We start from the raw sequence: 144,179 nt of genomic DNA, 5'->3' as shown, positions 1-144,179 counted from the left end.
GCGGGCAGAGCGGGTGCCCGGGTGTGCGCAGCTGGGGGGGGTCGCTGCTTCCACCCCGAGGGGAGCCCCATTTCACCCAGTGTAAGGGAGACGGGAGAGCAGGTGCCCCCAAGAGTATCAGGGAATCGCTGGGGCACCTCCTCGGCCCGCTGACCCCAACTGCTGTTCGGGGGTCCGTGTTTTGGGGGAGCATCTCCCCTTCTCCCTGTCGGGTGTTTGGCTTGCAGGGTCCCTTCTCCTGTAATCTCACCCTGTCGGGGAGCCCCTGAGGGCAGTGGACTTGCCTTCAGCTTAGGCCTCCAAAGAAAGAGCTGGAGAAACAGCCTCACCGAGGCCACAAAGTTCTGCAACCCCGGGAGTGGGGGGGGGAGCAGAGTGGAGCCACAAAGGCAGTCACAGGCCTGGAGGACCCCCTGGCATCTGTGCCTTCATGCAAGGCTCCAGGGCCCCATCTTTCAAGGCCCTCCCTGCACACTTCACCACTGCTCTGCTCCCCCCCTTCCTCCCCGCCCCCCTCACTGCACCCCCAATGTCATGAACTGAAAGAGCAGCTGATTCGCGGGCCCCACATCCAAGTGGGGACCCTCCTATCTTTGGACCTCTCGGCTGGCGCGGCTCCTCTCCCCGACAGTGCAGACAACTCACTGACTTTATGACTCTGGGGGCCTGGGTGGAGATGATGGTGGATACTTGAGGCTGCTGGTACCCAAAACTCAGCCCTAACCCTGAGCACAGCATTGCCCTCCTCTCTGGGGGCTCTGCCCTGTACACCGCCCCTCCCAGGTGTGCCAACCACTGTTTCCTGCCCTCCCCTTTCTTCTGTTGAAGTCCCAGTAGCTCTGTGAGTGCTCCCCGAGTCCAGAGCTGCCCCATATCTGATTCCACTTCCTTCCCTGGGCAGAAGCCTCTCACCAGGAACGGAGACCTTCATGCAGGGGAGTGGCTCCCTTTGGCAGAAGGTGCACAGCCGTGGGGCGGCGAGTCTGAGAACCCACGGGACCAGGTCATACTGAGTAAGAGTGGGAAGGGGAACCAGGCCTGTAGGATTCCTGGGGTGCAGCATCAGGTCACTGGGAAGGGACACGGAGTGCCCCCCAAAGCAGGACAGCGGGAGATCTGTACAATTGTTGTATTCTTTATAACCTTTTCCTAAGAGACATGCCCTGTACCTTCAGCTGCAGCCATTTCTCTTTTGCTTGAAAATGCTCATATAATCAATCCCGTGATGTATTTTCTGTTTCAGGCTAATGAACAGCACCCCTGGTGTTGATGCAGCTCAGGGTGACCGGGAAGCTCAGGTAAGTGACACTCAGATGGGAGAGCTTTGATTACAACAAATAAATGAAAAATGAATCTGTGTTAATAAAAACCATGATCAATGTTGTCATCGCCTCTGGAGATCATCTCATTTGTGGCTCCCCCACACGAGTATCTTCTCATTTTGAGAGAAATACTTTAGCCTGAAACTGCAATGAAATAAAATAAATTGCATACAGGTAGTGAATCCCCCACCTGATATGTTACTCTTTCCTATTATGGAACATTCATAAAACAGAGCATTAAAAAAAAATCCACCTTGGTGTTATTTTTCTACAAAGACACATTAGATGTATTTGGGGAAGAGGGAGAAAGAATATTCCCGAGATAAAACTGGTTTATCATGTTATAGAGGATATGGTATTAAAATAATGCCACTGTGGAGCTACCACAAAAGTTCAGGTGAGCGTTTTAATGCCCCCGGTTCTCCTACTGCCTGTGGCGTCTCCATTTAATGAACCAGGGTTTGAGCTTTAGGAGAGACAGAAAGTTAAAGCCACAGTTGAACTATCAACGATGATCTTTGCCAGGACACTGGATTGATACTGATCTGTGACAGCCTGAGCTGCACATGGGAATTCCATTCTATTCTATTCTGTCCTATTCTTTTTCTTTTTGTAAAGGCAAGGAATTAGTCACAGAGAGAAGCTTTCAGTTATACAAAATTTTGTTTTATGAAATATCCTGGCCCCATTCATTATTCGGTCCTGCTCCTCTCGTAGGTGTAGACAACTTTCAGGACTCTTGTGTTTGGAAACTGGAAGGGCACAGACTTTGAGGTAAGGTCTTGTTTTCACTGCTTTATTTTCAATTAAAGCTATATACAGCTGTGCATTCAACAGAATAAATTTCTAAATTTAAAAATGAAGAAAAAGGGCAAAGGATGTTTATTTTGGTTGAAAAGCTAGCCAGAGCACAGGTTCAGGCTAGAAACCCAAACCCCCTCACTTAAAAAAAAAAAAAATGAGGTGACCTTGACATTAACTCCCAGCGCTGCTGCTCTGCCCTCACCTATGTGACTAGCAGGAGGCCATGTTTCAACCTCAAATGTTTTTCTGTAACCACATGGAATTCTTAAGACTTTTTAAAAATTACTTTTCCCCTGCCAGGGAGCAAGGAGGTAATTTTACCAATGGCGTTTTCATCAGCTTCTATTACTGATCCTGATAATGATAGGGAGTTGTGTATATTATAGAAATTGTATATTATAGAAGAGTAAAATAAAACAGGATGAACAATATCAAAAAATACTCTTGTAACTTAGCACGTTTCCTTCCTAGTTTTTTCCCCAATATTTGCGATTGTGAAATAGAATGCCTGTGTAGAAGGTAGGTAGTATTTTGAGACTTAGAAAATGAGCTTCCATTAAATAGGTCAAGGAATGTAAAATCATATCATATTATCTTCGTCCATAAGGAAGCCCCTATATGGCTGTCACTAATTTTTTTCCTTGCTCTTCACTACATATCCTGGTATGTATCACAGCATTTATCATTAAAATGTGATTTTAATTTTGTGTGATGTTGTTTCTGTCTCAGATGTCAGTCAATAGTATGGAGGCAAGACTAGTCCACATTTTGGATGCAGCTAGAGTGTTTATTCTCACTGCTGTATAACAGTCCACTCGATGCTGTTGTTTACATTGTGTTCTACTCAGGTAAGGGGTAAGGAGAGTATGTTTCATTAATATTTTCCTTCTGTGGTGGAATGACATCATTGCTAGAAATCTCCACTGTCAACATTTATCACTAATATAAGTACTTTCCATATCATCAAAAACTATTCAGTTTTGGGCCTCCCCGGTGGCACAGCAGTTGAGAGCTGGGTTGCTAAGCTGCCCGCAGCCTCTGCAGTGCTGGTTCGATCCCCAGATGCCGGGCGAGGGTCCCACATGGCGCCAGACCTCTCCTGCCGCTTGCTGCTCCCCTCAAAGTGTACTTCGGTCCTTCTGCCTGTTCTCCTCCCCGCTCTGGCTCTGGTGAATCCTTTCACCCTACCGCGCTTCTGACTGTACCCAGTGCTTGTATAAAAAAAATAAATCTTAAAAAAAAACTATTCAGTGTTATTGTATCTAGTTTTTACATTTAATTTTGTATATATTGGCGGTTTTTATTTAGTTTCAAATCACTTTACTGTAAATAAAGTGTTAGTGAACATTTTTACACATATGGATTTTTTTTAAAGATTTATTTATTTATATAAGCACCGGGTACAGTCAGAAGCGCGGGAGGGTGAGAGAATTCGCCAGAGCGGGGAACGGAACAGGCAGAAGGACCGAAGTACACTGCTGAGGGGAGCAGCGGGCGGCAGGAGAGGTCTGCGCGCCATGCGGGACCCTCCCCGGCAGCCGGGGATCGAACCCGCGCTGCAGAGGCTGCGGGCAGCTTAGCAACCCAAGGCTCAACTGCTGCGCCACGGGGGGAGGCCCTACACATTAGAATTTTTTAATCTTAATTTGGAAACATTTCTTTAGGTCATTTCCAAAAATAAAATTACTATTTCCATTGAAAATGTATTTTAGGGCCTCCCGGTGGCGCAGCGGGCTGAGCGCCGCGCTCTGAAGCGTCCGCAGCCCAGCGCCGGGTCGATCCCCGCCGGCCTCGGAGCAGCCCGCAGGGCGCGGCGGACCCGCCTGTCTCCCGGCTGCGCCCTCGGCGGTGCGCTTCGCCAGGCGGCCGGTTCCGCTCCCCGCCCTGTCTCTGCGGCGGCCTCGCCCCCTCCCGCGCCCCCGGCCCGTCCCCGGCGGTTATGTAAATAAATAAATCTTAAAAAAAAAAAGAAAAGAAAAGAAAACGTATGTATTTTAAATTCAAAGCTCCCCGCAGAGGTTGCGAACTTACTTCCCAGGAACAGTGAGGACAGGTCTCCTCTCCCGCCATCACTTGCTCTGTCCCGCTGTCCTGGTGAAGCCTCCCGCCCTTGCCTGCGCCGCGGCGCGGGCCTCACTTGTCTCAGCTCCACTATTGCCCGGCGCGGCCTGCACCGCTCTCAGGCCTCTGGCCGATCCTTTAGCAGCCCTTTGAAGTATTGGCCCTTTAAGAGCGCCCTCGGCATTACGTCATCACTTTGCGACTCCCAGAATGCACCTGGCGGAACGTGAGCGGCCGCGCCAAGAGCGGCTCCTGGGGGGGGGGGGGAACAAACTAAAGAAGCGAGTGGAGCGCATGTCGCCGCCTTATGGACTGGGGTGGTATCGTGGGAAAAAATCACGGTCTGAAATGCCAGCCAGACCGTAAATGGCCACGCCAAGAGCGGCTCCTGGGGACAAATTAAATGAGCGAGACGAGCCGGTGTCGCCGCCTTGTGGACTGGGGTGGTATCGTGGGAAAATGGAGACCAGAACGGCTAGCGGGACCAGAAATGGCAGCGCCAAGAGCGGCGCGAGGAGGTAAATTAAAGGAGCGCGATGAGCGAGTGTCGCCGCCTTGTGGATTGGGGTGGTATCGTGGGAAAATCGCGGTCTGAAACGCCAGCCAGACCGTAAATGGCCACGCCAAGAGCGGCTCCTGGGGACAAATTAAAGGAGCGAGACGAGCCACTGTCGCCGCCTTGTGGACTGGGGTGGTATCGTGGGAAAATGGAGGCCAGAACTGCTAGTGGGATGGGAAGTGGCCGCGCCAAGAGCGGCTCCTGGAGGTAAATTAAAGGAGAGAGATGAGCGAGTTTCGCCGCCTTGTGGACCGGGGTGGTATCGTGGGAAAATCGAGGCTAGAAATGCCAGCAGGACAGGAGGTGCCGGCGCCAAGAGCGGCTCCTGGAGGGAAAATGAAGGAGCGAGATGGGCGCATCTCGCCGCCTTGTGGACTGGGGTGGTATCGTTGCAAAGTCGCAGTGCAAGGCAGCAGCTGGACCAGAACTGGCGGCGCCAAGAGCGGCTCCCGGAGGCAAAAATAAAAGAGCGAGACAAGCGCGTGTCGCCGCCTTGTGGACTGGGGTGGTATCGTGGGAATATCGTGGCCCGAAACGCGAGTGGGTCCAGAAGTGGTGGCGCCAAGAGCGGCTCCAGGCCGCGTAATGAAGGCGCTGGTGGAGCGGGTGGCCCCGCCTTGTAGCCCGGGCGGGTAATGTGGGGAAACGCAGACTGATGATGGCAGGGGGATGGGTAAGGTAAAGCACCTGGAGGGGTGAGAGAGGTGGAGAGGAAGGCGGGAAACGGGAGGAGGAACGAGGTAACAGGGCCAAGCCCGGAATAATGTGCGGGCTGGACTTTGAATAAGGCAGAGACGTGTTTCAGGCAATGGAAAGGGCGGTGAGGACCATGTGAAAAATAACGGGGAGGGCGCCGCCTGGTGGCCATCAGTGGCGAGACAGGGCATCCCTGACAAGCGGCCAAAGGGGAGGAGAGGCGCAGGTGGCCAAGCTCGGGGACCATGAGGGGGCCTGTGGGGTGGAGTCCAGTGACGGCGGGAAACAGCCATGACGGCCGCGGGGAAGGGGCGGCCAGCGCAGAGGCAGGAGCAGCAGAGCACGGTGGGAATGTGTGTCCAGAAAAACCGGATAGACTGTTAGTGAGACTAGGAAACCTGCCCTCACTATTCCTGAGAAGTAAGTTCCCAACCCCTCTGCAGGGAACTTTGAATTTAAAATACTTGAATTTTTAATGGAAATCGTAATTTTATTTTTGGAAATGACCTAAGGAAATGTTTTCAAATTCAGATAAAAATCTTTGTGTAAAATTTTTCACCAACACTTTATTTACAGTAAAATGATTTGAAAGTATCTAAATAAAAACCCCCAATATATACAAAATTAAATGTAAAGACTGGACAAATAGAGTAACGCTGAATAGTTTTTAATGCTGTGGAGAGTACTTACAGTGCAGTGTTAAATGATGAAGAAGAATATAAATTTTTAGCGATGATGTAAGCATACTCTCCTTAACCCTTATGTGTGAGTAAAACACAATGTAAACAACAACTGTACACCGAGTGGAATATTATACAGCAGTGCAAATAAAACCCTCAAGCTGCATCCAAAATGTGGACTAGCCTTGCCTTCATAGTGTTGAGTGACATTCAAGACAGAAACAGAACATGATTTAATTTATTTAAATATTAAATACCAGACAAAATTAAAATCACATTTTAATGGTACATTCAGTGGATATATACCTAGGATATGCAGTGAAGAGCAAAGAAAAAAATTAGTGACAGCCATATAGGGGCTTCCTTATGGACGAAGATCAAGATATGATGTGACTTTACATTTCTTGACCTATTTAAAGCTCATTTTATAATTCTCAAGCTACTACCTACCTTCTACACAGGCAATCTATTTCACAATTGCAAATATGGGGAAAAAACTAGGAAGGAAACATGCTAAGTCACAAAAGTACTTTTTAATATTGTTCATCCTATTTTATTCTACTCTTCTATAATATACACAACCCCCTATCATTATCAGGACCAGTAATAGAAGCTGATGAAAACTCCATTGGTAAAATTACCTCCTTGCTCCTTGGCAGGGGAAAAGTAATTTTTAAATTACTTTTAAATTCCATGTGGTTACAGAAAAACATTTGAGGATGAAACATGGCCTCCTGCTAGTCATGCATGCGAGCAGTAGCGTTGGGAGTTAATGTCAAGGTCACCTCATTTTTTTTTTTTAGAGAGGGGGTTTGGGTTTTTAGCCTGAACCTGTGCTCCGGCTAGCTTTTAAACCCAAATAAACATCTTTTGCCCTTTTTCTTCATTTTTAAATTTAGAAATTTATTCTGTTGAATGCACAGCTGTATATAGCTTTAATTAAAAATAAAGCAGTGAAAACAAGACCGTACTTCAAAATCTGAGCCCTTCCAGCTTCCAAATACAAGAAAGTTGTCTACACCTACGAGAGGAGCAGGACAAAATAATGATATTTCATAAAACAAAATTTTACATAACTGAAAGCTCCTCCTTGTGACTAGTTCATTGCCTTTACAAAAAAGAAAATAATAGAACAGAAGGGCCTCCCTGGGGGTGCAAGGGGTTAAAACGCTGCACTATAAGCTATCACCAGCAAATGTAGCATGTGTTCGATCCCTATCTAGGGAGCTGACCCACATGGTGCAGCAGACCTCTCCTGTCTCCCTGCTGCTCCCCTCAGCAATGTGTTTCAGTCAGTCTGCCTGTTCTGTCCCCCACTCTGTCTCTGATGAATCCTCTCATCCCCCCATCTTTGGCTTACACCCCAGTTCTTGTATGCATAAATAATATTTTTTAAGAAGATTTATTTATTTATTTATGCACACAAGAACTGGGGTACAGGCCAGAGATGCAGGGGGTGAGAAGATTCACCAGAGACAGAGTGGGGAACAGAACAGGCAGATCTACTGAAATACACTGCTGAGGGGAGCAGTGGGCATGACAGGAGAGGTCTGCCGTGCCATGTGGGACCCTCTCTGGCCAGCAGGGATCGAACCTGCGCTACAGAGGCTGTAGTCAGCTTCACAGCACTGCGCTCAACCACCTGTGCCACCAGGGGAGGCCCTTGTTTTAAATGCAATTCTTAACAAACACCTCATTTTATTTGCCTGTAGTGTTAGGACCCTCTCCCTTTTGATTTTTAGATTGTAAGAAGTTATGGAAGAATTTCGTCTTTATTTATCCCGCAGGCCCAGAGGTGATCTTTTTTCCAAAGTCCGAGCCCTGAGCCATTGGGCGACAGAGCACCCATCACCCCAGCAAAGGCATATATGCACCTTAAAGCAAGCAGGGGGGCAGAGAAGCAGGAGACTTCCAAGAGCTCACCTGGTCATCTGGGACGCACAGTCAGGCCCCTGGCCAGAGAAAGTCCATCAGTCACTCCCTGAAACCTTTAGTCCACCCCCAGGCCTTGTCCCAACATAATTCCAGCTAATAAGCAGGTCACAGTGGGCTGTGGTAGGCGGGCTGGGGCAGGAGGCACGGGTGGGTCTGTGGCAGGCTCCAGGACTCTCAGCCTTTCACTGACAGCATCCACCGCAGCGAGACCCTAAAATATCCGCAAGTCATGAAAACAGCAAACAAGGCTGCTTGAATTTCTGGGAACGATTTTTTTTAAATCATTGCTAAAAATCCCCTTACCTGAAGCTGACATAAAAGCAAGGCTTGGGGCCTCCCTGGTGGCGCAGGGGTTAAGCACCGCACTGTGAAGCCATACGCAGACTCTGCAGCGCTAGATCCATCTGATGGAGGACAAGAATGGAGAGACTGGAAAGGAGGCCTCACAAGACTAAAACCTGACTCACGCAAGGAGGTGGGGGTCGAGGGGAATCACACGACCTTTAACACAGCTGTGGAGGTCGGACCCTCAGGCGCCAGTGCCTTGCCACAAGGCAGGAGACCTGAGCAGGATCAGATGCTCTAGGGAGTGGCGCACAGGCCTGAGGGGAAGGATATGGAGATTGGGCCCACCCTGGAACCTCTTGTCCCTTTCTAGGGTTGCCTGTTACCCAACATCAGCAACAAGCAGCCACTCCACGGAGGAGTGACCCTCCGAAAGAGAAAAGGACTGTATCGGGGCAGTCTCTGCACAGGCTCAGGGCAGCCCTCCCACTGCACACCCGTGACTGTGCAGGTGCCTCTTTTCACCAACTCTCTCCCTCTGCAGGGCAGCAGCCTCCTGCCTGCCGTGACCTGTCAAGGCCGCCCACCTGCAACTATGCAGGCCTCTCTCAGCAAAACCTGTCCCTTTCTTTTTCCTAATAAACCTGCTCTTTAACAATAACTATTGTCTCTGTCCCGTGGAGAAACGTGCCTGGGGGACTCACCAGGTGCCGCTGAAAAGGGAGCTCTGGGGACACCTTTGCCAGAGTCAACCCCAGGAACTGCACGCACTCTACAACCTACAACATTTTGATGACCACAAAGGGACTCGTCACATCATCTGGTGCCAACATCACATGCCCAGCCAGGAAGGTGACCCACAGGGAGCCCCAGACCTCTCCTGCCTCCCCGCTGCTCCCCTCAGCAGTGGATTTCAGTCAGTCCATCTGTTCTGTTCCCCTCTCTGTCTCTGGTGAATCCCCTTACCCCACCCCCGCACCTCTGGCTGCACCCCAGCTCTTGTGTTCATAAGTAAATAAATCTGTAAAAAAAAATAAGTAAAATAAAATAAAAGCATGACTAAAACCGTCCTTTACCTGCAGATCCTGAAATGGATCCTATTGCAAATATTAAAAAGCAGCTGCTATTCAAAATACATTATGAGAAAAATGAAGGGTCTCGGCTCCACATAGAAGGTTTCTCTTTGCAAATCATGGTGCGGCACAATACACCGTAGCCCAGACTCTGACATCCCTGAGTCTGTTCTGTGGTTTGGTGTAATATTCAGCCGTGAGCCGGGAGCCTGTGTTTATCTTTGGGGCTCAGACGGGTCTCCCGGGGACTACATAAACTTGGGTTTTGTTTCCTGAACCGAGGCTGGCCTCTCTCTGCCTTTGGATGGGTGAGTTCAATAGAGGATCTTCTACTGCCACTTTGACTTTAGTTTTCTGGTTCTATTTCCCTGCTCAGCTTTTTCTTTTTTCTTTCGTTCTTTTTTTTTTTTTCCTGCATTTTCTTCTCTTTAAATTATACAGGAGATCTTTTTTTAACATTTCTTTCAGGGAAGATCTAGTGTTAGAGGACCACTTCTTCAGCTTTTGTTTGTCTGGGAAGAACATTATTACTCTCTCCTCTCCGTAGGACAATCCTGCAGGTTAGGATATTTGTGACTCGTATATTTTATCTCTATTCTGAATATGTTATTTCATCCTCTCCTTGCCCTACAGTCCTCCAGAAATGGAGGTTGGGTCCATCCCCACATATGCACGGTCCATGACAGAAACTTGCTAAGAGGTGCTGGGATCTGGACCTCTTCCTGGCACTGTTACCTGAGCATTCTGAAAGGATAACTCACAAAACTAGAGCCGTAGATATCGCCTACAAGGCTTTCCATGAAAACCAGCATCAGGCTCATCATCAGTACACTCCACCTACAGACCAGAGAGAGAGATTGGAGAAAGATGAAAATTTCAATAGAAAACAGTTCAATAAATCCAGAAAAGAAAAAAAAATTATTATATAAGGAAAAGAAAGCCAAGATCACCAAATTTCTGGAGCACAAGGACCACAGGGAAAGCTTTGGGTCTGGGGACATTGCAAGAGTCGTGCCTACCGCTGGAGCGCCATGCAAGAAATCCCAGGTCCAGACATGCAAATGAGCCCTCTTACTTTCCTTTTACTTTGTGAAATTAAAGTGTTTATTATTATAAAATAATCTCCTTTGTACTCACTGAGTATTTCTGCTGGGAGAAAAATATGAAAAGAATAGGCCAGGGGCTACCAGCAAACATTTCCATTTTAAAGCCATATCAGTGACGCATACAGGGCTGCTACCGTATAAGGCCAGATGTGGCATTTACTCTATGAAGCTAATTCATTTCCTGCATGTTTGCTTGGGGCATTATTTCATTTCCCTGGAAGTTCCTATAAGATTCAGAATATAGAATATTATTCATTATATGCAAAAATATAATGGGTCTTTATAATGTAAATAAAAATGAGGTTTTAGGGTATCATCACTGTGAATGTTACATTAATCTCAAAGTCTAAAATCCATTTGCCTTATTCACAGAAATTCATGCATTCCACATGGATATATAATATTTAATTGAATTATTTCCCCTGTTTAGTGAGATGAGCTCTATAAACTGACCTCATTTTAGTGGATTTATTTCATACTATTGTTCCCAATATGAGTTACTTTGTATTTGGGGCTTTATATGTACCTAGTTGGCCAGAAAACTGAGCAGGCAAAGTATAAGCAGACCAAAAATACCACAAAAACAGCAACAAAAAACCCTCTTACGTTCAGAACAACTGAATAGCAACATTTCTCTATATCAAAGACAAGAAGCTACCTAGAAATTGTTTTTCAACTCCATAATATAGGGATAGCCTGAAATTAATGAGGCAAAAGTAGCTTTCCCAGTTCCTGTGCAGTTCTGAGTGATCATGTGACTAGTTCTTCCCAATGGAAAGTGAACAGATGTGACAGATGTCACCTCTGGACATGTTAAGAAACTCATGTTCCTTCTCAATGAACTCTTAGTCCACACCCAAAGAATGGATGTGATATGCTATGACATTTTCAAGGATACTTGATCTGTGAGCCAGAGGTTGCTAGTATTCTTGCAAGACCTCGCAAGATAAAACTGGTTCCATCAAAATTGTTTCTTAGAAAGAATCATTTTATAAGAAAAAAATGTTTTATTCTGTTGAACTGTTGTATTTGGATTTAATTATCACCACAATCTTGTGTGTCTTCACTAATCTTTATGATGAATATACTCTCTGTTATTGCTTACAAATCTTTAATTCCAGAGATTTCAGTCTATGTATCTCCCTAGGGGCTCTGTAACTTCATCTGTTTTCATTCGAGTGCACATACTTTGTGGGTATTGCATTGTGTTATCCAATTTACTGCGGAAGGGAGCAGTTGGTCATATAGATTGGTACGAAATGGAATCGTTACTGGAATGATAACCATGACATTAACAATGCCTGTAGATAAGTAGTGATTTTACCACTTCTTAAAAGAACTACATTCCCTTAAATTTAGCCCATACTATTTGCTGTGCCCATGAACATTCTCTGACAGGTGTGATGAGACCTCACTTCCTGCCTTCGTTATTCAGACAGTGAAAGTTGTTTCATGGAACACGTGTTTTAGATGAAAAGGAACAGGTAGGAAAGAAAACTATAATGCAAATCTAGAAAAATAGCAGGATAGTTGACAGTTGAATGTCTGCAGGAAAAAAATAGTCAATATTTTCTGTGAGGATAGATTGAAATGGGATTAAAGTACCACTGGATTTTATCTGATGCTCCGTAACAGCACACATTTCTCTCAGACGTAAAAGAAGTATCTGGATGAGTTTGACAACTTAAGACTATTCAGTAATCACAAATTCTATCAATTTTTTGTATATAAATATTGATAATTTTCATATAGCTATTGTGGCATTTCAGAAATACGAACACCTTGCTAAATACTGTTGTAATAGATTCAGGTTTGCACAATGATGCGTATGTGCTGACTTCTCTAAAACCTTACCAAATAATGTACACAATTCATGACCATTTTTCTAGACTGAGAAAGATACAACCCTGTGATCTCAAGAAAGATGGTGGCAGAAACACAGAGCGTTCCACTTTTGTGGAAGTGCAGCCGTGGGCTGACTTCCGGGCAGGCTTGCCAACCCTACGAGGCCAGAAGCATCGTCAATTATTTGGGTGCTAAGACTCCAATGAAGCAATGAGGAAGGAAAAACCCCTGTGGGCATAACCAGAGCCATGTCAAGGAGCCGCCAACATCAGGGTTCTCCACCACGGAGTAGGAGTAACATCTCTATAGTGTCATTAATGGAGATCACTCACTCAGTCATCACTGCAGGGTCTCAGGTCACCTCCAGCAGGTGCTCAGTAAACGCAATTCCTTTCTCCTTCCCTGAGGAGCCCAACTTCTCCTCATTAACAGGGATTTGCGAGGAAGGAGGTAACATCACTTTAAGACATTAGAACGGATAAGAGGCAACGTGGATTATCTACAAAATGCCCAGTTCCCAGGGGAATGAGTCACTGTGGCTGATGCAGCCCCTGAAATAGGAGGAATCCTCTCGGCACCAGGTGTCCTAGAAAAAAAGATCTCAAGAGCTCAGGAAAGGGCCCTTCTGGTCTCAGATGATCCCCCATGAAGAACTTTGCACCCTCGTTGGTGACAGTGCCCGGCTGCACCTGTGGTGTTTCGGAGGTGGCTCCTTTAGTGACACAGAGAGGGCCACTGCTTTCAATACACTGACTCCGTTAATAATAACCCATTTTAGAAAACCAAAGACTTGCAGCTGGAGTGTGGCAGGCCATGGGGCTCCTGGTCACTCAAGGCTCAGGAAAGCCTGGATTCTACTCAAGGGAGAGTCTAAAGTCGGCTCATGGACCTCCATGGTGGCACAAGGGGTTAAGAAGCAACCTATGAAGAGATCTGCAGCATCTGCAGCCTGTGTTTGATCCCCAGGCGGCCAGGGAGCTACCCACATGGCACAGCAGACCCCTCCTGACTCGCCAGCGGCTCCCCTCAGCAGTGTACTTCAGTCAATCTGCCTGTTCTGTTCCCCGCTCATACCACTGGCCTGCGGTTCTTGCATGCATAAATAAATCTTTAAAAAATAAAAATATATATATATAAAGGCGCCTCCGGAGGCAGTTTCCAGGTGTGAAAGCCCCTTCCAGGCTCGGAATGACCACATCGGCTGCACGGCAGGGAAGTGACACCTCAGCCCTCAGACGTGGGCCCAGGCCCAGCAGGGGCAGCACCCAGACCCCGTGAGGAAAGCAGAGCCCCAGGCCCACGCGGCCCACTGGTCAGAGCCTGCGCCGGGGAGACTGGACACGGCTCGGCCTCCTGCCTGCTGGACCTGGGGCGGGAGGGGGATGGGCCCCAGGAACGTGGAAAACCCGGTCCCCAAACTGCACTGTAGACCGCGGGATGGAAACGCACAGGCCCGGGGAGGGAGGCCCAGGACCCGCCGGGGCGCCCTCGCGGGCCGCAGTCGGGAGCGAACGCCTCGGGAGCAGCGGGGCCACGCGCAGGAGGGACCCAGACCCCTGCGTCCTGCCGGCCCCAAAATGAGCCCCAAAGCCCCATTTCTCCACACCCAGCCCGCGCGCGGGGCGCCCCGAGCCCTCGCGCCTTCCCTCCCTCGGCCTCACCTGTCCGCTCCCCGCCGCCGGCTCCCCAGGTCAAGGGCAGCGGCGCCCCGCGGGGCTCCTGAAGGACCAGGCTCACCCCAGCGGAACCTCACCCCGAGTCGGGGGCCTGCAGGGCCAGGGGCCGGGCCCGGGCGAGCGCGCATGCGTGGTAGCGGCGCAGGGGCAGCCAGGTGCGCTGGGCGGGGCGGGCTCGCAGGGGCTCCCGGAGGCCACGCCCACCCGGCCGCAGGCGCTGGCGGGAGGGTTCGCAAACAAACACTGAGATGCAGACAGATGTCTCCTCCTCGCCCAATACACTGTGACCCTACAGTGTCCGCTAGTCATTAAAACGGCAAACAAGGTTGCTTGAATTTCTGGGAAAGATTATTTTTTTTAAATCATTCTTAAAAATGCCCTTACCTGAAGCTGACATAAAGCATGAGGAGGGGCCACCCTGGTGGGCAGGGGTTAAGCACCGCACTGTGAAGCCATCCGCAGCCTCGGGAGCCCCAGTTCCATCCCCAGCCAGGAAGGTGACCCACAGGGCGCCACAGACCTCTCCTGTCTCCCCGCTGCTCCCCTCAGCAGTGGATTTCAGTCAGTCCACCTGTTCTGTTCCCCGCTCTGTCTCTGGTGACTCCTCTCACCCCCACCCCCGCACCTCTGGCCCGCACCCCAGCTCTTGTATTCATAAGTAAATCAATATGTAAAAAAAAGTGAAATAAAATAAAGCATGACTAAAACGTCATTTACCTGCAGATCCTGAAATGGATCCTATTGCAAACATTAAAAAGCAGCTGTTATCGGGCCTCCCTGGTGGTGCAGGGGGTTAAGCACCACACTATGAAGCAATCCGCAAACTTCTGCAAGAGTTCGATCACCTGGCCCGCCAGGGAGCATTCCGCATGGCACAGCAGATCTCTCCTGACTCACACACTGCTCCCCTCAGCAGTGTACTTCAGTCTGCCTGTTCTGTTCCCCACTCTGTCTCTGGTGAGTCCTCTCATTGCCCCCCGCCCCAGCATCTCTGGCCTGTGCCCCAGCTCTTATATGCATAAATAAACAAATCTTTTTTAAAAAGCAGCTGTTATCAAAATGCATTATGAGAAAAATGAAGGCTCTCGGCTCCACATATAACATTTCTCTTTGCACATCATGGTGCAGTACAATACACTGTGGCCCAGACTTTGACATCCCTGAGTCTGTTCTGTGGTGGGTGGTTAGGGCTTGGAGTCAGGCCAAGCTGCAGAGACGGGGGTCGGGGTACTCCCCTGTTATCAGCAGTGATGAATGAATGAGTCAAAAGAAAAAAAGAACACACCCCTGCCAAACTGCAATTACAAACATGTCTGCAGTGGAGTTTCCTACTGAGACACAGGGCAAGCTAGAAATTAGGCAGTTTTAGGGACAGTGCAGGAGGGGACCTCTGAAGAATTTAGGGAGGCTTCAGAGATAAGGACAACCAAGGGAAAGTAACCCATTCCAGTAGGAAAAACAAACATCCCAGGACCAAGGACAACATTGTTAATACTAGTCCTGGTTTCCTTCAGGTGGTAAAGGGAGGCGGAGATTGGAGAAATGGAGAGTGGTTTAATTTATGGACACATTAGAAGGGCAGCTGTTTAACTTCAATGCAGGGATGCCCATCCAGAAGACTGGGTCATAAATTTAAAGATGCAACAAATGGGGAAAGAGAAAGCTGTTAGATAAGGAATGTGAAGATCCCCCACTCAGTAGCAAATTAAGTGAGACAAACGAGAACTAACCAATCACAAAGAGACTGGTGGAGCTTTAGAATAATGAGGGAAAAAAGGTATATATTCCCTGAGACACGACTCCACTTTGGCTTCCTTGACCCTCCCAGGCCTGGTTCCCTGGCCTGGGAGTCCCACTTTATTTCTGCTCTTTGTCTCCTCAATAAACTTTTTCTTTCTATAAACAAATCTGCCTCTTCTCGCTTGCTGGCCTGAGCGTCTGCGAAGTTCCTGCTGCGGCTTCATGAGACACCAACCCGTGGGGGTCTAGTGGCTGGGGCTCAGCGCTGCCCTGCAGCCTGGGATCCGTTCCTGGCTGGGAGACTAGGCCTGACAATTCCGGTATCACTACCTTGGAAGAATTGATGGAGGACAAGAGTGAAAAACCTGGAAAGGGGGTGCCCTGAGACCAGAACCTGATTCACACAAGGAGGTGGGGGTAGAGGGAAGTAACACGGCCATTAAATCAGTGTAGAAATCAAGGCCCTCGGGAGCACAGCCTTGTCACAAGGCCTAAGGTCCAAGCAGGATGAGATGCTCTAGGGAGTAGAGCACAGGCCTGAGGGTAAAGATAGGGAGATTGGGTCCATCCTGGAACCTGGGGCCTCTTTCTACTTTTGCCAAGTTATCCAACCTCAGCAACAGACAGGCCACTCTACAAAGGACTGACGCCTCCCAAAGAGAAAAGGACTGTACCCGTGCAGTCTCTGCCCTGGCAAGGGGCAGCCATCCCTCTGCCCATCCATGACTATGCAGGTGCTTTTGTAACAGGGTGGTCCCCAGGAAAGGGGGAGGTTCCAGGTTTCCTGCCCCACCCAAAAGGAGGGTGGATCAGAGCAGGGAGAAGAAGCTGCAGAGGAGACTGAGGAAGGAAGGAAGCAGGATGGAGCCAAAAGGAGACCTGGAGGAGGCACATGGAGCAGAGAGACATGTGGAGAAACTGCGCCTGCCTTTTGGTCGTGGACTGGGAGTACCCCAGACCCCACAAACCTGCCTACTCTGAATGGGTTCTGCCCGTGCCCTCAACCTGCCAGGCCTTCTCCTCACTGACCCCCTTAGCAGAGGCCGCTCCCCTCAGGGCTGCCTGCTACCTCACACCATGCACAAAAAACAACTCAAAATGCATTAAAGAACTGGACATGACCTGAAACCATAAAATATATAGAAGGGAATAGAGGAGAAACACTACATGACATGCACCTCAGTGACATCTTTAAAGACACATCACCCAAAGCAGTGATAGTGAAGGAAAGGATACACAGCGGGATGACATCAGGTAAAGACCTCTGTACAGTGAAAGAGACATGAACCCAAACAAAGACAAAACACACTGATGGGGAGAAAATTTTTGCACACAACAGTAATGATAAGGGACCGATCATAAAAATCTACAAAGAGCTGACGAGACTCAACAAAAAAACAGAGTAAATCACCTTGTCAAAAAATGGGCAGAAGAACTAAAAACAAACTTCTCCAAAGAGGAAATACAAATGGCCAACAGGCATAAGAAAAAATGTTCAGCATCAGGGAAATGTTGCAGTCAGGGAAAAATGTTGCAATCAGGGAAATGCAAATCAAAACTACAATGAGATACCATCTGACACCATATTAAATGGCACATATTAAAAACTAGCAACAACTACTACTAATGCTGGCGAGGATGTGGAGAAAAAGGAACTCTCCTGCACTGCTGGTGGGAGTGCACACTGGGGCAACCACTATGCAGAGCTGTGTGGAGGTTCCTCAAACTACTGAAAATGGAGCTTCCATATGGTCCAGCAATTCCACTCCTAGGAATCTACCCAAAAGACACAAAAACATTAATTCAAAAGGACACGGGCACCCCTATGGTTAATGCAGGAGTATTTACAATAGGGAAAACCTGGAAGCAACCCAAAAGGGATCATGCTCAGCGAATAAGCCAGAAGGAAAAAGAAAAACACCAGATGGTCTCACTCATAGCAGGAATCTAGAAAACCCAAATAAGGGACCAGGAAAAAGACTAATTATAATAAAGTAAAAAGCAAAATCAACAGGCAACTATAAGCCAGAGACACACTGGGGTGGGGGGAGAGAAGGGATAGGATCCAAACGAGGGGGTGGGAATTTTACGGGGACTATAACCAAGATGCATACATTGTGCAGAGATGAAAATGATGTAAAAATATATAAAATAAAAAAAAAATTAAAAACCTTCAATTTAAGTCAAAAAAAACCCCACAATTGCTTTCCAACGAGGCACCCAGAGCCACCCCTACCCTGCGGTGAATCCCCCGACAGGGGCCCCCCCAAGGCCGCAGAGGCCGGAGCTGCCCTTCTGAGGCCCCAGCCGGCAGGGCCTGGCAAGGGGGGGCGGGACTGGCTGAAGGAGAGGGAGCGAGATCCGAGCACCCCCAAGGGAAGGGCCCCGCGGCCGCCGTCCCGGCCTCCTGGACACGCTGACCCGTCCCGCGGCCCCGGAGGCAGGTGGGGGACACCAGCGCCCCCGCCGGAGCCCCCGCCCGCCCTGAGCCCCGAGGTGGGGGCCCTGACCTGGCCCCCGCCTCTCCGCGGCTCCCCCGCCAGAGGCTGCTCCGGCTCAGGCGACCCTGCACTGCGACCCAGGGCAGTGCTGGTGGGGGAGGCCGGGGCCCGTGTCCCCCACCCCCTGCTGCTGCTGCGGTGCGTCTCTGGCAGCCCGCGCCCCGCGGCCTGAGTGGGACAAGCGCCTCCCTCTGCGCCCCTTGGGGTGGGGAGCCGAGCTGGGGGGTGCTCAGACCTTCTGGGCCAGCCGCTGGGGGCCTCGCCTGTCCTGCTGCTCCCCGCGGCCCTCCAGGCGCTCCTCCTGGCAGCTTCTCTGGGGGCTCCCTGCCCACTGGCTGCGCTGGTAACCCGCAGACGCTGGGGGACTGGGGGGACGCAGCAGCTGCCCTCCTTTACCGCGGGCGGGGCGCACTGGCCCACCCCAGGCCTGCACCCCAGCTCTGCTGTCTGCGGGGAGCTGTTCTGGGCATGGCTGGGGTCTCCCCCGTCCCTGGGCTCTCCCCCTGGATGGCTGCAGCTCCTCACTCTCCGTCCAGTCCTGACACCCACAGATGTCTCCAAACATGGTCAGCCACCCCTGGTCTAATTGAAGGGGTGTCCCTCACCAGATTGGGTGACGGCACTCGCATGGGGTCCCACAGGACAATGCACGAGCCAAGCACATGGGCGTGAATGTGTGTGTGAGCTGCTGGCGGCCATGGCTCTCCTGACTAGAAACACTCAGTGACCCGCAGTGACCAGTCCCCTCAGTGACCAGTCTCTGCGGCTGCCGTTCCCAGGCGTCTTGTTCAACATTTATTTATTTTTTAAACATTTATTTATTTATTTATACAAGCACTGGGTACAGTCAGAAGCGCAGGAGGGTGAGAGAATTCACCAGAGCCAGAGCGGGGAGCAGAGCAGGCAGAAGGACCAAAGTACACTGCTGAGGGGAGCAGCGGGCGGCAGAAGAGGTCTGCGCGCCATGAGGCCGGGGGGCAGCCAGGGATCGAACCAGCGTTGCAGAGGCTGTGGGCAGCTTCGCAACCCAGCGCTCAACCGCTGCGCCACCGGAGAGGCCCTTGTTCAGCATTTAGAACATAAAACACACTCCTTTCTGGAACAGAAAGTAGAACTCCGATAGATTATCAATAAATGATGGGGGCGCTCAGCCTCCAGGCACCACCCTGGGGGTGGCCAAGGCCAAGCAGCCATGCACCCCAGCTGTGCCCGGAGACTCCAGGTTCCAAAGGACAAGTGGCCAAAGTGCTTCGTGTCTTAGCAGCAGTGTGGGATGCAGCTTATTCTGTCTGTTAACTAATATCTGATGCACTTGCCACAGGACCCAGCGGCCCCACTCCTAGGACACAGACACACTGATCTGAAGGAAACCTGCGCCTAGATGTTCACTGCGGCACCATGAACAAGAGCCGAGTAATGGAAACTCCTCAAATGCCCCCAAACAGATGAACGGATCAAAATGTGGACTCTATACACCATGGAATACTACTCAGCCATCAAAAAGATAAACTCATGCCTCTCATAGCATCATAGATGGATCAGGAAGGGATGGTGCTCAGTGAGATACATCAGAAGGAAAGACATAATCAGATGGTTTCATTTACAGGTGGAATGTAGGGAAACTGAATAAAAGATCAGGAAAAAACACAAAACTGGGAGGCACCCATAGGTCTGAGGCACACGCCAGTGGAGAGGGAGGGGGTCAAAACAGGGGAGGGAAGGTCACAAGGGACTACGCTGACATTGATGGTTCACGGGTGCTGTGGTGGGGGGAGGAGGAAGTCAAATATTCTCCAAAAATAAACAATGATGAAGAAAATTAAAAAAAAATAACAAATACAGCAGAGGGGCTCGATAGCATTAATAGCCAGTGATGGGAAGAACCTAAGAAATTGACTGCAAAATAGAAAACAAAATAGCATAGAGAAGAAAGAATTTGAAAAAACGAGTATGTGAGGGTGTTTACAGTATTACCGGAGCTTGATCTAAGTTCAGTTCACACTGCCTTCATCCTCAGCGCGGCTCAGTACCGGACAGTGACAACAGCTGTGGCCCAAATTCTATTGTCGACAGGTGCAGCGGCCTCATGTGTCTGGTGGCCTGATGTCTGTGAGGTAAGTGCGTGGAGCCCGGGGGAGAGGTGCTCTGCCAGTTCCGAGGAGGAGCCCAGACCCACGTCCTGACAAGAGGCGACAGGGACATAGCAGCCCACTAGCTCTGAGGCTCCCAGATCCAGCCTCAGGAATCCCACCAAGGTCGCATGAGCTGCAGCGGCCAGAGAGGAAGGTGAAGAGGACAGGACGGGGTCACAGTCCCGTGACCCCCACAGTGACCTCCCCTGGCTTTGGGCAGTGCCTGCGAGTCCTCTCTGCAAGTCCCCCCTCCAGGGTCTTGGGGGGGTGGAGAGGATATGCCTGACTTGCCCTCAGGCTCCTGAGTTCTGGGGACTTGCAGTGGGGGTCTCCGCAGCCTCCCGTGAATGTCCTGAAAGGACCTGCCGGAACAACGTGCCTGAGCCACAGGGGTCTCTGTCCCCGCTACCCCTGCCTCTTTCAGTCCTTCCCACGCTGCAGAGTGATGCCCAGACCCACTGTGGGGACATCCCCCGGGGCAAACACCTGCCCAAGATGGAGGCTTCTGCACGGGAGTCTCCAGCTCACCAGGGGAGGGTCCACGGGAACATGTGAGAGGAGATCCCAGCAGGCTGCACCTCCATGCACCCCTCTACCTGCAAGGGAGCAGAATACGCCCCCCACCCCATGCCGCTGTGGCCCAAGATTCAGTGCAGGATAGGCCCTTGACAAAAAGCTGGGTCAAGAACACTGACCCCTACCCACCCCCCCAAAACAGGAGCTGAATCTCCCTCTGCCCAGGGCTGCCCAAGGTGGGGGAGCTCACAGGGGTCTGCGGGTCCATCTCCCCTGCCAGGGCCGGCGCCTCAACCTCTCCCGGCTGCTGTCCCCCCAGAGGCTCCCCTGGCCCTTGGGTGCCCACTGTGGTCCGAGGACCCCCGAAACCTGCTCGTGTCTCCCTGGAGAGATGTGTGTGGGGACGGGACACCTGACGCCACCCACTATTAAAAATTCCTCCCCGTTTCTCCGTGCGCGTCCCAGTTTGGGGGGCGGGCTCCCCCGACTCACCAGCAGTTTCCTTCCCACAGGATGTTCCCGAGGCCGCAGGACGGCGAACAGCGTCTGAAAGATGAGAACGATTTGCATTTTCCCAGTAAAGAAGTCGCCGAGCAGATCTCGGGACCAGGCTCCGGCCCACTGGACGCAGGTCCCCCTCGCCTGGCTGCCCCCGAGGCGGCGAGCCTCGGCGTCCACTCGGCGGAGCCCCGGCCGGGGGGCTCCAAGGCGGACCCTGACTTGCCAGGGCCCCCGCCCCGGCTCTGGCGAGAACTGCTTCTGAGCCGCAGACGGGGAGACAGCAGGAAGGACGGGGCCAAGGCCAAAGTCGGAACATGTCTTTAAAAATCGTTTTATGATTGAAAAAGAAAAACTTTTTCATCCAAGTGTGAAAGTCTGGAGAGTACAGACATATTGAAAGGGAAATCAAGGCCCCCCACAATCACAGGGAAACGCGCCGTTTTGTGTCCCGTTTTTATGCCTTTTTTGTTTTGTGTCCCGCGGACACGAATGTATTTGCAAAAGCGACGAAGGACTCGGAGCAGCTGCGGCCTGTTCCAGAGGCGGCGCGTGGACCCCGGAGGCCACCGGGCGCGGGCAGTGCGGGCTCAGGGGGACCAGGCAGGAACCTCCATCCCTGTGGACTTTCTGATCATTCTCACGGCACATACCCTGGGAGAGACAACTCGGTCTCAATTTTATTACTCTTCAGAACATGCTTCTCTGTGGAAGATGAGTTTGCTTGTTTGTTCACACTTCCCCACTCCATGTTCAAAACGTATACATGGATATGCGTGTGTGTATATATATATTCCGGTTATATATAAAACCCGGCAACCTTTGATACTCAATTCTTGTATAGGTTATGCATTTCCTGTCTCCAGAAACAAAAAATAATAAGCAATATAGCTGCTCACCACCTTAACTTTGTGAGAAAGGATAATTTCATTTTATTGTCAAAATGGATTATGGTTACATACTTCCAATTCACGAAAAATAACCTTCTTTCTGAAAAATGTTTCTAAGTTTTCTCTCTATAGTAATACATATAAGAGAGAGGTGCTGGACTACTGAAATGATTTCAAATGAAAAAGGGATGGATGTGTGCCTGGATCTCCACATTTCATCCTTTGTAAACCCAGATGTCATGAAAGGTGAGAACAATTCCCTGACCTTGAATTGCATGTCCGCTTTGAGAAAATAACTTTTATTCTGACATTTAATATAGTTGATTCCTATTGTACTGTACTTACATTAAAGAGAAATTATATCTTTAAAACAAAAGAATGAAAACATTTTCATAATGTCTAAAAGTTGTATATCTTCTTCAAAGTAGGATAAATGAGTGAATTAGTCAGTCAGGACTGGTCATTAGCTTCCACCTTGTCTTAACATTTACTTCTCACTGCTTTTTGTTTGATTTTAAGAAATAAATAGAACACATAAAACTCTGTTGATATCCACTTTATCTGAAAAATACAAGCTATAAGAGAACAGAAAGCAGCCCTGGTCAAGGACACAGGCCATGAAAAAAGTTCTAAAGAAAAGAAAGTCATTTTCAGAGGGCCCACAACTGGACAGAGCACGCTTTGATCTTATGGAAACTGTATGCAAATCTTATTAGACAAGCACAGAAATGATCATTCCAGAAGAGTTTCCCTGGGTGTTGACTTTCTTTTTACCCCATTTATTCTCCCACAAACATAAGACATTCCAAGAATGAAATACAATATGAATAATATCAACCCTGAGATCACCCATTTGCAATTTCTATAACAAAAATTAAAAATCACACATTTAAGCAGGAAGAAGAATACATGCAATTCTAATCACAATATTTTTGATTAAAGATTAAGTACACAGAGAACTGCATTTCTTCACAAATGAGCAAAGGGAAAGAAAAACACAGCAACAAGATGAATTTTTTTTTATATACAGGAGCTGGGGTACAGGCCGAGGTGCAAGAGGGTGAGAGGATTCACCAGAGGCAAAGCAGGGAGCAGAACAGGAAAACGACAGAAACACACTGCTGAGGGGAGCAGCAGGCATGACAGGAGAGGTCTGCCGCACCATATGGGACCCTGGCCGGCCTGCGGGGATCGAACCCACACTGCAGAGGCTGCGGACAGCCCCACAGCACAGTGCTTAACCTGCTGGGCCACCAGGGAGGCCCAACAAGATGAATTTTACACAGTTCTCTTTCAAGTACAATAGCAAAAAAAAAAGAGGAAAACAGGAAATGTTAGGCAGTATAGAGATGAATGAAGTGTGATGGATGATTTTCAAGAGAAACAAAATGAAATTGCAGGCTAAAACAACCCACTCTCTCAGAAATTCTCCAAAACTATTCTTTTGAAACAGGAGTGATAAAGTCATAGAAAGTGATGCAAAGATTATTTATGAACAGAATGAAGATGTGAATGCTATTGTACAACTGACAAACATGATCAGGGGAGAAAACAACAGAATTAAAACATCGAGATGAATCAGACATTGAGAATCTGTTTGATAAAAATCTCCTACTGTTTCGAGGACAAAAATACAAATTAACTAAAGACATAAAACGAAATTGTAATTAGGGAACATAACAAATGGAAAATCAATGTGAAAACTGTTGTTGTGCCTGTACAAGAGAAGAAAAACAAAAAGCAAAGTGAAAGTCTCCCTGGTAGCGTAAGGGGTTAAGCACCGCATTGTAAAGCAATCCTCAGCCTCTGCAGCATGAGTTCAATCCCCCGGCTGGCCAAGAAGAAACCCACATGGCGCAGCAGACCTCTCCTGTCTCGCCTCAGCAGTGCATTTCAGTCAGCCTGCCTGTTCTGTTCTGTTCTGTTCCCCACTCTGTCTCTGGTGAATCCTCTCACTCCCCCGCACCTCTGGCCTGTACCCCAGCTCTTGTATGCATAAATAAATAAATAAATAAATAAATAAATAAATAAATAAATAAAAATATTAAAAAAAGCACAGTGAAAACACTGGATAGATGATTGATTGATTGATGATAGATAGTGGAGGGGTGGATAGATCGATCGATCATAGGTTGATTGATCAACAGAGTAGAGATATAGAGAGATAAATTTAGTAGAGTTTAAAAAAAAGTCTTCTGAATTTCCAGAGTTCAGAAAATTCTGTTCAATTGTAAAGCAATATATAAAGTCACACTTTCTTGGAAATATCACAAGTGAAAGGGACAGGTTCTGCAGATTTCTGAAGAAGGAAAGATTGAGATTGATTATATGAAAGCAAGTTATTATTCAAGACTAAAGAAGAGGAAAAAGTACAATTTTAAACATTAAGTGGAAATTTAACATTATCTAAAGATTGGTACATCCCAATAATGATAATAGAATTGGTGAAGCAATTTAGAGTACAATACATTTAGAAATAGAACAATTTTTAAATAATGTACAATGTTTTGCTTTCAAAACTGAATTTTTACTAAAAATAATGATTCGACTAACATTATGGGCTAAAAGTAAAGTTCAAGACTTTGCTAAAAAAAAGAAACCAAGAAAGATTTAGATGGGTTTGGAGATTGAAGAGGGGTTAGAAAACCCTAGGTGTCTTTTTCCTAATTCCTTTAAAAATGCCATTGTTGGGCCTCCCCTGGTGGCACAGGCAGTTGAGCGCCTCACTGTGAAGCTGTCTGCAGCCTCTGCAGCACCGGTTCGATTCCAGCCGGCTGGTGAGGGTCTCACAAGGCATGGCAGACCTCTCCTGTCGCACCTGCTACTCCCCTCAGCAGTGTATTTCATCAGTATGCCTGTTCTGTTCCCCACTCTGTCTCTCGTGAGTCCTTCCACCCCCTGCTTCTCTGGCCTGTACCCCAGATCTTGTGTGCATAAATAAATCTTCTAAAAAAATAATCTAAAAAAACACCAATTATTCAAAGCAATAAAGCACAGCAATGGTACCATGACTCCAAATGTCAACAGTAATGTCCAGTTTGGGGAGCAAAAGGATCAGAGTGTGGTGGCAGGGAGTACTGGCTACCTCACTGCAGACACATGGATTTACAGCCTGGGGAAGGATTTGGCCAGAAGTCAAGTCATATGTATTTCCTCTGTAGCTGTTCAATAGCATAATAAAAACTAAACTCCCTATTTTCTACTTACAACTGAGATTCAACCAATGATAGCTATAAGTTTTTGACATTTTTAAAAGACCACAATAAATTTTAAAAAGGCTGTGTGTATAGCCCAGTCCCTGGCAGACTGCAGGCACTTAGCTAACCCTTGTTCACTATCTTGAGTGTTCATAGTATTTTCTATCATGGAAAAGAATACATACCCTCCTGTGCTGACATAACTGCTGAAAAAAATAGTTATGTACAGACATCATCATTAAATTAAAGTCTACTTATCCAGATGTGGATACTTTATTAAAACCCAAAGGATCGTTCTCAGAAGTGTCTATAAAGGCACACCCCATCCTGCTTGCTTTGCTTTATCAGATACTGCTTTTCACAAATTGAAGGTGTGTGGCAACCTGGACTGGGGTAAGTCCAGCAGCACCATTTTCCAAAAAATATATGCTCACCTCATGTCTCGGTGATATCTAATTAGGGTATTTTCTTGTTAGACAAAATACTATTGCATACTTAATAGACCACACTATAGAGCAAACAATGTTCATTCACACCAGGAAACCAACAAAAAAGTAATGCCTTGATTTATGCAATATTAGGTTTGTTGTGATATTCTGGAAATGAACCAACAATATCTCCAAGGTGTGCCTGTACTACCTTTTATTTGGTGCAGTGTAAGTACACCTATTAAAGCAAAGAAATTCATTTTGCTAAGTCTGCTGTTTTGGAGCTGGCCCTATGCCCACTATGGCAAACCTAATAAAGACAGATGATCACAGCCTGTGCTTGGATAGAGAAACGCTTGTCACAAAATGCTTAAGAACATGTATCATGATGATATAGACCTATTTTTTATCTCCAGAGAATTGTTTTGTATTTTGTTTATATCCAAAGGACAATTTAAAACTGAAGGTAAGTACAGGACAGTGCACAGACACCAGCAGGCAGAAAGAGCTGCAAACGCAAAAGGTTTGTGCAAAGAAACACCTGCACAGTCAGAGGCAGAGGGAGAGCTGCCTCACTCTCCAGGGCATTTTGTTAAAGTAGGACATACATCTTCACACTCAACTTCACATTCGGTTCATTGTAATGACAAAAATAATTGAGATCATTTCAGAGAATGGATGTGTGCTCTTCGATACTGAAAGAGAATTACTAAGAGTGATATGCAAGAATCTAAACTTTAGAACTATGCAAATAATCTTTTTTAAATCTAATCACAAAATGACACAAATTCACTGAGAAACTTGTCAACAGAGGAAGCATGAATAACCAAACAATCACCATGAATACCAACATCATGAGGACACCAGTCACTGCTTCTAGTATGTTTCCCACTTGTATAGACGAGATAGATCAAATCCATAACAATTAAAGGGGGGAGGTCTTATCCTGAATAATACTGCAGGCACTGCTGAGGCATCCCTGTCTTATCGATTGTTCTAGATCTCCAGGAATACCCTCTGGTAGGTACAGCAGCTAGCCTGCTGTATGGGAATCATTACAGAAAAGGCTATTTTGAAATGCAGTCTCCTATGAGTAGCAACCACATTTGGACTAGAGCTACTTCTAAAACTATTAAGGAAATCATGTGCAACATTAAAGACAGCATCTGCATGTAACACAGTGATACATTAAACTTTTAGTTTAACCTGAGGCTCTTTCCTTATGAAGGAGGAAGCCTCCTGAGGATGGACAGGGTCGCGCCCACTCCTCCCCTCCCCCTGGCCTTGAGGGGGTTTACAGCTTAGCCTCATTTGACAAACTCTGATTCGGCCAAAAATATGGAGTCCAAAAACCCCTGACCTTTGTCCTTATTTGTATGATCTTAACACAAGTTTCTTGTCTCTTTTGGACCTTAGGATTCTTAACTACGGAGTAGGAACAGTGTCTTTATGGTGTCATCAGTGAGATTGCATAACTTAAGTAAAGAACTTGTTGCACAGGGTCAAGTAATCTCCAGCAGGTGCTCAATAAACATGGATTTCTTTCCCCTCCCCTGACCTGTTCAACTTCTCTCCAAAGCAAGCATAAAAGGATTTATGACGAAGGAGGTAATATCAGTTTAACAGATTATAAATATTAAACAGTAAAGTATCTACAAAATGTCCACTTCCCAAGGGAATGAGTGATTGTGGCTTATTCACGCGCTGAAACAGGAAGGATCCTCGTAGGGCCAGGTATCAGTAGAGAACAGACCCCAAGAGCCTAGGAATGGGCCCTTCAGTGTCTCAGATGATTCCCCATGAAGGACCTTCCATCTTCATTGGTGATAGCGCCCAGCTGTCCCTGCTGTGGGAATCTTGGGGGTGACCTTTAGTGATACAGAGATGGCCACAGGTTTCAATACACTGAATCAGTGAACACAAACCCATTTTTGAAAACCAAACATTGTAGCCAGAGTGTGGCAGCCGTGTGGCTCTTGGTCACTCAAGGCTCTGGACAGCCTGGTTCTAGTCAAGGGGAGTCTAAAGTCGCCTCATGAGGCAGTTTCCAGTGTCAAAGCCCCCTTCAAGGCTCTGAATGGCCACATCACCTGCACGACAGGTAGTGACGCCTCGGCCCCCAGACGTGGGTCCAGGCCCAGCACGGGCAGCATCTCAGACCCCGTGAGAAATGCAGAGCCCAGGCACCACGCAACCCACTGGGTCAGAACCTGCACCCCGGGAGACTGGGACTCGACTCTGCCCTCCTGCTGCCAGACCTGGCGTGGGGAGGGGAACGTCAGCCCCAGAAAAGTGTACAATGCATTCCCCAGATTATATTCTAGGCCACAGAAATAAAACACACAGATCAACGGAACCGAACGGGGAGCCCAGAAAACCCATCCAGGGGTGATCAGTGCAGCAGGGAGGAATCGGGAGCAAACACGGGGACGCGCTCTCATTCAGGGGCGCCGGGCACCCCCAGGTCACACTCAGGAATGCCCTGACCCCCATGTTCCTCCAGGACCCGAAATGGCCCGCGCAGACTCCCCACAGCCCGCCCGCCCGGCCCGGGTCCCCCGACTCACCGCTCTGCAGGCACCGCCGGCGGGAGACGTCCTCGCCCCCCCTCGCTCTGGGGCGGCTCCTGAAGAAACCGGGTCCCGCGGGCAAGGACTTCACCCCACGTCCGGAGAAGCCGGTGCCAAGGCGAGCCCGGCCCTGGGGAGGCAGGAGCCAGTGTTGGGGCGGGGCGGGGCTGCGGGGAGGGTGTAGGGGGGCGCTCCAGGGCGGGGTCAAGCGGGTCGGCCCCGGGGTGCTCACGGGGCGCCCCCGCCCGTCCTGCTGCGGCTGAAGTTTAGAAAATCAAGCGGACGCGGAGGCGAAGAGCCCACGTCTCTGAACACGCTGTGAACCTGGAATTTCCGCAGCCAGTAAAACAGCAGATCGTGTCCACGTGCATCACAGACACGCGGGGGACACGGACCCGGCCACAGAGGGCCCCGAGCCCAACGCCCCCCACAGTGAGAGTAGGGGCGGCCCGCCCCGGCGCCGCCTGCCCCGGCCCCGCCCGCCAAGGCCTCGCCCGCCCCAGCGCCGCCTCCTGATTGCCCGCGAGGCCGCATTTCCCCGCCTCACCACCAGGCGGCGCGCGCTCCCCCCGCCTGTGCTTTGTCCCCCGCGGGGCTTCTCCTTCCTCCGCCCGCGGGCCCGCTCCGCCGGGGCGGGTGCTCCTGGTTTCCACATCTTCGTCACTTCCGTTCCCGCCGCCGCTCTCGCGTCAGGGAGCAGTACGTGACGTCAACGCGCAGGGGGCGGTGCAAGGCCGAGGAAGGAGAGGCTCGTGGGGGAAGCCAGGGGCGGAGCAGCGGCCCGCGCCGCCTGGTGGCGCGGAGGGGCGGTGCGGCCGAGGCGAGACCTGGGCGGGCGGAGGCGCAGGGGCGGTGGGAGGCGCAGGGGCTCGAAGCCGAGGCCGAGGGCGGGTCAGCCGGGCTGGGGGTGGGGTAGGATGCACCACGGAGAGTCGTGGGGGGGCCCGCGCAGAGGGGGAGCAGGAAGTGGGAGTGTATGACGTCAGAGCCCTGAAGATGGGGAGACAGAATGACGTGGAGGCAAAAACCCGCTGACATAGCGATTCTCCCGCATTCGGGGAAGAGAACAAGGTGGTGTCGCGCTTCTGGACTGAGCTGCCAGCATTTGGGATGTTACACGTATGTGTGTGTCTGCATTAAAAGGAGGAGTCATTCAGGTTTTGAGACGTGACCTGAGGAGACGCTTACACACACACACACACACACACACTCTCTCACACCCCTGGAGCTAGGAATGCCCCCATGCCCCACGGCGCCAGAAACCCCCGGGACCCTCAACCCCCTGGACATCACTATCTCAAGTGCCTGGAAACCTCTCTCTTCTGCAGGAGTCTAAGGACACTTTCACTTTCACTTCTTTGTTGCGAAGACTAAAAATGAGGGGATTCAGCATGGGGGTCACGATAGTGTTTTACACTATCGTGTTTTACACAGACGCCACCTGATCCCTTCCCAAGGAGTAGGATGTTCTTGGTCTTAAGTAACTGAAGATCATAGTGCTATAAAAGATGGTGACTGCCACCACATGCGAGCCACAGGTGGAGAAGGCTTTTTTCTTTCCTGAAGTGGATTTAATTTTCAGGATGGCAGAGAGAATGGACACATAGGAAAATGATACTGTGATTAGAGACCCCAGAGTGGTGCAGAATGGTGCAGCCCCCAACAACAACAACAACAAAAAATCATGATTTCAATGTCCTGGGTTTCAGTGCAAGACAGGGCTATAAGAGGGAATGCATCACAGAAAATATGAGGGATTTCATTGGAGTTACAGAAGGTCAATTTCCTCATGCTAAACAGAGAAACTAAACAGTCTGTGACACCTACCAAATAGGGCCGAAACACCAGGGACCAGCAGCGTCTTGTGGACATAACAACAGGGTAGTGGAGAGGATTGCAGATGGCTACATAGCGATCATAGGCCATGGAGGAGAGAAGAACACATTCAGCAGCAACAAAGAAGACAAAAATGTACTGTTGAGTGAAGCAAGTCATGTATGAAATCTTCTTGTTTGAGGTCAGTAAGTTCTATAAGGTTCTAGGTGAGATGACAGATGAGTAACTGAGGTCAATGAAAGACAGGTGACTGAGGAAGAAATACATGGGGGTATGAAGCTGGGCATCAAGGCGCATGAGCAGTATCATCCCTGCATTCCCCAGCACAGTGACCAGGTATATCAGGAGAAAGAGCACACAGAGCACGAGCTCCATGACTTCAGCATCTGTAAATCCAAAAAGGATGAAGTAAGGCACATCTGTATTATTTCTTCTATGCATTGTTCTCCACTGCTTTTACCTGTTGAGAAGTTAAAGTTGATACTTAGTAGATGTAACATCATAAATGTTTAGGTACCTATGAATATTATGACATGTATATATATATATATAATATCATGACATACATATGATATATGTATGTTATGGCATATATGTAATATTGTGGCATATACATATATATATATATAACAGTTAAATGTTTCCAGGTTGATATTAATGAGTGGTTTACAGAATATATGATTGAAAAAAATACAATTTGATCGCCAATCTGGGTAAAAGTTGATTACAGTTCATGATGTAATAAAACCAGATATATAAATTAATTGGAAAGAAACTGACACTATTATGAATGATTTCTTTTTTAACACATTTATTTCAGATAAAAATATTTTTTGATTAGTGTTGCTTATCCATTTTTTATATGAGGTTTAGACATAGGAAATTTAACAAATTTATCCTGAGTCAAAAGTGCTAAATGATGATATTGTGATTTTACAAGATTGACTGCAGAGAGCATTGGCAGCAATGTAAACACAGCCTGTTGTCCAGGGACCACAGATAATGTCCAAATTCCTAAGTCATCAGCATGCTGGTTTCTAAGGAGGCATTTTTCCTATTTTGTTTCTTCATCCAGACATGGGCAATAAATCCACCCATTATTTCTGGGAATATATGAAGTGGGCACACAAATTTATCAAAACTGCACTTAAATTCAGGAATGATGAGATGAACACCATTCAGAGTTAAACTACGGCAGTCTGGTTGTTTTGTCTCTTCCCACAATTGAGCCTCAGCACAGCTGTATGGGTCTCCCTGATGAGCTGGTGCCCACTCAGCTTTGCCTGGGTTTTCCTTTGACCCTCCCACATGTGATACCCTTGCAGAGCCCACAACTTCTCAGTGTTCAGGCCAACCAGCAAGGAATAGAAAGCAGCCCTACTGTGTGCATATATAGCCTTGCTTCCAACAGACCATATTTGCATTGTAAGGTTATGAGTCCTTAAAACTTATTTTGAAATGGCAGAGGTCCTTCATTCCAGTTTCCATAAGATTAATATCATTCTACATAATATCAGTGTGGTGATTATTTTTATTTTGTGAAGACCCTATTGACGCCAACTGAAAAGTCTCTTTAAAACACAGAGTAATCTAAAGGGATTTCCCTAAAGATGAATTTAAAAATAAATAATACTTCAGCACTACTAGGTAGAGTTAGCTCTTTCCTCAATGTATCTCTTGCAATTTGTTTGCATTTTTTTTAATTCAGAATGTTCTTCACAAACTTAATTGTATGATTCCTTCCCTGAATATTTCTCTTTGTGAGATGTCTTTCACTATATTGTCATGGCAATATACGGCAATTCAACTTCTTTACATCTCCTTATATTCTTTCTTTCTTAAATGCATTCACTGCAAATCTCACCACATACATAAGGTGCACTTAAATTTCCTTAACTTATATTTGACTTATTTCTAATTTAGTGTAGAATCTAGACCAATGTCTGAGATGCTGTTATTCATAAAGTTTCCCTAAATGAATAAATATTTATTGTATCATGTTCAGATCTCTAAAGTGCTAACTCTGTTGGAGTGCAACTAGTCAAATGCACACAATCACATGACAAATTTATTCAAGGGGTCACCATTACAAAAAGGTAGGCATACAGTTCAATTGGCATCAAAGGATGGAAGGGTCTGAGCCTTTTGGCAAGTTCTGGGAGCCTGGTAAGGCAGAGCAGGAGTGACTCAGCACAGGGAGTGTCTGGCAGCTGTCTGCAGGAAAGGGAACATCACAATTCCAAATGAGAGTGCCGCTGGATCTCACCAAAATCTGGAGAAAACTTTAAGATGGTGACATGCATGAGATGCATAGGAATTCCATATTGGTTTAATTCCCTTACCTATATTTTGGCCACTTTTAAGAGACATGATATCAAGACCATCTGTTAATTTGGTTTGCACAGTGACTCTCAGGACCACTATTTTTTAACCTGACCTTGTTACACATTGTCTGCTTACCAATAAATGTCTTACTAAACAAGTGGCTCTTTTTTAACTGAGAAGTGATGTTGCTCTATCTCAAATTGGTTCCACATCACCATCATTAGGGTCAATTACAGTATCAATGCATATAATATCTCAGTAAGTCAGACTCATCACAGTTTCAATACATATGGTGATACTATACATAGGGAACTGTCAAAAACATTTCATGTAATTCAACTAAGGTGCACATTTATGTGTTGCCACATAATCTAAATTTATTACCAATTATTAGCTCTACAACTTTCTCCATTAAAGTACAAGAGAACCATGGGTCTGTTTCAATAATTTACTTGTAAATAGCATAACAGAACTTAGAACCCAGTAGACAGGAAATGGTTTGTAAATATACAGAATTTCAACAAGTTAGGGTTGACTGAATCTATTAACATGTCACAGAAAAGTGTAAGTGTTTAGCAGGTGGAAACCAAAGTGATTTTTGGCCTCCCTGGTGGTGCAGCGGGATGAACTCAGCACTGTGAGGCTGTCTGCAGTCTCTTCAGCATGGGTTCAATTCCCAGCCTGCAAGGAAGATGCCCACATGGCAGGGCAGATCCCTCCTGTCTCTCCCACTGCTCCCCTCATCAGTGTTTTCTTGTCCATTTGCCAGTTTTGCCCCCCACTCTGTCTCTGGTGGATTCTCTCGCTCTCCTGCACCTCTGGCTGGTATCCCAGTTTTTATATACATAAAATAAAACTTTAAGGAAAAAAAAGTAAAGAAAACAAAGTGATTTTACTGCATTCAGAGTTCTAATCAATGGACTGACTATACTTCAAATCCACACCATGGGATCTAGGTGCCTCATACACCAAGAATACATTCAGCTAACAATGTTTCAATGACAAGGAATTGAAGTTTAAACTTGCAAGTGAATTAGAAAGCTGCATAAAACACATAACAAACAGCAGAAATTTTACTAATATATGCAATATATATGCACATGTAACTAACTAAAGAACAGACACACTAAGCTGTCAGTAATTATTATGGCAATCTTCTTTCCTTCTATTTTTCCAATGTGTTCAATGCTTCTCCAATGTCAACATATGCCCTAACAAATGCAAATTTGTGAAGCACTGATTTTTCTTTTTTAGTTGTTTGTGAGCTCGTCTAATCAATCAATCAATCAATCAATCAATCAATATTTATTCATAGAACACCAGAAACTATTCTTAAGAAAAACCACTGTATATTGAAAATATTATAGAAATGTAAATCTCCTTATGATAATGCATAATATTAGTTAGAAATGGCTTAAATGTTTTGCATTTATCATCAGATTTAAACTTTACCAAACACTACAAACCTGAGATTATTTGTTCTCTAGTACAATTTTAGAAACTGAGACTCTAAATTTGAGTGACTTACTGAAGGTTATATAGCTAACACGTAAGCAGATCTACAATCTAAAGTGAAGTTTCTGGTCTAAAGATGTGCTCATAGTCACTCTGCTATGTTTCTTCTGAATATAATGGATTCGATGTTTGCTGAAGCTGTTTGTATTGAGTCAACAGTGGAGAGTTTCCATAACACACTTTTTGGATAATGCAAGGATATTGGTATTTTATAATTTAAAATATGACAACTCTCTTTTCACATTTGGTTCATCAGCTGTCCTTAAATTGATATAATCATAAGGGTTAGAACTATTTTGTGACTTACACAACAATATGGATTTCTGAAGACATATTCATTGAAATGCCCAAGATTATATTTGGACAATTGACAGTTGGTCAACAGAAACACAAGGAAATGAAAGGAGTCAATAGTTTTAGTTAGACCTTAAGGAAAAGCACTATAGTAAAGAAAGAAAAGAGAAACTTCAAAGCTTCGCATCATGGATGCAGTTGAAAGTGATCATGATAAATGACCTAAGTTGGAAGGAGTAATACAAATATCCAGTGGTGGCACTTATCTTTGTAACAAAGAAATGTTAACAAGCAAAATTCAGAATGTATAATATAAAACCTGACTACTGAACTGAGACATTCAGAGGGGTAAGAGCAGGGAGACAGACAAGCACAAATTAGGAGGGAGCATGTGGTCCATGGGAGTGGACTAGGGTACTTTGGTGGTGGGAGCATTATGTGAACAGATCTTACTCTTCCAACATATAAACAGCAATGTAAACCAATGTTACCTGAATAGCAAAAGTATTATGGATGTATGATATGACTTGGATAAAAAGTAAAAACATTGTTTAAAAAAAAATCAGCATCACTATTTCAAGTGCCTGGAAACTTCCCTCTTCTGCAGGAGTCTAAGGACAGCATTTTTCACTTCTTTGTTGCGAAGACTATAAATGAGGGGATTCAGCATGGGGGTCACAATAGTGTAAAACACAGAAGCCACCTGATCCTTCCCCAAGGAGTAGGATTTACTTGGTCTTAAGTAACTGAAGATCATCGTGCTATAAAAGATGGTGACTGCCACCACATGCGAGCCACAGGTGGAGAAGGCTTTTCTCTTTCCTGAAGTGGATTTAATTTTCAAGATAGCTGAGAGAATGGACACATAGGACACTGATATTGTGATAAGAGACCCCAGAATGGTGCAGCCAGCAAAAAAGAATATCATGATTTCAGTGTCCTGGGTTTCAGTGCAAGACAGGGCTATAACTGGGGATGTGTCACAGAAAAAATGATGGATTTCATTGGAGTCACAGAAGGTCAGCTTCCTCATGCCAATCACAGTGACAAAACAGTCTGTGACACCTACCAAATAGGGCCCAAACACAAGGGACCAGCAGCGTCTTGGGGACATGACAACTGGGTAGTGGAGAGGATTGCAGATGGCTACATAGCGGTCATAGGCCATGGAGGAGAGAAGAATACATTCAGCAGCAACCAGCAGGACAAAAATGTGCATTTGGATGAAACAACCTGCAAAGGAAATCCTTTTGTTGGAAGTCAGTAAGTTCTTTAAGGTTTTAGGTGTGATGATGGATGAGTAACTGAAGTCAATGAAAGACAGGTGACTGAGGAAAAAATACATGGGGGTGTGAAGTTGGGCATCCAGGCGGATGAGCAGTATCATCCCTGCATTCCCCAGCACAGTGACCAGGTATATCAGGAGAAAGAGCATAAAGAGCACCACCTGCATGTCTTCAGCATCTGAAAATCCCAAAAGGATGAAGTCAGGCACGATTGTGTTATTCTTTCTATGCATTGTGCTCCACTGCTTTTACCTGTTAAGAAGTCAAAGTTGATACTTATAAGAAATAACTTCAAAAAGGTTTTGTTTTTTATGAAAATGACCTGATTTATGTATATTAGGTAAAAGTTTCCCAGTTAATAACAATGACTGGTTCACCAAATATGATCTAAAAATTGAATTTGATTGTCCAATGTAGTAATGGATATAAATTGATCATTGTTCATGATGTAATAAAACCAGTATATTTCTTTTTTTTTAATAGAGGCATGTTTTATTTATTTATTTGTTTGTTTGTTTGTTTTGTTTATACATGCACTGGGTACAGTCAGAAGCACGGGAGGGTGAGAGAATTCACCAGAGCCAGAGTGGGGAGCAGAGGAGGCAGAAGGACCGAAGTACACTGCTGAGGGGAGCAGTGGGCGGCAGGAGAGGTCTGCGAGCCATGTGGGACCCTCCTCCGGTGGCCCGGGAGCAGCCGGGGATCGAACTGGCACTACAGAGGCTGCGGGCAGCTTGGCAACCCAGCGCTCAACCGCTGCGGCTCCAGGGAGGCCCAAAACCAGTATATTTCTTAATTGGAATGAAACTGACACTGATCTTAATGTTTCTCCTTTTAATGCATTTATTGATATTTCAAATGAAAATATTATATCATTGGTCCTACTATTAGCTATAATTTTTAGATGAGGAAGAGTGCAGATAATTAATTTATTCTAAGTCAGAGCTAGTAAATGATGATGTTGTGAGTTTACAAGATAAATTGCTGCAGAGAGCTGATCACATCATATTCCCCATTATTAATGTCACCATTCTTGAAACAAACATTATATATAAAAAAACAATAAATATATAGTATTAAGGTGCAATATTTAATCTTTTGATTCTTATTTTACATTAATGACAAATATTTTTCAAGCTGAAAGGACTTCAGTTGGGTGTATTAGCACTATTAATATTAATTTTAATACCGAGAACCAGAAGACAAATGTTTTCCTAAATTGATCTTTGAAAATAAATTTTTTACTAATTGTTTTTCTGTAATTTTGTCATTGTTACCCTGATTCCATTAACTCTGAGTCTGGTTCCAGAAGTACTGCATCATTTAGTCTCAGGTGTAATATCATGTGTGTTATGCTCTTTCTTGACTGTGTCCATTTATTTAATTTGAACTAAAACCCTCTAATTTTCAACATAATACTTACTGTGAGCATAATACTTACTGTGGGAAAAGCAAAACCTTCTTCCAGTATCCTCTGTCTAGACATTTGTCAACCTAAATTTTTTCTCAAAGCTAAAATATAAAAAACATTTGAGTCAGAAAATTTTTCAGTGTGTGTTCTCTTTGAGATAAGTTCTTTTTAAATTTTTGTGCACTCATTTTTTTTTTTTTAGTTTTGATGTTAAATCAACCGAGGAATTTTTTCAGATCCTGGTCAAGTGGAAATTTGCCTGGAGTGATGCCTCTAAAGAATATCAGGGAGTTCTGAGAATAGCATACCGAGTTGTTTTGATCCTGATATTTTCATGGCACCTCATATATTGGGGATGGTGATGATGCAAGGTTTGGTCATCCTTGTGAGACCAATTCCCAAAGAAGTGTTTGGCCTGCTTCCAAGGAGAAAAGTTCAAGGACTCAATACAATTATTTTTGTTTTGAGGACACAGTTGCCTTCTCCCTTGAAACCATGTAATGAAGATCCTGGCTTGGTCTTGTTTTGTGGAGCTCAAAATTTTTGACTGGGGAGATGAACAAACAGTTTCCAGATACACACTTAACTAATGTATTTCGAAACCATCAGGGATAAAGTGATTTGTTTTCCAAGTGAAATATTTTTATATTTTGTAATGATTTCTTGTTATGATCTCATTCAGATTATGGACATTGGTTGTATCAACAAAATGTAAATTTCACAGTGACCATTAACTGAAACAAATAAAGAATTCAGCTCTTTGACTCACAATTGAAATGATTTAGAAAACTATTTTGCAGTACCTTTATATTTGTGGTACACACTTTCATATAAAGATCATAACCACACCTCCACCTATGCAGTTTTCACACATTCAGGAAAACTCGATCATCCTCTGCTCTTTCTTCACACACTCTGATATATACACCTGCACACACACACACACACACACACACGAACACATGTGCAGTATACGATGTCTGAAAGTTCAGTTTTCTAGGGTGGCTGTTGTAACTTTTCTCTAAATGTGTTTTATTTGCATTTCCTAAGATTTGAGTATACGCTCAATAAATGTGATCATCTAATTTCTGAAACTTTTGGAGTTTCAGAATGAACCTGATCAATTGCTGATTGGACAATAGAAGGAAAGACTGGGATGGACTAGAAATACATGGTGTTAAACTGGTGCAAAAGGCATTCCTATCATCTGGGAGTATCTTACTGTTTGACAGCATGTGGAGGGTGAAAGAAGTCACATTTGAAAGGTCATTCACAAGGACTCCACATGGAGAGTGATTTCACAATGAGCACTGAAAGTTCCTATAAGCAATGTGGAGATAGAGCAGTCTAAGAATCCTGAGGATATAATTTATTGTCACATGAGTGAAAATCAAATTATGCATCCTTAACAACAGCAATAAACTTATCCCCATGAATATTTAGTATCGGTCAGTTTGAACATAGTCAACAGCCTACAAATGATACAAATTCTATGTATTCATGAAATGCTGCAGAGAAAAGCTGATTAATGCTCTATTTGGGCAAATTCTAGAATATACAGGAGCTATTAACTGAAAGCAAAACATTTTCTTCTCTAGTTCTTGAACTTAGAGAAGCAGACTCACATCAACATTCCTTGCGGTTTTATCAAATGCTGAAAATGCAATTTACTTAGGAACTGATTTCTCTCCACATTTTTTTCATTGCTTCCTTCACATCTTTGTTCCTTAAACTGTAGATGATGGGATTCAGCATGGGGATCACAATGGTGTAAAATATCGACACTATCATGTCATGGTCCAAAGCATAGCTGGAACTCGGTCTCATGTATATGAAGAGGATTGTTCCATGATAAATTGTCACCCTGTCAGGTGAGAGCCACACGTAGAGAAGACTTTCCTCCTTCCTTCCGCAGACTTCATCCTCAGGATTGCCAACAGGATGAAACCATAGGAGATCAGGACAATCAAGATAGTGACTATCTCAATAGCGCCCACAAAGTAGAAGAGCAGGAGCTGGTTTATGTGCGTGTCGGAACAAGAAATCGCAAGGAGAGGGGGAATGTCACAGAAGACGTGCCTGACCTCGTTGGATGCGCAGAAGGACAGGCTGAATGTGGCCCCCGTGTGTATGGAAGCATGCAAGATGCCGCCCACGTAGGATGCCACTATGAGCGGCACGTAGACCCTGGCGGACATGCTGACCGAGTACAGGAGCGGGTTGTAGATGGCCATGTAGCGGTCATACGCCATCGCGGCCAGGAGGAAGCATTCCGTGGTCCCAAAAGTCACAAAGAGAAGCATCTGGGTGGCACAGCCAACGAACGAGATGGCCTTGTTCTCTGACAAGAAATTGACCAACATTTGGGGGGTGACAACGGAGGAATAGCAGGCATCCAAGAAGGATAACACACTCAGAAAGTAGTACATCGGGGTGTGGAGCCGGGAATCCCCAATGACCAATATTACCAGCCCCAAATTTCCTATCAGGGTGAACAGATAAATTGCCAGAAACAGTAAAAACAGGAAGACTTGCATCTCAAAATCACCCCGGAAGCCCGTTAATATAAACATGGTGACCTCAGTCATGTTTTCCCACTGAATCCTGTGTGAATCTGAATGTGAGGGCATGCCTACATTCAGGTTTTATTCCTAGGTTCTAAGTCAAATAGCTCATGCAGTTACATGTTTGTGGCAGTTTTTTGCCAGGAAATCAAGATTTCCTCCATCATGATGATCTCCGCAGTGACTAAGGTATTGGGTAGAAGTGGGTGCATTTTTCTGCCTAATTAAGAGGAAGAAATGATTTCATTCAGTTGGTGGCTCATGTTATGTTAAAATTTAATTATTTTATTTCCAATGTATTTTCTGTCATTTTTTTATTACCTGTCTTCACATTGTAGCATCTTAAAATTCACAAAGGCAACGTAGATCAGGATATTTTAATTGAAAAAATCATAGGGCCTCCCCGTTGGTGCAGCAGCTTGAGTGCAGTGCTGTGAAGCTGTCCACAGCCTCTACCGGGTGGGTTCAGTTCCTGGCTGGCCAGGGAGATACCCACATGGCGCGCAGACCTCTCCTGCCGCCCGCTGCTCCCCTCAGCAATGTACTTCGGTCCTTCTGCCTGCTCTGCTCCCCGCTCTGGTTCTGGTGAATTTTCTCACCCTCCTGTGCTTCTGACTGTACCCAGTGTTTGTATAAATAAATAAAAATAAAAATCTAAAAAAAAAAAAAACACACAGAGTAATCTAAAGGGATTTCCCTAAAGATGAATTTAAAAATAAATAATGCTTCAGCACTACTAGGTAGACTTATCTCTTTCCTCAATGTATCTCTTGCAATTTATTTGCACTTTTTTTTTAATTCAGAATGTTCTTCACAAACTTAATCATATGATTCCTTCCTTGAATATTTCTCTTTGTGAGATGTCTTTCACTATATTGTCATGGCAATATACGGCAATTCAACTTCTTTACATCTCCTTATATTCTTTCTTTCTTAAATGCATCCACTGCAAATCTCACCACATACATAAAGTGCACTTAAATTTCCTTAACTTATATTTGACTTATTTCTAATTTAGTGTAGAATCTAGACCAATGTCTGAGATGCTGTTATTCATAAAGTTTCCCTAAATGAATAAATATTTATTGTATCATGTTCAGATCTCTAAAGTGCTAACTCTGTTGGAGTGCAACTAGTCAAATGCACACAATCACATGACAAATTTATTCAAGGGGTCACCATTACAAAAAGGTAGGCATACAGTTCAATTGGCATCAAAGGGTGGAAGGGTCTGAGCCTTTTGGCAAGTTCTGGGAGCCTGGTAAGGCAGAGCAGGAGTGACTCAGCACAGGGAGTGTCTGGCAGCTGTCTGCAGGAAAGGGAACATCACAATTCCAAATGAGAGTGCCAGCTGGATCTCACCAAAATCTGGAGAAAACTTTAAGATGGTGACATGCATGAGATGCATAGGGATTCCATATTGGTTTAATTCCCTTACCTATATTTTGGCCACTTTTAAGAGACATGATATCAAGACCATCTGTTAATTTGGTTTGCACAGTGACTCTCAGGACCACTATTTTTTAACCTGACCTTGTTACACATTGTCTGCTTACCAATAAATGTCTTACTAAACAAGTGGCTCTTTTTTAACTGAGAAGTGATGTTGCTCTATCTCAAATTGGTTCCACATCACCATCATTAGGGTCAATTACAGTATCAATGCATATAATATCTCAGTAAGTCAGACTCATCACAGTTTCAATACATATGGTGATACTATACATAGGGAACTGTCAAAAACATTTCATGTAATTCAACTAAGGTGCGCGTTTATGTGTTGCCACATAATCTGAATTTATTACCAATTATTAGCTCTACAACTTTCTCCATTAAAGTACAAGAGAACCATGGGTCTGTTTCAATAATTTACTTGTAAATAGCATAACAGAACTTAGAACCCAGTAGACAGGAAATGGTTTGTACATATACAGAATTTCAACAAGTTAGGGTTGACTGAATCTATTAACATGTCACAGAAAGGTGTAAGTGTTTAGCAGGTGGAAACCAAAGTGATTTTTGGCCTCCCTGGTGGTGCAGCAGGATGAACTCAGCGCTGTGAGGCTGTCTGCAGCCTCTTCAGCATGGGTTCAATTCCCAGCCTGCCAGGAAGATGCCCACATGGCATGGCAGATCTCTCCTGTCTCTCCCACTGCTCCCCTCAGCAGTGTTTTCTTGTCCATTTGCCAGTTCTGCCCCCCACTCTGTCTCTGGTGGATTCTCTCTCTCTCCTTCACCTCTGGCTGGTATCCCAGTTTTTATATACAGAAAATATATCTTTAAGGAAAAAAAAAGAAAAGAAAACAGTGATTTTACTGCATTCAGAGTTCTAATCAATGGACTTACTATGCTTCAAATCTACACCATGGGATCTGGCTGCCTCCTAGACCAAGAATACATTCATCTAACAATGTTTCAATGAGGGAATTAACAAAGTTTAAACTTGCAAGTGCATTAGAAAGCTGCATAAAACACATAACAAACACCATAAGTTTTACTAATATATGCAATATATATGCACAGGTAAATAACTAAAGGACACACTAAGTTGTCAGTAATTATTAGGGCAATCTTCTTTCCCTCCATTTTTTCAATATGTTCAATGCTTTTCCAATGTCAACATATGCCCTAACAAATCCAAATTTGTGAAGCATTGATTTTTCTTTTTTTAGTTGTTTGTGAGCTCGTCTAATCAATCAATCAATCAATATTAATTCATAGAACACCAGAGACTATTCTTAAGAAAAAACACTGTATATTGAAAATATTATAGAAATGTAAATCTCCTTATGATAATGCATATTAGTTAGAAATGGCTTAAATGTCTTGCATTTATCATCAGATTTAATCTTTACCAAAACACTACAAACCTGAGATTATTTGTTCTCTTGTACAATTTTAGAAACTGAGACTCTAAGTTTGAGTGACTTACTGAAGGTTATATAGCTAACACGTAAGCAGATCTAGAATCTAAAGTGAAGTTTCTGGTCTAAAGATGTGCTCATAGTCACTCTGCTATGTTTCTTCTGAATATAATGGATTCAATGTTTGCTGAAGCTGTTTGTATTGAGTCAACAGTGGAAAGAGTTTCCATAATACATTTTTTGGATAATGCAAGGATATTGGTATTTTATAATTTAAAATATGACAACTCTCTTTTTTTATAATAAATTTTATTTTTATATTCCCCATACAATTTCAACCCCCCATTTTGACCCCAATCCCTCCCCTCCCTCCACCCACCCCCCCAAAATGTCTCTGGTTCATAGATTTTTGTTGATTTTGATTTTCACTTTCTTATAGTTAATCATTTTCCTGGTCCCTTATTTAAGTTTTCTAGATTCCTGCTATGAGTGAGACCATCCGGTATTTTTCTTTTTCTTTCTGGCTTATTTCGCTGAGCATGATCCCTTCCAGCACCATCCATGTTGCTGCAAATTGCATGTGTTTATCTTTTTTGAATGCTGAGTAATATTCCATGGTGTATATGTACCACATCTTCTTGATCCAGTCATCTATTTGGGGGCATTTGGGCTGTTTCCAAAGCTTAGCTATTGTAAATAGTGCTGCTATAAACATAGGGGTGCAGGTGTTCTTTGGAATTGATGTTTCTGTGTTCTTTGGGTAAATACCTAGGAGTGGAATTGCTGGATAATATGGAAGCTCTATGTTTAGTAGGTCCAGAAATCTCCACACAGCACACCATAGTGGTTGGACCGACAAGTCTCTTTTCATATTTGGTTCATCAGCTGTCCTTAAATTGATATAATCATAAGGGTTAGAACTATTTTGTGACTTACACAACAATATGGATTTCTGAAGACATATTCATTGAAATGCCCAAGATTATATTTGGACAATTGACAGTTGGTCAACAGAAACACAAGGAAATGAAAGGAGTCAATAGTTTTAGTTAGATCTTAAGGAAAAGCACTATAGTAAAGAAAGAAAAGAGAAACTTCAAAGCTTCACATCATGGATGCAGTTGAAAGTGATCATGATAAATGACATAAGTCGGAAGGAGTAATACAAATATTCATTGGTGGCACTTATCTTTGTAACAAAGAAATGTTAACAAGCAAAATTCAGAGTGTATAATATAAAACCTGACTACTGAACTGAGACATTCAGAGGGGTAAGAGCAGGGAGACAGACAAGCACAAATTAGGAGGGAGCATGTGGTCCATGGGAGTGGACTAGGGTACTTTGGTGGTGGGAGCATGATGTGAGCAGATCTTACTCTTCCAACATATAAACAGCAATGTAAACCAATGTTACCTGAATAGCAAAAGTATTATGGATGTATGATATGACTTGGATAAAAAGTAAAAACTTTGTTTAAAAAAAAATCAGCATCACTATTTCAAGTGCCTGGAAACTTCCCTCTTCTGCAGGAGTCTAAGGACAGCATTTTTCACTTCTTTGTTGCGAAGACTATAAATGAGGGGATTCAGCATGGGGGTCACAATAGTGTAAAACACAGAAGCCACCTGATCCTTCCCCAAGGAGTAGGATTTACTTGGTCTTAAGTAACTGAAGATCATCGTGCTATAAAAGATGGTGACTGCCACCACATGCGAGCCACAGGTGGAGAAGGCTTTTCTCTTTCCTGAAGTGGATTTAATTTTCAAGATAGCTGAGAGAATGGACACATAGGAAAATGATATTGTGATAATAGACCCCAGCATGGTGCAGCCAGCAAAAAAGAATATCATAATTTCAGTGTCCTGGGTTTCAGTGCAAGACAAGGCTATAAGAGGGGATGTGTCACAGAAAAAATGATGGATTTCATTAGAGTCACAGAAGGTCAGCTTCCTCATGCCAATCACAGTGACAAAACAGTCTGTGACACCTACCAAATAGGGCCCAAACACAAGGGACCAGCAGCGTCTTGGGGACATGACAACTGGGTAGTGGAGAGGATTGCAGATGGCTACATAGCGGTCATAGGCCATGGAGGAGAGAAGAACACATTCAGCAGCAACCAGCAGGACAAAAATGTGCATTTGGATGAAACAACCTGCAAAGGAAATCTTTTTGTTGGAAGTCAGTAAGTTCTTTAAGGTTTTAGGTGTGATGATGGATGAGTAACTGAAGTCAATGAAAGACAGGTGACTGAGGAAAAAATACATGGGGGTGTGAAGTTGGGCATCCAGGCGGATGAGCAGCATCATCCCTGCATTCCCCAGCACAGTGACCAGGTATATCAGGAGAAAGAGCATAAAGAGCACCACCTGCATGTCTTCAGCATCTGAAAATCCCAAAAGGATGAAGTCAGGCACGATTGTGTTATTCCTTCTATGCATTGTGCTCCACTGCTTTTACCTGTTAAGAAGTCAAAGTTGATACTTAGAAGAAATAACTTCAAAAAGGTTTAGGTTTTTATGAAAATGACCTGATTTATGTATATTAGGTAAATGTTTCCCAGTTAATAACAATGACTGGTTCACTGAATATGATTGAAAAATTGAACTTGATTGTCCAATGTAGTAATGGATATAAATTGATCATTGTTCATGATGTAATAAAACCAGTATATTTCTTAATTGGAATGAAACTGACACTGATCTTAATGTTTCTCCTTTTAATGCATTTATTGACATTTCAAATGAAAATATTATATCATTGGTCCTACTATTAGATATATTTTTAGATGAGGAAGAGTGCATAGACAATTAATTTATCCTAAGTCAGAGCTAGTAAATGATGATGTCGTGAGTTTACAAGATAAATTGCTGCAGAGAGCTGATCACATATCATATTCCCCATTATTAATGTCACCATGCTTGAAACAAACATTATATATAAGAAACAATAAATATATAGTATTAAGGTGCAATATTTAATCTTTTGTTTCTTGTTTTACATTAACGACAAATATTTTTCAAGCTGAAAGGACTTCAGTTGGGTGTATTAGCACTATTAATATTAATTTTAATACCGAGTACCAGAAGACAAATGTTTTCCTAAATTGACCTTTGAAAATAAATTTTTTACTAAATTGTTTTCCTGTAATTTTGTCATTGATTGTTACCCTGATTCCATTAACTTTGTGTCTGGTTCCAGAAGTACTGCATCATTTAGTCTCAGGTGTAATATCATGTGTGTTATGCTCCTTCTTGACTCTATCCATTTATTTAATTTGAACTAAAATCCTCTAATTTTCAACATAATACTTACTGTGAGCGTAATACTTACTGTGGGAAAAGCAAAACCTTCTTCCAGTATCCTCTGTCTAGACATTTGTCAACCTAAAATTTTTCTCAAAGATAAAATATAAAAAACAATTGAGTCAGAAATTTCTTCAATGTGTGTTCTCTTAGAGATAAGTTCTTTTTAAATTTTTGTGCACTCATTTTTTTTTATTTTTGATTTTAAATCAACCTAGGAATTTTTTTAGATCCTGGTCAAGTGGAAATTTGCCTGGAGTGATGCCTATAAAGAATATCGGGGAGTTCTGAGAATAGCATACCGAGTTGTTTTGATCCTGATATTTTCATGGCACCTCATATATTGGGGATGGTGATGATGCAAGGTTTGGTCATCCTTGTGAGACCAATTCCCAAAGAAGTGTTTGGCCTGCTTCCAAGGAGAAAAGTTCAAGGACTCAATACAATTATTTTTGTTTTGAGGACACAGTTGCCTTCTCCCTTGAAACCATGTAATGAAGATCTTAGCTTGGTCTTGTTTTGTGGAGCTCGAAATTTTTGACTGGGGAGATGAACAAACAGTTTCCAGATACACAATTAACTAATGTATTTTGAAACCATCAGGGATAAAGTGATTTGTTTTCCAAGTGAAATATTTTTATATTTTGTAATGATTTCTTATTATGATCTCATTTAGATTATGGACATGGGTTGTATCAACAAAATGTAATTTTCAAGTGACCATTAACTGAAACAAATAAAGAATTCAGCTCTTTGACTCACAATTGAAATGATTTAGAAAACTATTTTGCAGTACCTTTATATTTGTGGTACATACTTTCATATAAAGATCATAAACACACCTCCACCTATGCAGTTTTCACACATTCAGGAAAACTCGATCATCCTCTGCTCTTTCTTCACACACTCTGATATATACACCTGCACACACACACACACACACACACACACACGAACACATGTGCAGTATACGATGTCTGAAAGTTCAGTTTTCTAGGGTGGCTATTGTAACTTTTCTCTAAATGTGTTTTATTTGCATTTCCTAAGATTTGAGTATACGCTCAATAAATGTGATCATCTAATTTCTGAAACTTTTGGAGTTTCAGAATGAACCTGATCAATTGCTGATTGGACAATAGAAGGAAAGACTGGGATGGACTAGAAATACATGGTGTTAAACTGGTGCAAAAGGCATTCCTATCATCTGGGAGTATCTTACTGTTTGACAGCATGTGGAGGGTGAAAGAAGTCACATTTGAAAGGTCATTCACAAGGACTCCACATGGAGAGTGATTTCACAATGAGCACTGAAAGTTCCTATAAGCAATGTGGAGATAGAGCAGTCTAAGAATCCTGAGGATATAATTTATTGTCACATGAGTGAAAATCAAATTATGTATCCTTAACAACAGCAATAAACTTATCCCCATGAATATTTAGTATGGGTCAGTTTGAACATAGTCAACAGCCTACAAATGATACAAATTCTATGTATTCATGAAATGCTGCAGAGAAAAGCTGATTAATGCTCTATTTGGGCAAATTCTAGAATATACAGGAGCTATTAACTGAAAGCAAAACATTTTCTTCTCTAGTTCTTGAACTTAGAGAAGCAGACTCACATCAACATTCCTTGCGGTTTTATCAAATGCTGAAAATGCAATTTACTTAGGAACTGATTTCTCTCCACATTTTTTTCATTGCTTCCTTCACATCTTTGTTCCTTAAACTGTAGATGATGGGATTCAGCATGGGGATCACAATGGTGTAAAATATCGACACTATCATGTCATGGTCCAAAGCATAGCTGGAACTCGGTCTCATGTATATGAAGAGGATTGTTCCATGATAAATTGTCACCCCTGTCAGGTGAGAGCCACACGTAGAGAAGACTTTCCTCCTTCCTTCCGCAGACTTCATCCTCAGGATTGCCAACAGGATGAAACCATAGGAGATCAGGACAATCAAGATAGTGACTATCTCAATAGCGCCCACAAAGTAGAAGAGCAGGAGCTGGTTTATGTGCGTGTCGGAACAAGAAATCGCAAGGAGAGGGGGAATGTCACAGAAGACGTGCCTGACCTCGTTGGATGCGCAGAAGGACAGGCTGAATGTGGCCCCCGTGTGTATGGAAGCATGCAAGATGCCGCCCACGTAGGATGCCACTATGAGCGGCACGTAGACCCTGGCGGACATGCTGACCGAGTACAGGAGCGGGTTGTAGATGGCCATGTAGCGGTCATACGCCATCGCGGCCAGGAGGAAGCATTCCGTGGTCCCAAAAGTCACAAAGAGAAGCATCTGGGTGGCACAGCCAACGAACGAGATGGCCTTGTTCTCTGACAAGAAATTGACCAACATTTGGGGGGTGACAACGGAGGAATAGCAGGCATCCAAGAAGGATAACACACTCAGAAAGTAGTACATCGGGGTGTGGAGCCGGGAATCCCCAATGACCAATATTACCAGCCCCAAATTTCCTATCAGGGTGAACAGATAAATTGCCAGAAACAGTAAAAACAGGAAGACTTGCATCTCAAAATCACCCCGGAAGCCCGTTAATATAAACATGGTGACCTCAGTCATGTTTTCCCACTGAATCCTGTGTGAATCTGAATGTGAGGGCATGCCTACATTCAGGTTTTATTCCTAGGTTCTAAGTCAAATAGCTCATGCAGTTACATGTTTGTGGCAGTTTCTTGCCAGGAAATCAAGATTTCCTCCATCATGATGATCTCCGCAGTGACTAAGGTATTGGGTAGAAGTGGATGCATTTTTCTGCCTAATTAAGAGGAAGAAATGATTTCATTCAGTTGGTGGCTCATGTTATGTTAAAATTTAATTATTTTATTTCCAATTTATTTTGTCATTTTTTTATTACCTGTCTTCACATTGCACCATCTTAAAATTCACAAAGGCAATGTAGATCAGGATATTTTAATTGAAAAAATCATAGGGCCTCCCCGTTGGTGCAGCGGCTTGGGTGCAGTGCTGTGAAGCTGCCCGCAGCCTCTACAGCGCGGGTTCAATTCCCGGCTGGCCAGGGAGATACCCACGTGGCACGCAGACCTCTCCTGTCTCACCTGTTGCTCCCCTCAGCAGTGTGTTTCATCAGTCTGCCTGTTCTGCTCCCTGCTCTGTCTCTGATGAATCCGCTCACCCTCCCCGCCTCTGACTTGTACCCCACTTCTTACATAAAAATAAATAAATCTTTTAAAAAAATAAGTAAATAAAATAAAAATATCATAGTGGAAAATATATCTCTGAAGAGTAGTTCTAGATTTTCTACAATCCATGAAATTCCTTTCTTTCCTGTTCACAGCTTTTAAAATGGGAGTAAGCACACTTCCATCACAATTCAGGGTTAATTCAAATGAGAAAAATATTAGGAAAGTCATTTAATTCTAGAATGCATCTGAAGCACTAAAAAAAATGACATACCTCAAGCTTACATTCAATCTACTCAGGAAGCCCTTTGCCAACAAATCTAGCCTATGCCCTTTTTTGGTAATTATCCTGTTCTGTTAGTTTTATTTTAGAGCAGTGCTGAACAGAGCTGGAGACAGTGTTCTGGGCACTGAGGCTCCTTGTTTACAAGCAAAGACAGTGAAATGATAATGCTGGTGCTGCTGCTTCTTTTTTTTTTTCTCTGCAGGACCAACAGACAGTCTTGGGGAACAATCATATTTAGCATATTTACTTTGTCACAATACAATACATAGTAAGTCATTGAATCTTGTTCTCTGCATTTTATTGCCCTGTTATTTTTTTTCAAATTGTATCTACATAACAACTGAGATGCAGTTCAATTTTATTCCTATTAACCCCGCAAAATCTATGGAAGAAGTTTTGATTTCCATGAACGATAAATTATGACCATTGTTTTAAAATATTATTGTTGATTGTGGAATTTCCAAAATAACTGAAATTTTTGTCATTTGACAAGAGGTGAAAAAATGTTTTCTGCATTTTTTTTCAAAAGTGCAAAATCACTCTCTTTGCCAAAACTGATTTCAGTCGGTTGGTGGCTAATGTTTTTCTTTCCCAGTGTTATACTGTTTCTCGTTCAATGGCGTGTAAATCAAGGCGTGTGTGACTTAAAATAAGTTTAAAAAAACAAAAACAGAGATACCTGGACAAAATCTCAGTTCAGGATACACAATGACATACTCCTCCTTTCATACTGAGGGGAAAATTTTCAGCATGTTGACTTTTGTGTGTCCTTCAATATGTCATAACCAAAAACTGTTTAAAAGAGGTGAAAACCCCATCATACACAAGTTCAGGTTGAATTTAAGACATTCTAATTATTGAAGTTCATGATGTAAAACGCACACAGGATATTTATATTGAGAAGTCATATGCAAAAATGAGAATAAATTAATAAGCTAAAAATACTCTTAGAAAGAGAAAAATCATGTTTTCATAGAAATGTCCCCAGGTGCATGGAAGACTTTCTAATGTACACAAGAAGTAGCTCCATGAACATGAGACTACAAAATTAAACAGTAATCATTTGACTCCTAAGAAATCTAGAGCATAATCAAATGCAATAAATGTAATCACTTATTATAACATGCAATAATATACTATAAAATATAGTATGAAATATAAATCAATTTGATTGCTGTGCAAATCTAGACAATTTTACATATTACCCATGAGATCATGCACCGAGTCACAGAAAAATTGTGATTATGTGTAATTTGGTTTAGAATGTTATAAATAATAATAAATATTTTACAAAGACACAGTTAATAGTATAAATATGCATGACTGTATTTTTTTTGCATTAGCAAAAATACATTTCAAAAAAGATAAACACATGCAATTTGCAGCAACATGGATGGCGCTGGAAGGGATCATGCCCAGCGAAATAAGCCAGAAAGAAAAAGAAAAATACCGGAAGGTCTCACTCATAGCAGGAATCTAGAAAACTTAAATAAGGGACCAGGAAAATGAATAACTATAAGAAAGTGAAAATCAAAATCAACAAAAAACTATGAACCAGAGACACTCTATGGGGGGTGGGGGCGGGGAGGGGAGGGATTGGGGTCAAAATAAGGGGATTGCAATTGTATGGGGAATATAAAAATAAAATTTATTTTAAAAAAATAAAATAAAATATTCCTATTCTCTCTTTCTCCACCAATCTTCTCTTGCTCTTCTCCCTTCTCCATTTCTCCCCTTCTCCCCCATCTTCTGTCTCTCCCTGTCTTCCTCTCCCATCCCCCTCTCTCTCCCTCTTTTTATTGTTTTCAGGAATCCATGTATGACATACAGAAATATTTCCTGTAAAGAGTCAGGCTCAAAACAGGAATCAGGCATATGGAAAGAACAACAGTTAAAGAAAAAAAAATGCAAACGAGATTTTGAAAAATGTAATAATAGGTAGTCTTCTAAAGGTGCCATTAGACAAAACATATTTATTGAACTATTCATTGAAATGTGAGTAAAGAAAACTTTACTTGACTGATATGCCTGCAATAACACAATTTGGGAAATTTAAGTACTTTATCTCTGAATTCTGAAACTCCGTATGAAATATCTCTATCACTAGGTTTAGCACCTAATGACAGTGGAAACTTGGAATAATTGCTTCTTTCAAACCAAAGAATGACTAGAATGACTAGAATGAATATATTGTTCAATGACCAAAACATGGTATAAGTGCGTGTTTGCTTTTGAGATGCATTAAAATATCAATGTGTTGGTCATGTGAAAGATGAGTGCACATTACATTTCTTCCAAATTGCAGTTAAATGCTGCAAAACAGGTGAGTAACAAAATAAAAATTTCAAAATAAAATCATCAAACAGTAATGGGTCCCAATACATGCAGCAATATTTTTTTAAAGATGTAACTAAATTTTCTATAGTACTAAGTATATATTAAGACACTATTCTATCCAGATGCTATTCTATGTCATAAGACATTCAAAAAAATGAATTAATATCACTGTGTTCTACCTGCGGACATGTCCATAAAATAGCTATAAGCTTACTTTCATTTCCTTAATACTCTTGTCAGCATAATTTTCTAATAATCTTTGCTGTATTTGACCTAGCCAGAATATCAAGAAAGTGATTTACGGATGAAGGTATATTTTACTCCAAATCATGTACCACTAGATCATTTATGTATTTACTTTTAGAATCAAGTCATAACAGAGGAAAAAATATGAGATTTAACTACTCCATCCAAACTGGTCTTTCTACAGACATTTTTGTTAACTGTTATTTAAAGAAATCACAACTGTGTTTATGTTTCACTCTTTCATTTCAACAAAAGCTAGAAAGATATATAGATTTTCAATTTTTACTAAAACATGGTCAATCAGAAGACAAAAATGGTATCAGCTCCTCAAGTCCCACAATCAAAAAATACAAAGTGTCAGGCCTCACTGGTGGCGCAAGGAATTGAGCACAGCACTCTGAAACTCTGCAGCCTCTGCAGCACAAGTTTGATCCCCGGCCAGCCAGGGAACTACCCATATGGGGCAGCAGACCTCTCCTGTTTTGCCCGCTGCTCCCCTCAACAGTGTTATTGGTCAGTCTGCGTGTTCTGTCCCCCACTCTGGTGAATCCTCTCACCCCCCCATACCTCTGGCCTGTACCTCAGTTCTTGTATGCATAAATATATAATTTTTTAAAAAATACAAAGCATCAGACATCTATGAAAACAGTATCACGCTATGCTCAATGAGAAGGAAAGCGATAATTGTAGCTACAATTATCCTTATGTGGATTAAGAATTTTGTGCACATCATCTAATGTAATCTACACAGAAACTGTAAAATAGATAATTCAACATCTGTTTATAGAGAAGAAAACCAAGGGCCAAATAGGCACATAGCTTGTCCCAACGTCGTGCAATTTTTAAGAGAATGAGGATCCAATGTTAGATTTCTCTGACTTCACCCTCTATTTCTACTTCATCATAGCAAGCCCACAGTGTCATGCCATCATTCTGGAAATGCTGTCACCTAGAAATAATGTAACATGCATCTGTGTGCATTCAAATTTATTTTTAAAACAATTAAGTTTCAATGGATCACAATTTTTTAAAAACTAAACAGGCTTCAGGTCCATTGGCTAAGTAATAAACTAAATTGAAAATTTGTATATTCCTTCATCAGAAAAAAACATTATGCTCTCAAAGTGGCTTGCTTATAGTTGGTATTTTCACCATTAATAATTTTCTAAAACTAGTAACACCTTAATTCTAGTACTCCAATTCTGATCATTATCCCTCATTAAGGAAATTTTTTCCTTAATGAGAAAATTTCTAATTTATCCTCAATTGACCAAAATATGTATCAAGTCTTTCCTTTTTCCTAAGTCAATTTCCCTGAAAGATATGATTCCATTTTTAATATAATTTTGAGTTCACTAAAATCGTTTCTCTTAAATACAAATATTAAGGCATAGTCTCTAATTTTTTAAGGAATTGTTTCTAACATGTTTTCAGATTTATGAAAATCCTTGCATTTTACCTGTGGAAATGAACTGCTCACTTAATTAAGGCATGCTATGAATATTAGGCATTTGAATTCTTATATAATCTTGAGTTCTCCTTCAAGTTCACATCATACCCCCAAGAGGAAAACAACATTCTTTTTTGGGACATTAAAGTGTCAGCATGATTTTTTTTTTCATAGTAAACAGTGAATGACTATGGATAATGAAGTATATGATGAAAATGATTACATGAATGCACTTTGGCCTCTGGTTAAAGTATGATCCCTTAGTGGAAAAGAAAGGCAATGATTCCTGACGTATTCCTGGCTCAGCTACTAAGTAGCCTATGTCATTAAGTTGATTAATTCATTTCTCTAGAATCCAGTATTCTCTTCCTGAAAATATAACCTCTCATAATTCTCTGAAAAATCCCATAAACATATACATGCTGAAATATAATAAAGAAGCATAACCTAGAAGTTTTTAATTCTTTAATTAAAAAATTATACTTTTTTCAAATTTTAAAATACTATTTTTCTGAATTATGTTGGAAAATTATTTAAGCTTACTGATATTTTAATAGTCAAACATTTTGAGTTGTAAGGGAAAATCTTCTCTTGTGGATACTCCCTGAAGGTCAACTGTGAAAAATCAATCTTTTAAATGCAATCTTAAATTGTTTAATAAATTCAAGCAACCCCAATTAAAGCATGTATTTTTATGAAGTGGAAAGTATATGTAATCACAGAAATTTGCTGATTCTACAAATTACATGAAAAAGGAGAAAAAAATGAAAAGAATAATAAAGGTAGTATATTCACATAATCTGATTTTAGGTGTTAGTATAATGTTAAAATAGAGAATAAAGTATTAGTGCAAAGATTAGTGGAGCAAATATAGTGTTCTGGAAGAGAGTCATGCATATATGGTCAACTGATTTTTTGATAATATGCTAAGGAAAATCCATGGGGGAAGGATAATACTTTTTAAAAAATGAAATTTGGTTTATACCATGCACAAAAATTTTTGACTCATTGTTTGCACCATATATAAACCTTTTTTTTTTTCAGCATGAATCTTCAACCTTAATATAAAACCTAGTATTGTCACATTTCTAGTGAAAACAGCACAGCTCTGTGGCCATGGGTTAGGCAAAGAATTTTATGTAAATGTCAAAGTATATGAACCACTGGAGAAAAAAGTGTTAAGGTCCACATCATTACAACTAAAATGATATTTTCTGCCAAAAGACATTGCGAAGAGAATGAACAATCCAGACTTGTGCAAAATATTTGCTAAAGAGTCAGGGACAAAACAGGAATTAGGCATATAGGAAGAAACAGGAAGCAGAGTGAATAAAATATGCAAACTTTGATACGTTACTCATTTTGACTAGTGTATGGGATCAAAAGCTTGTTTTAAAGTGTGTTTATTTTTCTCCTGATAGATGGTGTTTTACTATTTTTCATGGGTTTTCTTATCCTCAATGTTGAAATGGCTATTCCTGCTTATGCCCACTTCTTATAGTTTTTCGTTTTTTATAAAAAATTTTATATACTTTTGTCCAGTTAATCTATTATTTCACTACACTGACTGGCATAAATGTCTGAGGACCTAGATATAATTCTTATTTTTGTTTACCCAGAGTAATTGTGAGATAATAATTTCAATTTGGGGGTGGGGAATCTTCCATATTGGGGTTTCTATAATGACTGTGCTCACTTATATTCCTACCAACAGTGTGTCAAGATTGACTTTTCTCCACATCCTTACCATAACTTGTTACTTTTTAAAAAATAATAGCCAACCTACTCTGTGTCACATTGTGGTTTGATGTATATTTCTTTGATAATTAGTGTGTTAAATTCCATTCCATATACCTATTGGCCTTTGTATGTTTAAAGAAATGTCTATTCATGTTCTTTGCCCATTTTTTAAAAAAACTGGTTATTTATTTTTGCTGTTGAGTTGTAGAGGTTCCCATATATTTTGGATATGAATACTTTATCTGATATATGGATTTCCAATATTTTCTCCCATTACTCATGTCATCCTTTAATTTTATGGAATGACTGATTCCTTTTCTGTGAAGATTTTTTTTATTTTGAAAATATGGTAAAATACAGTTACTATTGCTCACTTGCAAACACTTTACAATTTCCACTTCGACTCTCCTAAATTATTTTGACATTTTGTCTTCCCTTTATTAAAAACACAAGTGGGCCCCCCCGGTGGTGCCTCAGGTGCAGAGCTGCTCGCAGCCTCTGCAGTGACGGTTCGATCCCCGGCCACCGGTGAGGGTCCCACATGGTGCGCAGACCTCTCCTGCCGCGCCTGCTACTCCCCTCAGCAGTGTATTTCATCAGTCTGCCTGTTCTGCTCTCTGCTCTGGCTCTGGCAAATTCTCTCACCCTCCCGACCTTCTGACTGTTCCCAGGGCTTGTATAAATAAATAAATAAATAAATATTAAAAAAATAATAAAAACACAAGTGAAATAAAAATTCTCTAGCTTCCCAAGATGAAAAGTACCTGAAAAGTCACATTACCTGAATCTTTACTGCATACCTTAATCTTCTGCACCCCACTAAGTGTTTGAACACCTCTCACTTTAGTAACAAAAAAATTACTCTTAGTAATTCCAATATATTTTTGTACAACTTTGCTGTTATATATTTTCCTACATTAAATCAGTGACTATAATTTACATGTTTGTCCTTTATTTTTTTCTTAAGGTAACATTGGTTTACACATTGTTTATGACATAGAAATAAAGGATCACCCCCTCCAGGTGTTGTTACCACACCACACACACAATCAAGGCACCCACAGTGCTCACTATGGTCCATGGTCCTCCTGCCCCTCTTCGTTGTCTCCCTGCCACCTTTCTGGCAGCCTCAATTCTAAAGACAGGGTTTCTGATTATTGAGTTGACTTTATCTGATCATCTTTTGTTTTACTTCTTTATATTCCACATATAAGTGGCACCATCACATCTGGTATTTGTCTTTCTACATCTATTTCTTTCTACTTCTGACATTTTTCTTAGCATAATCTTCTCCAGGTCCATCCATGTGGTTTCAAATAAACAGAAGTTATCTTTTTTGAGAGCTGAGTAGTATTCCATTGTATGTGTGTCACATCATAATCTACTCATCTGTCTTTGGGCACTTAGGTTGTTTCCTTAGCTTGGCTATTGTGAATATTGTTGCAATGAACATATGAGTACATAAATCCCAAATTGTCTTCCAATCTATGAATACAGATTATGGAGTATAATTCATGTTACACAGTTGGTGAGGATGTAGGCTTGTAAAGTCATTTTGGAAAGCAATTTGGATTTACCTTAAAAATCTAAAAATGGAAATACCACCTGACCCACCAATCCAACTCTTGCTGCTCTATCATAAGAACATGAAACTACAACTTAAAATTATATGCACAATGTTTATTGCAGCATTATTTACAACAACTAAAACATGGAAACAATCTAAGTGCCCAATGATAGAGGTTTGGGTTAAGAAGATGTATATTCACACAGTGGAATATTTTTCAGTCATCAGGAAAAATGAAATGTTGACATTTACAGCAAAATGGAAAGAGTTCAGAGGAACTGTGTGTAGTAAATCAAGTCATAATGACAAAGACAAATACTGGACATTCACATGGCAGAAGTTTTGACAAAGAAAAGAGCTTGTAAAAAGTAGCAGATACTAGTAAAGAAACTGAAGCTTCTGGGGCTAGTAGGAAGGGGACAGAAAGGGTCAAAGGCATGGCCATGAGGAAAAAAAGAGGAAAAATAACAGAAGTTGTTGACGGGAGGCAGATGAGATTAAGGAGGGAAAAAATAAACTCTAGAACAAACAAAAAATTTCAACTTTGGGATCAGATTATTATGTTCTCTAAGTGTTGGAATTTCTCCATCCCATAAACAGGGGCAACATCCCATTAGTGTAAAGATACAATTCAAGCCCAAGGGCGGAATGGATTGTTGCATGGGTTGTTATTCTATAAGATCACATGTTACAGTCCCTAGACTATATGCACTATTTCATTCTAGGTAAAATCTTGCAAAGAGACTTGACTAATGAGCAATCATTTGGACTTCTTTTCTCTGGGGAGTCAGACCTATATGTGGGAATTCTGGATGTCATGTTTGGGATCTGGGGCAAAAAACAAGTGTATCTATGTGAAGATCTTCAGGGACATCAGACACTCTAAAAACTCTTCAGCATTCTACAGGCAACAACCTTAGGAGAGGGTCTCAGCAGATCTCCAAGCACAGGTAGGTTAAACCTAATTCCTTATGGTAGACCAAGTATCTTGGAAGCTTTATCTCGTTCAAATCAGACTCATAACAGAAATAAAAATCTTTCCAAGTGAATCGTATCTCTGCCCACTGATTGCTAAATGAAAGTGATGTGATACAACTTAAACAATAGTATTCAGCATCCCTCCTGATAAATTTGCCTGAGTGAGCATTTATACAGGACAATGAATAGTCATTATAGGGAGTATATTTCATCTTAACATAACGAGAAATGCTTTCTGTCACAGAACTAGTAGAATTGATTAATACTTTAGAAGGTACTCTACAAGCAGACAGGAAACTTGTTAAATGTCTTTGAAATATAAAATTCCATATCTCCAAGAAAAATTTATAAAATTTCCTAAGATCAATAAAAGCAAGTTTTTCTCCCCCTCCTGGATTTGCATCACACAGGCTGTTAAAGTCCAGGTTGGAGAGACTCCCCAGTGTTAACTGTTAGTTTCTGTGTTGCTGATAGACACTGAAAGCACCTAACAAGATGTGGTTTTTGTCCCTAATACAACTTGTGACTAATTTTAGACAAACTCTACAATGTGAGACCTATGGAACTTACTCTCAAAATTGCATTAGAAAATATTGAAAATTTAATATGCAGTACCATGTCTCATCCAAAATTTAAGGTTAAACTGATTAATACTGGGTATTTTTTTAATATCATATACTGAGAAGCTATCCTTTTAAGATATGCTTACAATATTTCTTTTCAAAGTTCAAATTTGAAAATCTATATTTGTTGCGTTGGGCAACACCACACTGACAAACGGGAGTCGTGGAGCAGGCTACATAATGCAGAATGCTGCTGAAGAGCAAGATCCTGGCCCTTTTATTGACACACGTAATTGGTTTTTAGATTAGGGAGATTAAGGAAAGGGGAAGGGTGTAGAAGATTAGGGATTGTGAGTCTGCCCTCCAGGCACTTCTAATCTACTTGATGCTACACCCTAATCCCCAGCCATGGTTCTAATCTCATCAACAAGGCCCTCCACTGATTAGCTTCTGGGGTCCCTTGTCATACATCGGTCCTCAGCCCCCGGGCATTCCCGGTCATACCGTGATGTATAAATCAGGAGTATATGTTATGCATCGGTCCTCAGCCCCCGGGCATTCTGGACATACCTTGTGATGCATAACCTTCCCAGTGTGATCCAGCTTTGTGCTCTTGTTTGATCTGAAGGGTTTAAGGGTTAGGGCTCCTGTTCTTAACTGGCCGGACCACTTTGACCTTGTTTAGGTGACAAAATTGTGGCCATATAGGCTGCCTAGGAGTAGCAGACCCACATATGTTTATACAATTAGAAGTGATTAATTAGGAATAAATGCTAAATCAAATAAAGTCCCTGAGAAAAAAGACAATATTGGGCTATTCCACAGAAATTTTATTTAAATCACATATACTTACCAAAATAAAATGCAAACCTAACTTTGCCATCAGTTACATTTCAATAGAAGAGAGAATTAATAAGTAAGGTTACATGTAAATACTTTTTAAAAAAACTAGTTTCACAAATTCAAGTAGACAATGGTTGCTATTGTTAATACTTCTTTGTTCTTATTAAATTAAGGATAAGTTTATTGAATACTATATCTCAGAGTGAAACTTCATCGAGTTGCTTCTATGTATAGCAAACAAACAGGAAATAGATCGATTAAGGAAACTGATGCCATATGTTTTCCGTCATAAACTTACCTATACAATGGTAATTCATTGACTATTTCTACTTCAGCTATAAAAGCCTTCAGCAAGGTAGAATGATTTACTGGGATGGAAATAAGAAGCCAGATTATTTATTATGCTAAAAATAAATGCAGGGATCAATTATTTTGCATTCATTGTCAACAGGTTCTCTGCTAACCTACATATATACAATAACTCGTTTAATTCACAAATAAAAGAATATAAATACTTGGTATAAATCACACAACTATTTACTGAATTAACAACCTACTAGCCAACTGACCAACCAAACAGAACAAAACATAAAAAATAAAACCCATATAAGACCTTATTATTGATCAATAGCCTCTACTGACTCTTTTCGTGACTTAGAGTCACTTAGCTCACAGTTGGGCTTCCACTGCCTCATCAGCTTTAGAAAATAATTATATTCATCTCATAGACATTCCTATGTAATGAGCTTGTTATTTCAAATACTTAACACAGTTCCAGCACAAAAAATTCACACCATAGTAAGTAATGTTAGTGCCCTCCTTATTTCTCTAAACAAATAATAATCAAACTTGAACAAATTAAAACTACAAGAGAATTTTTTTTTTAAATAATTTCTTTTCTTTTTTTTTTTTTTAAAGATTTATTTATTTATTTATTTATTTATTTATTTATTTATACAAGCACTGGGTATAGTCAGAAGCGCGGGAGGGTGAGAGAATTCACCAGAGCCAGAGCGGGGAGCAGAGCAGGCAGACTGATGAAATACACTGCTGAGGGGAGCAGCGGGCACAGCAGGAGAGGTCTGTTGTGCCATGTGGGACCCTCGCTGGCGGCCCAGGATCGAACCAGCGCTGCAGAGGCTGCAGGCAGCTTCGCAGCCCAGCGCTCAACCACTGCGCCACCGGGGAGGCCCAACTACAAGAGAAATTTTAACAAATAAATTTGGTGGTAAACAGTTTAAACTAAAATGACATATGCTGGAAAGGAAAAGAAGGGCTAACAGGAGAACATAATCGAGCAGAGTTTGAACATCTAGAAATCAGAGTGGTCAGACAGGACTGGTTATTTGGCAGAAGAAAGGAAAGGAGATGAAGTAAAGAGAATTTAGTTTCTGAATGGTACAAAGGAAAAACAATATTGAGGGGTAGTTCTCTTGATAGGGCACTGATGCCAAGAGCTATAGTAAAAGTTGATAAAGAAAAACCCAGGGTACTGAAAATGTTAAAATATTGACATTCCTGGAAATGAGACAAGGTGTAGGCTGAAGAGAAGGCAAGTGGCAGCTGAAGAGAAGATAATTGGAAGTCACTCTTGTTCATCACCTTTTTAAACAAAACTATCTTTATCTTTGGAAAAAAACCACATATATATAAACATGCACATATACATATAAAAAGCATGCATGTAGGTTTTCATAAACTATCACATTAATATAATTGATCTATGCATATAAACATCAGTGCATACAATAATATAATAAATTAATCTACTATGTATGTAATAGAAACTGCATCCAACAGCAAAGAGATTAATAGCTCTGTCAATTAGTTCTAAGAACCTGAAAGTGGTGTCTGGAGAGTTTTTATTTCTAAATTTTGTGAAATGATGGTGAATAAAACTAGTATCTGAAACTTTTAACTGTTTATGAACAAAAAAACTGATTTTAAATGAAACATTAAGAATCTGCTATTTACAGAAAAAGTGATTTTGCCATCTATTAATGTTCATTTTCCCCATTAAAAGATGAAAGCAACAAAGTAAATGGCTCCAGGGAATCTCACCAGGGTCACAGAATTCATTCTCATGGGAGTTTCAGATCGTCCAAACCTCCAGATCCCACTCTTCTTTGTCTTCCTGGTCATCTATGGACTGACCGTGACAGGAAATGTGGGCATCATTACCCTCACCAGTGTGGACTCTCGCCTTCAGACCCCCATGTACTTCTTCCTCCGCCATTTGGCTATTGTCAATCTTGGCAACTCTACTGTCATTGCCCCTAAAATGTTGGTTAACTTCTTGGTGACAAAGAAAACCATATCTTACTATGGATGCGCAGCACAACTTGGTGGCTTCTTAGTTTTCATTGTGGCTGAGATTTTCATGCTGGCTGCCATGGCCTATGACCGCTATGTTGCCATTTGCAACCCTCTGCTCTACACGGTGGTGGTGTCTCCAAAGATCTGCCTTCTGCTGGTCTCCATCACCTACCTCCATGGTATGACCACAGCACTGACTGTGACTTCCTGTGTGTTCTCAGTGTCCTACTGCTCTTCTAATGTCATCAACCATTTCTACTGTGATGATGTCCCTTTGTTGGCATTGTCCTGTTCAGACACTTACATTCCAGAAACAGCAGTGTTCACATTCTCGGGGACCAATTTGTTTTTCTCCATGATTATTGTTCTGATATCCTACTTTAATATCGTCCTTGCCATTTTGAGGATACGCTCCTCGGAGGGGCGATGGAAAGCCTTTTCCACCTGTGCTTCTCACATGATGGCTGTCACTGTGTTCTATGGGACACTTCTCTTCATGTATTTGCAACCAAGGACCAATCACTCCTTAGATACTGATAAAATGTACTCAGTCTTCTACACCCTTGTGATACCAATGCTGAACCCCCTTATTTACAGCCTCAGGAACAAGGATGTGAAGGATGCATTGAAAAGATTCCTGAAAGGCCCATGTCAATCATTCAAACTCATGTGAATTTGAAACTGTAACTCTTTTCATTTAATAATTTCTCTATGTTCCTGAAAGTCCTACTGTAAAATAAATAAAATTTCTATTCATTTCAATGGGAAAAATCTGGATCCTTTTATACTGACCTTAAATTTCCAAACTTTCCTGTAGAAAAAAATATGCTAATTAGATATGGAACATACACTTATATAAGCAATAGACAATAATTTGAAAATAAATGCATTTTAAAATAAAAAATATACTTTACTAAAAGGTTTTTACGTTTTAATTTGGTTTACATGTTTGTATTCTATAAAAAGTAATTGTGTTGCCAGTAGTATTAGTTTTCTATCACACTGTAAAACTAATGCCCCAAACAGTGATTTTGAACAAGCCAAAGTTTGTTTGTTTTTTTATTTTTTTAATCTCAAAATTTTGAAGGTCAGATGTTCACAATGGATCTTACTGGCTAAAATCAGGGTGCCAGCAGTTTGCATACATTCCAGAGCCTTAGGGTCGAATCTGTTTCCTTGTCTCTCCCAACCTTTGACTTGTGGCCCCCTCTCTCCTCCCAGCAAATCCATCTGTTGTTTCCACTGCCAAATCACTTCCTCTCACTCTCACTCTCTTGCCTCCCTCTCTCCCGATGATTATTTTGGAGTCATTGAAATAATCCAGGAGAGACCTATGTCCAAATCCAATGTGATTAATTTAATCACACGAGCAAATCTCTTTTTCCATGGAAAATAGCATGTTCACAACTTCTGGGGCTTTGGACATGGGTATATTTCATGCAGTGGGAGGAACTCATTATTCCACCTACAATATTTATATGTACACTATATTGGCATATGTAATGAAACCTGATGCTGTTAGATATTGCACTTGTCTCATTCACTAATACACAATAAGATAGTTGCATAAACACTAAGGCGATTTATACCCTTTCTATGAAACTTGGCTATAAAATTTGCTCTAAACAAACTATATAAAAAACCTCTTTGAGTGAAAGATAAACAAAAAGCATTTGGGCCCAAGGTTGCACAGCGTGTCCACAAATACACATGGACTCACATATCACTTGTTACAAAGAAATGAAGAATCAACTCAATCAGCCAGCCAGGCAAACACATTAGCCAAACCCCAGTTATCAGTGATGACAGGTAAAAGAATTACCTGCCAGCTTTCATCTCCTATTTGTCAAAGCTCCTCCTCTGAGACATTAAGACACCTATACTTCAGGTTATGTCTACACGAGTGCTCAAGAAGTTCCAGGCATCTGTGTCTAGGTGCTTAGGGGAGATGCAGGGCACAGCTATAAAGTAAGACCCTGTCTTACCTTGTTTGTGTTGATGATGTTTTAAATGCATACAAATGTCAAAACATGAGATCTTACATTTTTGTAATGTATTTTCTGCCTGTAATTTTCAATGATATAAAGTTGTTTGATTATTAAGCATGTCAAGAAATCAAACCTCAACAAGGAAGAAAGTGAGTAATAGAAGCACATGTTTCAATATTATACAACAAGTGAGAGCATAATTCAGTTGCCATAGATGCAAAAGTAGAAGAATGGTACCTAGGCAGTAGGGGTGACCTGACTCCCTGAAGCTCATTTTGCAGGTGCTAAGATTATCTGCTCATTTCCCAGTCATACCTGAACCACCCAGAGTCCTTGTGATTGGAGCAGCAGGTCAAATTGAATAATCACTGTTGTTAAAGACCAGCCTATGATTCTTGTGTTGTTGGCTACCACTCCAATGATGGGTCTACTGTACGGTGTCCTCCTGAATTGCATGACTGTGCCCTTGCCCTCATGAGTGATGTCATGGCCACAGACAAGAAAGTAGTTGCCTTCAAGGACCTGGAGGTGATCACTCTTGTGTGTTCCAAATGTCAAGAAGGGATGACGTGGAAAGGAAAGGTTTACACAAAGCAGATGTAAAAAGTCTTTGAGCATGAGTGGAGAAACTTGCCTCGAAATAATTAAGATTGCTGTAGTGGAAAACTCAGCCTATACCAAATACCTAAGCCTTACAGGTAAGTTCTGCCCATCTCCAAGGAGTTCTCCAGTAGCTGGATTAGTTGAGATCACAACAGAGGTAAAAAAATAAATAAATAAATAAATTTAAGGAAGGAACAACACATTACATGCACAATGTATTATTATTATTAGTCATTTAATCTTTCAAATAATGCCACAGGATAACAATCATATACATCTCCAATGCACTATCCATTTGAGAAGACCAGTATAGAACTGGAAAAATGTTGACAAACTTATTGTAAAGATGAAATATATTAAGCATACTTCCCTATATGATCATGTTAATAAGGGTACTCCAGAGACACACAGAGAAAAGAGATTATATTGCTACAGAAAAATAGAGATAAAAGAGAATTTTCAGACAGAAATCTACAAAGCAGATCAGCGCTGCCAGAACTGAAATAAAGTCTTGAATAAAAAGACAGGAAAGTAGGTAGAATTTTTATGTTGTAGTCTTTGCTCTTTAAGACATATACACCATGAAATATTACTCAGCATTCAAAAAAGATAAACACATGCAATTTGCAGCAACATGGATGGAGCTAGAAGGGATCGTGCTCAGTGAAATAAGCCAGAAAGAAAAAGAAAAATACTGGATGGTCTCACTCATAGCAGGAATATAGAAAACTTAAATAAGGGACCAGGAAAAAGAATAACTATAAGAAAGAAAATATCAAAATCAACAAACAACTATGAACCAGAGACACTCTATGGAGGTTGAGGGGTGGGGAAAGGAGGGCTTGGGGTCAAAATAAGGGGGTTGTAATTGTAAGGGGAATATAAAAATAAAATTTAAATAATAATTAAAAAAAAACAAAGCTGCCCGGAGCCTCTGCAGTGCTGGTTCGATCCCCAGCCACCGTTGAGGGTCCCACATGGCGTGCAGACCTCTCCTGTCTCACCCACTGCTTCCCTCAACAGTGTACTTCGTCAGTGTGCCTGTTCTGCTCCCTGCTCTGGCTCTGGTGAATTATCTCACCCTCCCACGCTTCTGACTGTACCTAGTGCTTGTATAAATAAATAAATACATCTTTAAAAAAAAAGACATTAAACTGCTTTGGGTGAATCCTACCCACACTGGGAAAAGTAATGGGCTGAATTCAAAAGCTATTGAGTTAAATGTAAGTAACATCTAAAAATTATCTTCACAGGAACATCTAGACTGATGTTCACCCAAACCATGAAGCCCCCCAGCACCCCTGCCTGCCGTGTACCTGGTAAACTCAATAAAAGCCTGAAAAAGCCACTGAGGGCCCCAGGACTCTCTCCTCCTTTACCTGTCTGCTCCAATCATAGAAAACCTGCACTATGCCCCTCCTGCCACTACACTAATCAAAAGTAAAAGATAGGAATGTAATACAAAAAAAAAAAATCTGACTCAGACTCACTTACCTGTGAATAAAAATCGTTTTAAACAATTACTAAGCACTCCCCTCCCCATGCATCTGTTAAGCTTTCAAATGCTTCAGGGACAAGCAAGAAATTGTCATCTCCTCGGGGAGAGACTCCAAGAGTAAAAAGAGTCTACAAATTGTTCTCACTGTGCCAGGTTACGAAGCACCTGGGAGAGGCAAGACAGAGACTTCACTATAGGTAAACAGTGTATTACATGCAGTGTCATAAATTACCAACATCTGAATAGCTTGGGTGACATTCTTGAGACAGAACTTTTATTCAGTGGCCAAGAATAGAAAAGTATTAGGAATTTCTGATTCAATTCTGTGTGTATTCTATTATTGATAATGCACAAGCAGAATAGAACTGCTCTCCTTTTTCTTCATATTAATTTTTCAAACATTTTCATAAATACTAAAGAGCATCTTTGAAAAGTCCAGTATTTATGTCAGCATAAATACTTAATCAAACAATGGAGCTCAAACTGACAATAAAGAAATCCAAGCTCAAGAGCCAGGAATTTCAAGAGATGATATCAGATATTAGAATATGGAACCTGTAGGTATTAAGTTTCTAGTTGTCCTTCTAAATCCTCATTTATTGACTAAGATGTCTCTTCCCTTCTCAGAAATATTATGATAATTACAGATTATTTAAATCTGTGTAAATATGAATTTTTTATCTCTTCACCAGGAAACCAGAAGATTTCCACTTTACATGGAAATGTGAAATGCTATGAATGGTAAAATATGAGAAAGAACTTTGATATTTTCTATAAAAGTCTAAATTTGGTGATAAGAGACCTTCTATCTTTTCTTATTTTATAAGAAAAGTTAATGCTCTCCAATATGATTTTTTTCTTTAATTTCTCATTTTTTATCTAAACCTCATTTATATTGCTTCTTATCGAATTCACTTAAAATATTTTTCTTATTTATAGTTCAGTATTTCTGACATAAGAGTGGGTATTAGATCAAAATGCCATAACCTTATAAACAAGGTTTATGTGAGATGAGTGTGAATTTCCTCTAAACATGTTTAGAATTTAATGTTACAAATGTATTTTCTGTTTCTTTCTTAGAGCTCATTCAATGTTTCTGATACCCATGATTTTTTTCTTTGTAATCAGGAATAAATACTTTTTTCTTTCTTTTCTTTAAAGAAACTTTAGTACAATTTTTAAACCAGTCAGTCATTTACTTTAGCTTGTGATCCTCATTCTACTTTGGTTTTTCTTATAATTGGTGATTTATTGGTAATATTATAAACACCTTTATTTCATTATACTTATGTATGTCCACATTAAATGCTATACTATGATAGTACAATTATTTGTGAGTTTAAAGTGCAGACAGATGTGAAATAACATTCCAGAATGCATATATAAATATGTAATCATATCTATATCTAAAATATATATTTTATCTTGCCAGTATTCTGATATGTAATGTAACGATTTTAAAGCTGTGGTTTCATTTCATCCTGTTGCACCTATGGACATAGGTGTGTTCACAGGAACATGTTTCAAACTAGAAGTTTCTAAACCTTCCACACATAATTAGAATTTGGATTGTATAATTATGTATTAAAATAGGCATCATGACATACTAAGTAACAGTAGCTCTGTAAATGTAATTATGAAATTATCATTATATAAAAAAGGAAAATTTTAATAATCACCTATAAAACCAACACATAAATTCTGTACAATTTTTTAAATTTTTGATTCCTATGTCTACATCTATCAATATGTACATCTTATCTATAACTCCATCTACCCCTCCATCCATCTCTATCAATAATAGCTACATACATACATACATACATACACACATGCTTACATATATATTTTTTCCTGCCAAACTTGGCCCTTTGGCATTTTTGACTATATAATCCCTTGTTGTGGGAGGCCACCCTGACAAAAAGAGTTACTAGCAACATAACCGATGTTAATGAGTAGTTGCCAGTATCACATCCTCCTCCAGCTGTGACAATATCTCAAAACATTATAAAAAATTATCAAATATTTCTTGGGTAGATAGATCTTCTCAAATGGAAACCACAAATTTATATCATTGCTGTTTCTATTTCTAAATATGTATGTTATATTTTCAGGAGACATAATATTTTAATAAAGTCTAAGTAATAAATCTGAATTTATTTTGTTTTATTTTTACCTGCTTTACAAACAAACAAACACAACAACAACAACAACAACAACAAAAACTCCAGAATTTACTACAAGAAACCTATTGACTCTACTATCCTTCTGTTCAGAGTAGACTTTTTGATAAACTTGGATGGAAAGACACAATCTATCGATGCTGACTGAGTTCGTTCTCCTGGGAATCACAGACCGCCCGGAGCTGCAGGCACCCTTATTTGGGCTCTTCCTCATTATCTACATGTTCTCGCTGATGGGCAACTTGGGCATGATCGTCCTCACCAACATAGATGCCAGGCTGCAAACACCCATGTACTTCTTTCTCAGACATCTGGCTTTCACTGATCTTGGTTATTCAACAGCTGTGGGACCCAAAATGTTAGTAAATTTTGTTGTGGAGCACAACACAATCTATTTTTATTCTTGTGCCATGCAGATGGCTTTCTTTATCATGTTCATTATTAGTGAACTCTTTATTCTGTCGGCAATGTCCTATGACCGCTACGTGGCCATCTGTAACCCCCTACTCTACACAGTGGTCATGTCACAAAGGGTTTGTCTGGGGCTGGTGGCAGTGCCCTATCTCTACAGCACATGTGTTTCTCTTCTAATCACCATAAAGCTTTTTAATTTACCCTTCTGTGGCTATAATATTGTCAATCATTTCTACTGTGACAACTTCCCCTTGTTGTCTTTGCTTTGCTCAAATACACAAGAAATTGAATTCCTAATAATGATTTTCTCAGCTTTTAATTTGGTTTTCACCCTTCTGATAGTTCTCGTGTCTTACATGCTCATCGTTTTGGCCATTCTCAGGATGAACTCTGCTGAGGGGAGGCGCAAGGCTTTTTCCACCTGTGGGTCCCACATGACAGTGGTCACTGTGTTCTACGGGACGCTAATATTTATGTATGTAAAGCCCAAGTCCAGCCATTCCTTTGACACGGATAAAATGGCATCTATATTTTACACTCTCATCATCCCCATGCTGAATCCCTTGATCTATAGCTTAAGGAACAAAGATGTAAAGCATGCACTGCATCGAATGTGGAATAAACTCTGCAATGTCTTTTCTTAAAGTTCATTCTCAATTTGATTCCTGTAAATTAGGAATCAAACATTATCATGTTTGCTTTCATAGGGAAACACAAACAAGTTCTTCATGTATTTAGAGAATGGCTTGTTTGACCAGTAATTCTTTTATGTTATAAACACATAACTTGCAAACCATTAAAATTATTTGTCACCTCTAAGGGGAAGAAAGCAAATAGAAGTTAATAATTAAGTAAATACTATGATACAATAAGGTGTGTTAAAGTGCTACAGGCCATGAGAACATGTGAGAAGAGGGGATATGTTGTATTACATGGGGCAAAATACTAAGTACAGAAGGGGGTAAAGTGACTTTTATTTCCAACCTTTCAAATAAACGTTCATGTGTCTATGTTTGTTTGTGCATGTGTGTGTGTTTTATGTAAGCACATTCATTTAGCCTTCTATTCTGTGAGGCATGGTAGGATCAGATTGTGATTTAGGAAGTATATTGTAGTGGGATATTGTTGAATCAGTTGACTGAATTTGTTCTTATGTCCGCATTCCCCATTGGGATATTAGGATCTTATTCCTTTCTCATTGATACCATTGTTTTCACATTTCAGTCCTAAAGAGTCTCTGAATTCAACATACTTAAAGTTTCAGCAACCCAGATGAGTACAACATTTAGCTTTGTCTATCTCAGTGGGCTGCATATACCAATGGACATTTTGATTAAAGTGACTGTGTTGATTTCTCCCATGGATGCTTAAAGTGTCTTCCTTTTTATAAACTTGAATTTTACTCCTAAGTGTGTGTTTTGTGCAAGCATTGTTGCTATTCTTCATTTCTGCAAAATTAAAAAGTGAATATTGCTTAAAAATGCTCTTAAAGTTTTGTATATTTGCAGATAGGGTTATTTTATGATGAATTGTTTGTTGTCTGACTTTCATGTTGCTGAATTTACTCAAATTCGGTTCATATGAGGGTTTACTATATTTTTATTACCACCCATTGTTTCACTGCATTGATTTCATAATTCCTCTTTTAGGAAGTAAAAGATGATAATCCCATTGTTTGTTCTATGCAATGTTAATTAAGAAGGTGTCATACTACTTGTAAAAATTTATGCACTTACTTCTTGTGGAAAAATTTCTTCAAATGTATTAATGCACTGCACTGTGTAATTAGTTGTGTACCTGTACAACAATAACAAAAAATCCAGAAAGGAAATTAAGAAAATAACCCCTTCAGGAAAGCTATGGGAGCATAAGAGGTACTGGTCATCAGAACAATCTCTATATATATATATATATATATATATATATATATGTATATGTATATATATAGTTTCTATGAGTGTAGTTTCTGTGAGTGATACATATATACATATATATTCACAAACAATAGATATGAGGCAGGTATGCCACATAGACTATCATTCACATTGTTTTTAGAGGGACAGATTCAAAGCTCTCCCTTTATGCTACACATTGTAATGTGTTGAAAATAGTGGACAGTAGGAAATAAACAAAATATCTACCTACATAAGTGAAGAAGCAATAGTTTTTAAGAATATACCATGGGGGGGGCCTCCCTGGTGGCACACAGGGTTGAGCACAGCACTATGGAGCAATCTATAGCCTCTGCAGCATGAGTTCGATGCCCGGCCACCGGGGAGCAACCCATATGGCACAAGCAGACCTCTCCTGTCTCATCCACTGCTCCCCTCAGCAGTGTACTGCAGTGGATCTGCCTGTTCTGCTCCCCACTCTGTCTCTGGTGAATCCTCTCATCCTCCACACCTCTGACATGTACCCCAGTTCTTGTATGCATGAATAAATAAAATCTTTAAAAAAAGAATATACCATGGATTCTAATAGAAAAAGAGTCATAACATCAGAGGACAGCAATAAAGTGACCGAAAATGTAGCAATAGAATCTAGAGAATAGCAAATGTATAGTAATATGTGCATATCAACAAAAATGTTACATTTTCAGAGTATACTGTACTGATAGTAAAAATAAACCAAAATTAAAAATTATAGAAAAATTCTCAATAAAATCTTGTAAGAAGTCAGTAATGAAACCTGACTATGGACTGAGACAAAAGAGTAATTTCTACCTTTAAGGAGACAAAACAACATCAGTGAACAATGCCTTAAATTGCAAAACATATATTTTAATTTCATCTACATTTTGAGTGATATAAAAAAGCAGAATTTAGTCACTTCTCCAGTGTGTCACCTATTTGAGGAGACCACTACAGAAATGGGTACTCATTGTACCCTAAACAACATTTTAATCAAGACCCTTATGTGGAACAAATGTTATCTCAACAAAAATTTTAAATTAGAAATATTTTTTTTAAAAAAATCACTAATCTAAAAAAAGAGTCTCTTGTGTTACAAATGGAGAGCAAAAAAAAAATAGAAGTTTCAATAAATTAATTAATGAAACAAGCAAACAAGTGTACTCACTGGTGAATACCAGTTGTCCCTGAGAATTAATGGCCAACCTCCAGGTATTTTATTAAGTTCTCATATGCTTTCAGCATAATCAACAAATTGGTTGGCATCTCCTTAGGGAGAGTCTCAAAATGTGAAAAAAAAATCTATAAATTCTTCTCAATATGCCCTGCTCAGAAACACATGTGGGAATCAAGACAGACACTGCTTTACAGGTAAAAACATAGCATATTTCACAAGCGATCCCATGTCACCAGTTTTCACAGTAATGTGGAGTTCTGCTTTAATCCAAATGCAAAGCCCTAGCAAAAAGCATTTTGTTTCTCTTTCCTTTCTAGCCTGAGCAGAATTTGGACCTCTGCCCTTGGTCTCTTCATGTTATTATTATTATTAATATTTTCACATGGATTCAGGTACTGAATGATCAGAAGCACTTTGATACTTTGTCAAACCACTTATAACATATTTGTTTTATATGTTTTATCTCTAATAGAAAATGCCAAAACTTAGAGCAAATGAAGCACAATTAACAAACATGATTTTTTTTAATTGACAAAATTAAGAAAATGCAGTTATGCAGTCTCTAATATTGATCTTCTAACTAGTTGTTTAGTGGATTTTAGTTCTTTGGTGACCCTCTCCAAAATAATTTAACATATACTGATTACTTAAATAAATATTGAATTTGTTTCTCATCATGTTTTGTTAAAATTTAGTCATGGGTAGAGGGAAAAAGTGAGAACATTCTGTTTAACCAGTTCCTCACCATCAGTATAACCTTGCTGAGGAAGTAGAATCAAATCCAGAGATGTTAATCGACTTATGTAAAGAAAAGTTTTCAGGTAAGTTATTATTGCCATTTTTAAAATTTAAAATCATGATGCACTTGGTATTTGATGACTTCTTCCAGAAAAAAATACAAATCGAATCATTAAATCCTTTCTTTCTTCCCAATAACCCTGATATGAAATGTTAGTTTTAGGTACAAGAATGAAGAGTCTTAGATAACTTCTGTTTTATTCTGCCCAAAATAATCTTTTATTTATACCATAATTTAAGGCATGATAAAATCTATCCATCTATTTTTATCTATCTATCTATTATATATATATGGGAATTTGTGGTTTGAAGGTTTTACTTTATCATAGCATATATATGTGTCATAAATTATAAATTTATTTTATAAGTGTAATTATGTGATTGTTTAAATAAATAAATAAAAATTGTTATAGAACAGTACAATAATCATCCATATACACAACACATGAAATTTTAACTATTTTTGCTTTATATGTCAATATTTTTGTAACTGTGTATCTATCTACCTACCTACCTATCACTCATCTACCAATCTCTATAGGAAAGAGTTTTTCAGCCATGGCACTGTTATTATTATTGATTGGATTTGTTGTGTGCTGGATATTGGAACTAATACTTAGTAACTTTACTGAATTCTAAACATGAAAAATCAGGAACATCTCAACTCTCAGTTGCGTGGGAGATGAGTTTTTTTTCAAATATCTTAAATTGCAAAGTTTGCATATCATCTATACTGCTTTATATAATAATCATTCTCCAGAAAAGGACATATAAAATATATTGACTGTGCTATTATCTCTTTCCAGATATATTTTCCGATTGACGTGGATGGACAAGCAGAACCTAACAGTAGTGACTGAGTTCATTCTCCTGGGAATCACAGACCGGCCTGAGCTGCAGGCGCCATTATTTGGGCTCTCCTCACCATCTACATGCTCTCTCTGGTGGGCAACTTGGGCATGATCGTCCTCACCAAGATGGATGCCAAGCTACAAACACCCATGTACTTCTTTCTCAAGCACCTGGCTTTTACCGATCTCGGGTATTCAACAACGGTGGGACCGAAAATGCTAGTAAATTTTGTTGCGGGAAAAAATACCATCTCCTTTTGTCTTTGTGCCACACAGTTGTCTTTTTTTCTGGTGTTCATTATTAGCGAACTCTTTATTCTGTCGGCAATGTCCTATGACCGCTACGTGGCCATCTGTAACCCCCTGCTCTACACAGTGGTCATGTCACAAAGGGTATGTATGGTGCTGGTGGCCATTCCCTATCTCTACAGCACATTTGTCTCTCTTCTAGTCACCATAAAGATTTTCAAACTATCCTTTTGCGGCTACAATGTTATCAGCCATTTCTACTGTGACAGTCTCCCCTTGTTATCTTTGCTTTGCTCAAATACGAATGAAATTGAATGGATCATTCTGATCTTAGCAGGGTTTAATTTGATTTTCTCTCTTCTGATAGTTGTCGTGTCTTACATGCTTATTCTTGTGGCCATTCTCAGGATGAACTCTGCTGAGGGGAGGCACAAAGCTTTTTCCACCTGTGGGTCCCACTTGACAGTGGCCACTGTGTTCTATGGGACCCTAATATTTATGTATGTGCAGCCCAAGTCCAGCCATTCCTTTGACACTGATAAAGTGGCTTCCATATTTTATACCCTTGTTATCCCCATGTTGAATCCCTTAATCTATAGCTTGAGGAACAAAGATGTAAAATATGCACTACAAAGGGTGTGGAAAAAAATTTACAATTTTTTTTCTTAAAGTTCACATACCACATGATTCCTATGAATTAGATTATGAGCCTCAAACTTTGTTCTGTGTGTCTCTGGGAGATAGAGCATACTAAATGTTTTCAACTTATATTTGAAGGTCGCCTTCTAAGTAAGCACCAGTCACATTGCTGTGTGCTGCAGATAGTGAACAAAACAGGAAAAAGCTTGGCCTAATTATTGGCTGAATTAACATGGAGAGATGAATTATAAATAATAAATAAATGGGGCAGGGAACTATAAGCCCAAAGAGCAAGAAAACATTGTAGTTACAGCCTGGGGGAGAAAGGAGAAACATTAGGTACAAAGGAGAGTCACAGGGATGTATATTATTCTCAACTGCTAGAAAAAACTCATTGTCTTCATGTGCTTGTGCATGTAGGTGTGCAAGCACATTATTCTGTTTTAGCCTTCATAGTCTTCTATGGCAGATGTTAAAAATCTAACTTTATAATTGTGGTGTCTAGGTGGTTCAGTGTGCTGCACTGATTTGCAGCTGGCAGTCATCTGAATTTGCTGAAATGTTCCACATCACTTGGAGATGTTGAGGTCCTCTCTTTTCTCACTAGTACTATTATGCTCCTATATGAGCACTAGAGGGTCTAATAACTCAGCATACTTAGCAATTCAGCAACTCACACTATCAGTGTCTTTTTTTCTGATGCCATTTCTCTATACCAGTAGATTTAGTAGTTAAATAAATTTTCCTTGTTTATAGTTAACAAAATGTATTTATTGTGTACATTAAAGTTACTAAGAAAGTTAATCTTAAGTGTTCATACTACGAAAAAAAAGCAATTAATATGATGTGATAGAGATTTAATGCTGTTGTACTTATGTTGCAATTCATATGTATATAAAATCAACATGCTATATAGTTTAAATTTAGTATATTGTGTTTATTATATCTCAATAAAGCTGGAAGAAAAGATAAATTTCTTGAAGACTTTTATGGAAGATTCCGTTTTTTAAAGTTTGTTTTTACCAGCTTGACCTTGATTGCAGGTTGCTTATTTTTGGCTCATGGATTATCACTATTCCTTATCTCTTTGGATAATAAGAACATTTCTTTTATAAGAGGTGTGTTGTAATTGTTTTTTGGTAAGAGGTATAGTCTATGGAGGATTAATTTGTTGATTCTCTGTCATGTGGCTGACTCTTCTCAACATTAGTTCAGATGAATGTACATTATATTTTTATTGACTTCTATTGTCTGTATTGATTTAATATGCCCTTTTTCCAGAAATAAAAGGAAATAATCCCATGGTTTGATCTGTGGTATGTTCCTAGTGAAAGTACAGTTTGAAATAAAACAATCTATACCACAGTTTAATCTTCTTGACTCCCTTCCTTCAAATCCTCCCTAAATAACCACTTTTTGGTATTTTTAATATTTTTAACATTCATAGGACTTTACAACATCAAGAGACTAAGACTATATTCCACTACCATGGAATACAATTTTTATGTAATCTCAATTTGAGTAAGAGTAGTTTATCAGAATAAGAAAATATGCGTTAGATATATTGTCATGCGCAGATGCATATTACTCAAAATTTTAGAGTTAATTTTTCAAAGTGATTATAAAAGCTACATACTTTGCAAATATACACATAAGAAGAAGTTTTTGCTTTCTAGAAAGCATGAGTTGAACAGAGATACTGTGTAATGTTAATATTAGTTTTTGTGGATTTTATAGTCAGATAGATGGGATTTTCATTGCTTTTGTTTTGTCTGACCCTTTATTTCACTTCTCTATATTCTATATATGATGAAACCAAGGAACAGACTTTTCAACAATTTTACATATATGTGTATATATTATACTGTAATATATACATATATGCAATCTATATAGATTTGTTTCATCTATACCACATACATATATGCAAAACAATAAGCACGGATTCATAACTCAAAGTTCCACAAAAACTGGAACACAGGTATAATTGTAATACCTAAATGTATAAAACTTTCAGGAGAAAGTATTGTGAAAATATTCACAACCTCAGGTTAATCAGAAACTTATTAGATACAACACCAAAGATAAACTGATTAAATAAAAGTCTGATACATTGGACAAAATCAAAATTTAAATAATTTTCATTTCAAAGGACACTATTAAGAGGGTGCAAATCAATTTATATTTTGAGAGACAATATTTTCAATCAATGTATCATAAAAATCATGCTTCTACAATAAATACAGAAGTCTCAGGCTCAATAATAAAAAAGATCTCCAGAATGAGCACAATATTTGAACAATCACATCACCAAAGCACATAAATCTTGTTCAGCATCAAAACTCATTAACAAAATTCAAATCTAAACCTTAGCAATATACCTTCTACAGTATCTGAATGTTGGTGCCTATATGGAAGAATAGAGGTACCATCTGAAAGAGGTATTTGTTGAAATCCAATGTTAGTTACCTCAATAAGAAATAATACAAAAAAACTAGAAATAATAAAATTACAAAATAAATGAGTTCAGATAGCTCTTCCTGAAGGTTTTCATTTTCCCTTTCTTTTTTTTTTTTTTTTTTTTTTTTTTTTTTTTTTTTTTTTGGTGACTTCAACTCAAAGGAATCAACATGCCAAGGAAGCAATATTTTGGGGTGGCATGTCTTGAACTCTAGCACTTGCCATGGATCTTCATATATAAGCCTTTAAGGACAGATGCTATCATTTCTCCTACGTAAATACAAAGGAGTGGATTGGCTAAATATTTGCTAAATTCATGCTTAATTCTTAAAAACTGATGCATCTTACAAACTTTTCAACTATTTGTACCATTTTTATTTTTTTTAAGATTTTTTTTTAAAGATTTATTTATTTATTTGTTTGTTTATTTATTTATTTATTTATTTATACAAGCACTGGGTACAGTCAGAAGCGCGGGAGGGTAAGAGAATTCACCAGAGCCAGAGTGGGGAGCAGAGCAGGCAGAAGGACGGAAGTACACTGCTGAGGGGAGCAGCGGGCGGCAGGAGAGGTTCTGCGCACCATGTGGGACCCTCCTCCGGTGGCCGGGAGCAGCCGGGGATCGAACCGGCGCTGCAGAGGCTGCGGGCAGCTTCGCAACCCAGCGCTCAACCGCTGCGCCACCGGGGAGTAACCTGTACCATTTTTATTTTCACCAACATTTCATCAGCTGTCTCATGAACCTTAAGTATTCCATATTCCTTCTATTAATTATGGTAGTATGTGAAAATCAAAGATAAAGAAAAATGTGCTCAATTAATGTCAATTTATGGTTAATGCAAATATTTTCCCCTCCCATCATCAGCTGCCTATAAAATTGACATTATAGAATAGAAAATCTATAGAATCACAGAATTTCCAGCTCTGTCCATCAGCCTGGAAGCTCTCAAACAACCTAACATCTGGGTTTTTGTGGAGGTTTCATTAGATCATTGTTGAGTCATTGATAGGGATTGATTCAACCTCCAGCTATATTCCCTCTCCCAAAATTGGGAAGTGGGACTATACTAAAATCTTCAACAATCTATTCAAGGTCAATTCCCATGGCAACCAACCCCTATCCCTAGGTGCTTTCCAAAGTTGTCTCATTAACATAACAAAAGGCACCATCAAGGCTCTTACCACTTAGGAAATTCCAAAGGTTTAGGAGCTCTACCAGAATCTGGTGAAAACCAAATATGTGTGTGTGTGTGTGTGTGTGTGTGTGTGTAATTACAATCGCAACATCACAACTACCGGTTAAAAGATAAATCAATGAAGGCAAATTTCAACTATACAATTATATACATACATATATATATTTTTCTTGGAACTGTGAAAACCAATTATATTTTTCTTAATTAGTACCCTATTTTTATGTCCTTAAATGTAAGTATTATTATATGGTTATTTCCTTCAAATGACAGAAAAATCTAAACATAATACTGTATTTTGTATTGACTCACAATTTAGAATATCAGAAGACCAATATAATAGACTATTGTTCTTGTGACACAGCTTTATAATGAAATAGCTCCCCTTTATGGCTGTTTCCTCACATGACAAGCAAATAATAGAAAGAAAAGATCTGTCCCATCCTTAGAGGTTTTAACATTCATAAATGCTTGAAAGTGAGAACTAGCTGGTAGAATGTTACAGAATTAACAGGGATTTGAAATTAACAGCTGAAATGTTTAACTCATAACTCTTTTCACAGCATCTTTCACTTCTTTGTTTCTCAGACTGTAAATCAGCGGGTTTAACATGGGGATTACCAGGGTATAAAACACAGAAACCACCTTCTCCTGTTCTACGGAATACTGGGAGCTCGGCTGAATGTAACTAAAGCTTAAGGTGCCATAGAATATGGTGACAGCAGTGAGGTGAGAGGCACAGGTGGAAAAGGCTTTCTGTCTGCCTGTTGTTGAGCGGATTCTCAGGATAGCAGAAACAATAAATACATAGGAAATGATTACAACCAAGAAGGTGCCCATGGCAATAACCCCAGAGAAGGTTAAGAGCAACAACTCATTCATGGAAGTGTCAGAACACGACAGCTTCAGGAGGGAGGGAATATCACAGAAGAAGTGGCTGACCACATTCAGTCTGCAGAAAGACAGTTTCCCCAAGCTTACCGTGTGTACTAAGGAGTTAATTGTCCCACATACCCAGGAACCAACGACCAGCCCTATACACTTTCTTTTAGACATGGCTACAGTGTAAAGCAAAGGGTTCACAATGGCCACGTAGCGGTCATATGCCATTACTGACAGCAAGAAACCTTCCGTGGTAACGAACATCCCAAAGCACAAATGCTGCACGATGCAAGCAAAGAAAGAAATGGTGCCCTTTACAGCAAGCAGATTTGTCAGCATCTTGGGTGCAATCGCAGATGAATAGCAGGTGTCCACGAAAGAAAGGCAGCTGAGGAAAAAGTACATGGGTGTGTGAAGCTTGGGAGTGGTTTGGATTATGAAGATCATGCCCAGATTCCCCACCAAAGTCACAGCATAAATCATTAGGAACAATACAAATAATATAACCTTTAGATCATTGCGTTCTGTCAATCCCAAAAGAATAAACTCTGTAACAACTGTAAAATTCTCTTCAGCCATTTGTTTCTTTCTTTTCATAAAATCTGTCATTAAAAAATTATAGCAATTACAATTTATTAGGAGGAAGCACAAAGTATAAATATATTAAGATTAAATAAAATAGTGGCATTCTTTGGATTAATAATATTCCTTCTTTGAATCTGTATTTTTAATCAATAATGATTACAATTGGAGCTAGTTGATTTTCTGTCCCTTGAAGATGTTTTATTGCTTTTCATGATTATATTCCATAAAAATTAATATGTGAAAAATGTCTCTCAAATGTCTACTTCAATAAGCCAAATGATACTACCACTAAGAAAACACCACAGACAATGATAATAGCATGTATAATGCATATCAGTGGAAAGTTCAATTCCATTCAGTGAAATTGTCAGCATGAAATAATTAAATGGAAAGAGGCACTAAAATTATATTTGTTTTGAAGTTATATATGGAATTAATCTACAAATACATAATTAGGAAACAAAGTGGCCGCAACCATATAGTAAAAAGATTTGGGCACCTACAGTAATGACATTAAAAAATAACAAGGATTTTCACTTCTATGATCATCGGAGAGCATTGGCTCGCAACACCTAACTCTGAAATTCATGAAATAGAATCCTATGTCTTGCAAGATACCTATCAAAAATAGCCAGATCCTTGTTTCCGAGCAGTCTTCCCCGAGGCCATGATGGAGCACAGCCATGGAAGCTCACTAACCCTGCACATCTGGGCCAGATGGAAACTTTCTGCTTTTTCTGAGATCTAAATAATTTTAGAAATGCAAACAAAAGCACTAGTTCAGAAAATGTGTGTGTGTGTGTGTGTGTATCACCAAATTCTCTGTGATCATTCTTCATATTATTCAACTTTATAATGCATAATTTAAGCAATTTAAGCCTCTGTAAAAATACAAATTCCACGGGATTGTTGGATATCTATATACTCAAAATTCACATTTGTTTCAGAATTGTCTCTTCTCTGTTAAATTGAGGTGTCATTTTAGAAATGATAATAAATGGAGATTACTATAGTTTATAGTTTATACCCTTTACATATTTTAATTAAAACATTTCAACTGTCATAATGTTGAGAAGGTAGAAATCCACTAGTCCTTGGTCAAATTGTATTGTGAAAAAAACTATTTCTTTTTTTTTAAGATTTATTTATTTATGCATACAAGAACTGGGGTACAGGCCAGAAGTGCGAGGGAGGGGATGAGGGTATTCACCAGAGACAGAGTGGGGAGCAGAACAGGCAGATCTACTGAAATACAGCGGGTATGTCAGGAGAGGTCTGCTGCGCCATGTGGGTTGTTCCCTGGCCGGGTATTGAACTCGTGCTGCAATGACTGTGGCTAGCTTTGTAGTGCTGATGTTTAACCCCTTGAGCCACCAGGGAGGCCCAATAACTGACCTCATTTCATTGGACCACTTATTTAACTTCCTAGATCCAGGACAGAATTACACTTAACATCTCCAAGATTATTGAGAGGATGGAAGGAGACAACTCCAACAAAACATTTAGTATTGCTTTGAGAATAAATTAATTGGATATTAAAGCACATTAAATTGAAGATAGCTCCACAGCTGTATGAGATAAACTTAGCTAGACAGAACAGTGATATAAATTTAGTGTTTGATATCTTTAGTACATTTTTGATAACACTAAACTTTGGAAATACTGCAGTTGGACAGTTCTATTTTAGAGTATTTCTGAAATCCACAAATACTATTTACTTACTTTAGTATCAAGCTAATACTGCATTTATTTTTAATAAAATAATTATATTCTTATTGAAATTTGATATAGTCCCTAAAGGTAGACAACAAAATGCACTCACAGATAAAAATCAGAATTACTGATTGCCTCTTCAGATGGATGTCACCACATCCCACTTGTTGGTAACATTTTAAATGGAATTAAACAAACATGAATTTTAAGATTCAAACCACACATAGAATTCTATCATGTCAAATTTTCAATCATATGCAGAATAAATGATAAATATGAAAAATTAAAAGAAATAAATTTTTTTTTAAAATGAGTAACTTACCAAAGATTAAAAGAATGTTTGATGTATTAGTTACCTAGAATGTTTATATCCATCTACATGGTTTCTTATTTTCACCTTAGAATTGGAATCCTTTAATGACTTTTCTGAGATTCAAAATGATCATTATCTTAATAGTTGCTAATGGAAGATCATTTCAGATAAAACATAAATTGTGTAAAACAAACATAATGGAAAAAAAGAAATAATGGTTCTACATCTTTACTTGTTTCCTAGAAAAGAATGAAAGAGAGGACATGTATAATTATATATATAATTTATTTTTGTTCTCATGAGGTTAGAATCCCTGTAACTTAGGCATTAATTACACTAATGGAACAGTAACAACAAAATTGCATTTTGGATTATGTTCTGTTTTCTTAAGGGACTTTGTCAAGGTATCCCAGTGGAAGTTATTTTCAGTAAGTTACATATGAAAAAACGTTACCAAAAAAATGGAACAAAACATGGAGTCAATTGAGAAATGTTGACTGCAGGTGATTTTCCTAAATTGCATAGCATCTTATGAAGATATTGAATGGATAAAGCCACAACCTTATAAGGCAAAAATGCACATGTGAAATCCAGCTTGATAATGACTATTCTTTGTTTAAAAAAAAAAAAAACTGCTTAGGAAGCAACATCCTAGTGTTGAAAACAAATTCACAAATTTAGAGATCTAATTGACAGCATTCTATTTAGATATAACAAGGTTTACACAAAAGGATAGGCTGAAAAAGATTGGGATAAGTTTATTAACAAAAGGAAAATTATTTTGGATAAAACTTTCCTGACCAAGGTCCTTACTAAAATATCATTGAAAACAAGTATGTAATACTTAATGTGAATTTAACTGTAACTACAGTGTTGTCAACCACCCTTACCTCAAAATAAAATAATAATAAATTAGGTTTGGTTTCTTAAAAAATAACTGTTTGTAGCTCTGTCCTCTAGCTATAAAGTTGTTTCTCATAGGCATATGGTTCAAAAATTCTTAAGCCACTATAATGGTATACTGAATTAAAAAAATGAAGTAAATGGATAATAGATCATCAGTGCTAGCTAGTTGTTCACTGCTGAGGTAGGAGATTACAGAAAAAGCAAGAAGACCCCAATGATTTATGTGATAATGCACTAGTGTCAGTTAACCAGAATAAACTGTGTTCAGCTTACTATGCATTCTGAGGACTATATGTAGAAATAATTATATGTGTTTAAGCACATGAGAGCATCCCCCCCAAAAAAAGAAAGAAAATTCTACATTTTACTGGAAATTTTGTAAAACTTTTACCACTGTCCTGCCCTCTGCCCAAGAGCTTGGAGTCAGAAGATCAATGACTCTTGTTTGCCGTGAAGAACCTCCTGGCAAGGAACAAAACAAATTTCCTAAACATCCACAACCAATCCTCTGGATGTCTGTAAATTGCCTGGCTCACTCATTGAGAAGGCTGGGAAATATGTGGTCATCTCATAAGCAAGAAACACAACTAACACCCAGATAATAGTTTCTAAGAACATTCTTCAACTAGGACTCCTATGATATCTGACTGATTTGAGAACAGGGTGGGAGATTTATATGATGAGCCCAAATACATTACAGTGTGTGAAAGTAATCATACCGAGGTAATTCACATGACTTGTTTTCTGGTGTTCTTACAAAACATCCACTCCTATTCCATGTTCATGCATTTTTACTTTTATAAATGACCTTGTACCAGTAACTCAACTTCCAGTTGTAAATTTAAGACCAATAGAGAAAAATTTTGTGACCCAAAAAAAGTATTGCTGCAAAGAGGATTTAACCACCACAGAAGAGAATTATACCAGAAATAATTCTTTCTAGAGTTTGATTAGTCTTGTGCTTACTTCAGTAGCACAAAATATACTAAATTTGGAATACTACTTAGCTTTATTAGCCACTACATACATAAAAATGTATATTTAAAATATCCAGTGGTTAAAATATATTTGTGTGACAGGAAATTTATAGAAAAGTTCAAACATAACACACAAACTTCATTTTTAAATATGCTATTTGATTCCTTTTTAGTATTTATTTTCTGCCTTCTCTCACCAGAAGTAAAATCATTTTTAAAAGTACTATGATAACCTTTTTGAGGATTGTTTTTTGAAAGGCATATCCTTCTTTTAAAATTCACTTCATTTCTTTAAATAATGACTGTGCTAATTGTATTAAGTTTAATAAGAGAAGGGGGAGAAATGCAAAGGATAATGGCATAATAAAAATATCATTTATGGATAGATTTTATTCTAAATTCATTGCTAGCTCTTCAATATTCCATTTTTCACAATAATAAATCTTTGGATGCAGATGAGTTACTTTGACAAAGTAACTTCATCACTGTCTTTAAGTTGTCATGAAGTTGAATTCATCCCTTTAATATAGGCTCAGAATGCTGCCAAGAAGACTAGGAGGAGGGGTTCTTTGAGGCCTCTAGATGGAGACATTGTTAAGGAACCAACCCTGGGTGACATCTCTGGGGATGCAATTAGTGGGCCCTAGAATCACCTGTGCTCCAGAGTTAGGGTCTCAAAGGCTTATAAATTCCCATCAATTTTCATTCCCACAGCTTTGTAGAGATTCTGCCTGAGAACTGCAGCAGTTTCTCCATTAGAGGTGGGTAGAAAACGTTTGTCTTATTTTCATATAATGTTTTTTAAAAGCTCCAACATTGTACCTTAAAATGAACAAATTAACTTTCATTTTGGATGGCTCTATGCAGTATGTATATAGTCCAATAACATGACTGTTTAATTAAGGTCTGTTTTCCGGTTTCATTGATTTGGGGGCAGCAGACACAGACCATCAAATGTGATTCAGGTTTTCAGTTTCCTCCTAGAACTAGTCTCATTATGTCTCATGGACTTACTATTACTTCACTATTGAAGTAATGGGTACTTGCTCCCTGTGATCACCTATATCATAATTTTATTTCTGTGATTTTAGCTAAGATAACATGTCTCATAGAATAACCAGTGAGAGAAAAAATTTCCTTAGGAAAATTATCCATTAAATCGCCACATACACACAAATGTATTTAGAGAAGCATAATATATAATCAATGCAATAATGGATCATTTTTAGATAAATCATTTATCTTATACTAAAACAAATGTGTCAATGTTTTAGTAGAAAATGTCTCAAAAAGAAGGATATGTTTGAGAAGAACTATTTCATAAGCAGGTGCAAAACCCTAAGGAACTGCAAAGCCCTCTATTCCTTGTTCATAGCACAGAGTCTTTAGAAATACACTCAAGGAGACATAAAACTCAGAAAGGAAATGTTCATTTTCCAAGTTACCCTTAACAGGACTGAAAATGTTCAAAAGCAAATTAACTTTCTTTTCACTTTGTCTAATAATTTTATAACAAACGGACATTCTAAGTTTCAACTATTTCTATGTTTTTGAAGGTTATTAGTATAACCTATTAGTGATATAAATTTTATGCTAATTTAAAGAAAAGCCACCTCTCATGTTAGCCTCCCACTTAATGGAATTCATAAGAATATCGAAAATTCCTCTGTGATCAAAAATAGCATGCGTAAATACTCCAAAATCAAGTCATTTAGCTTCATTTAACACTTTTAGATACTGATCAGATGGGGCCACTGCATGCTGAGCAAACTTTCATATAATAGGTCACCTCTCACAAAAACAAAAAGAAACAGTCTCCAAAGAACCAATATGAACATGGACACAGAGGGCCAGCGATGGAAATCCACATGTGATGTATGCCTGCTAGGGTAGAATGACTAGAAAATGATAGGGACCTGATAGTGAATGCATTGAAAATAATAAAATATTTTTCAATTATTCTAAAAAATAGCTCAGATAATGTCTTCATGATTCAAATAATTTAAATGACTGCCGCTTGTCTACAGCTTATCTCAGAAAGTCATGACATGGAGCTCAAAAATGTGCAATAGTCAATGTCAGTGTTAATGAAAACGTGACCTAAGGAAGAGGATGGATGGGTGCTTAGGATGGGAAAGTAATTATAGAAATTGGCATAATGCCATATAAAATATTCTTACACAAAATTAGAGAATGACTAAGATGTTCTTTGTTTAAAATTTTTTCTGGGAAATTTACTGTTGCAATTTATAATGATGTATATAACCAGCAACACATTAGATTTGAGCATAAATAGAATAGATACAATTTGGAAATATTCCTTTGGTCTGAAAGTAGATGTTTGCCAGGGGAGACTGTGGAGAGACCGAAAGCTGCAGATAAAATATTAATACTGATAAACACAGAGAAGTCAAGACAAGAAAAATGCATGTGGAGACACAGAAGCAATATCCTATAGTATAGTGTTTGGGGATAAAAGGAATGTCAGCATCTCAAAACAGGCTTGTCTCTCAGTGAAAAGGAATGCAGATTAATTTAGAAATATATTAGGATTTGTTGATTAGACATTTTGGGGAAGTATACATGCTATTATCATCTAGATTGATTTTTTTTTTACTATCTGCAAGTATAAGCACATTAGTGTTTTCTAGATTTAAATATTAGCTGTCTAAATGATTGTTTCCTACACATGCAAAGCTTAATTATAGCCTCTAATATTCAAATATCATGTACATTGACCTAACTGCAAAGAAACCCAAAAGTTTGATCTATTCCCCCCCCCATTGTCACTCCTCTCTATTAGATATGTCCAAACATGAATTATGATAAAGATATTATCTTGTTTTGGCTTCCAAATGGTAGACTCATCTCCTTATCTCTGATTTTTTTTTTCCATTTGGTCCATGTTAACGTTAAATTTCACCAAAAAGAAAATTCTCTAACAATTAATTTTTCATTTTTTAAATTTCAACTCATAATTTCTATTTTAATTCACCAATTTATTATCTTCATAACTACAAGAACACTCTTTTATTTAAAAAATAGATAGGGGTTAAATCATGTATTCTGAACAAAATAATATGAAAGCTCATAAAAAATCAATTACAAACATTAGTTGGGACTTAAAATTCCTCACAGTCAGTCAAAAACATAAGATATAAATGTGGCTTCTATTGTTTGCACACTGCAACTGTCAGTGACAGTACTAAGGAAAACTTGACCAAGGAAGTAGAAGAGGGGAATGTTTAGGGCAGGAATATTTTTAGGAAAAATAGCCAAAATACTATACAAAGTTTGGAAAGAGAAAATTAGAGGATGGAAAGGATGTTTTTACTTAAAATTGTTGCTTTTCAGGTAGTGAAAAAACTGGAATTTTCCTCAAGGTATTGTCTTGACATCTAATAGCAAGTGTATATATGAATTCCTTGAAGACTATAACAACTTCTCCTTTTGGACCCCAAATAGATGAATTTCAAGTCTCTTACATGGCTCCAGGGAATCTCACCAGAGTCACAGAATTCATTCTCATGGGAGTCTCAGATCGGCCACACCTCCAGATCCCACTCTTCTTTGTCTTCCTGGTCATCTATGGACTGACTGTGGCAGGAAATGTGGGCATCATCACCCTCACCAGTGTGGACTCTCACCTTCAGACCCCCATGTACTTCTTCCTCTGCCATTTGGCTATTGTCAATCTTGGCAACTCTACTGTCATTGTCCCTAAAATGTTGACCAATATTTTAGTAAACAAGAAAACTATCTCTTACTATGAATGTGCCACCCAACTGGGGATGTTTGCTATTTTCATTGTAGCTGAGGTTTTCCTGTTAGCAGTGATGGTATATGACCGCTATGTGGCCATCTGTAACCCTCTGCTGTACACGGTGGTGATGTCTCGGCAGAAATGCGTTCTTCTGGTATCCCTCACCTACCTCTGTGCGGTTTCTACTTCTATTGTGGCAACATATAGTGTATTCTCTGTGGCATATTGCTCTTCCAATCTAATAAATCATTTTTTCTGTGATAGTGTCCCTCTGTTAGCATTGTCTTGCTCTGACACCTACCTCCCAGAAACTGTGATTTTTGTATCTGCAAGTGCAAATAATATTTTTTCCATAACTATAGTTGTAGTTTCTTATTCCAACATTGCTTTGGCCATCCTCAGGATGCATTCAGCAGAAGGAAGGAAGAAAGCCTTTTCCACGTGTGCTTCACATATCACAGCGGTCACGATTTTCTACGGGACAATATTATTTATGTATGCGCAGCCTCAGAGTAGACATTCACTGGATACTGACAAAATGGCTTCTGTATTTTATACTCTGGTGATCCCCATGCTGAATCCCATGATTTACAGCCTGCGGAATAAGGATGTGAAGGATGCCTTAAAGAGGTTTCTGACAAATTCGTGTTGTGCTTCTAAATCAGTATAATTTAACAACTCATAGGTAAATGAAATGGTGGTTAGCATTGCTGCACAGTGTCAAAGGTTAGGTGACTGACATAAATTTACAAGAAATCCTGAGAACTAAATGAAGCCAGGATTTGGGAAACAGTGAATGAAAAACTAAACTGACTTCTTGGAGCTATGGTTTTAATACAGAAAAAGCAACGTTTACAAACTTAGTCAAGCAGAATGCGAGTGGATAGATTGAAATGAATAATTCCCAATGTCAGGAAATTGAGTAATTTGTAAGTGGTAAGTTAAAAAGTAGCAAAAAATATAAATAAGAGTAGTAAATTGATTGTTCCCTGAATTCATTTTTCTTCATGGGTGTATTAGGGGATGGTGGATCATTGTCACTTGAAGAACTGTAATTCCAGATCTTTAAAACCTTTTCTGAAGTAAATAAGCAAAATTAAACCAATAGGTATATTTATATAAATATTCAAAAAAAAGTTTGATGAAGAATAAACACTACTGATGAATTTATATCCTGAATATTAACCAAAATATGACTACAATTATGTTTTATTCCAGTTGATGTAAAAATACATTTTTATGATAGACACAGAATCGTATCATTGAATATCCTTTTTCATCTGGGTACCATTTGATTGATAAACTCAGTGGATTCTCTAAGTTTTCCTTTCTTTCCACTGGAGGTGTCAGTGTTCTTATGAGGATGCATTAAATATATTGCCTGTAACATTATTAGGCATTCAATGGGCCATGTTTATCAAAGTCCCTATGTCATTAGAAGAAAAATTTCATTGTTATTATATAAATTTCTTGTTTTCTGACAGGTTTTGATCAGTGAATGTATACTGAAAACAGTTGTGCAACTGTGAATATACAGAGATGATCTCAGATTTATGAAAACTCAGTTGTATTAACAAATGTGATAATAAATAAACAGCTTACCATTTACATAGTAGACCATGTTGGGCGTTTTCAATGAAGAAGAATAGTAATCTTTCTTAGAAATTAATTGACTTAAAACAATTGTACTACTATATTAGCCATGTCAAGAATAACCCCCAAATACTACATTTCATTTGATTTACAAATAGATAGAATGTTAAGACATTAAGTGTTAAGAGACAAAAGGCATCAAGCCTATGTTATTTAAAAATTTCATGTTCTATACACTAACAGTGCAATGAGTAGAACTTTGGAAGGAACAGTGTAAAAATGTTTCTCAATCTTCAGAAGTCTCTTTGTAAAAGCACTGAGGGAATATTTTCCTATAATCTCTGTTTCTCCCTCTTCTTTCCAATGGATCTGGGCATTGCATTTCATCAATTACTTTAATTTATTGTTCATCTTTTTTAAGAAGTCACATGAAGAAACACAATGAGTAGAGGAATCAAATGAACTTTGAATTTTGTATATCAATAAATGTGTAGACACCATTATTACCATTGTAAATAGAAAGGGATAATCTTGTAAAAGTTATTATTCATGAAAAAAAAAGAGCGCTCTCCTTGTATTGGCAACCAAAAGCAATACTCTTTCATGCCAAACAGTATGATGTGAGAGGCAAAAGGTGTTATCAAGGATGAAAAAGTTAAGCATGTCAATATGAATGAGGTAAGAGAAAAAACCAAAAGGTAATGACAGTGAGTATAATTGGAATAAAGGATGATAGGATGGCATAGTGTACCTTAGACTGTGTAGATCCACAGCTGCCATAGGATAATATTCGATGTATTTGTAAGTTAACCATGTCATAAACTATGTCATGAAGAGCACATGTAATTAGAAAAACACAAAGGGGGCCTCCCCTGGTGGCACAGATGTTGAACGCTAGGCTGTGAAGCTGCCTGCAGCCTCTGCAGCGCTGGTTTGATCCCCTGCCACTGGCGAGGGTCCCACATGGCGCTCAGACCTCTCCTGCCGCACCCACTGCTCCCCTTAGCAGTGTACTTTGGTCCTTTTGACTGTTCTCCTCCCCGCTTTGGCTCTGGTGAATTCTCTCACCCTCCAGAGCTTCTGACTGAACCCAGTACTTGTATAAATAAATAAATAAATCTTTAAAAAAGAAAAGAAAAACACAAAGGAAAAAAATCATATTACACTGACCCAAAAAGCTTGTGTGGTATTTCTGAAATGTCACTTGAGCATATTAGTCACAGAGAAACCAAAGAATCAGAAACCAACACATCAGACTTAGGAAACTCCCATAAAGCCTAGTAGCTTCTGATGTTTAATAGGGACTCACACTGTTTATTGTGGTCTACTTATGATAATAGAGGCAATCACAAAGACACTGAGCATGCATTAACCATAAGATAAGCATCCATGCTAAAGTACAATAAAAATAATTCCTAGCCTAAAGTCAACTGTCCTCAAAATTCCTTAAAGAGGAATACAAAAGAACAGCTGAGAATTAAAAATTTTATATCATCTATTATGACCAAAGATTAGAGACAAATGATCCACTTCTGATTAACTATTACAATTAATCTGATTAATTATAATTAATTATGTTAATATACATGAAATTACTTAATTAAAACAAGTAGTAAAGATGGAACATCTCACTAGCAACAAACACATCAACAGCCAAGATATTAGTTTCAAGTAGCATTTTTTGATGAAAGGAAAGGACCCCTTGGCAGGGGTCCTTTGAGATTTGACTGATTCAGGACTGAGAGGAAAATCTATAGGACGAGCCCAAGTATATCACAATGCCTGAAAGTAAGGAAGAATTAGGAAAGAGAACTAAAAAAACAGAAGGGGAGCAAGAGAGAGAGGAAGAGGGGCAGAGGGGAGAAGAAAGAAAAGCAGACAATGATGGGGCATGCAGTCAAATCTCACATCATAAGAGTAAACAAGACATATACAAGGCTCAGATAAAGATGAGGCATAATGTCAAATCTTTCAGTTATCAATCATTTGGCTTTGGGCTAATGACATACTTTATCTGAGCTTGGTATCATCTGAATATGGTAATAATGAGATCTATCTCACAATGTTAATGATATCTTTTTTTTAACCCAGTGCCTAGTACATACTCTTTTAAAAAAATAAATTCAAATTTAAAATCCTGCTTCATTTACAATTCTACGAACTGTGCCAGTTCGGATAGGCTAAAGTTCATGTCAGAGGGTTTTTCCATTGTTACTGAATCCCTGAAAGTGATTAGTGTTTTCCTATTTTGGATATTCCTTACATTCTCTCACTGGTAAACATGCAGGGTGTCCTAAATAATTAGCACCACAAGGAAAGTTTTAAAATTCTCAGATGATTTGGTATAATCATCTGAATGAATTACAAGGGAGTTCCTTAGGGAGTATCACAAAGGGAGAGGGAAAGTATAAATTCCCAATACCCAAAGAAAAACTAGTAGTAATTTGGGAGAAGAAAGTATAATTTCCTGTTAAAGGTAAGAGTTTTGATTCTGTTTATAGGCTGAGTCTTAGTAACTCCCTGTGATTCCTGGTTTATGACATGGACACACTTATAGTCACTGATAGCTGATACTTCATACCACAAAAATTCATTGTCCTTCATTAACTGGGTTCCTGGAGTAGTGTGGTATTTTTTTTTTTCATTATGAATTGACAAGATGTTAGAGAGCAGTTGATTTGTGAAAGTTGATAGTGGCATTCATATATTGCAAGTAAAGTTGAAGGAAGAAACATCTGAAGAAATCATCATTGATCTCACGTATTAGAATCTTAGAATCTACTAAGATTCAGTTTCCAGATAAAACACAGATGTCCATATCCAGGCATTCTTCTAGCTAAAGGGGCAAACCAATATTAAATGATCATATGGTCCTCACTCTCTGGAACTTATCTTCAAATCTTCAGGAGAGACTATGACAGGACTTCTTGGCCAATAAAACTATCGTTCTGATTGGGAAGTGTTTCTAGTTTACATAGGAGCAGGTGAGAGTCTTGAAATAATCATCACTTGAAAAATATTCAGGCTTGCTTATAATGGCATGCAGAATCTTTAGCAAATATATAAAACACAACCGTCAGGCAAGCTCTAAAAGTAAGGATGCTTCTTCTCATTATTCTTATTATAAAAAAATGTCAAAATGTGTTAAACTGCTTAGACAAAGTTCAACTAAAAATTAAGGTCAGATTTTATATTTCATAAATTTAAAAAATAATGCTACATCATATAACTTTAAGAAATATTAAAACAATAAAAAGAATAAGTGGAATTGCATCAAATTATGGGGTAAAAAGAGTTAGGAGAGAGGAGAGAAAGCAAGCAGTATCCAGGAAAGCCTAGTACGATAGAATTATGAAAATGGTTATTTTTCACAGATTATATTTTTAAAAGCTGGAAAGAGACCACTAACCTAAAAAAATGTCTGAAGACTTTTATCTGTTTAATTTATCTGAGTTAATAAAATGAAAAAAGAGAATAATCTATTAATAGATATGGATAGTATAACTTAAAAAGTCAATGTGCATCAAATAAATGTTTTAGAAAACTAAGAATAAAGAAAATGGGCCAAGAAGGCATCTAAATCATTTATTCTTGGAAGAATGTAAGAAATCTCAGAGAAAAGAAATCATTAAGATACACTGAATTAATTGGAGGCATTCAATACCTCAAATCTTCCTTATACTTAATGCAGAAGACAAGAGAAATTAATGGTGGCTACTACTGCTTGCAAACTAATTATCTATTCATTGTTGAAGAAGAAACTGAGGACGTAAATCCTCCACAAAGGCATGATGCTGTATCACCTATTTAATTTATCAGTCTTGTTTCGATTCTCTCCCAGTGATTACTAAATACTTTTATTATATCTAGAAACTTGAATTTAATAACATTTTATACATGATTCCAGGAAATCTTACCCAATGAATTGCTCTTGACAGTCCTGGATAGCGATTCCTTGAAGTGATTCCTTGAAGATTGTAATCTCCTCTCTTTTTGGTCTCCAAACAGATGAACCCCCAGTCTCTTACATGGCTCCAGGGAATCTCACCAGAATCACAGAATTCATTCTCATGGGAGTCTCAGATCACCCAGACCTCCAGATCCCACTCTTCTTTATCTTCCTGGTCATCTATGGACTGACCGTGACAGGAAATGTGGGCATCATCACCCTCACCAGTGTAGACTCTCGCCTCCAGACACCCATGTACTTCTTCCTCCGCCATTTGGCTATCATCAATCTTGGCAACTCTACTGTCATTGCCCCTAAAATGTTGACCAACATTTTAGTAAAAGATAAATTAATTTCTTACTATGAATGTGCCACCCAGCTGGGGGTGTTCTTGGTTTTCATTGTTTCTGAGGTTTGCCTGCTAGCTGTGATGGCCTATGACCGCTATGTGGCCATTTGTAACCCCCTGCTCTACATGGTGGTGGTGTCTCGGCAGCTCTGCCTTCTGCTGGTGTCCCTCACCTACTTCTATGGGGTTTCTACTTCTATTGTGGCGACATACAGTGTGTTCTCTGTGACTTATTGCTCTTCTAATGTGGTCAATCACTTTTTCTGTGATATTGCCCCTCTGTTACCCTTGTCCTGCTCTGATACTTACTTTCCAGAAACAGTAGTTTTTATATCTGCAACAACAAATTTGGTTTTTTCCATGATTACAGTGGTATTATCTTATTCCAACATTGTTTTGTCCATCCTTAGGATGCGTTCAGCAGAAGGAAGGAAGAAAGCCTTTTCCACATGTGCTTCACATATCATGGCAGTCATGGTTTTCTATGGGACACTCTTATTCATGTATGTGCAGCCTCAAAGCAGCCATTCACTGGATACTGACAAAATGGCTTCTGTGTTTTATACTTTAGTGATCCCCATGCTGAACCCCATGATCTACAGCCTGAGGAATAAGGATGTGAAGGATGCCTCAAAGAGATTTCTGACCAATTCATTCTGTGCTGTTAAATCAATATAATTTTACAAATCTATAGGTAAATGAAGAGATGGTCAGTATAGGCTGTCATTAAAGCAAAGGTTAATTGAGTGATTTATAGATTAAATGTAATCCTGAGAATTTACAAAGAATAGGTAGAATAAAAATTAAGCCAAAACTCTTAGATTCTTGAGGATAATATGGAACAAATCACTATTCATTAACTTAGCCAAAGTGTATGCAGATTGATATGTTAACAGAAATGTATCCAGGAGTCAGGTGAGGTAGAAGTTTAAAAAATTAAATAATTTAAAATGAAGCAATGAAATATGAATAAAGGAGAGAGAAGTAGTTATTTCTTCTTTTTCCTTCCTTTTTTCTTCGTGGGTATGTTTGGGCATAGAGGATCAGCGTCTTAAAAAAAACTGTAATTACAAATGGCTGAAGACTTGTTTACTGCACTTTACAAAATTAGACAAGAATATTTAAAATAAAACTGTAACATGTCATCTGAATTGAGATATAAAATAATAATAAATTTATACTCTGAAGCCAACCAAAATATGATCATAATTATTTGTATTCCAATTGATATGTACTTTTTTGTGTGCTTTCAATTTGGATACTATTTGATTGACTATTTGATAGTGGATTTGGCAAGAGTTTTCCTTTCTCCCTGCTTTTTGGATTAGTCTTCGTAATATGTGTAATGTATGTACTGTCCTGTGACATAATTAGATATTCAGTGGGCCTGTTTAAGGAAGTTCTTTGCATCATTAAAGGAAAAATTAATTGTTTTCATAAGTATTTTCTGTGGTTTGATAGATTTTGTCAGTTTCTGCATACCAAAATCTAGCAGACATATGAGACTTAGGAAACTCCTCTGAAGTCTGGTACACCTGGTGTTCAATAGGGACTGACCTTGATGTACTTATGATACCGGAGTCCAACCACAAAGACCTATCACCACCTGTCTGTCTGTCTGTCTGTCTGTTTGTTTGTTGTTTGTTTACTGCACTGTACATAATGACCAAGCATCTCATTACCAAACCACAAGTCACGATGTTTCATATAAAGACAAGCAAAGATGTATCATTCATTCAGTTGCACCAGATTCATTTCCCAATTAGAAAAAAGAAGAAACACTATGTATCCAGATAGCTATTTAATGCCTTGAACATATAGTTATAGTGTATATAATTCCTATCTTGATTATCATTTGCACAATATTACCAGGTTGTGATTTCTAAGTATTTGCTATATTCTCTTATTCAGTCAAAATATCCTGTTCATAGACCAGGAAAAAGAAATTTAAGATTCTACCACCTTCTTTATTATACTGTATCCCAGAATTATATATAAATATTTATTTAATAGAAAAAAATTAAGTGACAAATTTTACATATATAACCAGTATATAAAGTGCACTATCTTCTTTCTCTACATACTAAACTAACAATATATTCCTTATTCCTATCCAAGTTCAAAGTGACTAGTATGAAATTTAATGCCCAGAGTTTTTGCCCAGTGCCTTGTGCACATAGTAGGAAGGAGAACCTTGGAGGAAATTGATATATTTTTCATTTCATAAGATGTTATTTGTAAGAATTTTAAAAAGGTAATTTCTACCTGCCTTTAAAGGTCAAATTCAAAAAGACTGACACTCTACATACGCAAAAATATTTTTAATATTCATATTTTAAGAGTTAGAACAATAAAGCAACAATTTTATACTCAAGACAGAGCCAAAGATAAACAGTTATTTAAAAACAGGGAATTGCATCAATAAATCTTCATAAATTAAGAAATCTTGGCACCCCAATTAAGCAGTGACGCTAATTTTTCTGATAATCCTACTTGCATTGTGCTTTGAGATAAGATCCTCTGGGACAGAAATACTGACAAAAACATGAGTCAACTGCTCCCAGAGTCACTGGGAGGAGAAGTAGGAGCAACCAGTACCCAGGTAGGTTAGAAGAGTATATTCAGGATTGTGGGTTTTGCCTCACTGGTGTGTAACAACATGGACTTAGTAGTTCAAGATAAGAGCTTTGAAAATTACAGAATCATGCAATGGACTGGAACAAAAAAAATTGGAGTATATTTTGCAAAATAAAGTTTAATGGTGCTTTTTCTGATTTTATATGAGTTTTGTTAAAAGTATTAAAAGCAACTTGGTTAGAAGTAAAAAAAAATAATTGAAGAACTGGAAGGAAATGAAGAGAAAACATAATTAACCACCTTTTTAAAAATATACATAAATAAGTTGACTCAAAATGTTGAAGACATAACCCCAGGCTTATGTAGATTACTAGTTGCAGAGCCAGGTCTAGAAGGTAAGGCTGAATGATTATGTATTTGTGTACATAGCACTTAATGCCCATTTTCAGGTTGTCTGCTTGAAGACTTCTGTGCTTTAAATCCTTCCTTCTTGCTTTTGATAATGCTGGGAAACCTTCCCGTGACCTCCCACCCCCTCAAAGTCTTCTACTTAGAGATCTTCCTCTCTATCCTGTGCTTGACTACATCAGATTGTTTTATTTTTATTTATTTATTTATTTTTATTTTTAATTTTTAAATTTTATTTTTATATTCCCCATACAATTACAGCTCCCTACACTTTCCCCGCCCCCCACTCCCCATAGAGTGTCTCTGGTTCATAGTTGTTTGTTGCTTTTGATTTTTTCTTTCTTATAGTTATTCTTTTTCCTGGTCCCTTATTTAAGTTTTCTAGATTCTTGCTATGAGTAAGACCATCCGGTATTTTCCTTTTTCTTTCTGGCTTATTTTGCTGAGCATGATCCCTTCCAGCTCCATCCATGTTGCTGCAAATTGCATGTGTTTATCTTTTTTGAATGCTGAGTAATATTCCATGGTATATACACTGATTTTTTAAAAGTAAGATAAACAACTAGTAGTACTCAATAATTAATTGTTTATTAGTAGAACTTAGAGGAATAGATGTAATATGTTTTTTTAACCAGATAACTGTTTGGAAGCTAGCATCATTCACCCAGGATAATGTGCTCCAGGCATTTGGGCTGGATAGGGTGGTGTTTGAATTGCTCATTCTATTTCGAGCATTTAAATTTAGGCATCTTGAGAATATCTAATAAAGTTGTCTTGGAATCTATTAGTGATGTATTTGTTCAAATAGTTCTTGGTCTTTACTTTCTCTTTTAAAAGAGTTATGGGATAGATATTTCAATTACATAAAATTTAAAATAAAAGGTCAGTTTTATCTCTTTCTGCAAATCTCCACAATTTCATTTTTGGAATTTCTGCCTAGAATATCATTTCATCCTGAAACCAGAATTAACATGAAGATTCACCTTTTAACACATTCAATGTAAGATTATGAAGGGTCATAACCGGCACCAAACTTCTGTTTGATTATTCCCAATGGAGACCAGTCCACTCAGAATACATGTTCTGGAGGATTTTAAAATGTAAAAGACCTTCAAGCCTATTCCATGGCCAACAGCAATCATTCAGCAGTGTCTGAATTTATCCTCTTGGGACTCACAGATAATCCAGAGCTTCAAGTCCTTCTCTTTGGTGTATTCCTGATAATCTATTTAACAAGTGTCTTGGGTAATATTGGTTTGATTGTGTTAATTCATATCAGTCCTCAACTTCAAATACCCATGTATTTTTTTCTTGGTCATCTGGCTTTTGTTGATTTTTCTTTTACTTCATCTGTCACCCCAAACACTTTGGTGGATTTTCTGTGTGAAGTTAAAAGTATAGGGTTTTATGCCTGTGCTGTGCAAGTGTGCTGCTTCATCACCTTTGTTGTGTGTGAGATGTATTTGCTCTCAATCATGGCATATGATCGGTATGTTGCCATCTGCAGCCCTTTACTCTATGTCATTCTCATGCCCAGGAAACTCTGTAACCAAATGATCGCCAGCACATACATCTATGGATTGACTGTGGGTCTCATACAGACTGTGACCACCTTCCAATTGTCTTTTTGTGGCTCCAATGTCATCAACCAATTCTACTGTGATGAAGTTCCCTTGATCGGGCTGTCCTGCTCTGACACGCATGTCAAAGAGCTGATGTTGCTAATCATTGCTGGATTGAACATCCTTTGTTCTCTACTGATTGTGACAATTTCATATGTGTTCATCCTCTTTGCCATCCTGAGAATTCATTCCACTGAAGGAAGACACAAAGCCTTTTCTACCTGTGCTTCCCACCTGACCTCCATAACAATATTTTATGGGACAATCATTTTTATGTACCTACTGCCCAAGTCTAGCCAATCTTTAAACAGAGATAAGTTTGCTTCAGTGTTTTATGTGATAGTGATTCCCATGTTAAATCCATTGATCTACAGCTTGAGGAATCAGGAGGTAAAAAATGCACTGAAAAAAATTATAGAAAAGTTGGTTTTGGCTATTAAATAGATGAAAAGTATTATACAAGAAGCTTGCCAAGCACCATTTGCAAAGTAGTATCTTATCTAGTCTTGAAGCGGGTAAATGATAGTCAAATCCCTAATTTCCAGTGCCCAGATTCATGAAAAATATGTTTTACCCACCATTTCATTCTCAGTGACTTTCATAGGAAAGGCAATGTGTAAATTTTCCGTTCCTGAATTATAAAAGAAGAGACAAAGAGAGAAAGAACTTAATCCTAGGTGGGCATGAGATCTTATTCATAAAGAAACAAATGGAAAATGGCAACTTTATCTGAATTTTGTGCCCTGTTGAGAAATGTGAATTCTACTGAAATAAATCAACACCTGATATCTTGAATTTCAGATTTGATGTGCTGATAAACAGAAAAGCATGTCCAATTTGCATAGATGGTGGATGAGTTCCCTAACACTCCACTCTCTGCATTCAGTTGAAGGGATAACACCAGCAGGGCTGACTTGACACTGAACACCCAGTGATACCAATGATGAGTCAGCTTAGTTCTTTGAGCTATGTTACAGCACTAGATCCCTCTGTCTGTTCCTATTAGGTGGCTACTCCTCCTGTACACACTTTGCTTAGCAATTTTATATTTTCCAAAGAATAGCTGTTGTCACTGGTAAATTTATTTCCTGTTTTTGTATCTTGGTTTCTTCAATGGAAAAATGGCAGTAATAATAGCTCCTTTTTCTTGGACTGATGGTGAAGATTAAGTAAGATATTAAATATATAAGGTATCACACAGGTCCTAGTACATAGCAAGCACTTGATTAAAAAATGTTGAATATTAAATTTAATTATTAACATTGTTAATGCATCATCATCCTTTTATTTTGTTTCAAGTGATAGGGTAATAACTTTTTTTAGAAAAGGCAACACAATATGTTTCATTTTTAAATCAATAAAATGAAAACACAAATGATAAGGAGCTATTTTATATTGATCCTTAGAGCAATTTAGTCATTTTAAGTTTCCTTTTGTGTTTATGAACATATTAAATGGAATGTCTTTATGTTTCTCCCATTCAAATATTAAAATAATTCATTTTTCTTAAAAACAAAATTAAACCACTTTGGCTACATGCAGGAAAGATTAGATTAATAAATTGAATCTTTTTAGTTCCAAAACTTTCAAAGTAAAACTAGAACATCTATTAAATATTTTTCTCTGTGTCAGATGCTGGACAAAATGAAGAAGTGGATGCTCTTGGTTAATTTTAGTGAAACCCTACTGGGAGGCATATTTAAAGAACAAAGAAATTCAAAGCAGTTTTGTAATTCACTAACACTCATGTAGCTAATATCCAGGACAAAAACAAGGTTTTGAGTTCAACTCTATGAAACTTAATTTTTTAATGATTCTCTTATATTTCCAGCTGCAGCCATATGTTGGCATTAAAAAAAAAAACTGAATAGTCAGTTACAATAATGTCATTCAGCACCTTCACTTAACATTTTTCGTAAGTTAAAAAAAATACTAAAAAATATGTGAACCTGTGAGCATGGGGTAATAAGATCTAAGGAATTTTCCTTGCTGACCCAGGTCACCAGGCACAGGTCCCCTTGTACTCCAAGCTTCTGAACTGAACATAAAAGCCCAGATGCGGTAAGAATCACATATATGACAAACTTTCGTGTTTCCCTGAAGGTGTGTCTTTTGGTAGACTTTCCAGGTTGACCATAAGGACCAGGAGATGCCGCACCAGGAGCTGACATTCCTGCAGACCCCGCCCACACTAAACTCTGCCTTATAACTTTCCACCCTGTCCCCTCTAGGAGATAGTTTCTTTGGACTTACTAGTTTTACTGTCTCCTTTTCTTGTTACTAAAAAATAAATATTGTGCCTCCATCTTGGGGTGTCTTTTATTCAGCCCAGACACCCACCAAGAGAACAAACACATTGAATTTGGTTACTGGTTTGAATCTGGCATGGAAAATAGATTCCCCGCTGCTGCTCATACACTGGGGCATGCAGGGGTGGGGTGTTGGTGAGGAGAGGTGGGGGATAATTAAGTAAGGAGGAAATGACCAGAGATGGGGCAAGGAAGTCTGTCTTTTACACCTCTGCTTATGGGTGATGTTAACTTGAGATAGACAGACTGACAGACAGACAGGTATATCTCTATCTATGTATGTGTATGTATCAGGGAGTCCAAAGAAGAAAGAGTATACATACCAACATTTTCTCTAAATCTAACTGACTAAAAAATGAACACTTATTGATTTTGCTGTTTGGACTGAGGGCTAGTGTTTCATGTGGTGAGTGCAGCCGCCCGGCGATTGTTAGAGTTTGGTTTTAGAAGCTGCTTGAACTGTGTTGGTCCATCCCAGAGGAAGCTGAAACAGTATGGCTACCAAGTACATTTGATTTTCATAGTTTATCGCCCTGAAAATCCATGCTTACTTTAAGAAGTGATCACTAAGAGTAAGATTAAATTTGTCTAGAGACTTGAAAACTTCAATTCAGCTAGTACTTAAGCATTGGTGTTATAAATAATTTTATGAAGCAGAAAGGTGCAGTTAAACCCCTGAAGAGCAGTGCCCTGGAGTGGGGCAGAAATATCCTATAGCTTCTAAAGATTCTGAATCTTTGTCAGTAAAAAGAGATTATAATACTTCTGCCTGCCTTGTGTGTGATGCATGACAAGATATGTAACTATCATAGAATCATATGCACAAAAGACAGTGTGGTGAACAGAAATACCATCTTTCTCTGTCAAAACTGTCTTCAAAATATGAGAATTCATTCAAGTCTCTATGTTCTAAAAGTATCCCATGGCAGGATGTCTGGCTTACTTACAAATTGATTGTTGAAGAGGAAATAATTGCCTTTTTGTATTGCAACCTCAAACTGTACTCTATATAAAGACTGCAGCTATACCAGCCTTCTTCTAAAATGCTAAAGTAATATTAAATCGCTAAGTTAGAGGGTCTCCCATGGTGGCGCAGCGGTTGAGCGCTGGGCTGCGAAGCTGCCCGCAGCCTCTGCAGTGCCAGTTCGATCCCCAGCCGCTGGGGAGGGTCCCACATGGTGCACAGACCTCTCCTGCCATACCCGCTGCTCCCCTCAGCAGTGTACTTCGTCAGTCTGCCTTTTCTGTTCCCCACTCTGTCTCTGGTGAATCCTCTCACCCTCCCACGCTTCTGACTGTACCCAGTGCTGGTATAATAAATAAATAAATCTTTAAAAAAAATCATTAAGTTAGATACCCTCAATGAGTGTTAATAAAAGCATATCAACTCACTAATTCTAAAACTGAGCATTATGCTCCTATGAGGGTGACCTGATAAACAACAGACACAGAGAAATGACATCATGACCTGAAGTAATTGTGAATTGAACAAATATGTAGATACATTGAACTTATTCATTTACAGACATAATTTCTTATAAACCATGTTCTTCCAATTACATTTAAAAATTTGTGAATGACCCATTTAAGTATAGATAATCAATACTATGTTATCCTTTATTCTTAACTCCCATTGTGTTCAGAAAGCAAAATTCAGATAGTCATGAATTTGCAGTAGGGTTTTCATATTACTATTGATAGTTATGTGACCTTAGGCAATTTATAAATAATTGATGTACAGAGGTGAAACCTCATACATCTTTTTGTTTGATTTACTAAGTAAAGTTACATAAATAAGTAGCCATGGGTAATAGAAATATAACCTGGCTTTATTCAATTTACTCAATGCTCACTAAACCTTTAGCCACTCAATAAATTCAACTTTAATTACTTATAAAAAGCATTCACATAGCAGATATTATCACAGATATTGTCCCAATTACTTCATAAATATTAAGTTGTTTGTTGCTCACAACAAACCAATGAGTTGAGACCTATTATTTCCCAGAATCAGAGAGTCCCACAGAATTTGTGTCCATTTCCAAGGATGCAAAGCTAAGAAAGAAAGGAAATGACATTCAAACACAGGTAGTCAGGTTAGTTCTGGTTTCTAACAAAAGCATGCTCTGTCTTTGCACAGGACATATTTGTGTGTTCGAGAGTGTTTGCATTTATATGTGAACATATTATCAGTGATCTATAAGTATCAGTGATCTATGATGGGGCCTCCCTGGTGGCGCAAGGGGTTAAGACACAACCTATGAAGCTATCCGCAGCCACTGCAGCACAAGTTCGATCCCCGGCCAGCTAGGGTGGAACGCACATGGCGCAGCAGACCTCTCCTGACTCGCCTGCTGCTCCCCTCAGAAGTGTATTTCAGTCAGTCCACCTGTTCTGTTCCTCACTCTGTCTCTGGTGATTCCTTCCACCTCCCATATTTCTGCCCTGTACCCCAGTTCTTGTATGCATAAATAAATAAATCTTTAAAAAAAAAAAAAAAGGTCTACGATGGTCTAAACAGAACTCTTTAAATCATACTGATTTTCCAGTACTGATCCAGGTCCTTGTAGAAAATGTTCAGATTGTTTAAGTAACAGTCACATTTTCAGTTAATTGGGGAAAAAACTAAACAAAATATAGTTGAGAAGAAAAACTCCATTTATTTCCTTCCTTGTAGTTATTAATTCAATTATTGTTATTATTTTCTCAATTTTAAAATCTTTAAGGTTTCATAACCTTTTTCTAAAGCTTTCTTTGAGGCATCTTTAACCTCTTTGTTCCTTAGACTATAGATCAGGGGGTTCAGCATGGGAATGATCACTGTGTAAAACACAGACGCCATCTTGTCAGTGTCCAGGGAGTGGTTGGCTTTGGGCTGTAGGTACATGAATATCAGTGTGCCATAGAAAATAGTGACAGCCACCATATGGGAGCCACAGGTAGAAATGGCCTTACGGCGCCCCTGGTTAGAACGGATCCTTAGGATGGCAGCAATGATAAAGATGTAGGAGGTGAGGACAATGGAAGAGGAACAAATCATATCAAAACCAGCAAAGGCAAAGATCAGAATTTCTTTTATGCGTGTATCCGAGCAGGAGAGAGCCAAGAGGGGAAGGTCGTCACAATAGAAATGGTTGATAACATTGGGACCACAGTAAGTTAGACGGAAGGTGACGATGGTGTGGAACAGGGCCACCAGAAAGCTGTAGATATACGGAACTGCCACTAATTGAATGCAGACTCTTTTTGACATGAGCGTTGTGTAGTGCAAGGGGTTACAGATGGCAGCATAGCGATCGTAGGCCATGGATGCTAGTAGGAAGCACTCGGTGATCATGAACGTGAGGAAACAGCCGAGCTGAGTTGCACATGCATGGAAAGGGATGGTGTTTTGTTCCACCACGAAGTTCACCATCATCTTTGGGGTGATAGCAGAGGAGTAACAAAAGTCAACAAAAGCTAAGTGGCTAAGGAAATAGTACATGGGTGTGTGGAGTCGAGTATCAATCCTGATTAAGGTGATTAGGCCAAGGTTGCCCAGCACTGTGACCAGATAGATGACTAAAAACATCACGAAGCACGGGGCCTGCAGTTCCGGACGGTCTGTAATTCCCTTGAGGATGAATTCAGTGACATAAGTGATATTAGCTTCAGCCATTTATTCTGGCGGATTTTATGGATTTTGCAGCAAGTGGAAGAATAAAAATGACGCTGCTCATGGTCCTCGCCAGTGTAAGAGGAAGGAGAGCTCTGGCCTCTTGTCTTGAGTTATGTTACTGTGTGAGTGACAAGCACAGCTCAGCCTTTTTCCTGAAATATCTTTCTTGGCCCAGGCTGGGTTCCTTTACTCTCAAAATAGTCTTCTTAAGTATGATTTTGCTTTGTCATTTTTGAAACTATGGGAAAATGCTGGGTGAAAGTTAAACACCGGGGGAAAAATTTGAGTCATTCAGCACTACTATTTCAGTCTTTTCCATATATCTCTAATTAGGGCAGAATAAAAATATGTACTTCATAAATTAAACTATACTTATACTCACATTTTTCAGTTTTGTGCATGTTCACATAACTTTAAAATATAGCAAAAAATTCTATGACTGACTTTTTCATTTTCCTATATTCCCTCCCTCATTTACATAGATTAAGTACTTGATGCTATAGAAGCTGAAAGAAAGTCAATCAGAAATACAGAAGCCATACAATTTTACTTCATAGGCATTAAAGAGACATGCTGTTTTTTCAGTTCCAAATTTACCACGTTTTGAGGGTTGTTCTTAAAGAGTTAGCATAAATTAAGTTGCTTATAAATAGCATTATTTTAAACTACATGGAGATGTCTTTCCCCATAAATTTGTGTCAATAGATTTCAAGAACTTAAAATATCCAAAGCACTTACTCTAGTGGTTTCACTTTTAGCCATATATCCTAAGGAAATAATCTGTGTAAATAAGGTTTTATGGGAACTAGGTAGATAAACAGGTAGACAGGTGTGTGGGTAGGTAGACGGATGGATGGATGGATAGATAGATGATAGATAATTGAGAGCGAGTTCTTGATGTGTGCTTCAGAGTAATTGCAATTATTTGTATCACACTTGTCCTCCTAACTCTCCTCCATCATTCAGAGAGGAACAGCCCTTTTTGTGGGTACTGCTTGCAGGAAGAAGAGTCATCTAGGAGATTATCTTCTGTACACTTATGAGATCACTTAAGCAGTGTGTGTGTGAGAAAGAGAGAAAGCGAGACAGATAGACACAAAGAGACCGAGGAGAGACAGAGAGGAAAAGGAGATACAGAGGCAGAGACAGAGACAAGGAGAGAGACAAAAACATACAGAGAAGAGAGGAGAGACAGAGATATAGAGGGGTTGGGGGAGAGAGAGAGAGAGAGAGAGAGAGAGAGAGAGAGAGAGAGAGAGAGAAAGAGAATACTTGAGCACTAGACCAAATACTATTATAAGTACAAACATCCTTTGGAAACTAGTAGAAAGCAGAGTATGTAAAAAATGTTAGGACATTAGAGCTTGTAAACTTATTTCATTTAATATCAAAACTCACCAAAGAGACGGATTTCTCAATGGGAGGTTTGCAATTCTCTCCACCTACAAACTCGAAAGACTCACCTGCTAAGCCATCATCCTACCTCCCAATGAACAAATTCTAAGTGGTTTATTTACTAATAAACCACCCAAACTAGTCATTTGTGTGTTTCCTGGATCCTCTTGGGTCTAAACTGAAATCTCCAGAGATATATGAAATCGGTAATATTTTTTTTCTCTCTTTCAAGGTAAGATGATCTGGAAAAATTATACTGGGAATTTAAAAAGTGTTTAATTGTCTGTATTCCTGAAGGAACTATGATTCAAGTATTAGACATTTTCATGTAGGTAAAGATAGCTTATAACACTGGGACAACATAAAAAAGCCATAGATCCTTATAAATTTGAGTAAGAACTTAAGTTTTAGGAAAGGATAAAGATAAGCATTTAAATCCTAAATAATTTATGGGACCATAGGCAATGTCTCTATTGGTAAATATGGTATATAAATTGCATATATTTTATGTTTTTGAGTGTTGAAAGAACTAATGTGTGTAAAGGACTCAGTAAACTCTGGTAAATAGTAAGTGTTCATAAGATATTTGCTTAAAAATTAAGAGGAATCAGAACTGTAAATAAAAGCACAATACTCAAAAACTTACCTGGAAAACAGGACCTCTTTAGCACAGTTTGAGACTCTGTTTTGGTGAATCTATGGGAGAGAGGAGATGTATTTTTATCAATGGTGAACTCTTTTCTTGTGAAATTTCAAAATAGAAAATCATTTTCAAATCTCATAAATGTCACATATATCACTAGACGTACGTATATGTTAAACAACTCAACAGTAGCCGAAATATTTGAAAAGTTGTCCACTGCTTCCAGTTTCTAACCAACCATCTTTTGCCCTTTCTAATCACTGAGGCCAGCTTTCCAGATCATCTACATGCTATTGATAAATATGACAGTTTTTCAATTATTGGTTATTTTTCTTTGAAATTTAAAAATGTCGTCTACTGCCTCACTCCTTGTCTTTTGTGATACTGTGTTCTTTGTTTTTATTCATTTTTTATTTTTGATAAGAACACCTAACTTGAGATCTACCCTCCTGACAATGTTTCAAGTGCACAGTACAGTAATGTTGACTGTAGACCAAAGGTCATATAGCAGATCTCTAGAACTCACCTTAGATAACTATCCATTGCTCAGTTCTCACTTCCTGACAACTACTATTCTACTCTTTCTCTCTGAGTCTGACTGTTTTAAATACTTCATATAAGTGAAATGATGGGGTGTTTATCCTTCTGTGACTGGCTTCAAAATGTCCTTTAGGTTTGTCCTTGTTGTCATATATGGTAGAATGCCCTTCTCTTTTAAGGTTGAATGAAATTCCATTGTATCCATGTATCCTGCTCCATCTCACATTTCCTGCCACAATTATCATTCCTCTGTCCATGGATGTTCAGGCTGTTTTCATACTGTCGCCATTGCAAACAATGTTGTAATGAACTCAGGACTGCATCTATCTCTTCTACTATAGATCCTGACTTCAGTTCTTGTGTGTGTGTGTGTGTGTGTGTGTGCACATGTGTTTATATATATGGATCCAGTTGCATACAACCAACAGGATGTTGTGACAGGAGAGGGGGAGAGAGGACACTATATCTCTGGTCCAGCACTCTCCAGCTTTGACATCAGGACACTGGCAGTAGATGCACCCTTTCTCCAGCTCCCTCCATCAGCCTTTCATTCACAATCTTGTCCTTACATGTCCCCTGCTTCTCCTTTCAGTCCTTGGGGTGATGATAGGATTACACTGTTGCTAGATATTTGGTATATCACTATCCCTTGCTTGTTTATGTCTCTTCACTTAAATTATATATTTTGGTTGTAGGGTTTCTGACCAGTGATTCTCTGACTTCATTGCAATTCATTGCATTTCTTTTCAAGATAATAAAATGCTTTAGGAATTTCTTAGAAAGAAAGATCACCTTTGTGTATTTCAGTGAAGGTGTATTCTAGGACCTTTGAAAAGAGGAAGCACCTAAGCCACAACTTAAAGAATGAGTGAGAATGTTATCCTATAAATGAAGAGATTCTCTGTTAGGTGCATTAACTTAATTACTAAAACTTATCCACTATCTACTAAACCTATATACTAAAAATATTACATTTTATTCACGTATTCAAAATGCATATATCTGAAGTGAAATGCACATGGAGCTAAATAAGGATAAGACCTCTCTTGAAAGCTATCAGGTGAGATCTATTCTGGCAGCAAAAGCTAAGCTATGGCATTCTGTCATAGAATCTAAGAAATTTCACAGAATACCAATATGACAAGAGTTTACATGGCAATCATTTTTTCTGATATTTTTGTTGTTGCCATTACTGTTCTACCTGTAATCATTGCAACCTCATCAATTTGCAGTTGTCAAGGTTATTTAATATCTGTTACGTCTTTGCACCTTAAAATAACCCTGTGCTTTAAGGCAGCATTTTCATTTCTTAATTGAGGCTCAAAGTTTATAATATTCCCAAGAGCACATGGGCAGATAGTGAAAGACTAAGCACCAGCCTATATCTAGCCCCACTACACTATCTTGTCTCCCAAAGGAAAGGACGCCAATGAAGAGGAAATAGTCATCTCCAAGGAATCAGATAATTATCTCAACCCAGTCAAACTAGATTGCATATTAATTAAGCTTAAGTTGAAACTTTGTTTATTGAGATTGGTTTCAGTTAATATGTCCCCATGTAAACGCTAAGAATCCCATCAGTTTAATAAGGCCCCTTGAAACTGGTTAGCAACAAACCTACTTTTTGCAATGACAGTAGGGAATTCAGTTTGCAAAGAAGAATTTTGTAATAAGACCCAGAGAGAGTTTCACCATTAACACTAAAGAAAACTCTTAGTTTCTATTTACTTAACCGATTATTATTTAATGAAAATCAAAAGATAAAGGCAAATATCTATAGAAAATTAATCTTTCCATGTACTCTGAACTCTTGCAGCTTGACTAGAAATGGAAACACAGACATAATTATTTCATGTTATATAAGATAAGAGGCATCAGGCAACTGGAAATTTCTCCATTCTGTAGTGGAGATTAGCTAGATGGATGGTAGATGATAGGTAGATAGATAAATAGATAGATGATAGAACAATAAGTAGATACATATCTATCCTTCTATCTACCTATCTACATATATCCTGCAGTACAGAATAGAGTATTAACCTATACCAAGTAATTCAGGAATATGATCATTGAACAAAGTTTTTCAAATTCAATGACAGATCACTGCATTTTTCACAATTAAGGTTTTTGACATATGCTATGACCAGAAGTTTCTGCTTCCATGCACTAAAAAATACAAGTGGATATTTAATTATTCTCCAAACAAGGAAATCTAAAAGTTGGCCAAGGAGTCTTGCTCAAATGGAACTAGGACAAAATATCAAATGCCAAGTAGACATACTGGCTGGATAAAATGGCATACACTGCCATATACAGTTTGGGTAGTCTGTGAGTTGAAATAATTAAAGTATTGGATTCTGCATAGCTTCAGAATATGGATTATGAGCTGAAATATGATCAAATGCTTATGATTAAGGTTTGATCTTTTTCAAGAAATCAGACTGGACAGAAAAATCTTGTCATAAGTCAAGCATTGTATTAAAAGATATTAAACAAATAAGTCACTTCATGAAAAACAAACTTACCTGAAAGAATAAACATTTCAGTTTAAAAGTTTTAGGGAAATAATTGCATATATGTGTGTTTAAATAAAAATGAAAGATATACAAATGAAGTTCTGTCCAGATGATTCTTCATGCAAAGTCATGTAAACCTTTGTAATGTCAACCTATTTAAAATGGTGTTTTCTCTTGGATATAGGAGTCTAGAATTCAGAGGAGGGTACTGGTAGGACGAGTTACATTGAGAGTCTTTAGCTTATAAATATGGTCAACCAGTATATCACAACAGGAAATAAATATTGAAGAAGAGATATAGATATGTAGAGACTAATTGACAAAGATTAATTGACAAAGCTTTTGGATCTCAAACATTTAGAGGTGACATCACACCTTATAGTCATAGATACTATGACTAAATGCATACCTATTATGTTTTTATGAAATTATATATATCACACAAAATATAGATCAAGGAGCAGGTAGAAAATATTCTAGGCAATCATGTTCAACTGTAACAAGGATAGCTCCAAACCAAAATTTATTTATCTAAACTACACTCAGGATAATTTTATCTACAGTGTGAATGACACTAATTATATGATATTATAAGAGAATAGATCCCTTTTATCATGAGGATAATTTATATAAACAATTTATTAATTTATTGTAAAGTTTTAAGTCATTTTTAAAAGTACTTTAAATTTGCAAGGTGCTAAATGGAAGTTCCAGTTAACTTCCTGATTATCCAATAACATTCATAACATTCCTGTGGTTTTGAAAAAAATTGAATATATTGTAGAACTTATAAGTTTATAAATTTAGTGAATAAAATATATGCACTTCTGAAAAACTGGGGGTATGAATAAAAGATATGTTCTTTTCCAAGAGAGATTGCAAGAATAAAATTTCTCCTGAAATATTTGTTTATATACAAGAAAAACTAAAGACAATAAGTTCTGCCACTACATTTTATACTGGTGTTATTTACCATGATCTCTGTAAAAAAAAAAAAAAACTCATATATACATAAGAGAAAGAAATATTGCTAAGAAAAGATATATAAGAAAAAAGAATGGACACATAAAAATATATCAGGGAACTGAAAAGGAATGGGTAAATAGTGGATAAATAAAGAATAGCTATATTTGGTATGTATAATTATCAAATTCTGTTTGTTTTAGTAGATAATGTGTCTCTACCTGGATCAATTTTTTCAAATGCTCAATTTTATGATGTGACAAAATTTATTCTTTTGGAATTAACTAGTCATCAGGAATTACAACTCCATTTCATTGTGGTTTTCTTACTGGTCTACATTATCACACTGATTAGTGTTTTATATATATATATATATGCATATATATATACATATGCTTGTATTGATATGGATCAGTACTGAACAAAATGGTTGAGATGTTGTCAAAAGATTTTAACTTGAAAAGAAATCAAGGGACTGGGTTTCAGGTTTTTTTGAAAAACAGAAATGCAGAAATGTTCCACAGAGAGAGAGAAGGGAGCAATAATTGGAATACATCTCTTTATTCTCCCATCAAAATTATTCTGTCTACCTTTTTCCCATGGACATGAGGAGTGCTATTCAACAATGGGATAGCAACAGAATCCTCATCTTGTAGCCTGAATCACAGTATCCTGGGATAAACATTCCAAGATCCTCTCACAGGGAAGTTTGAAGATAAGATTAAGCTTTGGTCTGGAAGATATAAGGAGAGACTCTGGATAGATTTAGACTCACTGAAAAACATGCACACAAGTGGGTTCTCTTTCCAGCTGCCATATTGCATCATAAAATGACCTTAAGTATGTAAGCCGTGTTCAAAATAAAACATGTGATATGGGCTATAGACACTAAACATAATAAAGTTAGCATACATGATAGAGACTTGTACATCTTTCTATCTGACATAAAAACAAACAAAGTGAAAATTCAGTCTTGGTTAACCTATAGTTTTTTGGTAAGAAACTACATTAGCTGATACAGAAACATGAAGAAATTGGGAATTCCATTCTTTCCACTTTCATCAACAGCCTTCAGGAATTTTAACTTAGTCAGCTACAGAATAGAAATGTATTGTGCAAGACTAGCCCTAAATAAGACATCTAACTCAATAACATATCTTACTATGACTACAAATGTTTTAATAGTCGGCTGGCACTTTTATTTCCCCACTTTTTGATTCCCTAATGCCTTTTTCAATGCCTCTTTTACATCCTTATTCCTGAGACCATAGATCATGGGGTTCAGCATAGGAATCACTGTGGTATAAAACACAGCCACCGTTTTGCCCTGCTCCACGGACTCTTCTGTGGGGCGTCTCAAATGCATGCAGAAGAGGGTGCCATAGAAGATTGTGACCACTGTCAGGTGGGAGCCACATGTGGAAAAGGCTTTCTTTCTCCCTTCTGCAGAATGGCTTTTCAGGATAGCAATGAGGATGAACATGTATGATGTGAGAATGATCAGAAGAGACTGGACGTTGCTGTAGCCGGCTACTATATACATCGACAGCTCTTTGCTGTAGGTGTCAGAGCAGGCCAGCTTGATAAGAGGAGGATCTGCACAGTAGAAATGGTTGATTTCATTAGCACCACAGAAAGAGAGGTTGTAGGTCCTCAAGGTTTCCATCACACTGAGAAGGAAGCCATACACATGAGGGACAATGACCAGACGGACACAGACACTCTTGGACATCTTGCTACTGTAGAGCAGAGGGTTGCAGATGGCCATGTAGCGGTCATAGGCCATGACAGCCAGCATGCAGTGCTCTGTGAGGACCACAGAAATGACAATGTAACACTGCACCAGGCAGCCAGCGTAGGAGATTGTCTTCTTCTCCGATAAGAAATTTTCTAACATTTTGGGTGTGACATTTGTGGAAAAACATAGATCTAGAACAGACAAGCTTGAGAGAAAAAAGTACATGGGTGTGTGAAGTCGAGAATCAATTTTGATTAAAATGATCATGCCAACATTCCCTAACACAGTGACTATGTAGACCACAAGGAACAGCACAAAGAAAATGATTCTCAATTCTGGACGGCTTGTGAGACCCAAGAGAATAAATTCTGTCACTTCAGTGTAGTTTTGTCTGGACATTCCTTTGGCTCATATGTGAGGCACTGGTGTGATAATCTAAGGAGAAATAAAAAATGTTTCTTTTTTTAAATCATTGAAGTACTGCTTAACTATCATACTAGGTTAAATATTATAGAATGATTCAAAAGGATTTAGTTATGTTGTACCAGTTGTTTTTCCACAATTAGATAAAAGTAGATATGCAATAAAACAAGTCTAATTTATTTTAAATAATTTAGGCAGTCTTTATAATCACACTGTGCTACCAACTTGGAAATTAAAGACACAATTATAAATAAAAGTATCTTAATACTTTGGGAAAGTTAAAAAAAAACTTGATCACTTATATGTCAAAGAAGAAATCATAAGAGAATTTTAGAAATATTTAGAATGCCTAAGGTTAGAGCAGCTAGAGATATACAGCAGTTTGGATAGGATTATGAAAATAGCACAGGTGAAGTCATTTACTCTGAACATGGAGAAACTGCAACCCAAGGACTTGAAGTGGTTTTTCCAAGTCAGATCCTGTTCTGAATGTCCCAGTTTAGTGATCTCCTCCTATGCTATTTCCTATCAAGTCCAACTCATTGTCTAGAATCTAAAAAAATTTAAAAAGAAATTTTATTTATTTCTTGTATGTGGTATTGATAGGACACAGTATAGTACCTAATTTAGTGTTCTCCCTCTGTAACATTGTCCTTTCCCAAGAAAATCTGTCAATTCCTTTCAATTGAGTGTACAGCTTGGGAAAAGATGATAACTATTGACAAAATGTTAAAATTCAACTTATATACTATCATCGTCTCTTTAATCTGCACCAATGATTGCACTATGGACTAATGGAAGAAAAAACACTTACGAATAAAATAGAAACTTGAGCTAGCATTTTCTTTGAGGCATAGATAATAAGGAAAGACATTCTAACCATGACAGATGGCAGGGTGAGAAGAAAGACAGGCAGCCAAGGTATCAGTGTTGCAACCGTTAAAAATAGGAAGACATTTGGACAAGAGTCTAGATTAGTGCCTCATTTTTGTGATTCATCTGGGAGCCAAGAGCTCTTTTTTAACTCACAACCTGTGAACAACTTCTCCAGTCCTAGATCTGGTTGTTAGCACTGAGTTGGTCTGTAGGGAGCATTCCAACTTTTCTCAGGTCTCAGTGGCCGCAGGCACATGCCATTTTAATAAAAACCATTATCACTGATCATAATTCTAGAGTTACCAGACAATGGAAAAGAGAGACAACTAGTATAAAAATAGAACACTTGGGACATCTGTCAGACTGAAAGGCAAGAAACAGCAAACATTCAGATGCATTAGGTGACTTTGACAAGTCCATTGGGTACAAGTGCCACATGGCTGGACAGGGATGAGAATCCCCTTCATCAGTTATTTCCATAAGGTCTTTGGACCAATTTAATATTTTGAGTATTATCAGATACTCCTAGTGCAAGTTCCTTGGTAAAAATAAAAGCAGAAAGAACAATACTCTGAAAAGAAAAATGTTCTCCTGGAGTGCAAGAATGACTTGTAAAAAACAAGGTCCTTAATGGAAACAAGGCATTGGAAAATAATTCAGAATCTTATAAGTAAAAATACCAGAAAAGTCATAGAGATATTCTAGTCCAAACCCTGTAGATCCATATACACATGAATCTGGCCAGCTAGTCCATATATTTAATGTTCACAAGGAAAAGCATTTTTGGGAATACACTTTACTTCTTGAGGTCAGAAACATTTAAAGCATTAATAAATTGCAAAGTTCCAAGTTAGTTCCAATGTGTCTTTTTCTTCTGACAATTACCACACCAAGCATTAGGCACATGGAAAACACAAAAAGAATATCATTTCAAAGTATTTATAGTGAAGCATCTGCTAGAGTTCCATGTTATATAATTCTACCAAGATAATCCAAAAACACTGATATATCATGAAAGAGAAAAACCAAACTGAGTAAGTACCCTTTATATTTTCACAGAAAATGCATTGTCTATGCAAATTTCCCCTAAAAGAACCTATTTAACTACATCACTATCTAAATGTATATAATTTAATGAAGAGAATACACAACTACATATTGAAAGCTACAACACAAACACATTTCCTCTCCTACCTGTGAAAATGTCTTGGTAATGACCCCAAAGGTCAAATCCTAGTCATTGCAATAGGATTTATACCTAAGTTGTTGACATCAACATTTATCTCTGGAGAATCCCCAAATGTTTCAACTAGAAGCAATTAAAAGTGGAATCTCAGTGGAAAACCCCTCATAGACAGAAATACTAATTGTTTGCAATATGCTTTCTCACATCAAGTTTTTGTTTAATTCTTATTGTATAGCTCACTGGAGTTCAAGTCAATAGTTTGCTATGAGTATGAGGCAATACTGTGAACAATTATCTTTACCTTCACCATGGACTTATCAATACCTGAAATATTTTGCTAATTTTTTGTTTAGATATCCGGCTATCTAACTCCATTACACACACATACATTTAAAATGTACTAAAGAGGCCTCCCCGGTGGCGCAGCGGTTGAGCGCTGGGTTGCGAAGCTGCCCGCGGCCTCTGCGGCTCCGGTTCGATCCCGGCCGCCGGGCGAGGGTCCCACATGGCGCGCAGACCTCTCCTGCTGCCCGCTGCTCCCCTCAGCAGTGTACTTCGGTCCTTCTGCCTGCTCTGCTCCCCGCTCTGGCTCTGGTGAATTCTCTCACTCTCCCGCGCTTCTGACTGTACCCAGTGCATGTATAAACAAAACAAAACGAACAAACAAATAAAAAAAAAAAAATGCCTCTATAAAAATAAATAAATAAATAAATAAATAAAATAAAATGTTTTCTCTCTTGTTTATAACTTTTCCATTCCTTTTCTAATGTATTCATCAGTATTCAACATAGATTAAATGACTGAAACACTTGAATCAATGGTAGAATCACTGTTTTCAAATAATAATCCTGCAGTGGACACAGAGATCAGCCAGGGTAGAATCCAATAGGCAGACAGAGCACTTCCAAGGAGAAAATGTGGAAACTGTAGGTCTTCTATTGGGTTTAACCCTATGAAAATTGCTTTATAGTTCTGTGGAATTGAGAGGAAAGTAGGTTCAAAAACAAATCAAAATTTAAGACAAATATTAACTCCATGGAAAACAGAAATATGTAAAAAGAGAATTTTATTTATAATATTACTCATAATATTAATAATTATTGTTAATGTTAGTACTGTTCATTGTGTTACTCATACTATAACTAATTATATATTCACAGCAATATTAAACAAAAAATGTTTTTTATTTAAATTTTATTTTTATATTCCCCATACAATTACAACCCCCTTATTTTGACCCCAACCCCTCCTTTCCCTGGCCCCCAACCCCCATAGAGCGTCTCTGGTTCATAGGTGTTTGTTGTTTTTGATATTTTCTTTCTTATAGTTATTCTTTTTCCTGGTCCCTTATTTAAGTTTTCTAGATTCCTGCTATGAATGAGACCATCTGGTATTTTTCTTTTTCTTTCTGGCTTATTTTGCTGAGCATGATCCCTTCCAGCTCCATCCACATTGCTGCAAATTGCTTGTGTTTATCTTTTTTGAATGCTGAGTAATATTCCATGGTGTATATGTACCACATCTTCTCGATCCAGTCATCTATTTTTGGGCATTTGGGTTGTTTCCAAAGCTTAGCTATTGTAAATAGTGCTGCTATAAACATAGGGGTGCAGGTGCTCTTTGGAATTGATGTTTCTGTGTCCTTTGGGTAAATACCTAGGAGTGGAATTGCTGGATCATAGGGAAGCTCTATGTTTAGTAGGTCCAGAAATCTCCACACAGCTCTCCATAGTGGTTGGACCAGTTTGCACTCCCACCAACAGTGCAGGAGAGTTCCTTTTTCTCCAGAACCTCGCCAACATTTGTTAAACAATAAATATTAAGAAAAATTCTAATGTGATTTTATTGTGAAGATGACGGTTAAAGAAATGGGATAAGGATGCAGAGGATGGTGGGAAAATGTTAACATTTTATCTTTAATAAAATGGTGCCAATCAGTCATGTCTCTATAAGCATATAATTTAATGAGTTCATTACCAAAGGAAATAACAAGAATATGTTATCTATGAGGACTGAAGGACATGCAATATGCATGTTTTACACTAGTAATTTTACATAATGATTATAAGTAATTTTAACTAGCACATGCTTATATGTAAAAATATAGAAAAAAAAAGGCTAGAAGATCATAAAATCTCAATTTTATTTCTTTGAGGGTAGTAGAGTTTAATTTCTGTTTTCTATACTTCTGTATACTTGGATTTTATAGAATGAATATGTATCATTTAGAAGAGGTGATCGGTGCTGTAGAAAAAAGCACCTTAACATACCCTGGTTGCTTGTGAAAACAAGAGCATTTCTTGTCCTTTGTCTTTTTTTCTTGTGAGATGGTTGATGATCCATTCCGTGTGCTCACTCAAGAGCATGTCCATTGGTCACCAGAGCAGGAGAAAAGTGTTCTCCTTCAACAATGAAATACCCAACTGAAAAGTGACACATAAGAATTACAATCTAACTCATTTTTCAGTGATATTACCCCACCTCAACCCTCCATGTAAAGAATTTGTAAAGCTATCATGTGCACAGAAGGGAAGGAAATGAAAAATATCACTGGTGGGCAAATTGAATGACATGCAAACATTTTTCATTAAAATTTTATTTTTTGTATTTGTATTTTTAAAAAGGCATTACAGCTTTAAAAAAAAAAAAAACAGAATCTCCCTTTGGTGCCCATATTTTTTTTTTTCATTTTATCACCAATTCTTTTCTGGAAATTGAAAAAAAAAATCTAAGAATAATTTGGGGACTAATAGTTTGGGGACACAGTTCTCTCTGTGTTGTTCTTTTTTTTTAAATAAATCATTTTCTCCTGACCAGTTCCTTTGTTAAGGCTTCCTTCACATCTTTATTTCTGAGGCTATAAATCATAGGGTTCAGCATGGGGATCACTGTGGTATAAAACACAGCCACCATTTTCCCCTGCTCCACAGATTCCTCTGAGGGGGGTCTGAGATACATGAAGAAGAGGGTGGCATAGAATATGGTCACAGCTGTCAGGTGGGAGCCACAGGTGGAGAACGCTTTGCGCCTGCCTTCAGTGGAGCGAATCCTGAGGATGGCAGGAAAAATATAAAGGTAGGAAATCAGGATGATGAGGAGAGAAAAGGAAAGGTTGCATCCAGCTACCACAAACATGGATGTTTCTTTGTTGTAGGTATCAGAGCAGGCCAGCTTGATCAGTGGGGGGTCGGCACAGTAGAAGTGATTAATTTCATTGGCACCACAGAAGACCAGGTTGTAGGTCCACATGGTCTCCATGAAGCCAGTGAGGGCTCCATACACATAAGGTACCATGATGAGTGACATGCACACACTCCTAGACATTTTGCTGCCATAAAGCAGAGGGCTGCAGATGGCCATGTAGCGATCAAAGGCCATGACAGCCAGGATATAGATCTCCACGTGGACCAGGGCAATAAAAAAGTAACACTGCACCAGACAAGCAGGGTAGGAAATGGTTTTCTTCTCTGATACAAAAATCTCCAGCATCTTTGGGGTCACATTGGAAGAGAAGCACAGATCCACGAAGGCCAGGTGGCCCAGGAAAAAGTACATGGGCGTGTGGAGCCGGGCATGGACCTGGATGAGGATGATCATGCCCAGGTTCCCAGCCACGGTGACCAGGTAAACAGCCAGGAACAGCAAGAAGAGGAGAATCTGCAGTTCCCGGCGATTGGTCAGTCCCAGGAGGATGAACTCAGACACTGAAGTGAAGTTTCTTCTCATAATTTCCTTAAATGGAAATGAGAATTTTGGATCAGGACATTCATTCATTCACCCATTCTTTCTTGACTGGCAAAAATGTGAAATGAAGCTTGAGGATAACCTGAAGACCCCCGTACACCTGGAAGAGCTCCAGTAGACTAACTCCCGGACATTTTTTAAAAGAAAGAAATGTCATATTGTCTTCATACATTGTTTTAGTTTTATTCTCTGCATTTCTTTTCTTTGCTCTGACTGTCTTGTCCCAGGAGACACTAGACAGTGGCTTAATTAGGCCAGGACCTTATTAAATGTTAGCAAACTCTCAAAATGACTCTGGGTCTCCATTACTAGTAAGTCTTTTCCTTTGCTAATTGTCCTCCTGACCCTTTCTCTGTTTTAGTTCCTATGACTATATTTCTTGCCCAACTCCATTTCTACTTAGTCTATGTTCTGCATTTTTACCTAACCTCACTCAACTTTTTTCTAATCTCAATCAATTTTTTTCATTCCATATTGTGCCATTAAGCATCATTCACCAGGTATCTAAATGAATTTACTGGATAACTGAATAAGAATTAGAGAATCTGACACCAGAAGTTCTTGTCCAGATAATAGTTTTTTTCCAGATCATAATACAAAACAATCCCTTAGGTTTTTTTTTTTTTTTTTTTTTGTGAAAGGGAGTTAAATGATAAATTAAAAGTTATAAAAAGTCATTTTTTATTATTTTAGCATTACTTGATGTTATTTGGAGGAAAAGTAGAAACAGAGAAATCTTCTAAAAGTGAAAAGATTGACTCTTATCACCTATCATGTACAATATCTTGTCATGAATAGCAACCAATATAATGTATAGGCAAGCCTTCAAAAAATCTTCTAAAACTTGCAGTTAGTTCAAAACACCTTGGCAAAGTTGGATTTTTAGATGATCAACCCAAAATGACGCTGACCACAGAAATGATGTTGTCCAGTATTTTGTCCACAGTTGTGAAAAGGGAAGGAAGAGCAACATGGGGCGGAGCTCACAGAAGCCCCTGACCCCACGTGCTGGTCCTGGGAGCTACATGGGTCTTAAAAATACAGCAAAGCCAAAGTAAATAAAGCAAGACAAACATAAAAACATCCTTTTTCTTCCCTTATTCTCAAGCTAAATTTGCTACAACAAAAACTAGGTTCTAATGAAGTGACGTCATGAAAGAGACATGTGCACTTCTGATCCCCTCCCCCTTTCTAAGATCTCTCTGCTCCTTTGCCTTCCCCTGGGAGACCGACAGTGGAGGTAGAGGTGAGACACGGGGGTCATCAAGTGAAATGGCAGAAAAATCGGCGTAAATGTGTCAGAATGCCTGAAATAGGGCACAATTTAACTGACAGACCAGCTCAGACTTTTGCATAAATGAGAACTGAATACCTTGTTTAACCATCATTTTCTTTTGCTCTTGCAGGAATTGAAATCATTGTCTAATACGAACTTCTCGAATTAGGGTTCAAGATCACCATAAGGCTGACTGTATAAGATAATGTTATATCCAGTGAAAGTTATTAGTTAGAATTTAATTAATCCCTCAGGAGTTTATGCTCAAAAAACTCACTGTGACTTTAAAACTGTTAATGCTTAGATAATGCAGATGATAACCTCCTGAGACCTTTTAAAATTTCCTTAAAATGTCTTTCTATTAATTTATTAATTTAGGCTATTTAGAAATCCAAAATGCTTACACACAACACACACACACACACAGAGCATGTCTATGGAGTGCAGGAAAAAGAAAGTATTTGCTGCCAAAGAATGAAAAATGAAATATAAGCATTAGGCATATTTATTCTTTAAATTTCCTCTCATACCCTAACCACAGATGACTTTTCCACTGGCTGTTTGCAGAACTTAATCTCCAACTTGACAACATAGGTCTGGCTCTCCTCTCTCCACCAACCCTGACTACTTCTCACCTCCTCTCTTCACCTCTGGAATAACCTCAAGAACTCCTTGTCTTCCTCCCCATGTCTTTTGAGCAGCTGCCTTTTGTTCAGCATGTGTACATGTGTTTTCATGCAGGCTGTGTGCTGGGGGGGTCTCCCTGTCTTTTATCATCTCTAAGCAGAGAAGCTGAAACTGAATCATTCATACCCTTCCAGGCGCCCAAGCCCTAGTCTTAGATGCAAACTTCTGAAACATGGTCTACTGCTGTATCTTTTCACTTCCCCAAATTTTAAAAATTAGTCATGCTACAATGTCTCTGGTATGCTTATTGCTGCTCTTCAGCTCACAGAATAACTCATAGTTTTATGAATTCATAGATTTTGGAACCAGGAAGATTTGATTTGCAAACTTACAACTGTGTTACATATTAGCTCTACAATTGTAGAAAATGTGACCTTAATAATCCTTAGTGTTCTCACCTTGAAGAAGTTGTTGCAGGGTGATTTTTTTCCCTGAGGATGTAAAAGTTTTAATTTATGTAAATGCTAGGCCATGTGTGAAACATAAATGTCCATCACAAGAATTTCATACTTTCTGTCTCCCCTTTGTTTAATATTTAGAAGAAACAAAAATTCTCCAATTATGAACATCATTACATCTAACCATACACTTATTGTTATCAAAAGAGTTTGGATCTCAAATAACCACAGAAACACATTGAATAGTACTTAACACAAACAAATAGAGAAGCCTACCTATGAACAGAGGGAAAATCATCAATAGGCCTCCAAAAATAGTGAGGGAAATTATAGCTTGCATTTATAAGTTTGATTCCTGCCCCCTATGGCATAAGAAAAATCAAGATTGAGCAATTATTCTGCCAATTAAAAGTTTCTTGAAGATAGCTCAGGGACTGCACCATGGAAGTTAAGAATGATGTAAGCATTTCTTCTGTGTTTTCTTCTTCATCTCCCTTGGTAGTGATCTCACCACTGCTTGCCATCCAGGCACTGCTGGGCATGAGCTCTGCAGTGCCTCCAACACTCAGCAGGAGGCGCTGCAGTCAAAAAAGTAAGTTAATCATTTTATTTGACATCAATATAACAAGTTGGTCCTGCCCAGGTGAAACCGGTTACAAATAAGGTAACCAAATATTCTAGAAACCTCTATTATGATAGATCTCCTAACCCAAGATCATCAGAATAATGCTTTTAGATCTATTGCAATTCCCAAATCGATGGTTCCTTTCTCAGGCTTTCTGATTTTCTAAGTTCATGCATCAGAGCATCACCCCACTTCTAAAGTGCACTTTAAACTCCAAAAGATTCATTCAATAGTTAAATCAGGAAAAAAAAAAATAGTTAAATCAGGACCTTCCTGGTGGTGCAGGGGTTAAAGACAGCACTATCAAGCCATTGCCAGGCCCTGCAGCAGGGGATTCACTTTTTTTTTTTTTATACTGCAATCATTATTGAATTTTTATTTGTGCCAAGTTTCACCATAAAAGAGGACACATGGACCCAGAAATCAGAAAGTTTGGAACATTTCCATAACTGAACAGGTATGTGTGTACTTTAATAGTAATAGATCATGTATAGTATAGTAATTATAGGTAATTAATTAATAGTAAGTTTAGCGTAGTAATTAACTAGTAATTGAATATTACTATTTTTTAAAGCAGTTATATTTTTGTATGTGTGTTTCAAAATATTTGCAGGCAATTTGACTTTCAAAATGTATTTAACTAACAGCCCCAAGTAATAAAAATGTGAATGAATTATATGGGGTAATATAAAATTAATGAAAACAAAAATGTTACCCTGTAGGAAATCCTGAACAGAAATAAGCCGTAAGGTAGAAAAGCAAGTTTTGAAGTACAATCAAGAGAACATTTCTGTTGGAGGCATGACTGATTACAGTTTTTGACTTCTTTTTTCATTGAAAGTAGCCTCTACCTGTGTGAGCACAACAGGTTCTAACATTTTTCTTTTTCAGATTCTGACTAGTCTGGCATAACATTGTAATAGCACCCATAGGTATGCAGCTGCTGAAAAGTGACTCTCAATTTCCGGGACAAGATATCAGGTGTGGGCAGAAGATGTTATCATCAGTTCTCTCTCCTGGAGGTGGCAGCAAGTCTCACCAGCACTAGAATGGCACTAGTGTCACCCCCCTACCCATGGATTAAAGCCCCTGCATAGTAAATGCTACAGAATCTTAAGGTACTAAAATTAGCTCCTTACAGTCAACATGAGTGTGAAAAATTTTATGTACCTGTGTGCATATATGATCATATAACGGTTTGTAGGTAGGCAGAAATTATCTGGAAACATAAGAAACTTAATAGCAGGAATTGGGGAGGTAAGAATGGAAGATTAGAGTGGGCGGGGAGGAGATATTTAACTCTGACTTTATACTCTATGAGAGACTGCATCTGTTACTGCAAGAATATCATTTTTATAATGTAAAAGTAACATGTACATTTATAAAGTTAAAAGCGTATAAAGGAAGTCCTCTCTGTATTTAATATACTTAACTTTCAACTCTTCACATACAAAATCTACTCTTATGTTACACATAAAATAGTGGATCTTTGAGACCCATGTCTTTCATGCTTTGTCCTTAGATTATACCTTTCATCACCAACTTAAAATCGACTTTACTGTCAAAGCAGTTAACATTGGATCCAGTTCTCATAAATATATCTTTTATTTAGTTTATAAAGAAAGACACACTGTGATTTTTACTTCCAAAGCACGTTTCCTCTGATGAGTTTCCAGAAAGCTTGTTTCACATCCTTGTTCCTCAGACTATAAATGATGGGGTTTAACATAGGACTTACAAAGGTATAGAACACAGCGATGATTTTGGACTGTTCCACTGACTTGTCCGTGGGAGGTCGAACATACATGCAGAACAGTGTCCCGTAGAACACAGTCACCGCCACCAGATGGGATCCACAGGTAGAAAATGCCTTGCGTCTGCCTTCCACCGAACGCATCCTCAGAATAGCCAAGAGAATGAAGACGTAGGAGATGAGAATTATGAGCAGGGAGTTGGAGAGGTTAAATCCTGCTACCACAAACATGGATGTCTCCTTAATGAAAGTGTCCGAGCAAGAGAGTCGGATGAGGGGCGGGTCGGCGCAATAGAAGTGGTTAATGATATTGGAGTCACAGAAGGTCAGCCGGTAGGTCCACATGGTTTCCATCAGGCCACTCAGGAACCCGTAGACATAGGAACCCACAATCAGGCGAACGCACACCCCGGTGGACATCTTGCTACTGTAAAGCAAAGGGTTACAGATGGCCATGTACCTGTCATAAGCCATCACAGCCAGCAGGTAGTATTCAGTAATCACCATGGCAATGAAAAAATAACATTGGACTAAACAAGCAGCATAGGAAATGGTTTTTTTCTCTGATAGAAAATTCACCAACATTTTGGGAGTTACGTTAGTGGAATAGCACAAATCCAAGCAGGACAAACTGGCAAGAAAGAAGTACATGGGGGTGTGGAGGTGGGAATCTATCCTGATCAATATCAACATCCCCACGTTTCCCCCTACAGTGATCAAGTATATCACCAGGAACAGCACGAACAGGACAGGCTGAAGCTCTGGACGATCAGTCAATCCCAAGAGAATAAATTCAGTCACCAGGGTGGAATTCCCTCTCATTATTTTCTTAGATGCCAGCATTGTTGACTTAAATGAATTAAAATAAATTTAAAAAGTGAGTGAGCAGTCCATCTTATGTTGCTTTTCATTCTCTCATTCTCCCTCTTTTTCTTTCTCTCTCATTCATCTCCACAAATAGCAGTTATGAGACAAAGTCTGAGAATATGTGTTCTGGCACTTTCAGAAAGGTCATGGCCCCTACTATTTGGGCGTTAATACACAGATGATTTCCAAAGAGAACAGTCCCTGTGCCATCAACTTATTTTGGAATGGGGGACTTATGACCCAAAAGTTGTTTAAAATTAGATTGCACCACCAACTAACTACCACTTACTGTTCACTATAAATTGATGGGATTAATCATTGAGCCATGATTAGTTTCAAAAAAAATGGTGATGTATTTGAAAATACGATACTTTACACTCATTTACAGTGCACACATATTTAGAAGTTCAGCCTTTGAGAGTCATAAATTATAGGTATTTGAAAGAAATATTCTGAGACCAGTTTTACTGCTATATCCATAAAATACAGGAAATCATAATATTCCTAGATGAAGACCCCAAACTTGGACACAACAAATCTCTGAATTATTGATGAAGGAATTTCACTCAGAAGAGTTTGTATGAATGATGCAAAAGAAAGAATGATACGGGGAAAGGGGAGGCACCAAAACTTAGACCAGAATTTCTTTTATCCCATTGTTTTCATTTACCCCAGAAAGCATTTACGGGGTGCTACTGGTGGAACAACAATTGTATTTCATGCTTTTTAGCAGCATATGTTACTAGTTCAACCTTCTTTATCACACACTGAAATGTCCAGAAGCTATAAAACAAAAGCTAATCAAGGGAGAATCATTCTTTTTGCAAAGATCAGATTATCAGGACAGGAAATGGCTCTCACAAGTCCCCAGAGCAACAACACTGCATTTCTGCCATCCACAGTCCAGCTGGGGCTAATGTCTTGTTTCAAGGCAAGGTAAGACCAAGGAGGATTCATGGGCAAAATTTATCACACCTAACAACCCTGATTTATAGCTAAGAAATACACCAATCATGACTGGTTTAGTTACTCTTTTCACAACCTTCTTTTTAACTACATAGCAAGGTTTCAGCATTAGACCACCCTCCCCCCACCATCTTCACCTCCAAACTCCAATATAACAGTTTCCCCAACTCAAAATGTGGTTTCTATGTTGCAGTAAATTTCCAAGTCTTTTATGTAAGCAAGTGAGTTAGGAAACTATAGATGGTGGGCAGAATACGCAACCTTTTCTATGCTTACTCATTGAAGGAGCCTGTAGCATCTCCAGTGTTCTCCTTAGGCCAAGGATCTTTCACTCCACTCTGAGCAAGCCCCAAAGACTGTGAAATTCATTGTATCTCAACAGTTAAACAAAGTACAAGGAGATATACTCTGCATTAGTTATGAAACTCTGTTCAGTAGTACCACTGGTGAGATACTAAATTTAAGGCACTTTTAAATTTATCATGATCAAAAAAAAAATTACTTGGAGGAAAGATTGAGCTTGGAAGAGGCATCCCATAAATGGGGAGGAAATATGAATGGGCAGGAAAAAAATCTAAGCACTCAGAGGAAATGGAATATGTTATACCAGAGCTTATATTAATCACAGGAAGATATAAGCCTGTTCTACCCTTAAACACAGAATCTGAACAGCTAAGCCCTAAATAATAGCCCTAAATTGTTTGCTCATCATATCATCTTTAACAATTGACAATGGTTGCTTATTAGTTGTCTATTTGAGATAAGGCATATGGCAAATTAGCACATATGCAAAAATCCCATGAGAGAGTTCTAAATATTTTAAATAATCTCATATAATTTGCACACATTTTAATTTTTCTCTCTTGAAGGTATTCCACTGATGCTCTTTTAAAAAATCACACCTCTGTATTTTCCTCCTCCTCACCTTGGTTTTTATTCCAGCATCTCACACATATAAGAGCAAAGTACAGTGGCTGATAAAATGCATGAACCCAAAATTAGTGTAAAAATAATTCCATTTTTTAAATGTTTTCTAGTGAACAATCTAAATAAGATATACACATTGATTCATTTTAACTGGCTAAGAAATTAAGCTAACATGTAAATCTGCTTTTGTTGTCATCTGACTCCTATTGATAAAGATCCACAATTGAAACAAAAACAGAAAGTGCAACTACTGAAGTCAGAATTTTCATTCCTACCTGACTCCAGAAAAGACTCTCAGAGACACTAGTGGTCCAAGGGATGAGATGCTGGGAATGATTTATACCCAACTTGCAATTTGGAGTCTTCAAATCTGGAATCCCTAAAGTATTTTCAACTCATCCTAAAAATTATAATTGCAATGTTATCTACAAGTAAAAACTCCAGGGAAAAAAATAATTTATATAGACTCACATGGATTAGAGTCTTGGGATTTACACAATGTGATTGCACTAGCTTGTAATCTTTTTGATCTTATTTCTGTGGGTGATCAGGGGTTTATTCTCATGGGACTTTTTGCATGACAGATTATCATCTATTCCAATCCAATGAATAGCATAATTAATAAAGATATAAAATAATGATATAGTTCATGGATTTTGATGTTTATGTCATACCTTTTCAGTCTGAATTTTGATTTTGGTTTTGGGTTTTTTGTTTGTTTTGGTACACAAAAGGACCATTAAATGAATGTTTAGTGAATGAATTTTTTATATCTAGGATAAAATTGTTAAAATATAAAATCTAGAATTAAAGTCATTTGGACAAGATACCATAATGAGTTGTAGTAGAAATAGTTCAAGGTCTTACATTCAAGTATTAGAAAGTAGTAATTTATGAAAAACTTGGAAAAATGTAATTCAGCATTGTATTATTTATTTCCCCACACATAGAACAAATAGGTAGAAGTGAAAACAGTGTGCTACCTTTTTTTCTCATTTATCAAGTATCTAATTATCCACTCATCCTCAACCAAGAGATACAAATTATCTGATTCTTGAGTTCAAATACTCCTTAATGTACTTGTAAAGGAGAGAAATATGTCAACACTTCACTGGTGACACATTCTCCCACTGATATCTGCAAAGATCTTACCATGGTCTCTGCATTCTTTGTCACTCTCTCCCTCTGCCACTTATCTAGACATTCTGGTCTTGTGACAACCTAAACTTTTATTATTAACAGTCAACCCAACTTTACAAATTTGGTTTTTTTCACAGTATTGTACATGGTATGAGATGCACTAAAATTTTCTGCTACAAAGTAGAAGAGAGAAACAATTCAGAAAGTGATCACTCTACCCACAAAAGTCTAACAAGAGAACTCAGAGGTGCTGACTTTCTAGCCACAGTGACTTTATTAGGTAAAGAAGAGAGAACAGGACATTTTTCCACATATAAAGGCAGAAAGTTATGATTTTTCATTGTCATAAACACATATGTTCCATGTAAATGTGTATCACTTTGGTGGAAGTATATGCATTTCACCCCACCATCACACCATTGTTAAACCTGACACTTAAGACAGTTTGACCCTTATGAAACAACCTAGAATCTAATAACAGATGGATTAAGAAATAATTTATACTGTAATCCTATTCAGTTATAGAAAATGCTTCAAATTACTGATCCTTGCAACAACTGGATGATTCTAAAAAAAAACATTTTATTAGGTTAAAGAGTCCATACATCCAGCACTATTTATGTTTTGATTTCATTTACATGAACTATAGGTAGAAAAGTAGATCTATGATTATCAAAGCTTTGCATATGCAGGGAAAGAGCTGTTGCAGGGGAATAAAAATTAAGTTTGGGAATGATGAAAATATCTCCATTGCTGTGTTTAATGTTCAGATATTATTAATATCAATTTAAATGGGTTATGCTTTTGTAATTTTTATTTGGATAATACTAGAAATAAGTATGCATTTGCAATACATGGTTTCACTAAATTTTTTTGCGATAATTATTTTAAAAGTAGTTAAGTGTATCAGGCCATTATGTTATATTCCTTAAACTTACAGGGTCATGTTTCAATTATATTTCAGTAAAGTTGGAGAAATGCTTCTCAACAAATTTTAATATTCAAATCACAAGATATCATGTTCTATGACAACAGAACTAAATTACATATATATGACAAATATCTAACCACCGCCCACCTAAGGCAATGCACTTGTTGCGAGTTCATGGACCTCAGGTAGAGGACCTAGGGTCTACACTAACAGGTTCAGGTCATTTTTACCCACTCTGTGAGCTTTAGCTGAAATATTTGAGACAAATCCATAGATCAACAGTCATCATATAATGTAAAGATGCTCGAAACAAACCTTCACAGTTATGGTTTATGGCATTGCCATCTTACTGACGACATTTTGTCTGAGTACATCCCTCAAGACCTGCTTTACATCTTTGTTCCACAGACTATAGATCAATGGATTAAGCACTGGACTTACAAAGGTGTAGAACACAGCTATTATTTTGGATTCCTCCACACTTATCTGTTGGAGGTATTACATACAGGGAGAAGGGCGTCCCACAAAAGAGGGTAACAACCATCATGTGTGAACCACAGGTGAAGAATGCCTTGCGTCTTCCCTCTGCCGATTTGATGCAGAGGATGGACATGAGAATGAAGGCATAGGACACCAGGATGATGGTGAGGGAGTTGCATAGGTTGAAGCCTGCTGATATGAGCATGGCATACATCTTCACACATAGCCATCATAGGTCATTGCTGCCAGCATGTAATACTCAGTGAGGAGAAGAGTGATGAAGATGTAACACTGTAGAAAGCAGCCAACAAATGTGATGGTCTTCTTCTCTGAAAAGAGATTAACCAGCATCTGTGGTGTCATCTTGGTGGTGTAACATACATTGACAAAGGCTAAGTTTGTGAGGAGAGTCCAGTCTGATCAACAGAATCATGGCCAGGTTGCCTTAGAGGGTGATGAGGTAGACCACCAGAAACAGCACAAAGAGAATGGACATGCAAAAGGAACACAAGGAGAGCTGACTTTGTACTTCTGCTAAGACCTCTTCTCCCTTTCCTGATTACTTAATAGCTACCCATTTCTATCTCTGTTACTACAGTTGTACCTATGACTGTACCTACAGATTTTTTTTACCTACAAATAACAGTGCTTGTTACCATACCTTTATCACATATACAACTGATTTCCCTGCACTATATTTTGCCTCCCAAGCTCTACTTATCCTGTAAGTCCCAGTTTAAAGTCCTGATTGAAAAGCTTTTCTCATTCTACTACTGTCATACATGAGATTGCATTTATCCCTTTCTCTCTCTGCTTCCAGAGCACCCTATAATCCTCTCATTTATTCTTCAGCATGCACATCACCAGAATGTTCTTACAATTAATTCATCAGGGATAGGAACAAATTCCATCTCCTTATTTTACTATGAAATCTAAGCACACATTTGTATATTGAACTTTTTTTAAAAAAGACAAAATAATGTAAACAAAAAAGAATGATACACTGGAATGCTTTCTCATCTCTGTATTCCCAATGACTTTGTCAAGATAGCATAAATTTAGGAGAATGAAGTCCGGTTCCAACTTTAGTGTATAAAACAATTGCTTAGGAGTTTACTAATCTAGCGAATTAACAGGTAATTTGTTTCAGAAAACATTATGAGGGATACTGTCATCTTCATTTTTATTAATTATCCAAGAGATTCTAATGCAGATTCTTCCAGATCAGACTTTTAAAAGGTGACATTATAGGGCATCCCCAGTGGTACAGCGTGTTGGGTGCAGCACTGTGAAGCTATCCACAGCCACCGCAGCATGAATTCAATCCCCCTGCCAGGGAGGTGACCCACATGGCGCAGCAGACTTATCCTGTCTTGCCCACTGCTCCCCACAGCAGAGTATCTGTCCTGCTCCCCACTCTGTCTCTGGTGAATCCTCCCAACCCCCCATACCTCTGGCCTGCACCCTGGCTCTTGTATGCTTAAATGAATAAATCTTTATCCAAAAAAAAGATGTAAGCTTAATAAGCATCTATTTATTGAAATTTTAATTGAGCCAGATACTTAAAATCTCTATTCATTTTTTTTTATTCTGAGAAAATGAGGCGATGCAAGCAATGGACATTCCAAATAATTTAACTGAGTGCTAAATGTAATAACCATCGTTTGAAGAAATAAAACACAACATCCTACATGATTTGAGCAAGGAACCCCTGAGAGAAGTATTTGCAAGTGGACGAAAGTGGCTCTTCTTGTCATTGCATTCTTTGCACTCTTGACATTAAGCCTTGCCCTGAGGGTCACTCATGCAGATGCTTGCTGCCACTACCCAGTCACCCAAAGAGTATAGAGGGTACGAGTACCTTTAGGCCAAGGACAAGAACCTAATCTGTAACTCAGCCTCAGTACTACCTAGAAGAGTGTTTTCCCAAATATGAACAATTAATAATTTTTGATGGATTAAATATTCTCTTTGTCTGGTTTCTTTTCATTATAAGGACCCACTCTACTGTACGATTACAAATATTGGTAGTCTCAGAACTGCAGAATTTAAATCAAGACATCAATTACTTCATCAGAACACTTTCTGCCCATTACTTCATATTCATCAATTAAAATATTTATCACCAGAATATATTTTGACAATAACAAATCCTATCTGTGAAAGAAGAGTAGGTTCCCAATGGCATGCTAGGGTAGGAAGAGCTGAAGAGTTTATAAAAGTATTGTCATAGAGGGAACCAAATCCCTGTGGTTCAATTATTTCTAGCACAAAGTCATTCACAATAACAACAACCACTATCTTTATTCTTTGGAACACATTAAGCTTGTCCTCTGAAAACTCCCCAGTATCATCAGGGAATCAAATCTCCTGGGAATGTTGAAGCAAGGGGGGTTTATTATTGATTTTAAATTATACCTGAATGATTTGATATTTGTTGACTGAGGGATATATTAAGTTCTCTTGTTTATAAAATGTAAGATAGCAAAGCTCATGGTATAGGGTTAGTTTTGGAATCTGGAAAAACTTTAATTTTTGTAAGCTTAGTTATTTCTTGATTCAGAGCTTTGTGTTTATCTTTTTAATAGAAATAAAAATATAAAAGTATGTCAATATTATGCAGCTACAGATGATACCCACGTGCTGGTGATTCACCCTTTGTAACCCGTCCATCCAGACCTGTTGTCTTTTCCTCTCTGCTTTCCTTTGTCCACCTGTAATTTAACCAAATGTTGTGGATCATAGTTTCCAGTTGAGTTTTATGTCTAGTTTCCACTTGAGTTTGATCCAATGGAGAAACTAGCAAGATGTTAGAGGTGGGAGATAGAGTATCTCAACTATTTTTCTTATTCTCTACCAGCTTAAGTTGAAGATGAAAGATTGATGGCATTCTTTTTTTTTTTTAATAATAAATTTTATTTTTATATTCTCCATACAATTGCAGCCCCCCCATTCTGACCCCAATCCCTCCCCTCCCACCCCCGCCCCCCAAAAAGTGTCTCTGGTTCATAGTTTTTTGTTGATTTTGATTTTCACTTTCTTATAGTTATTCATTTTCCTGGTCCCTTATTTAAGTTTTCTAGATTCCTGCTATGAGTGAGACCATCCGGTATTTTTCTTTTTCTTTTTGGCTTGTTTCGCTGAGCATGATCCCTTCCAGCGCCATCCATGTTGCTGCAAATTGCATGTGTTTATCTTTTTTGAATGCTGAGTAATATTCCATGGTGTATATGTACCACATCTTCTTGATCCAGTCATCTATTTTTGGGCATTTGGGCTGTTTCCAAAGCTTAGCTATTGTAAACAGTGCTGCAATAAACATAGGGGTGCAGGTGTTCTTTGGAATTGATGTTTCTGTGTCCTTTGGGTAAATACCTAGGAGTGGAATTGCTGGATCATATGGAAGCTCTATGTTTAGTAGGCCCAGAAATCTCCACACAGCTCTCCATAGTGGTTGGACCAGTTTGCACTCCCACCAACAGTGCAGAAGAGTTCCTTTTTCTCCACACCCTCGCCAACATTTGTTGTTGCTAGTTTTTTTAATATGTGCCATTCTCACTGGTGTAAGATGGTATCTCATGGTAGTTTTGATTTGCATTTCCCTGATGACAAGTGATGTTGAACATTTTTTCATATGCCTGTTGGCCATTCGCATTTCCTCTTCAGAGAAGTTTCTTTTTAGCTCTTCTGCCCATTTTTTGACTGGATTCTTTTCTTTGTTGTTGTTAAGTCTCATCAGCTCTTTGCAGATTTTTGTGATCAGTCCTTTATCATTAGTGTTGGGTGCAAAAATGTTCTCCCAGTTGGTGGGGTTTCTCTTTGTTTTTGTTATTGTCTCTTTTGCTGTGCAGAAGCTCTTTAATTTGATGTAGTCCCAGCTGTTTATCTTTGCCTTCACTCTCACTGCTTTGGGTGATGTGTCTGTAAAGATGTCTTTTATGTGCAAATCACGTAGCGTTTCGCCTATATTTCCTTCTATATATTTTATGGTTTCAGGTCTTATGTCTAGTTCTTTAATCCATTTTGAGTTGATTTTTGTGTATGGTGTGAGGTAGTGGTCAAGCTTCATTCTTTTGCATGTAGCGACCCAGTTTTCCCAGCACCATTTATTGAACAAACTCACTTTGCTCCAATGCATAGTCTTTGCTCCTTTGTCAAAGATTAGTTGACCATAAATCTGTGGGTTTATTTCTGGATTTTCTATTTGATTCCATTGGTCTATATGTCTGTTCTTATTCCAATACCATGCAGTTTTGATGATTATGGCTTTGTAGTATAGTTTGAAGTCTGGGAGTGTGATGCCTCCATTCCCTTCTTTTTTTTTCAGGATAGCTTTGGCTATTCGAGGTTTTATGTGATTCCATATGAATTTCATCAATAATTGTTCTATTTCTTTGAAGAATGACATTGAAATTTTGATTGGAATAGCATTGAATCTGTATATTGCTTTTGGTAGGATGGCCATTTTAATAATGTTTATTCTTCCAATCCATGAGCAGGGGATGTCTTTCCATTTCTTTGTGTCTTCTTCTATTTCTTTTAACAGTGTTTTATAGTTTTCTTTGTATAGGTCCTTTACCTCTTTTGTTAGATTTATTCCCAAATATTTGATTTTTTTTGTTTCAATAAAAAAAGGGATGGTTTTTTTGATTTCTTCTTCTTCAGATTTTTTGTTTGTGTATAGGAAGGCTACTGACTTTTGCGTGTTGATTTTGTATCCTGCCACTTTACTGAACTGATTGATGAGTTGAATTAGTTTTTCTGTGGAGTTTTTGGGGTTCTCTATGTATATTATCATATCATCTGCAAATAGTGATAGTTTGACTTCTTCTTTTCCTATTTGGATTCCTTGGATGTCTTTCTCTTGTCTTATTGCTCTGGCTAGGACTTCCAGTATTATATTGAAAAGCAGTGGTGGGAGTGGACATCCTTGTCTTGTTCCAGATCTTAATGGAATTGCTTTCAGCTTTTCACCATTAAGAATAAGAGCTGATGAGACTCAACAACAACAAAGAAAATAATCCAGTCAAAAAATGGGCAGAGGAACTAAAAAGAAACTTCTCTGAAGAGGAAATGCGAATGGCCAACAGGCATATGAAAAAATGTTCAACATCACTTGCAATCAGGGAAATGCAAATCAAAACTACCATGAGATACCATCTTACACCAGTGAGAATGGCACATATTAAAAAAACTAGCAACAACAAATGTTGGCGAGGTTGTGGAGAAAAAGGAACTCTTCTGCACTGTTGGTGGGAGTGCAAACTGGTCCAACCACTATGGAGAGCAGTGTGGAGATTTCTGGACCTACTAAACATAGAGCTTCCACAGGATCCAGCAATTCCACTCCTAGGTATTTACCCAAAGAACACAGAAACATCAATTCCAAAGAACACCTGCACCCCTATGTTTATAGCAGCACTATTTACAATAGCTAAGCTTTGGAAACAGCCCAAATGCCCAAAAATAGATGACTGGATCAAGAAGATGTGGTACATATATACCATGGAATATTACTCAGCATTCAAAAAAGATAAACACATGCAATTTGCAGCAACATGGATGACGCTGGAAGGGATCATGCTCAGTGAAATAAGCCAAAAAGAAAAAGAAAAATACCGGATGGTCTCACTCATAGCAGGGATCTAGAAAACTTAAATAAGGGACCAGGAAAATGAATAACTATAAGAAAGTGAAAATCAAAATCAACAAAAACTATGAACCAGAGACACTTTTTGGGGGGTGGGGGCGGGAGGGGAGGGATTGGGGTCAGAATGGGGGGATTGCAATTGTATGGGGAATATAAAAATAAAATTTATTAATTAAAAAAAATTAAATAAATAAAAAAAAAAAAAAAGAATAATACTGGCTGTTGGCAGTCTTTACTGAAGAAATGTCCCTGTTCTAAAATGGCGATGCGGGACACACTCCCTGCGCGTCCGGTCTCAGGCACACTCTTCTGCGCGCCTGGTCTGCCCCGGCTGTGGGTGCTTGTTCCCCCTGTGGGCTCAGACTACTGGTCGGAAGGAGCCCGGCGTGGGCTAACTCCCCAGCTGGCCACTGGCTCCTCCAGGAGCCTCTGCTGGTTCAAGTCGCTAGGTGGCGCCAGAGATCTCTCCTAGAGCCCTTGGGGAGCTGATTTTTCCACCCGGTGGGACAGGGAACAGAGCGGGAATAGTAGGGTAAACCTCAACGGCTTTGGGGTGCTGTGTCTGCCTTGTGCCCCACCGTCGTGGAGAACCCACGCCCCGAATTTCGTGCCCCGGGTCTCAGTTCCAAAGCCCTCAGTTCCAGGACGCGGGCTGTAGCCCAGTTCAGTGGCGCGGGAATGGCGCCTTTTGAACCCCGCTCCTGTGCCTGGGCGCCTGGTTCCTGCTCACTGGGCGCCTGGTTCCGCAAGCCTAGGTCGCAGGCGCGGGGACCTGGGCAGCTGTGGTCCTGATCCGCGTTTTCTTTTCAACCGCACTGCTTTTCCGCGCGATCCCGACCCCGCTCCCGCTCTGCGTCTGCTTTTCCAGTGCGCCGCTTTTAGTGCAATCCCGACCCGCTCTGCGTCTGCTTTTCCAGCGCGCCCCTTTTCCGCGCAGGCTTACCGGGCGGCCTGGGGCTGCGTGCTGGTGCTGGCCTCCTCCTGGGGGGCGGGGTTTCTCTTTAATGGCGCCTGGAGCTCACCTCCGCGGCGGATCCTGCAGAATTCTCCACAGCTCCCGTTCACGGGGTGTGGTGGCTGCAATAGTTCCTTTCCACTCCCAGTCCCGCTTGCTGCGTCGTTTGTTCTTGTTGGTCATTTTAGTTTGTTGTTTTCCTCCTCTCTGCGGGTCGGAGAGTGCCGCCTCTGTGGGCGGGGGAGGGGAGCAGGGTTCTGCGCTTTCCTCCCTTCTGGTCCTCTTTTATGGCAACTTTCTTCTTCGGGCAGTTTGCTGGAGTCATCTGTGTATCTTCCCTGTTCCAGTTCTCACTGGGACCTGCCGCTTTTCCTCCCTATTAACTTTTTTTTTAATGGGAGATCTTACTTGCAGCGTCTCCTCGCCGCCATGTTGCTCCGCCCTCCTCCTGATGGCATTCTTCCAAACAAAACTCCTACTGAGGTGTATCTTGGGTAAGAAAGATTGGAGAATGCATCTTAGACATGCTTTCTGCTCCTTTCCTCTGATTAAAGTCCCTCATATGTAGCTGAGCAATAGGCTAAGTCTTGCTCCATCCTTCCCATTCCAGAGCCAGGACAAAATAGCATGCCTGATAGAGAAACATCAATATTTAAAAGGAGAAAAGCATGCCTTGTGTTAAAAGCCAGGAAGCTGAAACAATCCTTCATTAGCTCACCAATCTCAAAACACTGAGATAGTTATGTGGAGGTATAAGAAGAGAAATCCAAACTATTCCCTAATACCTTTCCTCCAAAGTCATTTCCAAAACTCTGTTTCAATCATCTTACTATTTTTCATCTTTTGATGCATTGCAGAAATCTCTGAATCACCCATGACTTCCTACACCCATTCCCACTCCTTCCCATAGGCAAATAGCTCCATGAGATTTTAATATTTCTAGTAATATCCATTTTGTTATGCCAACCATTACAGAAGCACACTGGTAATTAACAGGAAGCTGCTGCATGACCCAAGATATCTTTCACTTCGTAAGTGAGAGGAGGAGTAGAGGAGAATATAATTTAAAGACTCCTAGCCCCAATTGATAGATGATGATAGAATAGAATAAATTCAAGGTATCCAATTGAGAGCACATTTATCCTGTTTAAGGTTGTCAACAATGACATCACAACAGTGTGGCAGGACACAACAAGGGGAAAATTCTCACAGAAGTTCGTTTGCTTATAAATCACCTAGGACTTGGTTGAAATACAGATTGGCAAATAGGCAATGAAAGGTACAGAGGTGGCTCAGACAGTTGAGTGCAGTGCTGTGAATCTGTCCGCAGCCTCTGCAGCACAGGTTCAATCCTGGCTGGGCTGGAAATACCCACATGGCATAGCAGACCTCTCCTGTCTTGCCTACTGCTCCCCTAGCAGTGTATTTCAGTCAGTCTGCCTGTTCTATTCCCTGATCTATCTCTGGTGAATCCTCTTACCCTCCCACACATCTAGCCTGTACCCCGGTTCTTGTATGCATAAATTAATCTTTAAAAATATATTAAAAAATAAAGGTACAGAAGGTGAAACTACATTTCTAATCACAACTCAAGGCAATTCTGTTGCTGCTAGTTCGTGGACCAGAGGTGGAAGAACTTAGGTCCTACACTAATAGCTGCAACTCATTTTTACCCAGACCTGTGCTCCTTATCTGAAATATTTGAGACAAATCCATAGAAGATCAAAACTCATTGCTAATACAAGGACGTTTGAAGCAAAACTTCAATGTTTGCTTGCCATCTTAGTGACCACGTTTCGCATGAGAACATTCTTCAATGCCTGCTTTACATCTTTGTTCCTGAGACTGTAGATCAATGGATTAAGCACTGGACTTACAAAAGTGTAGAACACAGCTATTATTTTGGATTCCTCCACAGTCTTATCTGTTGGTGGTCTTACATACATGCAGAAAAGTGTCCCATAAAAGAGGGTAACAGCCATCATGTGTGAACCACAGGTGGAGAATGCCTTGCGCCTTCCCTCTGCCGATTTGATGCGGAGGATGGCAGCAAGAATGAAGGCATAAGACACCAGGATGATGGTGAGGGAGTTGGACAGGTTGAAGCCTGCTGATATGAGCATGGCATGCTCTTTGATGTAAGTATCAGAGCAAGAAAGCTTAATGAGGGGCGGGTCAGCACAGTAGAAGTGGTTGATGACATTGGATCTACAGAAGGTCAGGCGGAAGGTCAGGATGGACTGGAACAGCCCATCTGAGAAGCCATAGACAAAGGGAAATGTGGCCAAGCAGATGCAGACTCCTCTGGACATCTTCACACTGTAGCGCAGAGGGTTGCAAATGGCCACGTAGCGGTCATAGGCCATTGCTGCCAACATGTAAAACTCAGTGAGGAGAAGAGCAATGAAGATGTAACACTGTATGAAGCAGCCAACAAAGGTGATGGTCTTCTTCTCTGATAAGAAGTTAACCAGCATCTGTGGTGTCGCATTGGTGGTGTAACACACATCGACAAAGGCTAAGTTTGTGAGGAAGAAGTACATGGGTGTGTGAAGGCGAGAGTCCAATCTGATCAACAGAATCATGCCCAAGTTGCCTAAGAGGGTGATGAGGTAGGCCACTAGAAACAGCACAAAGAGGACGGGCTGGAGTTCGGGGCGATCCGTGAGCCCCAGGAGAATGAATTCTGTTAGACTGCCATTAATGATGGGCATTTTCTGAGAGTCAGTGTTTGCACTGAAAAACAGAAATTAAGCAGACATGCAGGTGCAAATCAGACTACTGCCCAGTGAAATGCTATTTCTCTAAACCTCCATATGACATGCAAAAGGAACACAAGGAGAGCTGACCTTGTACTTCTGCTAAGACCTCTTCTCCCTTTCCTGATTACTGAATAGCTACCCATTTCTATCTCTGTAACTACAGTTGTACTTATGGCTGTACCTTAACAGTGTTTATTACCATACCTTTATCACATAATACAACTGAGTCAAATATCCTTTATATCCCTGCACTACTTTTCACTTCTCAAACTCTACTCATCAAATAAAACTTGTTTTAAAAGCCTTTCTCACTCCACTCCTGTCATCGATGAGATTGCATTAAACCCTTTCTGTTTCATCCTTCCAAAGTAACCCCATAAACCTCTAATTTATTCCTGATCATACAGAGCACCAGAATGCATTTACTCATAGGTTAATTTTTCAAGGGTATGAATAAATTTCAGTCCGTCAATATGTTGTGGCTGCAACACATATTTGCATACTAAATTAGAGAGAAAAGAAAAGAAATAGTCTAAGCATTTAAGAATGACTAAGTTGCAATGTTTTACTCAGCCCTGTATCTGATTCATCTCTACTTATAACTTTTCTAACGTAGAAAGGAAGATTTCATAGTGTCATTTTCTTAGGAGAAAAAAAACGTGTTCTGAACTTTAGTGTATAAAGCAATTCTTGGAAAGCTTGTCAATCAAGCAAATTCACAAAAGTTTTGTTTCAGAAAATCTTATGAGGGATAGCTGAATGTTTATATTTAACAATCATCCAGATGATTCTAATGCAGTTGTTCCTAGAATTAAACCTTAAAAGCTAGAGACACAGCGATCCCATAAACAGATGGCAAATAAATGAACAACCTTTAAATCCAATGACACATACTCAGTATATTGAGTATATATACTCAGTTTCTTGAGAATGGTCTACAGCAATAACGTGATGTTTTAATGCAGAAAAGAAGGGTATTTTGTGTCCATACTATTTAGGCTATTAATTACAAGTTGGATCTCTAAAGGCATGACCATTTCTGTTTTTTCTCTCATTTACTGTCACAATTAATGCTGAATCCCTTGAGAATGGTCTACAGCAATAACGTGATGTTTTAATGCAGAAAAGAAGGGTATTTTGTGTCCATACTATTTAGGCTATTAATTACAAGTTGGATCTCTAAAGGCATGACCATTTCTGTTTTTTCTCTCATTTACTGTCACAATTAATGCTGAATCCCTTCTTCCTTTCTCTCAAGACGCTGTCTTGTTTTTGTCCTTTCCCTCATACTTAATCTTTTTAACTGTTAATTCCTCTCTCATTTCAAAAGGAGTTACTAAAATTGACTTTAATGTAAGTTTTAGAAAGACAGTAGTAAAAGCACTTTTGGACCTATGTCTCCTTTATCTAAATAGAAAGTATATTGTAAACATTTACTAAATACACTAATAAGAGTATTAATAACATATAAGGATCCTTAACTGTGGGCCACCTGCTTCCCACGATGTCTTTCTACCTCCCTCTCAAGTGGTTGTGGACATCAAGAAGGTCAGAAAACAAATATTCATCAACACTCCATGTGTTGTGTTAGAAACTGCAGCAGCAAAATGCAACCTTCAAAACCATAGGCTTGCTGGCATTCACATTCAGAATTGCAGAAGTTTTCATCAGTTCTTACTTGGCACCTGCAGGACTAGAATCTCCAATGCTTCTGTTTCTCGGAAATCTCAGAACCCAGAATCCGGTAACAGATGTACTAATAAGTGAAGAGAGGTAAATAGCATGAATCACCTGTATTTACTGAGGAAATAAACACCAAGGATCCATTGCTTCCCTCAGGGCAGAAAAAAAAAAAAAAAGAGAGAGAGAGTATCTTCTGAGCCAGGCACTTGGGGGTTTTCTAGTTCACTACCAGGAGAGACTTTTTATTGAATGGAGACAGAAGCAATAGGACAGCAGAAAGCTATGCATAGTTTCTAGGACATAATGTCAGGATGAAGTACAAGATGAAATTGTAAGTGACCCATGTTCAAAAAATTAAGAATAACAGCAACAAAGTAACCACAGAGCATGAAACCTAGCTTAAGGGACTCTTGAAAACAAACCAGCTCTGCAATGAGTGCAGAGGCTCTCAGTGGTGACAGTTTATGAGCCCCACTGATTTTCAAAGTCAGAAAAACCTGTTTTTTAAGCATGAAATTTCGTATAATCTGTGGGCCTCCATTTGGAGTTTTAAAACAAATTCCTGTCGACTAATATGAAAGTAAAAACACAAAGACTTACTTCCAGTTCTGGTATGAACCTATTTTCTTAGCCTCTTAAGGAAGTTTCTTAATGCCTTTCTAGACTGTAAAATGTAGATATTTTTATACCAGGATGTGGGAGGTAGAGACCATTTCTTAAAGCAAATCTCAGAAGGATTTAAGAGTAGCAGTGAGACTGTTACATCAAGAATTACCCCTCTGGGTTTAATTAGAATGATCTGAGATGAGAAAGCTAATTTTATGCCTTAGTCATAGTTGTCATAATTTCAAATTTACTATTTCCAGGGAAAACTGTGAGATGTGTGTAGGGGAGAAATGTGACCAAGGACTTTGTTCCTGTTTCTAACTCTCATTAGGGTCTGAGGAGAGAAACCATTGCCTGGACACTTCAGGACTGGGAATGGGCAACACATGATAGTTTTTCAGTAATGTTGCAAAGGTTGTTATAGCGGTAATAATTATTACAATGTTATGACACATTTTGTTAAAATTGGGGGATATTTCTGGATTAATCTATGTTACAGAAGCTTGAGTGGGTATTGAATCTGGATCCTGAATCACTTGAGGACTAAACAGGAGTGAGATGTTTGTGTTACTAGCATTATTACAGGTGAACCTGGGTTTGAGATGTGACTTAGACACACTTTCTGTTCTTTGCTTCTCAACTGAGGTCACTAAGACACACAAAGTAGTAGGAAAACTCTTGTTCCTTTCCTGTCTCTCTATAGCCTTCACCAATCAGCATGTTTGACTGAGACAAAAGGTGTGTATCAATGACATAGAGAGGATGATCTGGATAGACAACCAGGCAGATGTGAGCATCTTCTTCATAATCTCACCGATCTCCACGTACCTCACTGAGGTGAGGAGGCAGGCAGGTACAGCAAAAAGAACCTGAAATGTCCTCCAGAAAATGTTCTCTCCAAAGTCATTTGAAACATCTGCCCCAATACTTTTGTCATAGTGGTGAGTGGTGCCTAGTAAGTACTCAAGGAATGAGGGTAGTAGTCATTTTGAGGATTTCAAATAAATGTGCTCCTCCATCAGATGACGTAAAGAAAAGCATGGGAATGCAACTTTTTAGAATGAAGGAAAGCTGCACAATAAACAAAACCAGTAAGATTTTTCCAAATAAAAATATTTTTCATGGGAGGAATGTGTAGCAGGGAAGACATCATCAAAGTAGCAGGGAAGACATCAGAAGTAGCAGGGAAGACAATCATCAAAGACATGAATTTCTTTTATTTGTTAAAATGTTTCAAATATGTTTTTGTCCAAATAAAAATCCTTCTGACATTTGCATTAAGAGATGGTCTCTACCTCCCACATCCTTGTATAAAAATATGTACATTTTGGGCCTCTCTTGGTGGTGCAGGTGGTTGAGCGCAGCGCTGCGAAGCTGTCTGCAGCCTCTGCAGCCCAGTTCTATCCCGGCCTGCCGGCCAGCGAGGACACCACATGGCGTGGCAGAACTCTCCTGTCTCGCCCGCTGCTCTACTCAGCAGTGTATTTCATCAGTCTGCTTGTTCTGTTCCCTGCTTTGTCTCTGGTGAGTCCTCTCACCCTCCCACATATCTGGTCTGTACTCCAGTTCTTGTATGAATAAATAAATAAATCTTAAAAAAAAAACCCTACATTTTTGTCTTCCCTAAGAATAGCCATTGAGACAACAAAAATCTAATAATTTTAGGTATTTTCTAATATCAACATAGTACATTACCAGTCGCAGGTATGAATTGTTAGAAATACTGTAGAAAAAACATTTAGCCATAGAAAATTTAGCAAAAGCTTTGAGGATGTTCAAAATATTTTATTCAGCAGATACACTTCTAAGAATGTATACTAAAGAACAATCAAAGGTAAAAGTACATAGAAATTCAAGCTAATCTTAAAAATAATAGGCTGTACTGACAAACATGATAATGGTTTGCAAGATAAACAAAATGGAAAAAAAAAAAACAAAATATTGAGAGAGCTTTCTTTAGGCAAGACATTACAAGTAAATTTCCTCTTAGTTTTTGTATCTTCATTATCTCCCAGTTTGCTTTCCTAAAGTCAACAGGCTTTATTGAGAATTAAGTATGACTTAATTATTAAATAATTTAGGACATTAAAAGTGCTATGCACCAGAAATATTTAGTCTGTAAGAAATGTAAGCATATACTATTAAGTGAAAATCAGTCTTTAAATTTGTATATGGAATATGATTGCTTTATAAATTATAATACATCTGTATATAAAATTATTGAGGAGAAATATAAGAACACAAAAAATGAAAGTATCCATTGCTTTAAGACATAACCATACTGTTTTATATCAGTCTGCATTTTTACTTATTTATAGTGAGTATATGTTATTTTGTAATCTGTAAAATAAATTAATATGTACAGTCTAAATAAGTCTATGTATATTAAAATCACCTATATTATATGGAACAATAGACAATTCTATTTATATTGCACACAAATTATTGGTTTACATGAAATGTCAGAGGAAACCCACATCAACTCTACATTATCAATACTAGCAGATTTCATCTAGAACATAATCTCATCTGGTCATCATCTCTAACATCCCACTCAGCATTTGCAGTGTGCCCAGAAATGCAATCACTACAGCATGATTTGGAAAGAGAGAATTCAGAATCAAGAAATTTGCCTTTGTGGTACTTAGTGGCTGAGTGACTTTGGATAAGCCAAAATAATTAATAATTAAATAATCTCTTTGTGCCAAAGACTCCAAATGTTATAAATGAAGAAAATAATATTCTCACTAGTTATTGTATGAGGATTAAATTAAGTCATGAATTGAAAGTGAACACTAAACTATAACCATGTCACTTATAATTATTTTATGCATGTTGGTTTATTTTCTACCCTAGCTCTAAAGAATTTCTGCACTGACTTTCACCTAAAGACTTACACAATGAAAAAAATTAAATCCCAGCAGAAATAAATCAATAGAATACAATGAAAAGCAGATTACATTAGTATTCCATTTGGATTAAGAGTGACAAGGATTGATTTTAAGTTCACTTCCTAAAAGCCATAGTAGTTTCCAAAATGGAAAAGTTAAAGGAAGCCTACAATTAATTACTTAGGGAAAATATAGAATGTTTTTGCAATGATTCAAAAATACATTTTCCAAATAGGATTATACATCTGGATGTTAGTATATTCTGGTTACTTCAAGTTGGAAACACACTCTTTGCTGATCAAAAAGGCAAATAGAGGGGCCTCCCTTGTGGCGCAAGGGGTTGAGTGCAGCGCTGTGAAGCTGTCCATAGCCTCTGCAGCACGAGTTCCATTACCAGCCAGGGAGCTATTCATATGGCGTTGCAGACCTCTCATGACTCACCTGCTGCTCTCCTCAGCAGTGTATTTTAGTTAGTCTGCCTGTTCTGTTCCTCACTCAGTCTCTGGTGAATCCTCTCATCTCCCATACCTCTGGCCTGTACCCCAGCTCTTGTATGCATAAATAAATAAATCTTTAAAAAAAAAGGCAAATTAACTCTGGATACCTCTGTGTTGGGTGTGGGGTGGTGACATACATCCGAAGAGCTGTGAACCTGTGCCTCTGAATCATACACAGTGCTGTTCAGCAATATTACATCAATTAAAAAGTGTTTATAAAAGGAATCCCAGTATGCTTTCAAGGGAATGGCTAATATCAGTGCTCTGATATTCTGTAAGCACAAAAAAATGTGCCTATTAAAAGTATTCGTAACAAACAAAATCTTGGGAAGCTAAATACACCTTAAATTTTTTAACTATATATGAAAAAAGTGAAGTTTATTATAAGTTAAAGGAAAGTCCCAGGGAAAAATGCTGGTGGTCCTCAAAAAGACATTGGAGCCAGGGACTCTATCATGGTGAGGATCCTGTGTTACTCTTAGGTTTCAACACTATGTTTTCAGAGGTTTACATCAAGTAAACTGATGTCTATGCTGCGGTTTTATGGAAGATATTTCCCATAATCATTTGCTGCAAGGCACGAATCACATCCTTGTTTCTCAGACTGTAGATCAACGGGTTCAACATTGGGCTCAAGAAAGTATAAAAGATGGCAAATATTTTGGACTCCTCCACCGACTTCTCAGAGGGGGGCCTCACATACATGCAGAAGAGGGTTCCATAAAATACAGTGACTGTTGTCAGGTGGGAACCACAGGTAGAAAAGGCTTTGTACCTGCCTCCAGCCGAATGGATCCTCAAGATGGCTCTGATGATGAATAGGTAGGACAGGAGAATGATGAAGAGAGAGCTTGAGAGGGTAAATCCAGCAACTATGAACATCGCCATTTTTTTTATGTAGATGTCAGAGCAGGCCAGCATAATGAGGGGTGGGTCAGCGCAGTAGAAATGATTGATTTCAAGAGAGCAGAAGGACAAGTGAAAAGTGAGCAGTGTCTGAGACAGTCCATTAAGGAAGCCAAAAGTGTAAGGGACAATGACTAGAGAGATGCAAATGTTCTTGGACATCCGGGTACTGTAGTGCAAAGGGCTGCAAATGGCTACATAGCGATCCAAGGCCATTGAAGCTAGGATATAAAACTCAGTGATCACCAGGGCAATGAAGAGGAGACACTGTGTGAAGCATCCAGCATAGGAGATGGTCTTCTGGTCTGACAAGAAGTCATATAGCATATTGGGGGTGACATTAGTAGAATAGCAAATGTCTACAAAGGAAAGGTGACTGAGGAAGAAATACATGGGAGTGTGAAGGTGGGAATTGGTCCTGATCAGCATGATCATGCACAGGTTCCCTGCCAGTGTGATGATGTAGATCACCAGGAACACTCCAAACAGGATCCTCTCTAGCACTGGGTCGTCAGTGAGTCCCATGAGAATGAATTCTGTCACTACAGTGTGGTTTGGAGAAGACATTTTCCAATGCCTTGAAAAGTGAAAGTGACAAAGAAAGTGAGTTCTGACCCAGAGTGTGCATTTATTCCATCCAGGTAATTTATGGATATGGAAGACTTTTATCTACCCCCTTCCCCACCATGTAGAAACTTCAAATTATTCCCCACGTTGGATTTGAAGTTAAGCAAACTTGAGTCACATTTCAGAAAACAGTTCTAAATTCCTTGTGCTAATATTTAGCTTTTGTGAGCATTATTTTAACAAATTAATATGTTGGTATTTTGTAACTTTGTAGTCCCAATAGTGGTGTCCAAGCACACTGAGGCAGAATCTTCATGAATACAACCAGGGTTAAATATACATATATGTATATATCTTTAAATCTATCTAGGGACAGAGATTTGTGTGCATATATACAATTGCTTTCTTTTATGGTTTTGATTCTGAAGCTTTAATATATATTGCTAATGTTGCAGCCAGTTCTTGTTCAGTAATATACAAACTAGCGTAATGATTTTCAAACTTTCTTAAAATAAGGATCATTGAGGCATTTAGTTTAGAAATCAGATTCCCAGCAACTGCCTTAGAAAATTTAATTTCATTGTGTGAAATAGACCTGTTGCTCTTTTCAACA

At 39.1% G+C, this 144,179-nt stretch overlaps 15 protein-coding genes, 2 long non-coding RNA genes and 3 pseudogenes across 22 annotated transcripts in view; 7 read left to right on the top strand and 13 right to left on the bottom strand.

Moving 5' to 3' along the window:
* Positions 1-3,330, top strand: part of LOC129146572 (uncharacterized) — a 5,479-nt gene extending 2,149 nt beyond the window's left edge. The window contains exons 1-3 of one of the 4 annotated variants that reach the window (XR_008553440.1): positions 1-2,096; positions 2,856-2,974; positions 3,189-3,330. The exon at positions 1-2,096 is cut by the window's left edge and continues 39 nt beyond it. This is a non-coding gene — a long non-coding RNA (uncharacterized LOC129146572). Of the gene's footprint in view, positions 2,097-2,855; positions 3,137-3,188 lie in introns of those variants that run through there. The other 3 variants (XR_008553442.1, XR_008553441.1, XR_008553443.1) reach the window with 3 other exon arrangements.
* Positions 3,331-6,041: 2,711 nt separating this feature from the next.
* Positions 6,042-20,575, bottom strand: LOC119255278 (uncharacterized). Of its 3 annotated transcripts, none has more exons than XR_008553444.1 (4): positions 20,258-20,575; positions 9,419-10,252; positions 8,361-8,461; positions 6,042-8,268 (listed from the first exon to the last, which is right to left on the bottom strand). It is a non-coding gene; the product is annotated as an uncharacterized LOC119255278 (long non-coding RNA). The 3 variants fall into 3 exon arrangements; XR_008553446.1 differs by having other exon boundaries at positions 10,177-10,252; XR_008553445.1 differs by lacking the exon at positions 20,258-20,575 and adding an exon at positions 14,028-14,098.
* Positions 20,576-29,940: 9,365 nt separating this feature from the next.
* Positions 29,941-30,791, bottom strand: LOC119254241 (olfactory receptor 8H1-like; annotated as a pseudogene).
* Positions 30,792-35,055: 4,264 nt separating this feature from the next.
* On the bottom strand, positions 35,056-36,003 carry LOC119254398 (olfactory receptor 8H1-like). Its single transcript, XM_037521504.1, has one exon. It carries the CDS (start codon positions 36,001-36,003, stop codon positions 35,056-35,058), a length of 948 nt encoding a protein of 315 aa, XP_037377401.1.
* A 2,849-nt stretch (positions 36,004-38,852) lies between these two features.
* LOC119254240 (olfactory receptor 5T3-like) lies at positions 38,853-39,811 on the bottom strand. The gene is given in 2 exon segments (XM_037521355.1): positions 38,853-39,046; positions 39,049-39,811. Coding segments are annotated over 2 exon segments (957 nt in total).
* A 4,292-nt stretch (positions 39,812-44,103) lies between these two features.
* Positions 44,104-45,051, bottom strand: LOC119254397 (olfactory receptor 8H1-like). The gene has a single exon (XM_037521503.1). The coding sequence runs from the start codon at positions 45,049-45,051 to the stop codon at positions 44,104-44,106; it is 948 nt and encodes a 315-aa protein (XP_037377400.1).
* Positions 45,052-47,533: 2,482 nt separating this feature from the next.
* Positions 47,534-48,543, bottom strand: LOC119254239 (olfactory receptor 5T1-like; annotated as a pseudogene).
* Positions 48,544-61,133: 12,590 nt separating this feature from the next.
* LOC119254396 (olfactory receptor 8J2) lies at positions 61,134-62,081 on the top strand. Its single transcript, XM_037521502.1, has one exon. The coding sequence runs from the start codon at positions 61,134-61,136 to the stop codon at positions 62,079-62,081; it is 948 nt and encodes a 315-aa protein (XP_037377399.1).
* A 5,715-nt stretch (positions 62,082-67,796) lies between these two features.
* On the top strand, positions 67,797-68,738 carry LOC119254394 (olfactory receptor 8K3-like). Its single transcript, XM_037521501.1, has one exon. It carries the CDS (start codon positions 67,797-67,799, stop codon positions 68,736-68,738), a length of 942 nt encoding a protein of 313 aa, XP_037377398.1.
* A 4,069-nt stretch (positions 68,739-72,807) lies between these two features.
* On the top strand, positions 72,808-73,748 carry LOC119254395 (olfactory receptor 8K3-like; annotated as a pseudogene).
* Positions 73,749-77,911: 4,163 nt separating this feature from the next.
* Positions 77,912-78,832, bottom strand: LOC119254237 (olfactory receptor 5J2-like). The gene has a single exon (XM_037521354.1). It carries the CDS (start codon positions 78,830-78,832, stop codon positions 77,912-77,914), a length of 921 nt encoding a protein of 306 aa, XP_037377251.1.
* A 7,400-nt stretch (positions 78,833-86,232) lies between these two features.
* LOC119254393 (olfactory receptor 8J1-like) lies at positions 86,233-87,180 on the top strand. The gene has a single exon (XM_037521500.1). The coding sequence runs from the start codon at positions 86,233-86,235 to the stop codon at positions 87,178-87,180; it is 948 nt and encodes a 315-aa protein (XP_037377397.1).
* Positions 87,181-92,131: 4,951 nt separating this feature from the next.
* Positions 92,132-93,079, top strand: LOC119254391 (olfactory receptor 8J3-like). Its single transcript, XM_037521499.1, has one exon. The coding sequence runs from the start codon at positions 92,132-92,134 to the stop codon at positions 93,077-93,079; it is 948 nt and encodes a 315-aa protein (XP_037377396.1).
* A 3,431-nt stretch (positions 93,080-96,510) lies between these two features.
* LOC119254390 (olfactory receptor 5AL1) lies at positions 96,511-97,452 on the top strand. The gene has a single exon (XM_037521498.1). The coding sequence runs from the start codon at positions 96,511-96,513 to the stop codon at positions 97,450-97,452; it is 942 nt and encodes a 313-aa protein (XP_037377395.1).
* Positions 97,453-102,003: 4,551 nt separating this feature from the next.
* LOC119254389 (olfactory receptor 1038) lies at positions 102,004-102,975 on the bottom strand. The gene has a single exon (XM_037521497.1). It carries the CDS (start codon positions 102,973-102,975, stop codon positions 102,016-102,018), a length of 960 nt encoding a protein of 319 aa, XP_037377394.1. The 3' UTR covers positions 102,004-102,015.
* A 7,255-nt stretch (positions 102,976-110,230) lies between these two features.
* Positions 110,231-111,169, bottom strand: LOC119254236 (olfactory receptor 1030-like). The gene has a single exon (XM_037521353.1). It carries the CDS (start codon positions 111,167-111,169, stop codon positions 110,231-110,233), a length of 939 nt encoding a protein of 312 aa, XP_037377250.1.
* A 4,885-nt stretch (positions 111,170-116,054) lies between these two features.
* LOC119254388 (olfactory receptor 5M8) lies at positions 116,055-116,984 on the bottom strand. Its single transcript, XM_037521496.1, has one exon. It carries the CDS (start codon positions 116,979-116,981, stop codon positions 116,055-116,057), a length of 927 nt encoding a protein of 308 aa, XP_037377393.1. The 5' UTR covers positions 116,982-116,984.
* A 4,640-nt stretch (positions 116,985-121,624) lies between these two features.
* On the bottom strand, positions 121,625-122,581 carry LOC119254387 (olfactory receptor 1030). Its single transcript, XM_037521495.1, has one exon. The coding sequence runs from the start codon at positions 122,579-122,581 to the stop codon at positions 121,625-121,627; it is 957 nt and encodes a 318-aa protein (XP_037377392.1).
* A 12,836-nt stretch (positions 122,582-135,417) lies between these two features.
* LOC119254235 (olfactory receptor 5M11) lies at positions 135,418-136,386 on the bottom strand. Its single transcript, XM_037521352.1, has one exon. It carries the CDS (start codon positions 136,366-136,368, stop codon positions 135,418-135,420), a length of 951 nt encoding a protein of 316 aa, XP_037377249.1. The 5' UTR covers positions 136,369-136,386.
* A 6,235-nt stretch (positions 136,387-142,621) lies between these two features.
* LOC119254386 (olfactory receptor 5M10) lies at positions 142,622-143,566 on the bottom strand. The gene has a single exon (XM_037521494.1). The coding sequence runs from the start codon at positions 143,564-143,566 to the stop codon at positions 142,622-142,624; it is 945 nt and encodes a 314-aa protein (XP_037377391.1).
* Positions 143,567-144,179: the final 613 nt, after the last annotated feature.

The sequence above is a fragment of the Talpa occidentalis genome, unplaced genomic scaffold, assembly GCF_014898055.3.
Source record: "Talpa occidentalis isolate TD23 unplaced genomic scaffold, MPIMG_talOcc4v2.1 talOcc4.3, whole genome shotgun sequence".
Classification (NCBI taxonomy): domain Eukaryota; kingdom Metazoa; phylum Chordata; class Mammalia; order Eulipotyphla; family Talpidae; genus Talpa; species Talpa occidentalis.
The sequence above is the reverse complement of the archived record's forward strand: the minus strand, read 5'-3'. Positions and strand labels throughout refer to the sequence as shown.

Bases quoted from the DNA above. Each gene is read 5' to 3' on its own strand.
- LOC119254398 (XM_037521504.1), bottom strand. From the start codon at position 36,003: ATGCATAGAAAGAATAACACAATCGTGCCTGACTTCATCCTTTTGGGA.
- LOC119254397 (XM_037521503.1), bottom strand. From the start codon at position 45,051: ATGCATAGAAGGAATAACACAATCGTGCCTGACTTCATCCTTTTGGGA.
- LOC119254396 (XM_037521502.1), top strand. From the start codon at position 61,134: ATGGCTCCAGGGAATCTCACCAGGGTCACAGAATTCATTCTCATGGGA.
- LOC119254394 (XM_037521501.1), top strand. From the start codon at position 67,797: ATGGAAAGACACAATCTATCGATGCTGACTGAGTTCGTTCTCCTGGGA.
- LOC119254237 (XM_037521354.1), bottom strand. From the start codon at position 78,832: ATGGCTGAAGAGAATTTTACAGTTGTTACAGAGTTTATTCTTTTGGGA.
- LOC119254393 (XM_037521500.1), top strand. From the start codon at position 86,233: ATGGCTCCAGGGAATCTCACCAGAGTCACAGAATTCATTCTCATGGGA.
- LOC119254391 (XM_037521499.1), top strand. From the start codon at position 92,132: ATGGCTCCAGGGAATCTCACCAGAATCACAGAATTCATTCTCATGGGA.
- LOC119254390 (XM_037521498.1), top strand. From the start codon at position 96,511: ATGGCCAACAGCAATCATTCAGCAGTGTCTGAATTTATCCTCTTGGGA.
- LOC119254389 (XM_037521497.1), bottom strand. From the start codon at position 102,975: ATGGCTGAAGCTAATATCACTTATGTCACTGAATTCATCCTCAAGGGA.
- LOC119254236 (XM_037521353.1), bottom strand. From the start codon at position 111,169: ATGTCCAGACAAAACTACACTGAAGTGACAGAATTTATTCTCTTGGGT.
- LOC119254388 (XM_037521496.1), bottom strand. From the start codon at position 116,981: ATGAGAAGAAACTTCACTTCAGTGTCTGAGTTCATCCTCCTGGGACTG.
- LOC119254387 (XM_037521495.1), bottom strand. From the start codon at position 122,581: ATGCTGGCATCTAAGAAAATAATGAGAGGGAATTCCACCCTGGTGACT.
- LOC119254235 (XM_037521352.1), bottom strand. From the start codon at position 136,368: ATGCCCATCATTAATGGCAGTCTAACAGAATTCATTCTCCTGGGGCTC.
- LOC119254386 (XM_037521494.1), bottom strand. From the start codon at position 143,566: ATGTCTTCTCCAAACCACACTGTAGTGACAGAATTCATTCTCATGGGA.